The 121,896-nt window shown below is 32.5% G+C and overlaps 1 protein-coding gene across 1 annotated transcript; it reads left to right on the top strand.

The window, feature by feature from the left end:
- Positions 1-1,054: 1,054 nt before the first annotated feature.
- On the top strand, positions 1,055-103,344 carry LOC147067318 (protein Skeletor, isoforms B/C). The gene is made up of 15 exons (XM_085954783.1): positions 1,055-1,138; positions 65,722-65,772; positions 67,698-67,938; positions 78,471-78,582; positions 92,027-92,245; positions 95,044-95,244; positions 96,930-96,950; positions 97,974-98,066; positions 99,348-99,591; positions 100,281-100,489; positions 100,888-101,029; positions 101,509-101,632; positions 101,880-102,010; positions 102,477-102,640; positions 102,909-103,344. The coding sequence occupies exons 1-15, from the start codon at positions 1,075-1,077 to the stop codon at positions 103,083-103,085; spliced, it is 2,193 nt and encodes a 730-aa protein (XP_085810909.1). The 5' UTR covers positions 1,055-1,074; the 3' UTR covers positions 103,086-103,344.
- The last annotated feature ends 18,552 nt before the right edge of the window (positions 103,345-121,896 follow it).

Genomic DNA, 121,896 nt, shown 5'->3' with positions numbered 1-121,896 from the left:
CAAGAAAACGAGTGAAAATTTTAAAACACATACTTTAAATATATCATTTAAATAAAATTAAATAAAAACTCACGTTGATTTTCAAAATCAATTAAACATGGTGCTACATGATAATATAAAAAGATAAATGAAAAAAGTTGTAATTTACCAAGGAAAAACATAATAGTGTAAACATTTTTTTTTATTTCTATTAACCGATTAATTTTTAATTTTCATTTACTTTATTTGTATTAATATTTAAAATAATAGTTTATAAACACGTTAATAGAGGTCATACGCACGTTGACTCGACAATAATCTATCAGTATAAGAAGAATATACATGTCTCCATAATAAAATTAATTAGTTTGGTAAGACATTTTAATTTTGTTAAATTAAACTATATTATAGTATACAATTATTATCCTTGAAAATCAATATTTGTATTATGTCAGTTGAAATAAATTTAAATAAAAAGACATTTAAAAAATGATTCATTGGATTTATGGCGATATCATTGGTGTCAAATACCTACTAAAAATAAAATAATTATTTAGTGTTGTATAAAGGAAACCGTTACAATAATTATTTATTATCTGTTTAAAATTTTGATTTAATAAAAATATTATATCTTGTGGTTACGACAATAACAAAGGTCAATAAAATAAATATAAGGTAGATTTTGATGTAAATATACAAAAAAAATGAACCTGTGCATGAAAATATACATAAAATAAATAAGTGAAAGTTCCAATTATATTTGGAATAATTTTTAAAATATCGTGTACCTATATGTAGAAACGTTTTAATATAGGTAAATTTAATAACGTAAATTTCTATGTGAATGTATATCTACATGTAATTTGATTAGAAATTACATTAAAAGGAGCAAATGCTTAATTAAAAATAATACATAATAAAATAACTGCATTTAACCCGAATAATGAAATTGTGAATTGTATGTATATTACGTAATTAAATTTGTTCTATACCAGTGTGTTGGTGACATTTGCTCGAAGTTACTATCATTGTGGAAAACGGGAAAAGTTGGCGCGAAGTTAGCCCCGCCCACCTGTCACCCCCCAAAGCGTGGAAATGGATCGACCCACCGTCGCCATCTTGCTTTTCGCGATTGTTTCCTTCATTTCTATACAAAATGGTGAGATTTTTGAATAAATTTATACAGAAATATTATTATGCTTTCTGGAGATGGGATTCATTAAACGATTTTCGTATAATGCTTAATAGTTCCTAATGAATATTGATAACATAACAATGAAATTGAAATTTTTATGTTGAATATTATGGGAAATTGTAATAATTACTAATGCTATCTAATGGGTAATGGATGGTATCAATATAGTTTTTCGATACTGAAGGCGTGCGGTGCCAAAATACATAGAAATCTAATTATCCATGTAAGTAGGTATATATAATATTTTTCAATTTTTTTAATTCTTAGATCAGATTTATTAATTTATACTTACATAATTTAAACTTGACATGTAATTGAAAAAAATCTTAAAATGTGCGATGTAAAATGCAAATGACTACTATCTTACCATAAATAACATCAACTTCAGATTGGATGCTTAGAAGATAAATGTTTCTGAAGTTTATAAAATGACAATGTTTATAATATGTCTGCAAATATATACATTAATGAAGAGATGGACTAGGATTAATTAAATATTTTACTAATTAATATAAAACACATTAATATTGAGATCATAAGTTAATATTGATCACAATCGGTTTCGTCAACTTAGAAGAATATTTCCACGATACAAAACAATACCTACACATATCAAAGGTTTTTAAGAAATCGTGAAAAAGGTGTCTAATAAATATCAAGGTTAAAAATAAACCTTATCTCTACTTTGACAAAAATTTAAGTCAAGAATGTTTATCTTATGAGGGTAGATTAAGATTCAACCTACTTTTTTATAAATTATAAATCAGTTAAGTTGTGAATATTATGAGCATTTCATATTTAATTTCAAATTCTATTTATTTATTTTTTAAATATTATCGTTCACCTATAGTATAATCTAGCAATAGCACATTGTAAAATGCGTATATAGAACTATATACTGCGTGTTAAATAATATAAAATGACATACCTACATACCAACACACGGCACTGCTAAATTGCTTTAAGATATTTTTTTGTCGATTCTGCATCTGACATAACTTTATGAAGACATCTATTGCTTATTATTTTACTCCAAATCCATGTTTTTTTGTACCTTTACGAGATTGCTGCAAATACTATAATCGAATTAAAACCGTAATAAATGTTGTAAACTGAAAAATAAATTGATACGTTAATTTTTAAGTGAGTAACATTATAAGTAGATACAAATGATTATTCTATGGGTTTATTCTATACACAATGCAGCTATTGGAGTAGTTTGTTATATATATGTATTGATGCGGTTAATTATTACACTAAATGACTAAACTGACAAAAAGTGCTATGTTTTAAAAGGCCATGTCTTGGCTGCGTTAACTTTTAGAGCGAGATAGACAGTTTAAACGGCTAAGTTATTGTAACAATTATAATACCTCAATACATAAACATGATAAACTACCATCGATAGCCGCATTGTGTATAGAATAGAGCCACTGAATAGTTTTCGTATATTTAACAACTCTATCTGTTGTGTCTGGCTATCTATATATAAAAATACTGAATAGAAATATGATAGAAAAAAATTGACAATTGGTAATATTGCTCAAGATTCAAATACAATTGTTACAATCAATTATACGGTTGATATAGTAAGATTTAGTTATGATCGGAATTGGGTGTATTAAAATTCAAATTTCTCTTTTACACAAATGTGTGCTATGCGGTTAGAGCCAAATCATAAAAAAATATTGGTATGTTCCTGAGGAAAATAAATGAAATATTATTATTATTACCTAACTACTTACTGCATAAATAAATACGCGAGCCACACATTGGTGGGCCTTTGGCCGTTTCGCACGGACGGCAAAGCGGCCCCCGAGTAAAAATGGCGGTCACGTTTAGCGGAATGATTGATCGGGCCCCAACTTTCCCAACAAATTCAAAGACACAGAGAAAGGAGTCTACGCCATTATTGCTCGATCGAGAAATTTGCTTTCGGAGCACGTGCGGGCTAGTTTTTTTACACTTCGCCTGAATTGTGGTTAAAATCTACACCGTATACTTACTTAACAACTGATTGCCAGTCTTTCTAAAACTTTTCAACAGTAGGCGCCGCTGAAAAGAAAATACAACGGACGTACAAGACAAGTATTTATGTTTTATATGAAGCCATCAAGAAACTTGATGATTCTTTTTATTATTTTTGATTTTTGATTTGCTTGCTCGGATTTTTGTTTACCCATTTATCTTTCGGAAGATCTTCTGTTTATCACGACGTGTGAAAACAAATTCTCGTCCAATTAGATTATATTATAAAACTGACCATTAATTCGAAATAAATATTTTATAATTATGAAATTACGATAGTTACTGACTGGAAAAAGTATGCTTGCACTCGTACAAGAAAGCATTCCAATTAATATCTATCCCAGCACGAAAATAACGATAATAAACTGCTATTAGTAGTAGACAGTAGTTAGTAGACGAAAGATCATTATTTAGCACTCTATACTATATTCTAAAATCGGTCGAAAGGGTATTGTAAATCAATTTGCGACTGGTGGATAGTATTGAGTTATTGAAATTACTTCTTTCGACCATGTCCGATCCTAATAGGATCATATGGGCCTCCACAGAGTGGAGGTTTGTATTGACAGCAAGGCCCCGAGGGGGCCCGAGCTTAGAAGGGGCCCAGCGAGGCGAGTCGACCAGATAAGTGAGATAAACAGACATCACAAATTTGCTTTAATAATAAAAAAAAGTCGCCTGCAGCGCTATTTTCACAATTATATATACAATTTTTAATTGTGTATCGATACTCGACAATCCCATAATTCAAATGGATGTATTAAAATTAGTTAATATATTTAAAAAAAAAAAAAAAAAAAAACACCAATTACACATTGATTGTACCGCGTGCATCATTTGGAAAACGCTACTGTAGAGTGTCACAGTGCCTTTATCCTTAGCGATAGGTAGGGGGCCGCCAAATATCCTAGCATGGGGGCCCGCTTCAAGATGTGGGGGCCATAATTGATAGATTTTTGTTTTTATGAGAAATGGATGTCAGCGACTTGCTCAACCTATTAGGTCCATACTCAGACTCATAGACAAATTGAAAAGCAATATCTGTACCTACTTGTCTGTAAGTATTATGTGCAATACAATTATTGTTCATTACATATTAATTTGTAAAATAAAATGTAATACATAAACTCATTGTATCGTCGCTCCAGATATAAAGACGGCTAACTTACTAGCTACTTAGTGTAATATCAGTTTAAGTCAAATAATTTGAATTATAAATATAAGTGCTTACCCTTATACGTTATTTCTGTTACATCATTTGAAATAATTAGCATCCGCATGAAGCATGGTTAATTTTTGTTTAATTTAATAAAACGCAATTTTTTTTGTAGTACTTATTCCACTTTAAAAGTGGAAAAAGTGGAATAAATACTACAAAAAAAATGCGTTTTATTAAATTAAACAACAATACAATGCAGTTCCACCATGAATTGACAGTTAACAAAATAAAAAAAAGCATGGTTGAGTTGGCAAACTCCACAAATATTAACATCGCTCAGTTGCCATTCCGATTTTCTTCTTCACAACTGAAGTTATAAACAATTTTACACAAATTATACAGGATTTTGCAACTAAATAATAATTCCAATGTGTAGTATTCTTGGCTGCCTATCTACTCATCGTGATGAATTATCTTTTTATATGTTCTGAATATTGTCAAACAAATGTCATAGTAGCAGGGTTCGAAATGGACCGGAGCGCACCGAAGTGCCGTTCCGGTTCGTGAAATATGTAAAATTATCGCTCTACCTCGTGGAAAAATAATTTGACGGTCTGCGCTAGATAGGTCATAATATACCAAAAAATCGAACACTAATTTTTATATAATACTCTAATTAATTTATATGTAATTTGATAATTACAAGTAATGTTGATATCTTCAAAAAATTGTCGAGCGCTCCGGTTCGTTAACTTTTCCATTTCGAGCGCTGCATAGTAGTAAAGTGTAAACGTAACTGAGGACGACGCCGCATTTTGTACGCATTGGTTTGAGTCCAGGTCCACCAAACTGTTCACTCACTCATATGATAAAGCAAAGATCGCCCTAAGGGTGACTGAACTTCGTTAAGGGATGCCATGGTAAGAAATAGTGCCTAGTGTGAAATTCTCTGCAAATTAACCTGCAATGCAAAGTCACATATAGCTAATCAGTTGACTAAAGCCTAGAGGTCCGCTTTTTGCTTCAATTTCATAAATTTCGTAAAAAAAATCCAACATCATTGATTTAAGTACCTACACGAAAACGCCGTGTAGTGAAATCTCTGTAATAATAATTTAATAGGTTAAAAGCAAAAGGGCTTCTCTACATTACTTACACCAGCGATTTCCAAACTGGGAGGCGCGCCTCTCTGGGAGGTGCGGAGTGTTGCAAAGGGAGGCGCGAAAGGTTTAACACAATTAATGTAGCCACAGGTTTGCAGTTTGCAAATGTATAGTTTATAAAACGGCCGCTAGTTATATAAACATAAACTCCATAAAAAACAGCCCTATAAAAGGTTTGTTTGCAAACCTGTCTGAAAATATGGAGACTAATTTTATAAAACGTCACTTCTATACTATTGTGAAGCGCGCTGGCTATCTCGTGAAAAAATAAAATAAAAGGGTCAAATCATAATGTTGAAATTTGAGGCAAATTTGTTTAGGAACGATAATTTTGTTGTTAAACTTGTCTATATGGTTGAAATTTAAAAAAAAAATGGTGAATAAATCAATTCAAAAAACACTAATGCATTTACTGATTTAAAAAGACAAAGTGAAGGCATTCATAAAAAATTGGAGCTTTGGAAATCAAAATTACAAAAAAATAAGTTCGCCATGTTTCCACTTTTAAATGATTTCTGCGCCAGATATATTGAAGCAAACAAAATTCTATTTACTAAGTTCTTGGTTAGTTTACTAATGCATTTTTCACATTATTTTATTAATAATAGGCGCTACTTTGTATCAGGGCTATTGAATATGTAGTTGTGCGTTGCAATTTGATGTGATACCTGTATGATGATTGATATACTTAAATGATAACTCCCGTGTATAATTTAGGAAACTGGAAAGGATTGAGTACTATTAAAATTTATGATGCTAATAAAAAAGAACATTCATCGCATGAAAAACAAATTAATTTAAAAATGAATATTACATAAGTAGTAAAACCTTGTTTATTTTTATATTTTTTTGTTTTTGTAGGTACATTATTGGCTATTTAAAAAAGTGTATGTATTATTTAATGAAATAAAGGGGGGAGGCGCCAAGATTAGATTTTTTTTAAAGGGAGGCGTAGTAAAATAAAGTTTGGAAACCACTGACTTACACATTAAGATATGCATAATGACGTCATGTTCTGTACATGTATCATGTACCCATAATAGGTAGGTTTCAATTATATTGTATTAATAATATTATATTGATAGAGAATGATTCAAGATACTTTAACCATTGATTAAATTTAAACTATCTTTATTATTTAGTCTAATTTGAATATTTCAGAGAGCGACTGTTGTGAATTTAAAAAAATGGAGAGAAGCCCTTTTGCTTTTAACCTACTCAATTATTGATAGATCGTAATACACTTCAAAAACGTCAAACACCATCTGTTGTCTTGTAAGAAGCAAAAGGTTAGATTACTATGTTGTCATGTTAAAAATGTTCAGTCAGATGGTGGCACGAGATTTCGCTAGTTGATTGATGGAACGGGTCTCTATGGTTATGTAATCCTTAGGGATTACTCGCGTCTAAACAGAAGCGGCTAAATATTACCTATCGTCTCTATACACCAGCGATGCATAACCTTATATTATAAACAAAACTATTTTCCCCCATATTTTCCAATTCAATATGCTAATCAATTGCAGCTACCTTCCGAAGACGTTCTGCAACATAATTTTTACGATCAACAAGTATAACCTCTGGATTCAAATACACATCTAAAAACAACATACTTATAAATTTTCCAGAAGCAGGATTCGAACCCATGAGCCTCGAACCATCTGGTCCAACGCGGGCGTATTTATATTACGCTAAAATATTATTGTGTGTATTTAAATATATACATACCAGGGTATCTATTATATACACAAGACTGCTTTCGGCCGCTACGGCAGCTATCTAGGGTAGGTTTGAATCGAAGTATGTATTAGCACTTATTGTAACAATTACAAAAAGTTAGTTGTAATTGTTACAATAAATGCTATATTTTAACAGCACCTCTTTTCGCTCTGGCAAATTTTAGAGAGAGATAGACAGTTTAACTGTTTAGACGGCTAACATATTTTAATTGTTACAATAAGTGCTCATACATACTTCAATTCAAATCTACCCTAGATAGCTGTCGTAGCGGCCAAAAGCAGTATTGTGTATAGAATAGATGCGCAGAAGTCTATTCTATATACAAAGCAGCTATCGACAGCTATCGTTGGTAGTTTATCATATTATTTATGTATTGAGGTATTATAATAATTGTTACAATACGTTAACCATCTAAACTGTCGAAACTGTGTATCTCGCTCTCAAAGTTAACAGACTCAAGAGAGGGGCTGTTAAAACATAGCACTTTTTGACAGTTTAGACCGTGCATAAGACTTTTCCTGAGATACAGTGAGAGAAATCACAATTTTGAAAAATCTCAGAAACATAGTTACAAACTACTACATTATACTACAGCTACTACATTTTGTATACATATATTAAACAATACCTATACTATTCTTAAATCTGTTATGTATTCAGTATTGAATAAAAATGTAATTTAAATGACATGGAAACTCACTAGTTGTACATCACTGATCTACAGAATACACGATCACGCACACACTGATATTCGCATCAGTTTTCGAACCCTGTAATATCGACATATCTTTAATATGTCTCATTAAGTTTTCAATGTTCAGTTCCCGTTTACTGGGATTTATTGATTTTCATATATTTGGCTTTCCGCAGAGAATGATATATTTAACAACGATGATTCAGATTTTTGGCCATTTCGCGACATAGTTCAGTTAATAAATATTGTGTAAATATGAAATTTAGTAGAACTTATTAATTTTAATTAAATTAAAAATCAAGCAACTACCGGATAGTTAAGCCTCAAAACCAACCCCCGCACACCACACTCGGTCTTAATCAAGCGATCACGAGTCCTTACGTTTGGTTGTGAAGAATCAGCAGTTGTTTACGCCTGAGAACGTCTCAGGAGCAAATGCCCAAGATTGAGGTCATCACTCAGTCAAGCGTACTTTGAGTTTACTGAGACTTAATTTAATAAAAAAAAACGTTCCCATGGGAGAGCGAAGCACAAAAAAAACATAAATAAATGATTCTAATTAATTTACGTATTTTATGTCAATACCAATTATATTAATACACCCTACTACGTGGCATCCACAAGGGAGGCTGACAGGGCTCTAGCTCGAGGGCCCGGCGTGGTGGGTCGGCCAGCTAAGTGAGATTAAAAGAAAAGAAAAGGCGACTTTGTAATATATTGACTTTTGTTCATTACTAGGTTTTATTTTTTATCATCATACCGACTTTTTTTTCGTTATTTATCGTTAATCATACACATCTAGTCTTAATTTGCCGATGTTTGTTGTTTGTTTTGATAATTGCTTATGACAATGCTTGTTTTTAGTACACGAGACACTTCAATTAGCTAATCACTAAATATAAAGGTAATATTAATCCATCCAGTAGGTATAATAAGAAATCAACTAGTCCACATTTATTTATTTCTCTCATGAATATTGTTATACAATACAAAAGTCATAAGATTTTGTATAGGTATGTATTATATTTGCTTGCATATAGCAAGTCTAGCTTGTTAGTGATCACGTGCTTACATACACTTTCTTTCCGAACAGAGTACGGTTTACAATTTTGACATCCGTTCGAGGCCGTATTAAGAACGAAAGATTACTTGCTCAAGCAACTGGTGTTGGAAAATACCGATTTTCTCCAAGTCACTGAACACTGATGGCAGACGAGGTGGTTATACTGATTGTGGTGGTGAACTTGGTAGAACTCCATCCCCTCCGCTCGGGTGGCTGTCTCATTAATGTCTCGCCGTGACGCTAGATAAACACGTCACTCTGCCCCCGACGAGGGACGCAGGTTTTAGATGACACAGAGCCGAATCATGTTTTTTTTTTAATAGTTGATATTGATAGTGTTTTTATTTATATTATTAACATGGCAAGTTGTCAACACCGTGGATCAAATCTGTAATAACTAGAGTTATGCCACACCATTGTTGGAAGTAGCTGTTGTATTTACCCATTTGTATGTATTTTATTGAATAATATGAGGTTTAATTCGGAGAAATTAATTCGACGTTGAGGTGAGGAGGGAGATCAAAAGATGAACTGCTTCTTATTTTTTTCATTCATAAATCTTTTATAAGTACCTACCTATATGCAGTATTGAATTTAAAAAAAAAGTAAGTACCTACTAATAATTATCCGATAGCGCGAGGACGTCATTCATAAATTTGGCCAACCCCGGATGCCATGACATTGGTAATATTATTATTTTGATTTAACTACAAAGCTGATTGCCTTTATCAACGTAGTTATTAGAATTAATTTATATGTTTCATAGACGAATCGGTAGCTTAACGGATAAGAGCACTCACCCGGACAATGAAAGATGTGTGTTCGAATCCAATTTTTTTATGTTTTCTTATGTTTTGAGGATTGCAAAAGATGTATCTTTTAATTGATAACCATTGTTGATTGCTAAAGTATTGGCGAACTACCAACACCATTATTTATTTCGTTATATTTGAAATAAGTAATATAATATATTATATTTGTAAGCATGTTATATATTTTCAAATGGGTACAGTGATTTCACGGGTCAATATTATCAATAAATTATAAAAAAATGAAAATAAATTCCTAACAGTAAATCGACCCTCCCGTGAGCGATTCGTGAGCGATATTTGAAAAGGTATCTTTAGAAAATAAAAAGTAAAATTAAGCCGTTTAGTGCCATTATATCATGTAATATGATTACTATGAATGCACCCCTGCCTTGCAGTTTCCCCCAATCAGCGCCCTCCCGTTTGATGTACCCGAAGGCTATCTGTTTTCAAGTCGGCGCATCACAATCTCGATAGACCGAATTTGATCAAGTCTTTATCCACGTGGCTTTGTTGGCATTGCGCCCCATATATATGTAGGTACATTTGGCGCCCGTCTCCTTCATACACCCCTGCGCAGCGAACATCTAAATTCTAAGCTTACTCAACGCACAGGTAGATTCTATTGGCGAAGACTCGATACTAAACGATTATCTAAAGTTTACCTTTAAATACGAATAGGTCTTTAATTTACATAATAAATACTATAATGCAGTTATTTGTTACAAGTATTGTAATATGAATTTGTTATTGTTTCATTCGTATCCAATTTCTATAAATATTAAGAAATTATTCTACTATAATGTTGACTAACAATTTTCAGAAAATTGTATTTAAAAATAATAAATATACTTTTCCGTTTTTCTGAAACATTCAGGTTAACCCGAAAAAGCTCGATCGTATTATCACATTGCGTTCTACGTTGTAAAACCTAGTGAATCTCTGTGAAAGTGTAGATTATTATAATTTTTACTTACCTTGGTAGATACTCATTATTTTGAATTCACCCATTGGTAGGCAGTAATCATATAGGTAGGTATTGAATATTATTAATTTATTTTAAAAGCTAAAACTTTAATTATAAGCTTTTCAAGCTTGATCTTATATTTTGATCAACACATCCAAAACATCCAATTTATATGTCCTGTTATAATATGACAAACTCTATTGGGAATTAACAGGTTGAATAAAAAGTTAGGTATATCATTTATTATATTATCTACCTAATTTACAAGTAACAATTACTGTAAACTGGTCCGGATAGAAAGCTTTTCAAATTATGAATCGTAGTTTTTAAATCAATATTATTATCACGTTTTTATTAGCTCGTATTCTTGTTTATTCAGTACAAATTTTTTCTTGTGTGTCCAGTCCTAGCAACTAAATTATTAATACATACGTGCGTTACTATGGAAATCAATATGGAATGTCAAAATCACATTTCAGTATTCTATATTTATTCAGTATTTCTATCAAGTACAAAGAAAAGTATTTATTAATACATAGGATTGTCAAGCTTATATGATTCAACGGCAAATTTAAAAACGTGGTATATAAAAAGTTCTATTTATCTTGTAATTATTATTAAGTGTAATAAAAACTGCCGTAACAAAATAATACTTACACATAATTAAAAAAAACTTCAGAAACCAGAAACCTCAGACTCGATCCCACGTCCATCGGATCCCGGCAAATGTGATTTACCAATTAAGCCACATGTGTCCTACCTAATTTTGACGAAATTAACTAATTATCGTACAACTGTTAGCTCTTATCAAACAGCGTTAACGTTCAATGAACAAAAAAAATAGTTTATTTAAAGATATATTTTAAACTCCACCCTTATTTCCACTGCATCAACTTAGCAGGTACGTCCCTGCGCATTTTTGTTATTAGCCCTCTCCCTTTGTGAAATGATTTGCTGACGTTTCTTTGGGGGTCTATTTTGGTTTTTCAATTATGATAATTAGTTTCATAGTTTCCATTATATCATCTTTTATATGAAAATCATGACTGACAACTGACGGGTAAAATATATTAGAACATAAAATTTAGGGAAAGTAATGAATTATCCGGTTAATAAAAAAAAATAGTTTATTTACAAATAATTATTTGACTATGTACGGTAATATTTTTTTATTATACGCCCGCGATTGCCTAGTGGTAACGTATCCGCTTGGTAAGTCGAGGGTCAAGGTTGAAATCCCGGGTCTGGCAAAATTCACATATTATTTTTCAATGCGTGGTTGAATCCAAGGCATGTATCTAATAGCTTGAGCAAGTGGAAATTTCTCGTAAAAAATAATGTTACGAAACCTCTTCGTGAAGCGGCCAAGATACACACCGGATTGTAGAGAAAATAAATTATAATAATTAATATGTTTTATGGAACTAGTTTTTACAATATGAAACTTCAGAAACATGGGTACATTATTAGAAAAAGTTCTATAAAAAAGTCAGACCGCGTGGAACAAAGCCGGGCGAGTACTTTCGTATCAAGTTATCGAGCCTTCTATGATATATGCAAATCATTTCTTATATCAAAGAGAGTTTTTAATGTTTAAAACATATAAACTACCATTAACCTCCACAGAATAGGGGGCATCTCAATAGATGTCTTTACAAGAAATCATTCACTGCGTCTTTTCTCTACATCCGAATAGGTACATCTTGAAAAATGTATTACGTGAATCGTAACATTTGTTGAAGTGCGATTGGAACACAATATTGTTCTGCTCTTCAACACTCAAAACCTTTCAAGTTCTATCGGGTAAGACTCTAAGCCAGTGGTTCTCACGTGAAATTTAACTGTGGCCGCACAATTGACAATCACAGTTCTATGGAAACGCCAAATTTCACTTTTGTTGTGATTGAAAAAATTAAAACTAAATTGTATTTACTAAAAAAAATTGATCAATTTTTTTGTAGACAAGTCCATTTAATAAAAGATATTTGAACATTTTAGTACCTACATCTATTTATTTAAAAATAATGCAAATAGAAATTCCTCAATAGGTCATTTTTCCAATGCGAGTCGCATGGCTGCTTCTAAGTTTACATCAGCTGTCAACTGGCTTCGATATTTTTTTATGAAGTGAATTACACTGAATGATCTTTCACCGTATACAGTAGTAGGAAAAATCGGCAATATTAATAAAGCAATTGTTGCCAATTCTTTGAATTGACTTGATTCTCGATCATAGTATAACTTCGACCAAAATTTTTCAACCGTTGTATTATTAAAATGGTTTTTAGGTCATGAGTGTCATGACATTAACGTTAGCCCAGTTAATTATATTAAATACTGAAAATGATGTTAATCTCGTTTGTAGTCCTATGACATTTTCATTTGCCATCATCTGAAAAGGCGAAGTTATCATTTGAGCGTGGAAAGAAATTTAAGACAAGTCATGTGTATTCAACCAATTTTATAAATATTTTTTTGAAATATTATTCTGTAAAGCGCTGGTGGCCGCACATGAGAACCACTACTTTAAGCCGATCATAGTTTATTTAAGTATTATAATATATAACATATAAAGCTTGTATACATTGTAACTAAACAAAATAAAGCTGTTCGTATGAAATGCGATCATACGACATTTCAAAATAATTACAATGTTATTGTAACCATGACACATGCACAAAAACTAGCCGTATGAAAACCGATATTTGCAATATTGTTGAAACTAAAATCAATAATATTACAAATTAAGAAACAATGGTAGGTTTCATGACCACACAAATCAATTCAACCTTACGCCATTGTTGATATTTAAAACAATGCACTGTAAGTCTACAAAGTAAAGTGTAACATGTATCATAATATAATATATATTATTAAATTTGGAATAACTGATATTCTGGTAAAAATATCTAAAATGGTATTATAAGTAGCTTACTATATATATTTTGTAATTAACAACTGATTACATTTTAGCGCGCTGCGTGAGAAACGCTGTGCTCATTGTCACGAAGTGAAAATAGCTGGTAACTATAATGATGACAAGTCAGTAAATAGCTGTCTAACTTTATGGACTGAAAAAGATGAGATTTTGTAGGATAAAGGTCAAAGCTCTTTGATAAAGATCAAATATATTTTTAATATTGCTCAGGTAGCTACTTTGCCTCTTTTGACAATGACAGAAATCTCCCACGCTGGCATTGTTTTACATGTTCATTTATAAATACAATAAATGGTATTGTTATTAGTTAATATATTTTTTTAATTTAACAATGTATTGTTGACTATATTTTATGCAATGTTTCCATGGCGTCGATGAAATTTTATTAAACTGATGGAATAGTAATAGACGTCAGTTCATAACATTGAGTCAATTTTGTGATAGTAAAATTAAAGTCACTGCGAAAAGAAGAAAAAAATACGATGACAAAAGGTTTTTGTGTCAATAGAAATTTTAATATTTTTTATTCACGATGAAACAGTAAAATTATTAATAACACGTTTCATAATTAATTATATAGGTACAGCATTAGTTTATTACCATTTTATAGTTTTTTTTTAAATCCTGTATTATAATAATATGCAGCGCCTAGTTTCAAAAGTCCCTAAAACGATTTTAGGTAGTTCTGAGAAAAATGAGAAAAACGACTTTAGGTAGTTTTGAGAAAAATGGGAAAAGAAAAGAAAAAGACGGAGCATATGACTATACGTTTTTGTAGATGTATCATAACGGTACGTGGGTCCCAGGTCCAAATCCTGGTTCTGGCAAATACACATGTTTTTCAATTTATGTATGAGTCAGAGTATGAACCTAATAGGTCAGGATTAGTGAACCTTTTTACGTACGCGTGCCAAAATTTCCCAAATACTATTTTTCGATTGTCTGACGTGGCGAAATGGCGACATGGGAAAAAGATGGTTTTTAAGAATTTTATTCAAAAAATGATGATGTTCTAGATACCACTCGCAGAAAATAGCACACATATAGTTATACCACTTTTTTCAATTACGCCATACGTTTTGATCCACTAATTTTGAAATTATCTGCCAGAATTAATACTACTAGCTCCACCAAGTTTTTGTTTCTTATTTGGTGCAGCCATTGTGGGTAAAAATTAAATTATTTGTTAATTTATAATTTAGTTTGGTTCTTTACACGTAATTTAACACCAGAATTTGTCCGATCAGATGAGGCATTCTCTCGCTATAGTGGTCTCAAGCATTGTAAATCGATCAAAATTAAAGGTTCGCGGCGCGGCATCCCACACCGGCTGATGAGGTTAGCGCGATAATATTATATGTGACGAATAAAGCCTAAAAACCGACCTATGCAATTATATATTTACATTAAATGCAATGCTCATTCTTGAAGAGTATTTGCCTGCTATTTTTTATACACTGCGATCCGTCGTTTATTATTATTATAGGTATTTTTTTCTCTTCAAACGCGTGCCATGCAAAATCATTTCGCGTGCCATAGGTTCGCCGCCACTGTAATAGGTTGAGCAAATGGCCAACATCCATTTCTCGTAAAAACAAAATCTGTCAATACAAAACCTCTACTCTGTGTAGGCGCATAATCCTAATAAGATCATAATATATCATAATCTTATTAGGATCAGACATGGTAAAAAAAAATCTTGACGGTAATTGATAAGTAATAAAGAAGAGTAGGATTGTATTAAATATTTTACTTATTAGTGAATGTCGTAATATAACATTATTAATAAAATTTTCCGACCTTGTCCGATCCTAATAAGATCATATGGGCCTCCACAGAGTGGGGGTTTGTATTAACAGAATTTGTTTTTACGAGAAATGGATGTCAGCCACTTGCTCAACCTATTAGGTCCATACTCTGACTCATACACAAATTGAAAAACAATACGTGTACTTGCCAGACCCAGGATTAGAACCTGAAACCCTTGACGCTATAGGCTGTAAATATTTTCTTGTGACAATGTTGAAGTATAATTGAACAATGTATAAACTACATTGCATAAACCAAATATTACTGCGCTAATGACCAATTAATCGGTTTATGAAGTTCTTTGACAGATTTCATAGAGAAGATAATTTATAAATTAGATTTTAAAGCATATTACGCTCGATCAACATGTTAACACGTCTAATGAATTTGTAATTAATAATTCGATGACATATTGGTGACCTAAAATGTGCTCCGTGTGTGAATTTAGTATAAATAGATGTTACAAAACGTTTAGGTATTGTAGATATACCTACTGATATATTTTTATTCAACAGTCAAAATAATTTGTCGCGTGATTACTGATTATATCTACCTATATTGTTTTATTTTACGTGTACATAATAATTATATTTTCTCTTCGTGCTGCTATGCAAATCAAAAAAAATGTTTATTTATATAAATCATGAATTTTCTAATCGTGAATCATGATGTCAATGCATGCGTATTGTTAATAAGTACAGATTTGATGAAATATAAAAAATTAGGAACAGTTTACAGTAAACATTTAGATAATTATGTAATTATATGTATTTCTTTTCTTTTGAATATGTCCGATCCTAATAGGATCATATGCGATTCCGCAGAGTGGAGGTTTGTATTAACAGATTTTTGGTTTTTACGAGAAATGGATGTTAGACACTTGCTCAAGCCATTAGGCCCATACTCTGACTCAAACACAAATTGGAAAACAATATGTGTATTTGCCAGACCCAGGATTCGAACTTGGGACCCACGACGTTATAGGCCGACGCTTAAGCCACTTAGCTATCGTGAGCGTGTAATGTACTCTTGGTAATATATTTGTAGAGTTTATTAATCGAGTCTACGCAGATGACGCAACCGATTGACCAGAATATTTATAATGGGGCCTCGAAACAGTACACGCCAGTCATTCAATTATTAAATTATAACAAAATCTTAAAATTCTACATATTTCTCAGAAATTGAGTATAAATATTTACCCAAAGAATAGCGAAATCCCTGCAACTAACATCAAAAGAACCTACAACATAATCAATCAAACAGATACATACCTAAGTACTACGCAAAAAAATAAACCACTAATATTATCTTTAATAATATTTATGTTTAGTTAAAGGACATAATAATTCTAGGAAAGGAATATACTTATTGTTATTTTTACTAGATACGTTGGTCGTTAGAATTTATGGTTTTTATTTTATTTTTTATCGTAGGTGGTCTCAAAATCGGGCATCCAAGTTACTAAACCTTGAGTGTATGGTTGTACCATTTGATTTTTCTTTTATCCATTCCTGAAAAAATCAACAAACAACAAGTAAGCACAGAAATTAAATGCTAAAAAATATAGCTGAATGAAAATAAGTAATATCATGTACAATTTTCCGAGAGTAGAATGATATCAATTATTGTTCGTGGACTTGGGTGTCTCTATTCTTGATTGATACGATAAGATTTTTTTGACCATGTCTGATCCTAAATGAATTTTAACCACTTTCTCAACCTTTTGGGTGCATACTTTGACTCCAAACACACATTGAAAAACAATATTTGTATTTGCTAGACCTAGAACTCGAACTAAGTAGGCCAGTGACGTCCCTATACAAAATGCCGCCCTATGGTTCCACTATCTAAAAAATGTGTTATATGGAAACATTAATAACAAAATATATACCACTAAAACACACAAACTTAAATTTATAAATATTATTCTCTCAAACGTGGGATTTTTTTGAGGTTAGTAATAAATAATACAGTGGCTTCTTACGTGTCATTTTTGCCATTATTTAATTTTCGCTGCCAAGAGCAACGGAAGTAAACTATACATCGCAGACCGGACAAAAAATTACGTTTAGGCTATACCTCAGTTGAGGCATGGTCTAAAAATATCGTGGCTAGGCGATGCGCGGATTGCGAGTCGCGGGTGCAAATGAAGCATGCCGACCGGAATATAATTTGTCATATAAATCCAACATTTGTCCATTTAATGTTCTATATTCTATATATTCTATAATATATTCATTAACATGTTTTCTTTTTAAAGTAAATGGGTAACGTTTTTAGTCATTCACACGATTTAAGAATTATTATCCCCGTCGCTATCGCGAAACAAATTGACGTCTCGACGTTCGCTTTCAGATTGCCAGCGAGTCCAAAATTTCGTCGCGCCTATAGTTGAAAATTATTTACCGTTTCACTGAAGTATCGTCTTAAGACCGGGCGAGGTGTGGTGCGGGATGGGTTAGTTTGAAGGGTTCTATGCTTATGGCGATAATAATATTTAGCTAAGTATAGTTTTCATAGTATAATTAACCTAGCTTGTTTTTTGTTTTTGAGTGATAATTCGTAATTTTATTAGATTCCACCTCCCGATGATAGATATAAAAATACTACGTACTATAAATGATTTGATTAGAACCATCGCAACAATAGATTGTAGATTTGATCAATCTCGTCCAAGGTATTCTAAAACGAGCTTAAGGTTTATCATAAAATATTATATTATATGAGTCATCTGACACAATTCATTATGTAACTCAATGTCTTTTCAAAGTCATGCAGATTTAAATGTAGTTCTTTTAATTTATACAAACTGTACAACAGCGATTTCCAAACTGGCAGGCGCGAAAAGTATCGCCTTAAATCTTTTATATTAAATACATACTAAATACATTTTGTTTCCAACTAGTTAGCTGAATTTTAAATTAAAGATATTTTGGTTATTACTAAGTTTAGGTAGATATTTCTATAAATACCAAATAATTCTCCTTATTTACCGCCCTTCGGGTAACTGCCGCGTCCCAAGCGACGCTCAATTTGCCTACCTCCACGGGACATCACTGCCTGGGACCCACAATGGGACCAACGCATTAGCCGCTCGGCCATCGTATGCGTCAAATTTAATTCATGTAAAATAAATAATATAAGTTATTGTTAGGTGGATAAATTATCGCTGCAAGGCCGATAATCAATGACATATTAAATGGACACTCACTTCATACCCGGCGCGCACGAGAAATTGTGCATGAAAGTCATTCACAGATGTATAGGTAGATGTCACGTGACCATATGACGTATCCGTTTCCATTATGCGATACAAGCTTCGAGAATTTATAGTAATATAACCTTTATTGTAATGGCGTATTAGTGTCATGACTCATTGCGTTAGAAACAGATTCTCGGTTACTTACGACTTCTCGGAGATTAGACGCAAGTGAGCCCAGCGAATCACAGGCGACTGACTGTCCAATGGTTCCTGTCATTCAATTGCATTGAATAAACATTCATCAATATCTTAAAATGGCATTTTATAAATAATAAATAATACTAACACATGAAAAGTGATATCCCATCTTTCTTGGAGTGTTTAGTAGATTTTTTTACAATTTTTAACTAGGCACATTGGCATTTTGTAACACAATAATAACGGTGGAGTCGAAACCTGACAGTCAGAAATTTTGTATGGGCAGACCCAGCGGTGTCGCCAGACCGCTTGCAAGCAGAATGTTCATTTGAGCGTAGGATACCGATATTAAAATATGAATTTCGCCATCCGGCAGACCCGACACAGAGTGAGTGTCATTTTATTTTCTAGATGCTTCGTCCATATTAATGTCATTGCCGATAATGCACAAAAGTATAAACCTCGTGAAATGAATTCTATGCGTATTCTCAAATAAACCACAGCACCCTTACATATAAGTAAGTCTATCCAAAGAATGGACTGCGAACAAGTGCTAGACTACCGCCAGACCGTATAGCTTTTTTTTTATTCCTCGAAGGGTGGTTTTCACATACAAATGTTATCAAACACAACACGAAATCCCTGCAAATCCACGGAGCTTTTATGTCCGCACTGGATATATACCGACTACTGGAAAATGGTTCCCTAACATATAATATCCTTTACGCAGAGCGCATATCCTCCATTTCCACCCTTTCCCATTTTTTGTAAGAAATAACAGAGCTTGAAATGGGTGTAGATTTATTATTAAAATTTAAGATATTTTTTTGCAATTTCAATCTAAAAAAATAATCCGCATCATCGTCAGCATCAGAAGGTGTTGATCCATTGCCTCCCCTAACTTTTTCCACTTTTCTCAGTCCATACTTATTTGATGACACGTACATCTGCAGAACTTTATGAGTCCATCGATCCAGCTAGTTCCAAGACGCTAATTCAATCCTTTGGGTACCATTGTATAATTGCATTTTGTCAGCGGTTGTCCACTCACCCATTTCCATTGCATTGGCTTTGCGACCTCTATCAAATCACGTACACTTGTCTGCCTCCTTATCCATTGGATTCTTTCGTGATCTTTCCACGTTATTTCCATGGGATATTGCGCTACTCGTAGTTTTTGGATGTATCTTACATTTAATGTCCATGTTTCAAGTTCATACACACATTGTTTGAACACGTGAAGTGAATACTCTACCTACCAGAGATACCTAGAAGAAAATAAGAATTTTTGGATTTGAGAATTAACATTTTAAAGTGTTACAATTAATATAAATAATAATAAAGAAAGTTGAAAAAATCCTTACTAATTTATGGAATAGGGTTATTGAATGATGTTGCAATAAAGCATAACATTACATACCTAATAGTTTTTATATGTTATGATTAGAACACAGCTATCAAAACTCATCACTGATTCATCAGTAGGTATGTATGCGGGCATAATTAACAATAAATACTATATACATAAAACCATCAGCGCATCATTCTATACATAATGCTGCTATAGGCGGCTATGGCCGGCTATCGAGAGTAGTTTATCATTATTTATATATTGAGGCGGTAAATTGTTACAATAACTTAACCGTCTGAACTGTCAAAAAGTGTTTTAACAGCACCTCTCTTGGCTGTGTTAACTTTTAGATAGTGTTGACAGTTTAGACAGCTAACTAATTGTATCAATTATATTACATAAACTACCCTTGATTACCGCCGATGGCAGCCTTGTGTAGAGAATAGATACGCAGGGATGCCAAAAAAGGATTAACAGTTTTTGCCAAAACTACGATTTTTCGACGTCAATACTTTTCTATTGATACCAATAGCTTCAAAACATCCCTACCCCACCATATTATACAACTTCCGGTCATACGAGTAAAATACTTACTTAGTATATAAATACAATAATAGTAATATCAATTTATTATATAATAATATCAATATAAATATTAGGCGTGATATTAACGGCAATTTCCATGTTTACACTACCCACAGTACCCACAAATAAACTAATGCAAGTAAATACAAAAATATCAGTGTGAAGTGAGGACGAATGAGAATTTCTTGCACATGGAGAAATACTATTAATTATTTTTAAATGACGCTATTTTTGAAAACTGAGATAAAAATATCATTACAAAGAGACATTTCATGTAACATAAATTAAAAATATAATTTAAAAAAAAATATCGACGAAACCAATAAAAATATTAATTCATTTTGCTGTCTTGTAAATATCCAAATTGTCATTAGGTACCCTTTAGCTTTAGGCATTGCGGGGTCGAATATTACAATACCGTAATATTTGTTTTATAAAAGAAATATATGTAAAACTTGGAACACCTTTTAGTATATTAATATAAAAAAATAACAATTCAAGCACTGACTACGGAACTTACATAGGGTAGTTCAGTGGGTGCTTGACACCCCCTTTCCACGGGCAATGCACACCATCCTCAAAGCTCAGTGCTCTCGCATTGAATGCATTCGAATAAAACGTGCGCCGATCGTTTTATCGCATCTAATGGTTGAACCACCCCGGCAGGATGTACATTAAAACACGAGTCCACCCCTGGCTAGCACCCTGGTTGTTATAATAAAAGGAAACAATATATTAGTATTACTAACACTCAGACAATGATAGGGCGTAATTAAATTAAACAAAATAATGCCACATTTTTTCGACTTTTATTCTGAAATTATTATCATGTTTAAAATTAAAGTATTTTGTATGCAGGTATACAAATCAAAACTACTTAATACATTATCCCATAACGCAAACATAATATTTAAATTTACTATGTTGTTTCTTCGATTGGGTTAATTAATTATAAAATACGCCTTAAATACATACGGTTGAATAGTAAGTAGCTTCTGTGATGCTTGTTTGGATTCAGAGCATGGAACTAATAGGTTAAGCGAGTGGCAAACAACCATTCCTCGTAAATACTGTAAAAAGTAACTGTGTACTCTGAGCAGTGGCGAAGGGTATAGGTAGGCTGTTAAGATCCATCATAGATAGTGCACATTAAAGTTTGTCAGTCATACGTATTTGTTTTCATTGAAATAAGAGTACAATTTACAGATGGTGTTGATTATTTTTTTTAATTCATTTGAACCCTGCGGAAACCAAGTCATAATAGATAATAGTCAAAAAAATACTCGTCCATCTATAAAATAGCCAAAGTTATGCAATTAAGTCACACATAACTTTGAATACTTTATAGAGAAAAAAATATTTTTTATCTATTATAGTTTGATTTAGGCAGGGTTTAATGAATTAAAAAACAATATGTGTATTCTTAATCCAACGAAAACAAATAAGTATGAATGAAAAAGTGTGCACGATTTTGTCGTATCGCCCAAAATATACCAACACTATTATGGTTTGGTTTAGGCAGGGTTTAAATGATTTTTAAAAACTAACCAACACCATCTGTAAATTGTAGTCTTAGTTCAATGTAAACAAATACGTATGACTGACAAAGTTTAATGTGCACTATCTATGATGGATCTTAAAAGCCTACCTCCACCCTTTGGCACTGATTCTCGGAGCTCTGTGCAGGCAATAAAATTATATGATTGACTCACAAAAAAATCTCACGAAATATCAATCAACTAAATAACACAGAAACACTACATAGAATAATATATAACACTGACCATACAACAGATAATGAAATAAATGTATTAACACAATAAAACGGCATTGAAGACTTCATCGAAAACGTGTTAAACATACTACTGTAGCAGTTTTCAATATTTTCCACTAATTATCTTTCGTAATATACTATATAGCCTCTCAAAAATTCTAAATAATAATACGCAGAGTATGTTATATAATTATTGAATTTGACTAAAGAACCACTTCCTCTTTAGCATACCACACAAAATTACATTGTTAGGAAAAACTATTTTTTTTAATCTGTAAAGAAACCTCTTGAGGAGGCGGTCAAGATCCTCATCAGCCATTATAAACCTAGCCTTTTCGGGTCAATAATGATGATCACGTTATTGATGGTAGTAATTGTCAAGTCATGGTAGAAAAACAATAAATTAATCGAAACAAAAGAAAATCTTGTAATATACTTATATATTTATATTTTATTATGATCACATTAAATACTTACACATTAAAAATATGTATACACGAAAAAACTGATGCTTTCCTAACAGGTAAGTTATTTGAAAAAACCGATAACCATGTAGTATTTTCCTTCCAGTTAACTGGGTGCCCATCGTGTGGCTAAATAACCAAATTAAAATATGTATAACATAATAATATAACTATAAACCAAGGAGATAATATCTTTAACCATAATATCGTTGACGGCACGTTACCAGCGGTATAAACCGATGTTGCCAACTTATAGCAGAGTTTATTATTTCTTAAAGCCTGATGTTTCACCCCCATTTTTAGATTCCCCCATGCATTTAGATTATATCAACGCATCTAAATGGATATTAAAGAATCAACTAAAGTGGTTGGATGCAATTCAAAAGATTAGATTCGATTTATAGTAAACGATAGATGTAGGTATGTGTGGATTTTTTAATAAGTACTATTTTAGTTGGGTAATTATATAAGACATATGGAGCTGAGGATTTCTAGTAAAATACAGTTTTGTTTCTTATAAAGCTAAACAGATCATTTTGACGTAAGTATTTATTCAGCCCTTCGCTTGGGCTCTATATAGTGACGTGCGATACATAGATGCTGTGGATGTGGCGCATGCCTTAATTATTACAAGATATTCATAATATGATATTATATAAGTATTCATGTACAAATTCATCTATGTATACCCTCAAAGATTGCTTTATCAAGTTTCGGGGAAGTATGAGCAAAGAAGCAAGGTAAATCGCTAGTGTGCCAGAGAAAGTGTTCATCTAAAAGTGGATACACCAGTTGATCTTTTCCAAACTTTCAACAACTTTGTCACCAAAATTTCGTATCGCCTTCCATTGAATGCACCAACTTCAGTCTAGATCGCAGAAGATATTATATTATTACATATTTTCTGCTTTCATGCTTAACATAATTAGTATGTATTTTTAAAAAATCTTTAATCGAAAACTACAATTTCTTGGTCTTACTGTTAATGGTGATTTCCATATATTCCCAGTTAAACCACCCAAAGAATTTTTCCAGAGTTGGTGCTGGTGGCATGTATCCTTTATTTGTGCTTTTGTTGATAAATTATGCAGAATATTATTAATCGTATATTAGTACCAATATGAATTCAAGATATTTCATCTTACAGATTGTCCGAAAATTCTCAAATGCATTTTATTTCTTACAAGTCTAAACATTTCGTGAAAAATTCGAAGCGTGTTCGTATCACATGTTTTTCCTCTACCGCATTTCGATCACTAAACACCAACCCTCTCACCCTTTGTGTGTGCATTTTTTTCGCGTCAGCAGTGGAACAGGCGCGAAGGATGTGGCTAGGGAGGTATAACAATGAGATATTCGTATTGCTGACGGCACGTTTCATTGCACCGCATTACGCTTCTGCTGCCCGGATATCATTCCTTTCCACGCCCCACTCCTTCCGGCGCACAAAATACACGCATGCACAATTAAAATTTTGAATAATTAGTATCCCCAGTGCTGTCTGTTTTGATTGCGAGGCCAATTTACTAGAGATACATCGCGTGTAACATTACATGGCACACTATGCACAAGGGAGATATCCTTTCAGGATCAGGATCAGTTGATAATAAATTAATATATCTTGTATCGACCTAAATATTATTACAGAGATGATTCTTCGAATCGGATAATAATAGTTTGTTGCTAAGCCAAAATCCTTGGATTACTTAATAATATGATAAGGGAATGGAAGGATTTGGAATTCCCGACTGGATTCTAAGTTAACTGGACGACAGGACAACTAGGCGCCGTGCAAATTAATTATATGCGTGAAAAAAATAAGACTTGAATCAGCAAGTAGGTACTATAATGACGCGATATTTATGGTTGTTGCAAAGACTCATTTTGATGGTGTGCCAGTGTTGCCATCTTTTTTTATGCTGATTATAGTAGGAAGGGGTAAAAATTTTAGTATTTCTAAAAAATATATAGTACTGGAACATTTTTCGTCTTGAATCCTTTAAAATTATAGTATTTTGGTTTATTTGGCGTAAAATTATAGTATTTTACATTTTTCGCGGAATCAAAATTATAGTATTGTACTATAATTATAGTACGGTTGGCATCACTGTGGTGTGCTGTAACCAATGACATTATTAATGGACAACTCACTCAATACAGTAGTTAGCAAATAAATTCACGCATAGCGACATTCGCACATGTATAGGTAGACGTCACGCAATTTCCATTATGCGACATCACGCATCGGGAATTTATAGCAATATCACCTTTATTGTAATGGCGTTAGAACAGATTATGCCATTCGGCAGACCCGACAAAAAAGTGAGTGTCATTCTTCTTTCCAGATGCGTCGTCCATATTAATGTCATTGGCTGTAACATTCTAATATGCCCTGAACCGCAGTGAACTAACACTTTATAGAAGATTTACTTGGTAGAAAAAAACAAAAATGTCACCCGACATGAGGCGCGGGTAGAATATTGAATTGTCGCATCAGTGCATGTGCAGAAGCTTATTTTTCATTCGTTATAGCTAGCCGCCTGTCGTCACTGTCTCGGCATGATCTCGCCTGCGCGTGCGGAAGAGAGTTGCAACATTGCACCCGATTTTGATTTATGACCATATCCTAGTCGAAATGATTTTCTATCTACGACCGAGCTTAAGAATACAGCAATAGTTATGTTTTCGTGGTATTTTTACTCATTGTAATAATTCTTTCATTGATTTGATCAGATTGTGAAAAATATTCATTTTTTGGCGAAGCGACCGCATCATCTGAATAATGGAAAACCGACACTGACTGAAATTATTGCAATTTTGAGAATATTTTTAGCATTTTGAAAAGTTCATAAAATATCGTGATTGTGTCAACTTTTCAGAACATTTTCCTTACTACTTGGTAGTCGCAGCAATCATTGATATTGATTTCGTAATGAAAGGATTATATTATATGCGTTCGGCGGACTCAGTAAATTTTAGGCACCAGTTATTGCAAACCGGTGCGTACCGACTGGTTCTCACCACTGAATATAATAAGGCGTATTTCAAAAGAAATGCTTAAAATTGTTGTCTTTTATTAACCATCTTTCTGGTTTCGTTAAGTGGATTAAGAACGAAATAAATCTTTCTATAAAATGGCGGATAAGACACGCTTGCATTTCCACGACGGACGATAGAAAGGATAATATGATTAAAAATACGCATCAATGTAATTATATTCCGGGAACTTACTAGGAACATCCCCCTGTATTTATTTGTAGGGTTGAGACATGTTACGTTTTGTTTATTTATGTACATCCATACAGCGAGATAAAAGGAAAGTATGTTTATCACGAGTATAATAATATATTCTTTAATGTATACAATATATTATTATAAGGTTCTAAGTGGATATCAACGACCTACTATGTCCTAGTAGTCGACATTCACTCACAACCTTATAACAGGTGATGTTGCCTACTTAGTATTTTTACAAAAAATAGTAGTTAGTCATTACTTAACCATCATTAATCAGTGGGTATATTCTATACACAGAGCGCCTATCTGATGTTATCGAGGGTAGTTTATCATATTTATGTATTGAGGTATTATAATTGATTCAATCAGTTAACTGTCAATATTAATCATAAACTGTCAGGACTTTCATCCGGGGGCCCCGAGTTCTGGTCACAATCCGGTCCGGTGAGGTCACAGTATATTTATGTGATTTTCTCAAAGCCTTTTCTAGCCAAAGTCAAGGTTTCTCTTATATTACTGAATACAATATGTACTGTCTCACTAAGCTACTGTCATTAGGTGTCCTAGCCTGGTGTAGTGTTAAAATGAAAAGAATATAATTTTTCTTACTTTTGCATCATCTATAAAAAAATACATGATCGATACAAAATACGTATTTGGATTTTTAGTAATTCACTTTTCTATCACTTGAAGATAGTGTAGTATGTGCATTGTGTGCCCTTTGAATTAGAAAAAAATATATTGAATATATTATGTTACTTTGGTGTTTACCAAGGTGGTACCCACGGAATCTAAATACCGTCAGATCCATAATCCCCAAGAAAATCATTTAGACCGATAGCTCTAGAGTTGCTAGAGCAGTTTCCCGGCAAATCGATTATGTATTTTCGAATCCAACGTGGTTCACGATTTTTTGTAGCATTTTTCTATAAGATTTATTTCTGGAATCTTTTAAAGTTTTTAATTGGATTATAAGATAGGTAGGTCGTTTATATATAATATGTAGAATGAATTATTATCCAAATTAACTAACTTTATAATAATAACGTTGATAGCTTCCTATGCTACGCCGAACTTCGCTACGCGAAGACTAGACCCATCCGTCATTCTGTATTAATTCTAATCGAATACCACCGCGAAACTCTGATATTCCGTGACAATCATTTGTGGGGAGTATCACCAAACCATTCGCAATGGTGATTTGGCTTGTCACGCCTCGGTAGAGTGAAACGTTTGGTTTGGGGAGAGCGGAAAATCCCCGAAAATCCTGTTTATTCTCATTGCAGTATAACCGCTGAGCCGAGGGATTGCATGAACCACGCGGGCGTGAGGAAATAAAATCCGCAAAAACTGCGTAAATCTACCCAACAATAAAATTAAAATAATATACCTACATAATATTATGTACAAACTTCATACCATTCAAATGTTTCCACTTCAAATAGCTTATGTTGAAATCATTTAGCGATTTAATCGTTGTATTTTTATATGTACACTTTCTTGTACATCTTGTTAACCACATAAATTCAAAACAACTTCTTTTCAAGAGAGAATAAAAACTATCTAATTTTCATTTTAAATAAAAGTTCGAAATTCAAAAATGAAAACAATCAAAAAATTCCTGATGATATTATTTAATATGTAGGTGTGCATTTTTTCAGTTGTATGTAGGTACACGATTTAGAACTTATAGAAGGTTCGGTGGTTGTGAATTGATTTTTCAAATTATGTGTTATGGGTGCAAAAATCTTATAAAGATTCAATAGTATAAGCGTATTCAATTATTAAAATCCTATTTTTGACAATAATAATATGAGTTTTAGAAGATAGACTGATGATATATACGAATTCCTCTGTGTCACGTAGTTTTTTTTTTAACTGATTTTCCCATGAAGTTACAAAATCTGTATCGCTTCGGTGAGTTATCACCGCGTTTCGTACAAGTCTCGTTGGTCACATGTCACGTGACACCGACTCGTACTAATTAAACCGTTTCCCATTGACAACCGAGTGAAATGAGACCGTGAAAAAAATTGAATCTAATTCATTATTTGGAACTTGCAGTGATTCTCGATTTGTAGATTATAATTGCTACGATGGTGCGCAGTGCGTAACGTGAGCATGTCATATTGCGAGACTACAAACTAACTGTTTCCGACAATGTTTGCAATAAACGGTAAATGACGAGCTTATAGAGACTGGCTGTACTAGACTTCCTACTTATCATCGGTTATTACCGCGGACGCAAAGAATTTCGATGTTGCAGTATGGATGGGCTAAATAACATGTTGTCACGCGCATGGATTGAGGTCATGGCCCCACATCCTGAAGCGCGCCCCCAGGCTAGGATCTTTGGCGGGCCCCCTACCTATCGCTAAGGATAAAGGCATAAAAGGGATAAAAGTGACGCTCTACAGTAGTGTTTTTCAAATGGTGTACGCGGTGTATATTTAGTGTTTTTTGTATGTTTTAACTATGGAGTCGTTGGGTATTGATACACAATTAAAAATTGTATCGTACAATCACATTATTTTAAATAGTAATATTGTTAGGTGGAAAATAGCTCCACAGGCGACTTTTTTACTATTAAAGCAAATTTGTGATGTGTGTTTGTTTATCTCACTTTTCTGGTCGACTTGCCTCGTCGGGCCCCTCCTGAGCCCAGGCCCTCAGGCTAGAGCCCTATCAGCCCCCCTTGTGGGGGGCATGATTGAGGTGATTACTGGTATTGCTATTGTTGAGGTGCTAGTGTATGTTGCTTTAAACTCAAATGTTTTGCAGCATGCTCGTTGGTTGCGCGGGAAAAAATAAATTGTTCTGTCGCATTTCATAGGTCACGTAGGTGTGTAGGCAATACGAGGTTGTAGGCAATACAATAAAATTAGACCACCATACGCTATATTTATTATACTGATTGAACGATTTCGGTTGGTAGAACATGCAGGACATGTAGGTATAACTATAAATCATGTTTTAAGAACAGTACACTAGCTAAGTTAGTCAATCTTCAAATCTTTCATATTTTAGCTGTTAATCGTTAGTGGAATGATACACTAATTGAATATACAACAGAATTTTAAAAACAGCATTGAAAATATATGTTGAATTGAGTAGGGTTCGAAGACACAATAATGATTCACTGTCCGTGTGAGTACACCATTTTCCTTTAAGTCCTTTAAGCTGTTGATCTGTCTATGAGCCATACCTACAATTAACTAAGCAATTTTAAGTACCTATTTTAAATTCTAGGATTTTTTAAATAATACGTTTCTGGGGTTTTTCAAAATTATGTATTTTCGATTTAAAAAATCTAATTTAATATTGTAGTGCCTTCAAATTACAACGTGAACGTACAATACGAGTTTCTTCTGATACGATAATTTCAGTTTAATTTTAATACGATTTATATTTTTAAAAATGTATAGGTACTACTTAGTAAAAAAAATACTATACAATACAAAACTATATTGTATATGTATTTCGATTTTCTTGTCCTGCAGATGGTTTTTTGATAAATCAGAAAAATTTTAAATAATTAAATTTTATAGCTCTAATAAAATTCTAATTTCTGGTTGACAAAATTAATGACAGAAAAAAGCGTTTTAACGTCCCGAAATATAATTTAATGCCTACCTTTGTATGGTATCTATTAACTTTTCCTTATTATTTATAGTATATGGTATATGTTTTGATCCTCCATTACGCGTCAGCAGTACCTACAACAATCCCGATAGACTTGCGACAAAGCAACTCCTAACGTGTTTTTAATAACATTAATGGACGCCGTTTAGGGGCGACTCTCGTGTGTAGCATGTATTTACAGCATAACGTATTTAACTACAAATAATACCTCTATTTACTGGGTTTCTGTAATAAATAGTATCATTTTTTTCTCAATATTTTCAACGTTTACTTTGCAGTAATCCATGTTTCCATCTTCGAGAAGATCTTAAAGGAATGGCTAACAAATAGACGCACACGCAAACAAATACTATGAAAGGGGAACCATTAAACAAATCCATAATATAAAGTGTTGTAGGTATTATTTTTTTTACAACACAAACATGTCTACGTTTAAACGAACACACTCGGTCTTAATCAAGCAAATCACAAGGCCCTACGTTTGGATGTGAAGCGTCAGCTGTTTCTATGACTGGTAATGTCTCAATAGTAGATACCCAAAAACTGAGGTCGCCACGCTCTCAAGTGATCTTTGACTGAGTTGACTTTATTTAATATAAAGTGCAATCGTCGAGAAAAGCACGGAGAACTTCCATAAACAAAAAAATAGCTTCATGATATATATATTGTAATACAATCACCCGAAGGTAAGGCTATTTTTTACATCGACATAATTATACCTACCTATTATAAATACAATTCATAAACTAATAAATATCATATATATATATATATATATATATAGATCTATTGTCTATCTATCTATCTAAGAGCATTAATAACGCTGAAAAACAACAAAGCACCTGGAACCGAGAGGATAACAGCTGAGCTGATAAAGAGTGGTGGCCCAACACTGGAAGCAAATATCCACAAGATAATTCTCAATATTTGGGAAAAAGAAATTTTACCTGAGGAATGGAACATGGGTATAATCGTGCCTATTCTGAAAAAGGGAGACAAAACAATGTGCGATAACTACAGAGGGATCACAATTCTAAACGCAGCTTATAAAGTTTTCTCATCTGTACTGTATAGCAGGTTAATGATCTATGGTGATGAAATCCTGGGAGAATACCAATGCGGCTTCCAACCAAATAGATCCACCATAGATCACATCCATCTCATGAGGCAAACTATGGAGAAAGCGCACGAATACAACCTGACACTCCACCACCTGTTTATTGATTTTAAACAAGCTTTCGACAGCGTGAATAGGGATAAATGCTGCAAAGCCTAAAAATACTCGGAATTCCCTTAAAACTAGTAAGGCTAATGCCGGGTCTGGCAACATGTCGTGCGACAACCTCGTTAAATTTAATATCGTAAAATTTCTTAAGCAATTATCATAATTATCGTAAAATTTAACGAGGTTGTCGCGCGACATGTTGTCAGTGTGGACCCGGCATAATAAAGACCACACTGACGGATACTCAAGCAGTTGTCAGTGTGCAAAATGAGCAAACTGAAAGCTTCAAAATCGAATCAGGTGTGAGGTGAGACAAGGGGATGCGCTATCCACTATGGTATTTAACCTTGTGGTGGAATCCATAGCTCGTGAAACCAACATAAGAGGATAGGTAGATAACAATACAACGCAGATATGCGCTTATGCTGACGACATAGTAATTACAAGCAGATCCAAACAGAGGATGATCGACCATGAAAATAAAAGCAGAAAATGCTGGGCTGCATATAAACCAGTCAAAAACTAAGTATCTGGTCAGCACACGCGATCAGGTACCGCTGCAGAATATAGACATAGGACAGCATGCATATGAAGGGGTGGACAAGTTCACGTATTTTGGATCCAGCCTGGATCCAGATTTAAGCCACGCTGCCCGAGTGGCTTAAATGCCGGCCTATAGAGTCGAGGGTCCCAGGTTCGAATCCTGGGTCTGGCAAGTAAACATATTTTTTTCAATTTGTGTATGAGTCAGAGTATGGACCTAATAGGTTGAGCAAGTGGCTGACATCCATTTCTCGTAAAAACAAAAATCTGTCAATACAAACCTCCACTCTGTGGAGGCCCATATGATCCTATTAGGATCGGACATGGTCGAAAGAAGAACATGCGGAGGAGATAAAAATCCGCCTTATCTCCGGGAATAAATGCTGGCATGCCTGCAAGCGACTGGTGGGGTCGAAAATTCTAAGCCGAAGAAGGCCAGTGGTCACTTATGGCTGTGAGACTTGGTGCTTAACTCAAAACGAGGAAAAAAAATACCTGTCTTCGAGCGCAAAATACTCCGCAAAATGTTTGGACCCACGTTGGAAAATGGGAACTACAGAATAAAAATGAACTGCGAGTTGGAAGAGCTGATTAAACAGCAAACAATCATAAAATACTGTAACTCCCAAAGACTACGATGGGCGCTGACATGTGGAGAGAATGCCTGAAGTTACAGCGCCAAGGATCATGACGAAGTGGCTACCTCAACGGAAGAGACCCAGAGGCCGTCAAAGAAGGAGATGGGCTGACGCAACTGGAGAAGTGTGGCAAGAGACCGGAGTGAGTGGAGAGCGGTTGTGGAGGAGGCCAAATCCCACCCCGGGATGTAGCGCCGTGGAAGAAGAAGAAGATAGATCTATTATCAACACTTTAATATGTGAAAATAAATAGGTAATCACAATTAATTTATTTTCAGAACGCCCTGTAGGTTTTTTAGTCGCGGTTTCTGTATGCGCGCACGCAAATTATTTATGAAAATATTCTTCAGGGACTTTTGCACACGCGTTACGTTACGTTGTTTTGTACTGCTCGGAAAGTAATTGCTTTTAAATGTGATTGATAAATGTACCTACAAACTGGTATTAATTGGACTGGGGTTTACGTGGTAGAATTCCATTATAATGGTTTTTAATCAACGTTTTTGTCAATTTTAGTTTCTCCGTTATTATTTTGACAGGTGTTTCGGTCTATAAACCCAGAGTATAGGACGAATAGATGCTGCCATAATATGTCTACAAGGATAACTGGACAATATAGTATTACCATATTACGATGCCATATTGTGAAGAAATAAACGCACTTTATGACTGAAAATGCCAATGTAATTTGAATATAGAGTTACTACATCAACTAGAAAACATTGAGTTGAAAACGTTGAGAGAAAAATTCTCTCACTCTTTATTGTAAGTATTATATAGCGCTTTGTAATATGAACCACCGAAAGCAGTATCCGAATCCCGCTCGTATGTCAATCCTTCGCCGTAAGAAATGTAGAAGCCAGTCGGCGCGGTGATCCTGCGCTGGGACAGAGGGGATAAACGCCACATTTTATTGTGTAAAATATTATCAATTATGAAATCTAGATAATTCAATAAAAAATCTTGAAATAATTGTCATCAAAATACAGAAAAAAATCATATTCACAAAAATATATAAATCTCAATTTTCTTTTTTTCAACCATGTCCGATCCTAATAGGATCATATGGGCCTCCACAGAGTAGAGGTTTGTATTGACAATTGTTTTTGTTTTTTTACGAGAAATGGATGTCAGCCACTTGCTCAACCTATTAGGTCCATACCCTGACAAACACAAATTGAAAAACAATATGTGTACTTGCCATACCCAAGATTCGAACCTGGGACCCACGGCGTTATAGTCCAACGCTTAAGCCGCGCGGCCACCGTAGGCGTTACCGTCTGCACACAAATCTCAATAGTTTTATAAAATATGGTCACCGCAAGATAGACAGCGTCATGTCGTTGGTGGAAAAATAAAAAGTAATACTTGCGAAAACTGTTGTAAATGGACTGTAAATGAAGTAAAAAAACCGTTTTTTACATTTAATATTTTATAATATTGAAGCACCATCTACTTCATTATGTGGTTCATTAAAATAACTGAAATAAGATCCATAAGATACAATAAACAATGAGTTTCTTCGTCTCTTACTTTCCAAAGTTTGTATGAAAATTGATAGACAAAATGGTAATTTATTTTTACTTTACTTTCATAATTTGCCTAGGCTCCATGAACCAGAAGAATGTTTTCTTTAATATTCTCGGTTGTAACTAAAAAAAAACTCTCTTCGGATCAATAAGGATTGATTTAGTTCGTTAAGAATCGATCGAGGACTACTGGATGATATTACAATTTCTCCAATGCTGATCTGCCGATAAACTACTCTTTATGTTGCTAATATACCTGCCCCACCACCATTAACTTACTGCCACAAAGCAGTGCAATTATTTAATTAAATTAAATAACTAAAACATAATTACTAGATTCTAAGAAAAAAGTATTATATTATCAGTGTTAGTGACATCAGTGAAAGCTAATGAAACACTTGAGCCACTATTTGGATCATTCTCCAATATGTAATATTAGTAAAGTTATCCTATACTATATATATATAAATATATATTCTACTCTCATTCATTCTGCCACTTGAAAACTTTGAGTCTGGTGTATTATTATTATCAATAAATGCCCCCCCTCCCCACTTCACATCGCCCTTTTCTCGAGTCTGCGATCTCAAAATCCCCCCCTTAACAATTTTCAATGAGAAATGAGAATCTGGCTATGTAGGGCAACCATAACAAAGACGAAATTAAAATAAAATCTTTCTATCTAACGCAAACTATTCTTCAGAAAATTTTAAAGGGGGCCTCGAAATAGTTTAAACTAGTCATACAATTCTTAAAATATACCAAAATTTATATACTTAGTGTCATGTGTTACATAAATGTACCTAAATTAAAAATAGGTATAGGGTTGATCAATAAGAAAAAGATACAACATTGATTTTCTCTTTCACACCAAAATGCAACGCCTGTGGCAGAAGAGAAGGGCGTTCGATCCCTTTAATTTGATCGCTTTAACTTCATAGATGGACGAATCTCTCTGCCAATCAGTTAACTTTGATGGTTGCTTTCGGACGGCATCCTTTTAGATTCAGTGGAATATATTGTAGCTTCTTTGGAAATTTTTAATAGTTTTAGTTTATAAAGGATGAATGAGATTCAAATAAGTATCCATATAATATGTTTGATGTTTGTATAAATTTACTGTATTTACGAATCAAGGTCACAAGTCTCAGTAAGTTTTAAAAATAACATGTGTCTTCTTTTTTCATTGATTTAATTAGGTTTATATAATATATTAACCTTGTAATAAATTTTTGTTAACTTAGATACCTAAATTACAATGTTTTCTTTAATATCTACGTTACTATCATTGTGTACACATTTAGAAGATTACATTTAGTGCTCATATTATCCATATCATGTCCCCAACAAAAGGGGGGGGGCTGACAGGGCTCTAGCCTGGGGGGCCGGACTCAGGAAGGGCCCGCCGTGGCGAGTCAACCAGATAAGTGATATAAACACACATCACAAATTCTCTAATAATATTATTATTTTAAATTATTTGGTTATACCTACAATACAATTTTGTATGGTACTATTGTATACTCGACAACTTCATAATTCAAATGAATGAATTAAAAAATTAAAATATTTAAAAAAAAAAAAACACTAAATATACCCACAGATTTCAATTTTACCGCGTATGCTATTTGGAAAACGCTACTGTGTCACACTGCCTTTATCTTTAGCGATAGGTAGGGGGGCCCGCTTCAGCATGTGGGGGACATGATCTTTCAATACATTTATATTTTAATAACTTTTATACTTCCACTGCTATTCATTGATATCATCATCATCAGCCGGGGTCAGTCCTCTGCTGGATGAATGCCTCCCCAAGCTTTCTCCAACTCTCTCGGTCCTGTGTCGTTCGCTGCCACGTATTTCCGCCGAACTTTACCAGTTCGTCAATCCAGCGGCTTTTAGGGCGACCCTGTGGCCGTTTCGTACCCCTTGGGTACCATTGGATGACGGCATTTATCCAGCGGCCGTCCTTTCGGCGAGCAATGTGCCCCGCCCATTTCCATTTCAGCTGTTTGGCAACGTCTATTACATCGCGTACTCTTGTCTGCTTCCTAACCCATTCGTTTCTCTTACGGTCCTTTCGCGTGATGCCCAACATGCACCTCTCCATGCCTCGCTGTGTGACTCTTAGCCTTTGAACATCTCTCGTGTTGAGGGTCCACGTCACGCAGCCATACGTGAGCACGGGTAGCGCACATTGGTTGAACACCCTACGCTTAAGACATAATGGTAGGTCACTCTTGAGGATACTATTCAGACGTCCGAAAGCACTCCATCCCAGCTTTGTTCTTCGAGCAATTTCATCGTGCATGCTTCCGTCTATGGACACCTGCTGTCCGAGATAGATGTAGCTGCTGACTTGCTCGAGTTGGGTGTCAGAAATACAGATAATCGCAGGGTCCGAAAAACAATTCCTCATCACTTTTGTCTTTGAGACATTTATCTTTAGACCGACCGTTTGACTGACATCCGCGAGTTCTTGCATTCTACCTTGGAGGTCTCTCGGGTCTTGTGAGAGTATAACAATATCATCTGCAAAGCGCAGGTGACTGATAAGCTCTCCGTTAATTGGAACACCCTTTTCTTCCCAATCAAGTTTCCTAAATAAGTCCTCAAGAGAAGCGGTGAATAGTTTAAGTGAAATGGTATCACCTTGCCGGACACCTTTGTTAATGGGGAATTTACACGACTGTTTGTGGAGTTTCACGCATGCTGTGGCATCACTGTATATACTGTTCAATATGTTTATGTAGCGTCTGGAAATTCCTTGGTTGCTAAGGGCGTCTATAACTGAGAATTTTTTGATGGAATCAAACGCCTTTTCATAGTCTATAAAACCAAGTAAATATTTCACTGTTAGTCAAATCCATATGACAGCGCAATTCCACTGCCAGACATTGAGAGTAAATTAAATTTAATCTTTGCTTTACCGCAGGAGTACCTACTCTTTCTGCTAATATCTATTGCAATGCAATCCTTTTTTTATTTCCAAACCAACCTCTTCCCAAGTTACAGTAATTATGTATTTCTAACATATTGAGTAACTAACATCAAAAGAGACGTAATATTATTATAATCACTCAAACAGATACGTACTTGTATTACCTTTAATATAAACCACCAATATTAATATTATTTGTCATCAGTCATCAGTGTCATCACTCATATTCGATAATATTTAGGTGCAAGATGTTTTTTATAGGAATGAGATACATACATTGATATGTTTACTAGGTACGTTGGTAGTTGGGATGAATGGTTTTTTCTTTGTGTTTTATCGTGGGGGTGGTGAAAAACAGTTAGAACCTCGAGCCTCCAAATTCCTATGCATATCCACCCGCAATGACATTATTAACCGTCACTGCTCAAACAGCATAATACGGTAAATATCAGAGGAGCATTTTTCAGTCCTGAAGACAGTCCATGTGAGGTCGTTTCAAAGAGTTTGCAGAGTATATTTTGCCTTGATTCTTTCAATCCACCTTTAAGTAATTTCTCTGCCCTGCTCACTGAAACGATCTCGCGTGCGCAAGGACTAAAAAACATTACTCTGTCCACCTATCAGGGATATTTTATTGACTGACAACTACTTGATTTTCCCTCCACGACCAGCCACCTCTCCACATCCGTTATACTGGTGTATACCGTGGTTTAACGAATGCTAGGCACCCTTTCCTTCCCCTTCCCAGAACCAACTTTCCAAGGCCTTGGTTGTCGTGCCCCAAAGCAGGGATCGGCAACGCGGCGCCCTCAAGAAACCACAAACTATATTACTGTCACTCCACTAGCAAGTTTAGTTTCATAAAAAAAATGATTATGTCCGCGAGAAAAAAAAAATGAGTTTATGATTCATGATTCAATGGGTGGTCCCGTGACAAATTTTACACCCGACGCACTTAGTTTTTATCCTCGTAATAACTCGTAATTATAAAGAACATACTATACCTATATTGTCTCTGTTCTGGCAGAAAACACTAATTGGAGAATACTAGTTTCGAGTAATTATTATATAAAATACATCATATATATCGATTATGGATACTCTCATAGAAGAGTTTTCTTCTGGATTTGGGGAATTTGTGTTCTGAGTGCCAATTGTGAGATTTTTTATAAATCCATTTAATATTACTGAAAATGATATACTTACCCAGTATAATTTCAAATTAAAATTAGTAATACCGATGACCTAAAAAAAGTGAAATAACAAATATACAAAATGATACTATATTAAAAGCACATTATAATCATAAAATGTTTTGGAATTTATTCGAAGTAGATAGTTTAAGACCTAATTTAAGACAATGTGCATTCAAAATATCTTCATACTGTGCTACGACATATTCTCGCGAGTCTCTGTTTTCTAATATGAAATACTTAAAATCAAAATATCGATCAAAACTCACACAGACCCTCACTTAGATAATAATTGCACAAGGACAGGTAATTCTAATTATGTACCTGACTATAATAAGTTAGCTGAAGATGTACAGTGCCAAGTGTCGCATTGAATTTTTTTGCATAGGACGTATTCGTATACTTATATAACTTATATTTTTATTAATTAATGTATGTACCTATGTACATTTAAATATAAGAACATCCATTTTAAAATACATATGAACAATTAAAATTTATAATAATGTTGAAAATTTGAATCTTGGTTTATTGATTAACTTTTTTAATATTTGTATTTTTTATTTTATAGCTGGAAATATTAGTTATTTTTTTAATGTTGATTTATGTCGATATGTGTGTATCTTCTTTTAAATAAATATTAATTGATTGATTTATATGGTGTTTAATTTATAATACTCCATATTATTAATAATGCACACTTTTCTGTGATTTTCGTGGAGATTTTAAGTTCTATTGGAATTTTTAATAGTTATCAGTTTTAAAGAAAAGTATTATATAGTAAGTATTATATTATGCACTCCCGGCTATGTTTAAAATGCGCCTTTCGTGGCAACAAGTTTGCCGACCCCTGCCATAGAGTGCGCATGATTCCCATTTGACATAATATATGAATGTGAATCTTCGATGCGAAAATACCTCGCTAGCCTTAAGGCCATACCTCAGTTGAGACACGGTCTAAAAAGATCGTCGCTAGGCGATGCGCGGATTGCGGGTCGCGGGTGGAAATGAGGCATGTCAAACCAAATATAATTTGTCTTATAAATCCAACATGTGTCCATTTAATGTTCTGTTTATTGTTTTATCAGTAACAATAATAATATATTCATTGACATGTTTTCTTTTTAAAGTAAATGGGTAACGTTCTAAGCCATCTTTACACGGTTTAAGAATTATTACGGCCACCGCCATCACGAAGCAAAATGACGTGTTTCCAGCTCTACATTCTCTCTCAGAATGGGAGCGAGGTCAAAATTTCGTCGCGCCTATGGTTGAAAATTATTTGCCGTTTCACTGATGAATCACCTTAAAATGTCGCAAACTTATAAGTGCTGCCATTAAATGAAAAAAAAACCTTATTGATATCTATAATTACCTTTAAGTTGCACTCTAGGTATCTATACCTACACCTACCTTTACAATTATTATTTAGTCTAGGTAGGGTTTAATTGAATTTTAAAAACTAACCAATACGATCTGAAATTTGTATTCTTATCTCAACGATAACAAATAAGTATGACTGACAAAGATTAGTGTGTGCTATTTATTTCTGATCTTCAAAGCCTACCTCCACCCTTTTCCACTGATAGTATCATCGAATTTTTAGTAGCATCCCGTAATTATTTGAATAAATAATGCGTACCTACGAGTATATTAATTCTAGCTAATTTGCAAACGCGAGTCATGCAAAAAATACTTCGTTAATTACCACATTTAATATTGTTATAAAATTTCCAATTCTTTCAAATGTAAACAGTGACGTAAATTCGTTGAGTACTGATAGTTATTTATATGTGTCACGTGAGAGCTTGAGACGAAAAATAATGGGAACACCACGTTTAACCCAAACCTCCCTCGCCGGCTTCACTGCGTGACGTCACCGTGACGCAAGTCGTCTAAGTATGACGAGTATCCCCGCTTAGAAGATACGTGGGCGATCGTCGCGACCTTCGATGGATTAATTTGACAATAAACAGTTTTGGACTAAAGAAATATACAGTTTGGTAAACGATTTCATTTCATTTACAACTGTATTGATCATCTAAATAAAGAGTAAATCAAAATGTCAAATAAGTATAAATATAAATCTTATATTATAAATAATACCTTTTTTGAAGCATCGCTTCAGTTGCGGGTGAGAAAAACAGTGCCAAATAGGGATTTCGTGGTGCACAGTAGAAGGCGGCAGGTTTAGGTTAGGTTTAGGCGGCAAAAACGCATAATTTTTTTTTTACTATTAGTATTTCATACATAGTAATAAAACTGAATCTTATGATGAAATGTATGGAGGATCTACGTATGTTTAGTATTAATCGACAAAGGTCTACACGTAACAAAAAGGGCAAACGTAACAAAAATATCACAATTGTATACAAAAATACCGAATAGCAGTATTTCAAAGTCTTAATAGAACACGTCAGTGTCCTAGTACTATGGGCGTAAAATGTTTAAAAAAATTGCCTAATAAATAACAAGTTTCTTTTATGCTATAAATATTTAGATGAAAATATTATTTTGTATTTCTTTCATATTTTCATTAAAATTCTATGTATATTTTTATAAAGGCTGATAATTCATATAAATTTGAGTACCCGGCGGAAACCACCATTGATGCGTCCCTGGGATTGTGATACTACCTATCAACCAAGCCTTATAAAAAAGGTGATAATGTGATACTGGCAATATACGTTGAAGATATCATGAACAAACCATACTTACAGAATCAATGTCTCAATACTTCAAGGATTGATATCAGTGAAGAACCAGTCGTCTGTGTCTGCATTGTGTATACGATTATTCGGACCTCCAGAATCCTCTTCCAGGACGGAGATATTCGTCATTTTTGCCGACCATATTATTATAATCCTCAGTATGCGGCTCTAATAATACGTCTTAAATGTATTAACATGCCGATATTACAATGTCCTGTAACAATCACATAATATAACAATAATATATGGTACCTATTTAAATAAGAGTTATGCAACCATTTAACCGAGCAATGTGACCGCTTCAAAAAAGAAAATTAAACTATGTGGTTACAAATATGTGTGAATATTTTCGCCTGTCGTGTTCAGCATTTTGATCCAATCTTCAAAAAAAATAATTTCCTGTAACGATCAGATTCGCATACCATGCTATCAGATTACAAAGATTTAAAAACTCATTCTAACTCCGCAGCTTCAACAATTACATATTAACGAAATGTCCACTTTTTGACGAAAAGAAATTTCCTGAGACGCAAATATTCTTAACGACGCATACAAAAAAAAAATCGCTCTATTATATTATAAAATAGTATTCCGCGAACATTTAGAAGATGTCTTTGTTTAGCTGGGTAGGTAGATATTATGTAGTTTTCCCTAATTAAGAAGCACTGATATCCAACGTGCCAGATAAGTATCTGGACATTTCGCGAAAATTCTAAAATCTTGCGAGAAACAATAACTTGAAACCGTTTTATGGATCCTAATATCATTATAATGGTTCTCACAAATTATTTCAAGGGTTTTTTCTGTCAACCAAAAAAGTTTAGTAACCACTGCATTAGATACGTGAATGCGGTTAAAGGTTTTGACTATAATAAAATAAATTAATTTGTCGTTTCTCCCACGTTATATGTCTGGCACATTGAATATCTGTAAATAGGTACAAATCAGTGACAAATACTCGTTACGAAATTTATAATATTTAATGTTTTCCCTGACTCGTAAAAAAATAATAATTTAAATACCTACAACAATTTTCTAAATTCAAAGAATTTAAACTCTAGATGGAATGAGACTTACACATTCCGTATTAGGATTTCTGAAGGCAGTTTGATTTTCGAATTGAACTATTTTGGATTTACGTGTGGTTGCATTGGTAACAATGTTTTTCTTCTATTGGTACTCCCGAAAGCAAAGTAGCATTTTTGACTTGAAGACTGTTGTTTTGTTTACATAACCTACATAATATGCATTTCTCGCTATTCTACGTGATCATTCATCTTTAAAATAATAGTCAATTGCTACCTACATAGAAATGACATAGAATTATTTCTCCACATGTATTTATAGTTATTGTATATTAAAATGTCTGCTTTATTATGTTATAATTTAAAATTGTAGTCGAATTGCGCCGCATGTCACCTTTTTACTATCTATTCAATAAATTCATGATACAAATTGTTTTTTTCTATAAACATTGGCACGCCCTTTGTCTTACAAAGAATTATATTTTTGCAGAAACGATTTATTTGTTATACTATGATACTGACCCATCCTATTGAGACTTTGAAACAATGCTTTTTGATATTTTGTATACAACAGTATTGTATTAGTAATAGATCAGAGATGTCATAAATAATAAAAAATATGTACCTACGTTAATTGTAAAATTTGTCCTCACTCCTCGACTTTCCGTCCTTCGTCAGTAGGCGACGTGCGTAGATAATTCATGTATTCCATCATCAGATTGAGATTATGTAATTTAATAAAATAATTTAAAGATTTTTCAGTTTTCTCCCGCCCTCTCAATCGTGACGCCCGGGTGTTACGTACCCCTAACACCACTGCTTGGCGCGTCCCTGACTAGAGATGTACATATACACGCCTCGCTCAGTATATACTGTCGAATAGCTTCACAACATCACCCAACTATAGTTTGATATTTTAGTATATTGTTTTCCCACGTGGAATAAGCGTAGGAGGTGGGTCACGATAATTAAAAGGTCACTAGGATCGATAGAGGTTTTTTTTTCGTTTTAAAAAAGTGGTAAAAAATTGAAAAAATCCTTCACTATATTAGACGCGTAAAATATACGAAATTGTGACTAAAGAAGATTACTAAAATAAACGATAACATTATCTGTAGGTATCATTTCGTATTGTAGATGCATGTGTTAAAAACCCAACAGAAAAATAAGAGATAAATGTGAATACCAGTTGCCATGGACCAAGGTTCTGAAGCTGGATTTGGTTTTTTACTTTACGTCGGTGAGGGCATTAATCGCAAAAAGCACAATGCGCGCCGAGTGTCCTCAAATGTTACTAATATTAAATGCACGTTTCGTTTACGTGACATAATTTAATGCATGATATTATGATACAGATGTAACTATTGAAAATAACATATTCTTTTACACGTGATTAAAAGTATCCCACATTTCTCAACAATCAAGGTAACCCACTTCCCATTACTTTGTAGTTATTATCCAAACTCCTTGGTTACAAGGGGGAAAAGTTTAACAACTCTCTTTAGGTATTGAGTGGGTGGAATAACAATTAAAATCCGCGAATTAAAATTACTCCGAAAAGTTTTGATTGCTTAATTCCAGGTGAATAAATATTTAACTACCATCGTTTAGCTATGAATAATCAATCAAGAGATAGCTTTAATGAATGAACGCCTCCCACATGGATTGATAATATCATGCTTGGTCATCACATCACTATACAAATACTAAACCACACACTATGTTTGTAGCTCGTACTATAATGTGTAGAATTCTATTTTATTATGCATAGTGGATGAATATCGCCAGGTCCGGTCGTGATGAGACCGATTGAGCCAAACCAGGCGTTGGCCCTTGCGCTCTTGATAGTAAAACGTGGCATAAAACACAATAAATATTACAAAAACCTCAAAAAACACGGTTCCAGCTACAGAATTGTAGAATTGTTAGGAATATTAAATCTCATTGGATATTCAAAAACAACTTCAACGTATTTTTAATAACAATGTGCAGAAGATATGAGAACATTGGCATCATGGAAGACGCAAAACAATAACTTAGACCAATAAAAGAAACCAGTCGTGTCATTTTTAATTGTACACTTCTTGATATCAACAATTAGTGCCTTATAGCGCCTGTGTACGTGCATAGATTTACTGGCATCAATAGTGTGTATTTTAAACCATCATCACAATAACTGTTTACACGTATAAGTGCTGTCTCTCCAATCTCATTCTTCAAGTGTAAGCGTGACGTGATGTTGTGATTTTATGGTACTATTTGACAAGTCGGAAAAATCGGTTAACCTCAAAATGAGTCTCTCCGCGCTGTAGTTTGTTTTTTTGCCGACAGGTTTGCCACTATCGTTCTACTGCACAGCGCAGATCCAAAAAATCTCAACTGTCACATGAAAACTCAGAAGCTTCCGAACTTTTTTGATTCATGCTTGCAATGTTGCAACTGCAGGATAATACATGTTTACATGTACATTTTCTTGTTATGGCCGCAATGATACGTACTGTCAGCAGTAAATCCATGCACGTGTAAACGTGGTATAACTAATGTAATGTCAGTAATTATTGTAAATCTTTGGAACAAAAATTAGTACTGTCGAAACAGTATTGGAGGAAAATAAAATTGTATGTACAGTGTGCTGAAAGAGGAACATGACATATTAATATTATACATAAAAATAATATCTGAAGCCAAGGTTTTTAAAATGAGAGTTGTTATTCAATCGAAAATGAGAGGAAAAATTTTAATTTTTCCAAATGTAAGACAATCTTTCTGCTTCCCAAAAACTCACATTGACTTATTTCTAAAAGAAAAACACAATATTCGCCCCCCGTGCCTGTGGGTATAGCGAACTTGGTCCAATCGGGCTTCGTACTTACTAAAACCGGCCCTGAATATCGCCCACTTAAAGAATCCCCTGAACGCCTACTGAAGTTTATAAGACTTATTCAGGATCTTGTAGAATTGCAACTACTTTTAACAAGCTTATTACAAGCCTTTTTCAGAATTGATTTATAATATCATGCTGTGTGGGTTTCTTCATACGAAAACCAATACGTTAGTGTTTCTAAGTATAATTATTCAATTGGAAGTAAGCGTTCTTCGTACGGGGAATCCGCTGTACCTATTGTATTTTTAGTTGAAGCAGGCTAAGTAGGGTTGAGATTATCGTCATCATCGGCACTACAACCTACCTCCAAGAAGTTTACCCACCGCAACTTGAACCACAGATGAGTTGTCTTGAATAGTGCAATAGTAAATAGGTTATATTATATAAATTATCACTAAATAAACACGGAAACTTTGGAAAGGACCAAAGTATCTGTTGTTGGTTAAATGGCAATGTGTCCACTTGTGAAGTCGTGGGTCTCGGGTTCATATCCCAGGTCTGAAAAATTCACATCTTACTTTTCAAAGCGTATTTGGACCTAGAGCATGAACCTAATGGTTAATCAAGTGGTCAACATCCATTTCTCCTTAAAAAAAACTACTTGAGGCGACTAATAACCACATCGGATAATAGAGGCAAATAATAAGGAAACAATTCAATAATAATATACCTGCTTATATAATACCTATATGATTTTTTTTATATCCAAGTTAAGGTACATTCGAAAGTATTTTAATGGAAAGGTCATGTACTAGAATGTGTGTTTTATTGTCGTCATTATTATAAAACCGAATAATATAATTACATATTACATAGAATTTTGAAACCAGAATAATCTGTCAATTAATTGACACATTGGCCAAAAATCGAGACGGCTTTTTTTTCATTCAAGTACCTACTTATTTACATATTATTATTACTAAAATATGGGGGTGTTAAAAAATAACAGGTATCGCCAGCCGCAAAATTCTATCGATTTTTGTTTTCTTCTAAAGAAGGAAATGACCCATTGAAAGGAAACGCGGTCAAGAGTAAGAAAATAAAACAGCGAGAAATTTAATTTAAAAATCTCTACAGACAAGGTTACAACAAGAGTATATTTGTGAGTTTCTTGTTACGTCCGTTTCCTATTTGCGTTTGTTGTTTTTATCTTTGACATTTTCTTCAGTTTATTTATATTTCATTTAATGACTACACTTGATTTTTTTATTGTAAGATCAGTAATACATTATTCTTTCTATTTATTTTTGAAATGTATTATTATCATGCAATTATAAACCAACGGACATTTTTCAAAAGTTTCCAAGAAATCATACTAATAAAAGATTAATAATATATTTATAGCTATAAAATGGATTTTTTATGGTTTTGTAATATTGATGCCAAAAATAATTTAAATAATACATACCAAAATTATTATAAAATATGTAATACCAGTTTTTTTTTATAAATTTCGAATAAAATTTCTATACTAATATTTCTTTTAATTTCACGTTGTTATAATATTGATAATAGGTAATTAAGTACAAATCTTTCATCACTACATATCATATAGTGATAAAAGAGATTTAGAGTTAATTTTAAAGATATGTCAAAAATATTAAACATTAAAAAGAGCATTACCAAACATCTTACTAATGTATGTAATTATGTTTCAAAGTGCAAGAGAAACAGACACATACTTAATGTATTTGAAATAGAGAGCATGGCCCCCACATCCTGAAGCGGGCCCCCAGGCTAAGATCTTTGGCGGATCCCCTACCTATCGCTAAGAATAAAAGCAGTGTGACACTCTACAGTAGCGTTTTTCAACTGGTGTACGCGGTAAAATTAATGTGTATATTTAGTGTTTTTTTTTAAATATATATTAATATATCCATTTGAATTATGGGGTTGTCGAGTATCGAAAATTGTATTGTACAACCACATAATTGTAAATAAAAATATTACTGAACGAAAATAGCGCCGCAGTCGCCTTTTTTATTATTAAAGCAAATTTGTGATGTGTGTTTATCTCACTTATCTGGACGACTCGCCTCACCGGGCCCCCAGGCTAGACCCCTATCAGCCCCTCCTTGTGAGGGCAATGGTTCAGAGTGTCATAGACAGTCAAACAAGTCAATCATCAGCAAGTTAAATGTTCAAAATAGACTATCTTTTATGCATATAGATCACATGGTCCAGAGAGAAAATGAAAATCTTGAATACTTGTGATATTTGGCATTTTCGAAAGCAAGAGAAGACGAGGAAGAGCTCTCTTCAGATGAATATACCAAACCAATATAGTCGTTGGTGTTCCACTGTTGTAGACCCTGCGTCGCAGTAAATACCAATGGAGGTGGAGGTGAACCTCGGAGCAGGTTTTGTTATCTGGAAGCTAATTCTTAATAATGTCACAACAAAGAAAAAGATTAAAAATATATTCTTCAAAATATCAGCATCGATACGTAATGGGTAAAATGATGAGTCACTATTTTTATCTAAAACTTAAAAAGTTCAAAATTTAATCCGTGGATATGCTAATAATTCTGCTATTCATAGAAAGCTTCTTTACGCACGTCGCTGTTGACGATGAAAAAATCGCTCACACAAAAAACGTCGCGTCAAGTTTCATTAATAAAACGTACTTAATTCACCTTTTCGGCTTTTTTTTTTTGTTTCATTCAAGCGATCCAATTTAATTATGAAAGTCAAGGACGCCTTTGTGTAAGACGAGATAGCGTTTATAAAATTTCATTATAAAATATTAAAATAATAGAATAGAATAAGTAAAGATGTTCTGTGAGGAAAGTGGTCTGCCGGTGATAACTTTCGTGTGATACTTATATATTATATATTTTTTATATAATATTATCGTTATAAAAATACGTATATTTATCCGACTCCAAAAATTTACACAAAAATCACTGATAGGCAATATTAAACTATATCAGGGGGAGTCATGATTTGAAAAAAATTGAATTGATTTAAATTTAAATAATACATATAAATTTAAAAAAAAAAATACACTTAAACTAAAATAGAAACAATATGTAAATTGGAGTATTTAACGGACTAAATTAAACATACCATGATGGCTAACTGGCTTACACGTCGGTTTATTTTGTAGTGGGTCCCAAATTCGAATCCTTGGTCTGGAAAATACACATTGTTTTTCAATTTGTGTTTGGAGTCTGAGTATAGACTTAATAGATTGTGCAAGTGGCTAACATCCATTTCTCGTAAAAACTAAAGCTGTTAGTACAAACCTGTACTCCGTGGAAGCCCATATCATCGTATTAGGATCAAAAATGGTAAAAAAACGTTAACTGAGTAAGTTAAAAATGTGAGCGTCTTATTCAACAATATTATAATTCACACGAGCAAGTTAGGTTTGATAATCTATTAAGTAAACATACCTACCTAAATAGATTTATGTTTATGTAGATAAATTTTAAGCCCCCTACAAATGATCGGATTGTGTCGGCCCTATAGTCAGACTGACCAAATCAGGTGTTGCCTTAAGAGGGCTCGCACATCAGAACTCGCCGCATGCGTCTTACGACGAATTCGTCGATGTGACGTCATCGTAAACCAAGAATCAAACGTTATCAAATAATGGAGCTTCGAAGATTGGCCGATGCAACTGCAACTCAGCGACCCTGCGACATTCATCTAGTTGCATTGGCCAAAGCCTGCATGTTGATCTCGAAAAATGTCGGCTCCGCGCAAGCGCACAGCCTGCGGCCATCGGCCATTTATGTCTCTATCTACACTGTCATTGCTCGCTCATCGATGGTCACCGCGTTTGACGTTTGTTCATACAATCAACACAATAAAATGGCAGACGAGAGACTTCTCTTTTTTCGCGTTTGACGTTTGCCGCTAGGCAGATGTGCGAGGTTGTAGCATGCAACATTCGCCGGCATTCTCAGAAAATTTGATTTATGGCCGTCAGGCACAAAAGGCGAGTTGTGATGTGCGAGCCGGCTAATGTTTGCTTTCTGAACATAACGCTCTCGTCTCAGAGTATACGTTTGATAACTTTGCGCTTTTTTTGCATTTTTTACTACCTGATTACCTCGCATAAAATTAGATCAAATTAATGATATTTACTTGTATTAATATAATATGTAGTAGTAAATAAATAAATAGATAATAATATTAATTATCAATACTACCGACTGAAGGTACTTAATGAAATTTGAATTTAAATTCTAATGGATTCAAGCTCTGTACTATTCCATTTAAGTCGTTTTTTGCGACCCGGGTTTCGCCTTTCGGCATCTTCAGGCGTCGTGTACACTCACCAAAGGTAAACATACACTGACAACGAACTCTGTTTACTCTAGCTTATATAATAAATCAATATAATAAAGTAGGTAAAAACTCCATTACCTACCTATCAAGTCAAAGGTTACAAAAAATACAGTAAACAAATTGTGAATAGTTGTAGTGTTAGTAAAAACCTAATTAGTAAAAATCCTATCTTATTAATAACAATACACTCGATAGCATATTATAATAAATCGTCAAAACATAATAATAGATCATTATTCTTTATGAACAATAAAAATACTACATTCAAGAGGTGTAAATCGTCAATTCTAAGAAAAATAATTAATGGGGTTAACTAATTAGATATTAGTCTTTAATAATACTCTTACATGGTACCTACCTCCTTTTTATAACATTATTTAAATAATATAATATACGAGTATCAATCGGAAAGAATTTTGAGTGCCTGATAACTACTACTAAAACGGAATCAAACTTTACTCTAAATTCTTAAATCGGTATAATTGAATATGAATTAATTCAATATTATATTGTTCATTATTGCTATTTTGCTAGTCAACTGATAAGTTTACTGATAATGTTTTAAGACTATTATTGGTTTATAGTTGCAATCAATTTCTTTGTTTATATTATCCTATAGCATGAAACGAATGGTTTGTAAAGAAAGGTTTTTATTGTAATTTTTAAGCTAGCTTAGTTAGGTAATCATCGAATTATTAAAAAACGCAAATTAAATAGGTACTGAAGTTATCTGAAAAGTATCAGGCTAGCATGCCAGCTATGAAGGTAAGAAAGGGTCGCTCTTCGCTGGTGTAATCCTTACACGCCTGCCGGCAAGATAAATAATTCCATTAAAGGGATTTATTTTTGTTTCACGTAATCGGGGATTTGTGGAACAAACTGTCGACATGGGAGCGTTAGTCGGGAACAGAGCGGAAAGTCAACCCCCGGGATATTAGACGATGGGGGTGTGTGAAGTGAGCTGGGAGGCATCAGTGGTGGTGGTTGCTGTGTATATATAGTCTACAATAGGCAAATATATATTGTTTGGTAGACTGAAATTTTCAATACAATGCAGATTATTTGATAGAAATTGGTGACAATTGAATGGTGGATTACAAAAACAACTTATGTCAGTTTTTTTCATATTTGAGATTTATATGTATTTTTTTTTAATTATCTATAGATGATTCCACCAAAAACACTCATTTGACAAAAGAGTTTCTACAAATACGTCATAATAAATATGTCAAATGACATTTGTATCTTACATATTATGTTTCTGATTCAGCGCTCGAAATGGCCCGGAACGCACCGGAGCGCAGCTCGTTGTCGTGAATTCCTCGAGATTATCGCTCCGTCTCGTGGCAAAATGAAAAATTGTATTAGGATTCGTGAATTAACCATTTACATATTTAAATATAATTTTTAAAGTTTATACGAAACTGAAAACATAACTCAATTTTCATATACCTTGCCGACAACATTATGCCCAAATATTGCATGCCACAAAACTGTTCCAGCAAACCGTCTAATCTTGGCAGATACCTATATAACAAAAAATCTACTAAGTACATACACTCTTTTTATATAATCTTACATAAATATTTTAATATTTTCGGAAAATTATCGAGCGCTCCGGTTCGTAAAATTGCCCATTTCGAACGCTGTGATAGATACTTTAAAAGTTCTATGATTATTATTTCTCATTGAAAAACAAGCACATATTTTGTAGTAGGTATCACATCAAAAAAAAAAACAGAATTTACAAGGAAGAGATTATATTAAGCTTTTTGCTCTTCCTTAAAATTGTTCAGTTTTGACATAATATGTTTTTTATTGATAACAATTAGACGAGTGATGGAGAGTTAGTGCAATCTGGGTAAACGCAAAAAACGAAATAATTTGATATTATAACAAGCAATTGTTTGTGATATAATGGTTAATTTACTAAATCTACCTAGACTTACCTCTAATCTAGTAGTTAGTAGTTGAAATCTGGACATTTAATAATTAGACCATCAGAATACTGCAGACTTTCGAGATTTAGTTCTATCGTAGGAAATGTAGTTTAATGAAAACAAAATATGTATGTCTGACAAAGTTTAGTGTCTTTTATTTATGTCACTATTGATAGCCCACCTCCACCTTTCGCCTTTGATATCTCCTGGTATTAAGTCGAAAACCTTCAATAGAAGACGTCACTGAAAGAATAAAAATTATTAGATCGTATTCTTATTTGTCCGGTGGTTGTTTATCCAGTAAAAATCTTGCAGTCGATTTTTAACTAACTTCCCGGCTAGCTAGACATTTGAAACTTTTAGAATATATCAGAACACGATGCCAATGCATTATTTTAATACTTTTAGCGATCTTTAAGTATAATTGAATTCATTTTCAGTTAATTCTGTTTTGTATGAAAAGTTATTTCGGAAGAAATCCGTAATCCAATCCACTATTATTGGTTGCTAGCAACTAAATTATTAATATATACGTGCGTTACTATGGAAATCAATATGAAATGTCAAAATAACATTTCAGTATTATTTCTATCAAGTACAAATTTTTTTGATCGTTTAAGCTAGTCAAGTCAAGTTTATATTATGAAATTTAAAAACGTTGTATTTAAAAAATTCTTTTTATCTTATAATTATTTTCTGTTATACAAGTGTATATTGTATATTAATGTGTTCAGCAGACGTGTATCGAATATGGCGCCACTGCATGACTCTAATAGAATTCATAGAGACAGTTTGGGCTGGTGCAAAATCTCAATGAGATGTTCGCAATTCATATCGCTAATACATTTTGATTGTTGGAGCGTGGAATACAATTATTATTCTGAGTGTGCGTGCGTTGGGGTTAACCGTGGCAGTCACGTTTAGACTACGTTGCCTTAAGCTACTGATGCAATATAAAATAATATCAAGAATATATCAAAACGGAAATTAGATTAAACGCTAATGAAAAAAGCTCTTCGGCTAAATAATCATGACAGTTTTTCTTTGCAACATAATCAATGGCTTACACGGACACGTCATCTAAAAACTAAAGCGTCCTTGTAAACAGCTTTAATTAAACCATTGTATTATAAATTTAACACGGTTAAGTACGTGTAAATTAAACGTATGCAGTTCACCGTGGGGTGATGTACCGGAAACAGATGTCCGTATAGTAATTGAGATCGCGTTGTTATTTATACTAGAATGACTAACTAGCTATAGAACTCACAATATGAGAAAAATTTCACACCGCGTGTGTTAAAATGAAAATATGGTGTGGAATGAACACTACATCATATAATATTATTGTGTTACATCTTCATTAACACAATTCTCACCAACACCTGACAGTTAATAAAAATCACCAATTGCTTTTACAAAATATTTTGTTTATGGTTTTATAACAAACATGGCCCCCACAAGGGGGGGCTGACAGGGCTCTAGCCTGAGGGCCCGGGCTCAGGAGGGGCTCGGCGAGGCGAGTCGATCAGATAAGTGAGATAAACACACATCACAAATTTGCTTTAACGGTTAAAAAAAGTCGCCTGCTGCGCTATTTGCCTTTTATTAGTGTTATTATTTAAAATGATGTTGTTATACGATTAAATTATTAATAATTAATAAGATACTCGACAACTCCATAATTCAAATTTAATGGATGTATTAAAATATACAAACAACACTAAATATACATACACATTAATTTTACCGTGTACACGATTTGGAAAACGCTACAGAAAATGCCTTTATCCTTAGCGATAGGTAGGGGGGGCGCCAAATATCCTAGCCTGGGGGCCCGCTTCAGGATGTGGGGGTCATGATAACAAACGTACGTATATTATGTATAAATATAATACATAGCTCGCGGTGAAGTACATTGGTATAATTTTCCATACAAAATTTAATACACAGTAAAGTTTTATAATAAAAATATCTGCATTTCAAAAAGGTTGCATATTTCCCAACATTCTTGTCTCATTCTACTAACGTGTCCGCATAATTCTGCTTTAAAATGTCACATATAATTGACGTACCTACGTAATAATATAAGTATAAAAAATAAAAGTTTCCATACATAGATGTCTAAAAATCATTTTTTCATAATATTATGAACCCTCAATTAGTGATATTATTAGACTCACATAATTTCTGTCTTTTCCTTTCCAACAGATTTTTATTTGTTATCGTCACCAATTTCTTTCTGCTAAATCGCTGTCAAATTCTATAATACAAAAATCCATATCCTTCCATCTAGATTCTAGGTATAGTCTTTGATTATACAACTACTCCTATTGTATTAACCGCTATAATCGTTGACTTAAAAATATAATCCCATTAGGTACCTACCTACACTTTATGCATAGGAAACAGAAAGCACAATCAGTAAAATTGTTATTTAGCATTTTCATACGATGAAAAAAATCCAATTATATCATTATTATTTCGATTACAATGTATATACACTTAAAATAATCAAAAATATAATTACTTTATTAATATTCCATTAAATTATTCATATCTTCATTTAAATGTGGGTGCATTTATTATATTTGGCGTGCGTAAAACATCAATTAAACAAATTGCTCACCCATTTATTTTCGTGTGAGGGTGTCTCAAATTTACAAAAAAAAAACTTATTAATACATATTTCATTTTTTTAATATTCACTCGTTTTGAAGCTTTAATTATAAGTATCAATCCCAATTAATATGCCGGAGATATTCTGATTAATATGCAAAATTAAATTAAAATACTGCCCAATGAATATAAGTAAGGTAGGTGCTATGTGATTAGATTATAAAATATCAATGCCTTACGAAATAATAAGGTGATTAATTGATTGAGTATGGCTTAACCGAGATCAACACACTATTAGAGATCTGTACATCTTCGCTCTTAAGCGGAACATATGGGCATTTATAACATAATTGTTGGCTCTACAACCTTCGCGAATAGTGTCCTCCTTCAGAAACGTTGTCACACTCCGCATGAACCAGTTCCAAGGCTTTCCAATTATTTTAGCCGCACAGCTTTTTTCTTCCTCTCAGTGGACATGTGTATAGCTGGCAACACATTAATCGTTTAATGTATGTACGTGGCTGAACCATCGTAGTCACGTGATCTTTTACCCTTTACTGAGCCTTCATATTATCATCATCAGCCAGGGTCGAAACAATGTTGGATAAAAGCCTCCCCTAACTCCTTCTACTCTTCTCGGTCCCCAGTTCTTCGATGCCACACGCACATCCACCAAACTTTGTGAGTTCGTCTATCCAGCGGGTTTTAGGCCTTCTCTGTGAGCATTTAGTATCCTTTGGGAACCACAGTAGGATGGAATTTGTCCAGCTGGAAAGCTCGCTCAGCAACATGTCCAGACCATTGCCATTTTATCTGCTTGGCGACCTTTAGCACATCGCGTAGCCTTCACATAGTTGAAGTTATATTAACAGACATTTTTTCAATTTATAAATATTTTTTTTTATTATTATTAATTATAGAACGCTACGGTTTACCATAATCCTCAATGGAAATATGAGATAGTTACGATACTTTAGATAAATACGAAAATTTATAGATTCAGTAAAGGTATTTTTTTCGGTGAAAACATATAAAATGAATTTTGCATATATTTTTTAACTTAATATGTTACTCCCCTTGTGCATAATAACGAGAGTGTTACCCCACCCCGGAACGAATTTCCCTATTTTAAATATAATATCGAGGGGGATGTCACCCGCCCAGTAGGTAAATGTAGTGCCCAACAAGTGGTCCATACGAATGCAATATCAAATACTTTGAATGTCTTCATTTAAATATTTACTACTAAACCAATTGGCAGTAAGTGAAATTATACCTCCTCAAAATAGTTTTAATATTATTTGTCCACGACTTTGTTTCAAGTAACCTGACTGATATAAACGAAGAAAACTGAACGTTTTTTAAATAAAATATTTTGTTTTTTTTTTAATATAAGAAACACGTTTATGTAGATTCGCTATAATATTATATAACATAATTTTGGAACGTGCCTCATGTATAATAACATAATAAGGTTAAGTACTTAAAGTCTCCATATAAAGTTGGTACTATGTCTACAATAATTAATAATGATTAATAAAGTCATCTAAATGATCAGAATGTCTTCTAAAACATTCCAATAGATCTTTTTCATTCTTTGCAAAACGTTCCACACTATTTTAAGGTACAACCACAATATACAATATTCACATATCATTGAATTATTTACTTACTATTTTTCAGTGCGTATTGTGAATAGCAGAAACGCTATCTGTTTTATTCATCTGACATCAACTACAATTTTTTTTTTTTTAATTGAAACTACATATTTCAGGCTTAAATTTTGGGAGGCACGTTCACTTGCTTGCTAAATGGTAGTATAAAACAAAATAAGTATTGTGGACATTTTAAATTTTGGTTTTAATAATTCATAAATTTAATATATTATATCACTTTTAGATAACAAATAATTTGTAAATAACTTAATACAATTAGCTTGCCCACTTCACACGCACTTCTGCTAGATGGACATTTTTTAGATGTAGATATGTTTGGCAAAGATATGAATGAATATGGTCATTAATCAATAATGATAAATTTATAATAGATTTTAAAAATGTCGCTACTGGGTAATCAATGAAATCGACCATATACAAAATATAAATGAAAAATGGATCCTCAATAAATAAAGAGCAGGGAAACGGTGTATGGAAAAAGTGCATGTTAGGTATACCGTGGAAAAGTCACAATATGAACCAATGAATATAAAACCAGAAAATTGTACCTACGCGATGACGTGATAGATGTCGTTCGGCGGATGGACGCCCACAAAACAATTAATAATGCAATCAAACAGCGATTTTATTTATTGTGAATCACAGTTGGCAACACTGGCCACGTTACTGCTCGGCCAGTCTATATAAATACAAAAATGAATCCGTTAAAATTAAAATACCGCCAACGCTAGTAAATCTTACATCATTCTGACCAGTGTTGATGTTAAATACCACATGTTACTTATTATATTAAACTCCTATTGGCCATTATACGACGGAAATATTATATAAGCGGGATAGCATGTTTATTCCAGCAAACTGCCGCCCTAATTCGGATCGATTATAGGCATTTGTGGGTTCCTACCTATTATAACTTATAACCATTTTAGCCTGAATTGACTATCTATCATAGGATATCAATGAAAATATATTTAGGCTGTAAATAACAACGATACAAAGTTCCCAACTGCTACCTACGCATTCGTTGAGTATAAAAACGCTCAAATTAATATTATTTCAGTCATTGAATGTATGCCCTTATTGTCCGTCAACCTTGAATTATGCAAAATGTAATGAAGTAACTCGGTGAGGGATCGAGGGTGGCCATTAGTTAGTGGGGTGAGCGCGGCGCCCGATTTAAATTTGGCCCACCCCCGCTTTGTGAACGACGACACCCTATTTGATGACGACAATGGATGTCGATTAACCGGGAATTATTTAATAGATGTATAGTCAACGACCCGAACGGGTGTATACGAAATATTCTCACATAGAAACAAACTTTTACGGTAGGTTACTCGGTATCGAAAAATGTGATCTTTATATAATATAGCAAAACAAATTAAATATCGTCTTTTAAATCATAAACCCAATTGGTACAATATTTGACTCATGATTTACCTCGTTATAAAATCAAGTCCAGAGGTTATTGAAAGCACGCTAACTTTTATCATCCCATTGGCACGGTTGGTCCCTTTTGATATTTTTTAAATAGTAAGTAGCCGGTAATCATGCATCGTTCATGTACGACTGACTTGAAACATTATATTATAGTCAGAGGCTGCCTGTCAACAGTTGTACAATAGGGTTTATACACATTCTTCATGACTGAATCACATGTCATGCAGAGGCGCGTTTCACTAACGCAACATGATACAACCGATTCGCGAGAAAATGCGAAAAGAGGTCCTCCGAAGAATTAAAACCTACCACTATGTTATTAAAATATTATATTGAAATTTGAAAAAAAAAGATGTATATTTCTCACAAACTGAGTAGAAAACAGGTATTGCCAAAAGCATAACAAAATCCCTGCATAAAAGTAGGGTTCTAATAGCTCTTCATTAGATACGAACAGTACACAAAACAAAACAAAAATGTGTCCCTTATGTAACGTTATATCTTTAATATCGATTTCTTTTCAGTATACGCATGCACCTATAAATATTAATCAATTTACAGAGACCGGCTACTAAATTGGTAGGTATTCTTCTGTAAGTACCTATTTATAGATTATTATTTTCAAGAAAGGAAACTCTTTCAATTAAACAATGTACAAAATAAAAAATGTATGAATGAATGGATGTATTTGGAAAATTAAAATTAGATTGTTCATTTCTAATCGTATGGGGAATCAAAATCAGTCAGTGCGTCGGCCTCTACTTTACTAAACACGCCACTGATGTCATGGCTAAACGTCTCCACTCCCTTCTGTCCGCCGCAAGATCTCTCCGCCGTATTATCCTCTAGAATGCTGTATATCTTTCTTCACAGACCAACAACCGCATTATAAGTCTTTCGACCGTCGTTTTTCCTTCCCATATATTGAAGAGGTGCCTTTTGGATGGTTTGGTGTCTTTCAACCTTGAGACATGGCCTGACCAACAGATTCACCGTAGACACCGTAAAACCCATGTTTTTTGTAGTAAACGTTTCAAATCCTTCCACAATTCAAAATTTAAGTAATCTGGATAAAAACTTAATTATAATTATAAATAAATTGTAATGAATCATTTTCCACGATGCAAGTTATGCTTTATATCACATGATTTAATGATAATACAAAAATATCGGTTGAAGTTTTCATGTTCAATCAAAATTAAGTGAATTTTACAATTGACAGCTACCAAATACGTGTAGGCACCAAATTTCCGAGTGAAAAGTTGTACGCACCTTGTAACTACCTATATTTGTTTGTTGTATTGAAGCACGTCATAATAAATAATATCTACCCATACAATTATTCGTTATTATAATTCATGGAAATTACCTACTAAATGTCCACATTGAAAAACAATATGCTGTGAATTTAAGTCACTTCAAGGCAGTTTTGCCAACTACCGTTCACAAAAATTGCAAAATAGAGTAAATAACTTAGATTTTCTCAAAATTATTCAGTGTCTAGAAAAATTATTCAGTCTCAAAAAATATGTCACAATTATTAAAAAAATAAGCCATAAAATAAAAAAAAATAATGCAGGTAAGAAATTTAGACATCGTTTTGATTGTAAATAACATTTATTTTATTTACTTGAATTAAAGTACGACCACCATGTTGATTTTCAACCAAATCTCGTATATTATTTTAGATTTGTGATAGCTTGTTATACGTTTTAAGTTGTTTGTTGTGTCCAAAAACGCTAGGTTTAATACCATACGCTAGATGCAACTTTTGCAAACTAGATGCCCATTCAAAAAAGGTCTAGGACGATTTGGCGCAGGGACAACTGGACGCCACGCAATTCGAAAATAAATAGACATTATGTACTTATAGGTAGGTACTTTTAAAAAAATATTTTATATTAAATTATTATATTATGATTTAAAAGTTGGTGAGAATTTAAATATGCACACGTAAATAATGATTAAATCGTCCATATGTTTAAGTTCCAACGAAAAAAGAGATTTTTTATATATATATAAAGCCTTAGGCATGGTAATTCTCAATCCGCAATAAAAAAAAACATTATGTTAAGAGTAAAATGAATTAAAACTACTATGTAGTAGATAGAAACTGATTAAAATTCCTCGTCTACGTTATGCATACGTGTCTATGACAGTGCGGCGTCCAATTGTCCTGGCGTCCAGCTGTCCCATTCCCTTAAAAAATTGTAGACCTAGCAAGAAAACGGTTTATAATACTGATCCCATGATTTGAACCAGAGATTGTTATATATTTTAGATACAATATCAATTGTATCAGTATTAAACTTAAAAGTTAAATTTTTAACAATCATGTATATTTTTATTTAATGTATAATTAATTGAAAATAAAGAACTTTTGGCCGATAATTACTTTTCAATAAAAATTAATGATTATTTTTTTGATAATGTCACTTAATCTATAAATACACACCGCGATACATATTTTGTATGTAATCCTAAATAGTATAAAAACAACATCTTGAATGAATATCAAACGTGCTAGATTAATGCGATATTTATTCGCAGATTTTCTTGAGATATCCGAAAAAAATACGTAGTCTGCAAGCGGAGAATTATTACGACCCTTCGATTTGACAGCAGCCCTAAACCCCTCTTCTGTCACGGTCTGGTCCCCCTTCCCTACTCTCCGAAAAATTCCCCTTGATCTTTGCGAAAATCATAATCACGATAAAGATATAACTCTAGCAGATTAGGGTTGACACAAATCTACGGATTGGTAAGCGTGCGTATTTGTGATGACAAAACGTCGCGATGATAACGCCGAATTACTTACAAAAAAACTATTTTGATTACCTAATATTGTCACCGTAAAACACTATGAATATATTGGAAAACGAATTCTTTTGCACTATATAGCTCAAATATCCACTGATATTTTCAAAAATTTATTTTTCTGTATTAAATTGTATTTATGTTTTTATTTTATTTATTATTATTTTATGTATGCTCTTCTTCTCTCTTGTGAGGGTAATATTTGTTATAATGTATATCTCATATTGTGCACGTCTTTAATTTAGATTTGTTATGTCCACAATATTTTGTTTTATTAAATAAATAAATAATATTTAACTCAACAAAAGTGTATATTATATACAATGTCTTAAGTACTTGTTCTACAAACTGCAGTAATTTTCTACCATACAAGACGCTACTTCGATCATCGAAAACCTTTACACTCATTCACTCCTTGAAAGTTTGAATGGTAAAAAGCAAGAACACAAAAAAGGTCCCTTAAATTTAAACTTTATTATAATTTGCTTAATAAACAGAAACTCAACGCTGTGGTTATTTTTATAATTGGGTAGGTACCTAATTATTATTATCTACGATTCGCCATTATTGCTGAAAGTTTCTTCAAAATGGTTTTATGACGTATGCAAGCATATCCAGCTTAAAATAGGCTGCAATCTAATATCCAGTATAAAAACTGACACTGATCTACCACCCTCTCTTAATATAAATCTTCAACTTAAACAAACGTATTATATTTGGCTGAGGACACTGATGCGTTACAAATTAAGCAACAACACTAATAATTGTCTCTTACTATCACAAAGAAATACTCAATATACCATTAGATGTGAAAATGATAAGTTTTAGTAGTCTTATTGGGTTCACATTTCACTTATTGTGAAACTATTCTTCTACTATGCAAAGAGTCTACTGCGCAGAAAGGGGTAACTACGCCTCAGTTCAAAGCGCGGGGATTTACATTTTCTCGATCTCTCGCTCTAACGGCAGATTGTGAGCGATGCAATACGAATCAAGTGATACGACGACTTAATTCTTAATCATGGTTAATTTAAAAACGACTTTCACGAATGGTGGTTAATGAAATTAAAATATGAATGGTTAATACGTTGTGTTCAAAGTCATATTTTATTACAACTGAATATACGCTACATTTTCACAATTCAATTACTCTGACCCTATGCAGCAACAACGCATTGGACATGCCTGACTTATGTGATAGCATTATGGTATTAGAATGTTTTATATAATATTTAATAATGTAATCTGTTTTCACTTCTTATCAAGACTATTTCTTTACTGTTTAATTATAAACCTTACATTATAAATGTATTTAAATTTATTAACTGGTATGACAAATAAAAAAATAATATATTTCATAATTTAAGTGAAATATTTTATTTACGTACCTTGTCATAAACAAATCCCTCAGCCCTGCATCGGGTTTAGCTTTGGTCGTATCTACGGACGCAATAACTCCGATGATGCATGGTACATTTGATGGTATTAAATTGATGTGTTTCTCCTTATAATGGGGCGAAAGCGTAAAATCCACACACACGTTTTCTTAGTGATAAATGATCAATTATAATTTGTACGTTATTAAAGGATACTCATGTGCTATTATATTATGCTAGTAACTTCGAGTATTTGGATAAAATTAATAAATTAATGCTTCGAGGGTTTTCTTCACAATAGTGGTATGTCCAAAAATGTAAATTTTACAGAAGAGCAATATTAAGATATGGAATAATATATTATATCATAATATTTAATCCAAGGCTTGTGTGTTTATGACATTCTCCTCTTCTTCGATCTGTTTTAAACCCCTTGAAGAGGAAAAATGAGCCGAAAATTTTTCATTAAAAAATCTTCTTCATTTACACAATATGACTAAACTCAAGTACTTTTCAATCGATACACAATATGGACATAGTTATGCAGAAAGTAGCCAGTCCACAAAAAATAAAAAATGAGATATAATATAGATCAGATGCGAGAAGGTTTTCTCTATGTTCTGCTGAAAATAGCCAAGCCGCAAAAGAATATTCTTGAAATAAAATACTATTTACAATTCTACATACATTTTTAATATCATGTTGTTGCTAAGGTGCCATTATCTCAGCTCGACGTTATTGTGGACTGGCTACATTCTGCATAACTATGTTCATATTATTATGTTCATGATAAAGCTTAATTCTTGACTAATCTATATCTAATCTATAATGATATATATAATTATAATAATATATTTTATTTAATAACAAAATTGCATATTAAATTAAATTTTTATAGTGTTGATGTATTTCAAAGGTTCTTTGAAAACTATTTGATCATATAACATCCTTTCCATGTTTATTTTATTTAATGAGACATTCGGTAATTGTTTTTCCGGTAAAGTTATTCATATCACTAGAAAAAATCAACTCCCCTAACAGTTAACAACCTATCGCAGTTAAAAGTTCCCTATATATGGCGTATCAAAATTTCCCCCGAGTTCTCCGAATGTGGGGGAAAAACTCAATATATTACCGGTCGGTAAAACAGGCTGCAGGGTTTATTATATTGCAGCGTGTTACGGTCGATAAAGCAGACACTTATAATACCGATAAATATTATAGTCACCCCTAGATTTATCTATGTATGACGATTGTTCAGGTATTGGTAGGGGTGGCCAGTAATCGAAAACCATAAACTACTAATTTTGGTCCAAAAAACAATATTTTATGTAATAATTGAATTGTTCGAGATTGACTATCATACGTGATCGCAAAATGAGTTAAATTTACATATTTTTTAGAGCATGTATTAAATTCGTGCGGAAAGTTTTTATATTTCGAAAAGGCACGATGTCAGTCATATTTATGAATCATCTTCCATTTTCAGGTCTACGAAAACAATATTGATTAAGGGCGGACGTGCTCAGCGTAGGTCAAAATAGAGTTTTAACCTAACCTAACCTAACCTAACCTAACCTAACCGAATTTTTTTTTATTTTTTTTAAACGGTACATGTTCAAACACGCGCGTTAACATGATCTTACTCCCTACTTCAATTTTAGTTTGTCAATTTATGGATACGGCCGTATGTTATAGCTTAACCACTGGGGAATAACCAAATAAATGGCGTATTTTAAAAAAAACACTACCTTATACTTAGGCCAATAATTATTATAAAGCATTCATTATTCGTAAAATGTTTATTACAATCGAATGGTCAAAAACATAGCTTATAATTAGTATCTTTATAATTATCTTCAAATGTGTTAATCTTGCCCATTTTTTGAATAATAAAATGCCTAATTCTTGTCATATTTGGGATCACAGAGATTATCAATATAATTTTTTATCGTAAATATTTTACAAAAACCATCTCGCCATAAACTATATTTATGGTTTTATAAATGCGTTTAAAAATTAATAAATGTAAAAAATCTTAACGCCGCTGCACATTCATGTACTGAAATATGACTATATTCTAAAACATTAGAGCGAAAGGTGTAAAAGAACACTATTTTATGTAATAAAAATACTTTTTGCAGTCATCAAATTTTTATAATAAATATAAAGGATAACAAGGCTTTAAAATTTTATAAATAGATTATCTACAACGTTTAAGGAATGTCCAGGATCATGGTTTGAAAATGCAATAAAAGTTCCATTTTGACCTACGCTGAGCATGTCCCCCCGAATGATTGTATTTATACATTTGTAATTATTTCCTCATGGCAGGCTCACCAGGCACCAATAGCGAGGGCTGTGTGGCTGGTCAATGCACTCCCTAGAAATGTAGACATTTTTAGCGATGTATTATGCTTTCTGTTTTTAAAATTCTATTTTATTGTTTAATTAAAACATTGATTTTTTTACATGATCGATTGCTTTGTTATAAATACTTTCAATACTTTTCATTGTACTTTTTGAGCAATGCAACAAATTGAATATTATAAATAATACTTATAGGTACCTTCAAAAAACATAACATAATATACGATGTTTAGTAGGCAGAGAAACGATTAAAATATTACAGTCAGGTTCCTAACGTCTTTTAGCATTATTTAAACAAATAAATATATATATTTTTGAAGAATCCTTTATATTGATAAAATTAAGATTTATGACTTGTTTGATTTTCTCAAAACTGATTAACAACTCCTGGTAGTATGGGGGTGACTATAATATACTCTAGTTGAACTGATATTGATGTGAGCGATAGATACCTTACGTAGGTAGATACGCGGAAAGCGTGAACTAGGAACTATTGTGACGTCATATCCGTCATATGAAAAGCGGAAGTAATGAAAACTGTGTAGTTACTAATGTAATAAAGTATATTTAGAGATGATTTTGTACTGTACTTTATGAAATATATTTATTATAACATTTAATGCTTTGGAATACATTATTACATTTGTGTTATGTTTTATAAAACCTTTGCGTAGTAAAATATGAAAAAATACACTATCATGGAAATTATCAATGAATCAAATATTTCATTTTTATTGGACTCGCGTTATGCATTTTGACATTTAAATAGAATTAACAAATAACGGATTCACTAAACTGAGAAAAACGGGCTCTAAAGTTTGGTCTTTTGTGTATTTTCATCCGCACGAGAGAACGGCTGTATCTTGTATTGACAGCGACATAGGCTTTCCAGATGACGCCATCGATGGTAATCGCGTGATTCAGTTTCCTAAGTACCACTTCCGCAGCTCGTATGATCATCGGAGTATTCACACTTGTCACTTGTAAAATTTAATCAAATTGCCATTTATAACACACGTCGTTGATCTACGCATAAGTACATGCATAATGCGATACAATTTGCGATACGATGTTTACGTTCATGATTATTTTAAATAAAAAATGAGTGTATCACTTGGAAGTTACCACATTATTAATTATGAGATTAATCAGAAATTATTTTACGACACGTGTTTCACTCACACGGTGAGCTATATCAAGTGTGCTTGATCCATTGGTACTTGCTATTTGATAAATACACGCTCACCATTAGACCAAAGAACAATCGTCAAGAAAAATATTACTAAATATATTGTAGCGATACATTCATTTTATAAAAAAACGATTCGCATTTTTTTAAAAAGCCTGAAAGCTCATGTAAACTGGAAACCATCGGTTTGATTTAGGTTACATTTTCATATTATTTTAAACCAGATAAGTTTGCATTGTTGGCAGCACTGAATTAGTATTAATGACTTGACGAAACATTATGTGTTCTATGACGTATTTCAGAAATGTTAATATGTCTTTAATATTAATTAGTCGCCGAAAATATAATATGAAATATTACACTGTATATGAATGGATTTGTTTGTACACAATATTTATAAAATACATATAATATTATGCCGCTGCCTCAGTTTTAGTACCACATAACATACACTTTTTAATTTTTCAAAGATTGTATTTTATTACAACGTTTTTTTAAACATTGTATTTTATTATTATTATTACAACGTTTTTCTTAGCTCGTATTCTTATTTGTCCGGTACAAATCTTGCAATTGATTTTTAACTAACTTCCCAACTAGCTAGACATTTGAAACTGTTAGAATATATCAGAACACGATGCCAATGCATTTTTTAATACTTTTAGCCATCTTTAAGTAAAATTGATTTTTTCAGTTAATTCTGTTTTGTATGAAAAGTTATTTCGGAAGAAATCCGTCAAAAGTAAAACTATTATTGGTTGCTAAGTGGGTCCTAGCAACTAAATTAATAATATTAATATATACGTGCGTTACTATGGAAATCAATATGACATTTCAGTATTATTTCTATCAAGTACAATTTTTTTTAATCGTTTAAGTTAGTCAAATCAAGTTTATGTGATTTAACAGAAAATTTAAAAACGTTGTATATAAAAAGTTCTTTTTATCTTGTAATTATTTCTTAGATATCTATATAAAAGTTTTTCTTAGTTATGTATGTTATTAAAACAACAAAATGTCAATATGTAATATTTTAATGTGAAGTTCTACAAACAGTAGTGTGAAAATAGACGCAAAGTCTTGTAACGTGATCCCATGTGTCATTTAGTCATTAAAACGTGAAAATAGTAAAGAAAACGTGTTACACGATGGTAAAACTAGGGCAGCTATATGATTTTTTTCGCTAATACATTTTTTATTTTTATTTGGTGGTGTTTTCTTTCTTAAGTACCTACCTACATATTGCTCTGTATATAACACACTAATAACTTTTCCATAATATCCTAACAATGTATGAATATATCAGGTCTTTCTTTTGGCTGTGGACTAAGAGGTTGTAAAACTCCGACCAAAAACTGTAAGTAACAATGTACTATTCTACTTATATATGTGTGTTAAATATATTATATTACTATATATAATTACTAACGATATAATTTGATCCCTGCAATCCAAAAAAATCATTTATATTGAGTATTATGGCATTAATTTTAGATACATATTTAAAGATGCTAATGTCCGTTAGCCGCGGATTTTGTGGTGCAGTGCGTAAGGTGCAGGCCATCCATCCGGGAGCTCTCGGTTTAATCGCAGTGAGGACACAAAATATTTATGTGTAATATTTTCTCAAAGCCTGGGTATTTGTGATTGTTCAAAATTACTAACAAAAACCACATTGTGCGAAACAACGGTATGGTTAATAATAATAGTAATATTAAAATGTCAGTTAGCTTAAAATTAGTAAAATATAAAAAATCTTGCAATGTTTTATCGAGATGATTGGATCTTGATCCTTTCTCTCGCATCAAAAATATGTATTTCCATGTACTTTTAAAAGTACCCGATTGGTAATAAAAAACTATACTTAATCTCTTTAAAATCTTATACAGTTATTTTTAGTAAGTATTTAAATTTTTCAAATTACTTATTTTTTTAAATACGTGATAATCAGTCGTTTTCTGTTTTCAAATTTAATCACAATCGGTCTGAAATAATATAATCTATACTGTAAAACTTAATATTCATTTTAGGTTTATATTTAATTCCAGATGCGTTTTCTAGTCAATGTATATTTCAGCTTTCGCAACAATATCGTTAAAATGTACACCGGACCAAAATAGATATCGGCTCAAAAATATGAAGTAAATGTTAACTAAATTAATCAAAAATCTTCTTAAAGGTCAAATCGTTGATATAAAGTAAAATTGCAATTTTGCTGCCATCGGATGTCATAGCTATTTCTCTCAAAGAACATCTACGCTAATTGAAAAATGTAATCTTCACATTTTTATAGAATATTTTTGTAATAAAAGCACATAATATATTCCTTTTAAAGATTTATTACAAAAATTTCATTTAATTACATTTTAAAACTGATGAGAGTATGTTGAAGACTTATAAATCAATATAATTTTTTTATAATATTTCAAAGGTTCTAAAGAATTTTTACAATTTTTTATCATAAATAAAGTATTTGCGTAAACATAATTTAATTATCGTATTTTTATAACGATTATCATATATATTTCGTGAGAAATAAAATATGAAAATCTGATCACTGCCAGAGCCGAGTTAACTCGTCAAAGCATGCATGTCGTGTCAGACTATGGACAAGTTAACTCGTGCATTCTTTTAAACGTCATTAATTCTAAATAAAAATAATAAATAATATTTACCATTTTAGTGTGAAAATATTCTCGATAAACTAGAGATAAATGTTAATATAGGTTTTCACAAATATTTCATATTTTTAAGGGATTTATTATATTTGAAATAAAAGTCAAAAAACTTTTGTTTGATTTTCTTTTCTAACTTGGCCTCAACTGATATGATATTGTTTGTTCAAATTACTTTTCCTGCCAATCCCAACTTAGAATTTTTACGTCAGATAATTTTAGCATTTTTTGAATTTGATTTTAATTTCGTTTGTTTGATTTCTCTGTCAGAATTATTTTCATTTTAGATGTTGTATGCATAGATGTAGATATTTTAATATTGAATAATGTAATCATTATTGTGTTGTTTAGAAACATAAATGTATATCGATCAATGAAATGCTTTCCTACCTCAGTTAGTATAATATTATAATAACGAAAATTATCGTTAAAAATATTGTAATTTCATAAATTTAGCGTTACAGTATTGACTTCAAAATTCACCAATATCAGAAATACACAATCGTCCCAGTGTTCCCATTGCAGTTAGTTTATCAAAGTAAACTAAACTTGTGGTTTGTCCACCAAGCACGGTGTGAAATATTAATGAATTCTTTGTTTCTTCCAGCATTCGGCCAAGGAAAATCACGCGGGAAGAATCAGCCATACTACGGGCGGCTGATCGGGCCCCTGGTGGAGTTCGCACACGGGATCAGAGGGACGGCATACGCTGTCGACGAGAGCACTATCTTCATCAAGGGCTTCGCTTACGACGGAACCGGCCCTGATGCCTTCTTCTGGGTCGGCAATTCACCGAGGCCATCGCCCGATGGATACATCATTCCGTATCCTGAAGACTTCCAAGGAAGGTGAGATACAATAATACTTTACATAATATTTCCGACTGAATCGATCTCTACTTGTATATTACAATGAAATAAAAAAATATTGCTTTCTTTTCCAACAAATATTTCAAAGAATTTTTGAATTACAATTTGTAAATATTACTAGTGAATTTCGTCGTAATTAGGTAGGACGCCGGTGGCCATGGAGCAGGACCACATCGGCCGGATTAAATATGTTGAAAGACTTTGCTGTTTGCGATTTTATCCCTCCGTCCATCCACTCTGATAATGGTTGATAGATTCATAGAATGGTTAACAATGAAATTGTTTATATGTATCAGTGGCGAAGGGTGGAGGTATGCTGTTAAGATCCAACATAAATAGTGCACACTAAACATAGTCAGTCAAACGTTTTTGTTTTCATTGAACTAAAACTACAATTTGCAGATGGTGGTTAGTTTTAAAAAATGAATTAAACCATTCATAAACAAAACCATAATAGTTTAGGTATGCTATGGGCAATCCGACAAAAGAGTGCACACTTTTCAGTCATACTTGTTTGTTTTAATTGAATTAAGAATACATATTAGGTATAGGTTTAGATGGTGTTGGTTAGTTTTTTTTAAATTCATTAAGCCATGCCTACATCAAACCACGATGGATAAAAAATATTCTTCTGTCTATAAAATATCTAAAATGAAATATGGTTTAATGGCATAATTTCAGATATTTTATAGATAAACGAATATTTTTTTGACTATTGTCTACCATGACTTGGATTATGTAGAGTTTAATTGAGTTTTAAAAATTAACTAACAGTATCTGATTATTAAATTTATAGCATTAGTTCAATGAAAACAAATAAGTATGACTGACAAAGTTTACTGTGCACTATGTATGTCAGATCTCAACAGCCTACCTCCACCATTCGCCACTGATATATATATATATACTACCACATTGTGGAGGGTTCTAGGTACCTGCATTAAATTTATACTATACCTGAAGACGAAGAATATCCTACGTAATATTTCTACACCCACAAATACAACGTTTACCTGGTAGAACCCATTATAATGGCGAAAAGAAATTTTTGAATTCTACAGTTTTTTAAAGTTCTTGACAGCTATTCCATTTCAGGTTATAATTCTGCCGTCAGAAAATTTAACTAATGTAACTGTCAACGTCATTAACTCAAAACTGTACAATCAATATATATATTTATTTCTCACCTTATGATTCTTCATTTAGTTGTACAGCAGTGGTTTCCAAACTATATGTTACTACGCCTCCCTTTAAAAAAATCTTATCTTGGCGCCTCCCCGCTTTATTTAATTACATAATACAGACACCTTTTTAAATAGCCAAAAATGTACTACTTAATACAACAAATTAAAAAAAACTTAAGTATAAAAATAAACAAGATTTTACTATGTACTCTTAGTATATTCATTTTTAAATTAATTTGTTTTTCATGCGATGGATGTGCTTGTTTCTTAGCAGAAAGTGCCATATTTCTACTAAACTTTTCTACTAATGCAGAAAATCCCGTTTTATATAAAAATATCATGTTAATATATAATATTTATTAGTCTTGAAACAAATTAGCACCGCAGGGGACTTTTTTTAAACTATTAGATTAAATTTGTGATGTCTGTTATGGATGCCTCGCAACACCCCGCGCCACCCAGTTTGGAAATCGTTGTTGTACAGTATGTATAAATTAAAAGAACTACATTAAAATCCGCATGACTTTGAAAAGACATTGAGTTACATAATGAATTGTGTCAGATGACTCATATAATATTATATTTTATGATAAACCTTAAGCTCGTTTTAGAATACCTTGGACGAGATTGATCAAATCTACAATCTATTGTTGCGATGGTTCTAATCAAATCATTTATAGTACGTAGTATTTTCATAACTATCATCGGTAGGTGGAATCTAATAAAATTACGAATTATTACTGAAAAACAAAAAACAAGCTAGGTAGGTATATATAAATTATACGATGAAAACTATACTTAGCTAAATATTATTATCGTCATAAGCATAGAACCCTTCAAATTAACCCATCCCGCACCACACCACGCCCGGTCTTAAGATGATACTTCAGTGAAACGGCAAATACTTTTCAACTATAGGCGCGACGAAATTTTGGACTCGCTGGCAATCGGAGAGCGAACGTCGAGGTGTGAATACGTCAATTAGTTTCGTGATGGCGATGGGAGTATTAATTCTTAAATCGTGTAAAGATGGCTAAAAACGTTACCCATTTACTTTAAAAAGAAAACATGTCAATGAATATATTATTATTGTTACTAATAGAACATACGTTAAAGTGCCCACCACCATCCGTCATATATGCACAGCCGTGGATATGCTCGGACGCTTTCTATGACGCTTTAAACGTGTCTGAAAGAAGTGATTTTAAGTGCTCATGCCGTCCTGAGACGGAGCCGCGCGGGACTGATGCTGCAACCATGCACCGTAGTGCTTAAAGAAGAAAGTTAAGAAAGAAAATTTTGTTTTTTGGACTGGCTCTGCTGTCCGCTGACGTTAAACGCTTAGTGTACCCGCATACTGAGTGTCACGAATTGAAATAGATGAGTCTACAGAAGAGATAAACAGAACATTAAATGGACGCATGTTGGATTTATATGACAAATTATATTTCGTTCGGCATGCGTCATTTGCACCCGCGACCCGCAATCCGCGCATCACCTAGCCACGATCTTTTTAGACTATGCCTCAACTGAGGTATAGCCTTTTAAGCAAGCACATCACAAGACCCTACATTGGAAATATCTCAGGTGCAGTTACATTCATCACGTTAAGAGTAGCCATGGGAAAGAGGAACACGTAAAACAGACAAAAAATAATAATAAAATTAAGTCGCTGTCGTTGATCTATTTATCTATTTTAAATGTATCCTTTTTTCAGTTTTTTTCTATTATTTTAGCTCTATTGTCTTACGTTGTCATGTCTCTAAGCTCAATTATGTTATTAATCCAGCATCCGATCGACTCTTTGGTATCTCTATATTCCCTCACACTTTGTGTTGTTTTCCTGTCCTTGGTGTCATGCCCAACATGCATCTTTACATCTCACACAGCACTAGACACCGTTTTTTAATCTCTGTTGTATTGAGAGACTATGTTTCGCTTACATACGTGAGCATAGAATTTACGCTTGACATGCAATGAGTGGTCACTTTTGGAAATAACAATTAAGTTTCTAAATGAACTCTATCCCAACTTATATATAGATCTTAGCTTTATTTAACTTTGACATGTACGAACTGAATTCTGTAGAGGCTGTAGAGGATCAACAAAGTAGTCCATAATTACTTTTGTCTTTGAGACATTTGAGATATATGTGTAACATAATATTATTATTACATATAATATCAATAACCAATGTTCAAAGGTGACTTTAAACCAAAATTCACTTCCTACACATAATGCTGTGACAAAACTGATCAATGACAATAGTGTATAATATGAATATAATAAATAATATACCAGTGATGTATAATATATAATATACTATTATTATAATATATAATATACCTACCAGTGGCACGCGAAATGATTTTGCATGGCATGCGAATGTTGAGGGGAGAAAAAAATTCTTTCGTCTTCGACCATGCCCGATCCTAATAGGATCATATGTGCCTCCACAGAGTGGAAGTTTGTATTCACAGATTTTATTTTTACGAGAAATGAATGTCAGCCACTTGCTCAACACATTAGGCACATACTCTGACTCACATACAAATTGAAAAACAACATGTGTATTTGCCAGACCCAGGTTTCGAAACTGGGACCCACGATGCTATAAATAGGCTGACGCTTAAGCCGCGCGATGTATAATAATTTAAAATACCTATATATTTTTTTACAAAAAAGTTTTACAAATAAATATATATTATACTTATAAGTAATATTAAAAAATAATGACGACATAGCCATGCGTATTTTCCTAGGTTTTTAACAATAGTTTTACCAATAATATTTACCAATATTGATGCGCAAACGTAAATGACGAAATTCATGCTTAAATGACAAATCGCATTGTATAAAAAATAGCAGGCACATACTCTTCAATAATAAGCATTACGTTTAATTTAAATTGCATAGATCGGTCCTTAAGTTTTATGCATCACACATAATATCATCGCACTGACCTCATCAGGCGGCGGGGGAAGCTGCGCCGTGAACCTCTGATTTTGATCGATTTACAATCATTTTAAAATGATTAAGACCACCGTAGCGAGAGAATGCCTTATCTAATCGGAGGAATTCCGGCGTCAATTTGTACTTAACAAACCAAACTAAGTAATACAGTAACACTCAATAACTAAATTATAATTTTAGAACTTTTTAAATAAAATTCTTATAAGTAACTATCTTTTTTTCCCTATGAAAAACTGTTGGGCTCGTGAAACAGACAAATAATATTTGGAACATTTTGGCACGCGTACGTAAAATTTTTCGCCAACCCTGTACCATACCTTACCTGCATACTAGTTTTCAGAACGGAAATATTAGTAGAAGACTCTCCGATATAAATATCAAATTATTTAATGATCAAGCAACATCTTCTGGTCAAAGTATCAGTAGATCTAGTAAATATTCAGTAAACATGATAACTTTATTAATGTCTCTATAATTAGATATAGAATTTGTAATGCCGGCCATTTTCTCAACGTATTAGGTACTTATACCGCGTCTGTACACGTGCATGGATATACTGGCAGCAATAGTATTTTAAACTATCGTGACAATAACTGTGTACACCTAATAGTGCTGACTGTCTTTAGGGTACAACAATATTGGGAACCCCTGATCTGTATTATAATATAATGAAAATGGAGCATATGACTATATGTTTTGTAGAGGTATCATAACGGTAATTGATAAGTAAAAAAGAAGAGTTTATTGTATCAAATATTTTACTTATTAGTGAATGTCGTAATATAATAGCGCCTGTACACGTGCATGGATTAATTGGCAGCAATAGTTTGTATTTTAAACTATTGTGACAATAACTGTTTACACAAAAATTGCTGACTGTCTGTCCAATCTCATTTTTCAAGATTAAGCGAGACACGATGTTGTCATTTTATGTTACTATTTGACAGGTCATAAAAATCGGTTAACCTTAAAATGAGTCTCTCCGCGTTGTAGTTCATTTTTTTGCAGGCAGGTTTTCCCCTATCGTCTACTGCGCAGGCGCAGATCGAACAAATCTCTACTGTCGCATGAAAATTTAGAATCTTCCGAACTTTTTTTGATTCGTGCATGCAATCTTGCAACTTGCATGACAATACGTGTTTACACGTGCATTTTCTTGTTATGGCCGCGATAATACGTATTGTCAGCAGTAAATCCATGCACGTGTAAACGGGGTATTACTCTAGGTTCAAATTTAAACACATACCAAAACAACATGCGAATTTTGTCAATGTTTCGAATCCGAAACCCGCAACTATATAAACTAATGTCATCGCACAATTGTCTACTGATGGCATATCAAAGGCCCAAAAATATTCCCCGATTTTGATGCAACACAATATCAAAAGTTTCCAGTGGCGTGCCAGTCTGTCCTACAAAAGAGTGGCAGGGGCGGCGCGCGTCGATGCGGAATGCGGCTTCGAGTGGGGCGTCCATTGTTTCGTTTTGTTCCGCGAAACTCGCCCGCTTTAATTTTTCATTGTGTCTTTGCTATGTCGTGAGCATTCAAACAATCGGGTAATGGCCATTTGCATTTAAATTAAAACGGCATCTTAGAAAAGGGACGCCATCACAATGTTAGCGAAGTGACGAAGCAGGCGACCTTAAAACCCAGTTATGCCCAACCGATGAACTTGACTTTATAACGAAAGGACATTTATTTTTAGTATTACATTAAATCACACAATTGTATTTTTGAAGCGTTTTTATTCTGGTAGATTTTGTAGCTCAAAATGATAATCGAGCTGGCTTAAAACTTTTATCTTACAAATTTAACATATAGGAATTTGATACTTATTTTAAACTTGGTTGAGAAATGAACTCTACCTACATTTCATTAAAGATGCACATTGCAAATTCGCATTGATTTCTTTGACATATGCGGCTAACGTATCCCCATATTGAGATTTTGTGTCTTAAGTTGCGTCTACATATAAGTCAATGATTTGGAAACAATCATATTATGTCAAATAAAAAAAATATATGTATTTAAGCAATTTCTTAGAAATCATATAGGTGTTATATTAGTAAGCACTATGCTCTATCAGTGTCTGCTAAACTTTTTTTACCTAACGGCGTAGTGGGGAAAGGGAATCTTTTTCTTGTCACACCAAATATAATAAATCTAATCGAGGATCTAAACATTCTAAACCTAAATCCAAAGTGCTGACAAATCTAGTTCAGAAAATGAGGCTTTGTGCACAGAATCGTGTTCCAGTTCTATTAGAATGTCATCCACTGATAATGTCAGTTATATACCGTCGTATCTTGCAAAAGGACTGATGAGTGATGACCCACTCGTACATTTGATAAACAAGTACTGGAAAATACTGAGAAAATTACGCGGCGACGTTTTCTACCATCTTTTGCACTTTTAACATTTTTTTAAATTTGTTTAAGACAGCGTTAATTAATTAAGCAATCATTCTGTGTGTTTCAATCTTTATAGTTCACAGTTCTAACTTATAATACACCATACGAACAGAGTCACAGGCACTTCTTTCACGACACACCTGGAACCCATCGTGGTACACAGTTTGACATACACTGCTCTGCGGGATAGCCGGAAGAACTCGAAAATTTAAGTACTACCTATATCAATGAGTAGAGGTACTATCTACTTACATATTATGTCAGATAATATGGTGAACACATTATAGTAATTACTACACTTTACATTATTATAACATCAAAATCACTAAAAATAATCTCGATGTAACTCACAGAGACACGTATAAAATATAAATGTTTTATTTACAGTATTCGTTTTTTTTTAAATAAGATTATGTAGAATATTCTTTCAAATAGAGATAAAAATACATAGATAATCTGAAAATGTTTTTTTACAGAATTCAGTAATATATTAAATGAAAACTGCAAAAATATCATTGAATGTGGAAAAGATACATTACAGTCCAGTGTGTCACTAGTACCTAGTAGATAACCGCATAGCAAAATAAATAACAGGGATCTCTCGATTTGAATACGTTATGCGGACTTAAAAAAAGTGAAAAAAAAAACAATTTAATTTCACTGTGTGTAATATATTCCATACTCTCACAGTCTCATGCATACGGATAAGGGAACTGACGGGTGTGTGAATTTGCACTAACATTTAACTTATAATAAATAATAAAGTAATTATTTTATGCGTTATTCATCATAGTTATAGATAATAAAAGTATTTAAATGCTGCTGGAGGGCAATCTATTATAGAGAGTATAGGTTCTTGTGGAGTGTATTATATTATGTAACAAAAAATTAAAATAGAATAATAAATACTCATTTGTGTCAATGAAAACGACTTATGTGTATACTCTCCGTAATTAAGTCAAGAAACCGATTTAATTGTGCACCATGGTGGAGTAGTTTATGGAGCGTCTATCTCTGAACCATGAGTGTGGGTTCGAATCCCGTATCTGAGAAAATTACTTGTTGTTTTTCAACATGTGTTTGATCCAGAAATACCATCCTGTGGATTTGGGCAATAAGTTAACAATCATTTTTGGTTAAAAAGTCTTTTAACACAATCTCAGCTCTGTAGAGGAAAATACGTCATATATTATCATTAGAGCAAAAGTGGCAATTTACTTTTTTTATATTATAATAGTAGGTAGGTACAATACTGTTATCTTGTTTTCTCAAAAAATATTATATTATACATACTATAATCTTACGACAAATATGCCAAAAACTACTATAATGTTGAACAATTCCATATGAAAAACTTTCCTGTCCTATAATTATTTCAAAAATACAATATTTTTTCACATTTAATTGTATTATACCTAATCGACCTATAAAATGATGGCAATACTGGTTCCTATATTATAGTGTGTTGGGATGAGGCCAGAAAAGATTATCAATACTTCGTATCGATATCGTATCGCAAAAAAGTAGCAGTTCCAACTATCCACCAAAGTATCGAATAATTTTAGTATATTATATTATATTATATATAATATATTATATTATATGTAGGTACTTCATTTCAAATGTGTTTTTTAGTTAGTAGATGCGTACTGTCTGAGCCAGCAGCTTCGCGTGGTTGCGAGGTAGCTTCGCCATAGAAAATATACATAAAACCCTCGCGAGGCAAAATGCTCAGTCAGTCAGTAGGCGACTCGCCCGAGACAAACGCACGTGCCACCTCGCCCGAGCATTGCCACAACCGATCCAATCGTTGTCGGTTTATCGATGCTCAAAGGTGCTGCACGTGGCTGCCTCGCGTGACGTTAATTTTCTTGCGAGCCGGCCTGAGAGCTACCTCGCGCAGCGATTTTCGCGAACCAAATGCTCGAGGCTGCTCCCTCAGTCAGTACGCGCCTAATGACTAATATTGTAAATAATATGTACTTTTAAAGTACCTCTATACATAAGTACATACATATTATCATAATTCAATGTGTGCGTAATGAGCCTGTAGCAGTGATACATTATGAAGTATCCATGCAAGTGTATTAAGACGTATTGGTTCCGCAGGCAATCATTCGTTGTTTGATCAAGATCGCACGGAAAATAATATATTGGAATTTGTATGACGCACACGAACGCATTTTGATTAGATACCCTCAATTTTACACCAAATGACTCCATATCAATATTCCTTTTGGGTTCATATTTTTCAAATTTTATTCGACATTTTGCTCTTCAGTCTTCATATTCTACAAACAAATAATGTGTGGGAATTAATTGCAATAACTGCAATGTCAAATAGAAAATAGAGTTTGCTTAATTAAAAATAATTTCTCAAATTAATAAATGAAAATACCGAAAATAGTGTGTAACAAAATTAAAATCATAAGTCACTGCTTTCACTAAACCCTGACAAGTTATCACACTGGAAATCGATGGTTTTCACAAATCATCTACAACTATATGACTAAAACATGGTCAATTTGAACGATAGAATGAATAATTTTTACTTGTCAATATATTATTATAACAAATACCAACTAAAGAATACAATATTTCAATATCATCAAAAGATATTACGGAATCTTTTACTAACAGAATAGTCAAAAACTCGTACGTTCATAATTTCTAGTTGTCCAGTAACAAAACGTGGGTGAAGCAGGCGAATTTTCAACTGTGGACTTTTGTCAATGGATCGCCTGCATGATATGAAGTTTAAATAAATATAAATAGTATGTTTTAAAAACCTAATAAAACAAAGTCTTTAAATAATATATATGTTCTACTTTATTCAATAGGTAATTAATTGTTAAATATTCTTCGAAGAAAACCTTAAACCCCTTGTAAAGTTGTTGTGAGTTATAATAATATCTTTAAAAATGGAAAATATTTCTTTCCATTTGCAAATTGATCATTAATAATTGATAATTCTTTGATTTCTTAGCTTAGTAAAAACAGTCTGTTGAATTTTACATATACTATAAATATTCCCCATAAATAATTTGTCCGCAGAATACGCCAATGGCATATTATGTAATTCACGTATACAGCGTAGTAGGAAAATGTGTAACGTAGAATATTATATTTGCATGGGTTGAATGCAGTTGTGCATGAAACTGGGAAAGGGGGTTGCTATGAGAACCTTTTTAGATTAAGATCAGTATTTAATAGATTTCTTTTAATGGCATATTACGTTCCTTTGTCTTTTGTTATTAATAATGATACGTTGCTGGTTTAAAAAGATTTTTCGCATTTTATAAACAAACCCTATTTGACGAAACAGTTTTAAATAGTAAGTTAGTAGTTTAAATAGTAGTTAAACAATCATTTAGCTAATTAATAGTATCGAGGGTACTTGATGGAATTTGAATTTAAATTCTACTTTATTTAAGTTTTGTACTAATTCCTACATTTGAGTATTTTTTTCGGCCCGGGTTTGGCTTTTCGGCATCTTCAGGCATTATGCACACTCACCAATGGCAATCAGCCTGTAAACATGTATTTTTAGTGAGTTAAGTGAGTGGTTCACAACCAATCGTAACACAAATCTGTGAAGGCATTCTGACGTAGCGGATAAGATGAAAAAAATCCAAGATATTTTTTTAATCGTTCGATAAGCCTGTTCCTTCGACTCGCTGGATCACGACATCAGGGCTATCAAATTATATAATTCACCCAACGTCCCAAAATATAATAGGATTTTCAGTAATTTTTCAAATTTATAGTTATTTCACATATTAACCCAGCATACACACCGTACCATCTGAATATTATACATTTTTTTCAATATCTGGGATTAATTTTAATTTATCTATTATTTTGATAATTAAATTTCAGTATACTATCATTGTGAAGAAAAAAGTGCTACAGGCTAAAAGAAAAACAAACTTTTTCTTTCAGGGATCCCCCGGTGCTGTCGGCTCACAATGGTACTGATATCATACTGCGTCTACCGCTTGGCAGACGACTGCGAGACATTCGCTGGCTGAGTGTCTGGTGCAGAAGATTCACGGTAAGATTATACATGATAATTGGATTCCGGCCTATACAGTGATATATTTCACCTGTAAATCTTTTGTCAACTTTTTAAAACATTCTACTTCAACAAACAAGATGCTCCTCACTTAACTGTGATACTAAAGTACGAAGAGGCAGCAAGTCGGAGAATACGTATATTCAATTTCTATTTAAGTGTTGCAATTAATATTCCATCGACGGGTCAGTTTTATATTATGAAAAAATCATTCTCTCAAAGTCTAAAAATGTTAATGTAACAATTTATGTCTTCGTAAGGGTGCCAAGAAATCGAAGCCTTCGAATTTTAAAGTTTTTTTACGTCCATAGTCAGAAAAGTAACTGCGAAACAATTTTCTTTGGAGATAGCATATTTTTTTAATTGTGACAGCGATACCTACTACATAATTATACTTATTCAATAGTTCTTCTTCGATAGTTTACTACTTTTCAATTGCCCCGTTTTTGTGAAATATGATATTTTTTGTTAAAAAAGATTGTAGGCTATCGGAAAATCTACAATATTTTGATGAACATATTTTTTTATTAATATTTATTTTGTATTTCTCCTAACATTTTCTTTTTATATATTTGGGCAGCAATCACCCTGTATATTACCTATTATCCCATCAAAATCTGTAAGTAACATTGAACATGCCATGATAAAATGATATCTAAATAGATGTAGGTAACCGACTTGCCGGTATTATCGACATGAACGACTGAATACACAATGAAAGTGCGTAAGGCACTGAGTTCTCATCCGGGGGCTACGGGTTCGATGCTGGTGAGGTCACAATACATTTGTGATTTTGTCAATGCATGGGTACTAATGTGTTTGTTTTACTTCTACTAATTCGATACTCTGATTTACTATACCACTGTCAATGGGCCGCGTGGCCTATTGTGGTGTTAATAAAATAGTAATTATTAATGATTTTTAATTCGTGAATGCATAGGAATTTCTATATAGTTTTCATAGTGGATGATAAAAGGAACATACATTCACCCAGGTTGCCTCAGACGTAGAACATAGATATAACTGTTTTAGAATGTTATATTACCTACTTGTTTTGTTAGTTTATTTAATTTCGCAAATTGCTTTTTAGTTGATAGATAATATGTCAGCTGTCACATTATTCTCGATAATGGGTTAACCAAAAAACAAATTTGTGGCATTTAACATAATTAATATTAGGTACACGATTGTAAAATGGACTTCTACCAAGAAAATTCGGTACTGTTCGGTTATCAGGAATACAGAGGAAACACATTTTGAAAATACCCGATATACTGGATTATTTTTTAGTGTTGGTTAGTTAAGGTTAGGTTAGGTTTGGTTAGGTTAACCTAACAAATAATCCAGTTTATCGGCTATTTTCAAAATGTGTTTCCGCTGTATTCCTGATAACCGAACAGTACCAATTCGGTTGAAAATTCAATCTTAAATTATAAAATATTGAACAAGCTTGATAAAAAAACAAACTCTGAAATAGAAACCTTTAATTTGTTTGTTTATTTGGCATTTAAAAAATGCAAATTAAATCGAAAACAAGTAAGCAATATTTGATTAAGCCTTTACAAACATCTTACACAAATTAACATTAAATATACATTCTTTCATTGTCGAGCACACTTCCCCGCTTACCCTGCCAACCCTCCCCCTCCCAAACCAACCATAGGTTCGTTTCGAATCGGCACTACTATTTCCTCGCCAAAGCAAGGAACCCAACGGCATTGGGTGAGCGCCGAAGCCCCCCTGGTCCGCCGTGGAAGGGAGACCTCCGCGCCCCGGAATCGATCCCCGGAGCTTTGGTTTCAGGCGCCTGCGCCCTGCTGAAAACCACCCCCTCCCCCACCCAACCATTTGGACCCACGCGAAGGCTTTCGCTAGAAACTGTTGCCCCCCTCTTATTTCCACTACGCCACTGTGTACCTATAGTGAGAGGTTTGCGAGCGGTTACAAGCGGATCCCAAAATGTATGAAATAGCTTTAAATTTTTGAATTTTTGCGTAGTAGATGACTGCTTTACAAATATAGCTACTAATTTTTTCCGACCATGTCCGATCCTAATAAGATCATATGGGCCTCCAGAGGGTGGAGGTTTGTATTAACAGATTTTTGTTTTTTACGAGAAATGGATGTCAGCCACTTGCCCAACCTATTGGGTCCATACTCTGACTCGTACACAAATTGTAAAACAATATGTGTACTTGCCAGACCTGGGATTCGAACCTGAGACCCACGACACTAGAGGTCGACGCTTAAGCCGCGCGGCCATCGTGGGTGTTTAGCTACTAAACAGTTACGTATAAAGGATTAGTAATGAGATAATTACTTTATAGTTATGTTTGTTCCCAAGGATACATTAAATTCAACAAATAAAATCGATAGTTTCTCAATCAAGTATCTACTCAATGTTGACCACTTGTTTACGACGGAAAGTTGGAAAAATAGGTATAAAAATAATGACATTCGTCATCATTATCTACATCGAGTTGTGGGCAGACTTTTTCAAAACAATAACTACCTACTTATAGCTTATAGTCTCCCCGTACACCATATTATAAAAACGTTATAAACATTTTAATAATTAGGTACACCATAATAGTTGTAAAATAATGTACCCATTTGTATTTAAAAATAACAGTTTCAAATACATTTTAAAATTGTATCAAAAATGGTATAGTCATGGAATGTAATTTAGTCATAGATGAAGACTTCATAGTCGCCATAAGCGCGTAGATTATAATATACACCGCTGAACGAAGACCTCGCCAAGCTGATTCCATTACTCTTGAACCTATACGTTTTATTGCCACATACATCAGCATATATTAACTACGTCGTTGATCCAGCCTGTTTAGGTCTACGTTTCAAATTATTCTACCTGTCGGATACTACCACAGGTAGATAATATGAAACGAACGAAAGATTACATTGACGAAATATTAATGTTTTGCGGAATTACGTGACAGCGATGAACAAGGAACCTTGAAAAAGTTGCGGAACATTGAGGTGATGTTTACATTTCGTAACCTTGTTTGTTCCCGTATCTAAAATCATTACATTTTTTGACACTACCCATTATGCACCTTTCCATATCACTGCCACACACACATACCATGTGATATGGTATATGGCAGGGACGGGTATACATGAGTTCAACGAGAGCCATATTCTGGCTAAGCTCACGTAGTATTAAATATACAAATTCAGATTTAATTACATATCTACACAAATCTTAATTGCTATATAAAGTATAAAAAAATACATATATACGCATACACCAATACATGCGTCTTTGACAGTTGCATACATATACGCGCATCTTGTCAGTTACAACATTTAGAAAGGAAAACTAAGAAAATTAAAATACCTATATTTTATCAAGAGACATTGGAAGCCGCACTAAACCCAACGAAGAGCCGCATTTGCCCACGTCTGGTATATGGCATATACCTAATGTCCACTAGTGTTTAATAATTCGGTATAATTTTGTATCCATCCAGTGTCTATAGAGTGTCTTGTATCGTATGTCACAATGTAATATTCAACCAATTCAATACAATTCAAGTAATATTTCAAACCAAAACAGACAGGCAAAAGAGACGAAAGGTAGTGAATTATTTTTCATCCATGCCGACTTGGGTTGAATTTCAAATTTTATGATTTGATTTTTTCTTAAAAAATGCAATAAAATAATTCAAATGGCCATTACAAATAATTTTCTTGTGGGTCTTGCCCGATCCCGACAAACGTCGTACATAAGTTTGATAGGTTCGATCTACACAATGTCGGGATTTTGTATGCAATTAATTGAACGAAAAGTTTAATATAATTTGTACACTTATTTAGGATATTAATATAATAAACAGTTTAAGAGCCTATGCGGTGTAAAAAGTACTTTAACACGTTGCTTACTGCCGCAGTTAAACACGCTGGCTTTGTGAAAAAATGTTGATATCACAGTTAAAAACCTCTGATAAATGTTGTCAAACTTTACTTCTCATATTAAAATCTCATTGTGTTTAGTAACCCATTTAAAAATGAGATTGTTTTTTTTTAATAATCACTTCTAAGTCAGTTTAAAAAATCTTTCTGTTAAAAAAACATTAAGATGATAATAACAGAACATAATATGTTATGAACATTACGTTAATTAATTTAATGTATGTTAATTAACTTTTTAATCTATAGATATGATATAACAATATAGGTTGAATAATAATTAATATGTGTAGATGAAATAATTAATGATCAATGGATGCACAGTTACACAAAAAACTATCGAATTGAGAAACGAGGTAGGAATATCAACCAATTACTTTCAATTCCATCGACAACAATGTAGATATTATTTTAGAGTTGTAAACAATCAGACATCGATGATATGAAGGCTCAATTTCTCTCTATAACTCCGATTTATTTTCTTGGGATTTCACTCGACCTCAATCTATTGTCTAGTATAGGTGCACAGAATGAATACGTTCAACGTAATAGTGAAATTATTAGATCTTTGGAAAATTCTGATATTATTACTACCTACGCTTTTAGTGTATAGTGGTCTTGGTTCATGAATATTGCAGTTCCTGCATATTATGTATTAAGTAGAACGAGGAGTCTCTTTAAAAAAAATCTAAAGTCCTCATATCGTCAAAAATTATCAAAGAGAATATACTTATGTTATGTGTAATTTGACACAACATACGAACAAAGTGTTAAAATTACTTACAGAAACCGATAGGTTTAAATTGTACAAATTAAATCACTATGTCCAATACATTTTGCTTGTTTTATTGCAATCTAATAAAGGGTTTATCGAAAAATAAGAAATTTGCAATATGGTTTTAATTTTACAATATACAACAATGAAAAACAGTAAAACACAAATACTCGTACATCGGTTAACACATAAATCTTCAGTTGTAGACTTATCGATATTTGAAAATAAATGGCTCGATTATACTTAGCTAAATTTAATTTAACAGCAAACCATTGTAAGTCGCATGAACTGCAACTGGCAGAAGAGATAATCCAAGTTATCTAAGACAGCAGAACACTGAATATAAAGACCTATTAAGAATCCTAAGAGCCGAGCCACACCGGGCGACTCTGGTCTCGAGACCAGTCGCCGAGACCAGACCGATGTATGCTTATTTGCGCGACTACTGGCCGACCAGGTGTGGCATGGTCCATATAACTGCATACATCGGTCTGGTCGCGGCGACTGGTCTCGAGACCAGAGTCGCCCAGTGTGGCTCGGCTCTAAGCCTTAAAATCCATTGGAAGTAGCGTGGGGGTTTTACGAAGCGCAAGCTGACGAAGTTGACTCGTTCAACCCCTCGCGACTCCCACACCTCGCCACGACTCTTACGGTGGGCCTTGCGCCTAACGAACGTAAGCTAGAAGTTGACAAAAGAATAGGTGGACTGATTGCATTAAAAAATATCAGGTTTCAAATGGGTAGCCCCGAAACTGAAGAAGAATAGCGAGCTATATTCAATCCTAGAATGTAGCGCAGTCCAGGTAAATGTCATGAAAGATTTTTAGATATGGAAATACGTATAAAGTATTTAAAGCATTTACGGTTTGACGACCACTGTTTTTCTCTGCAAACCAGCTTATGTGGTTATTATTTGTAAAGAAAACGGCTCACTATAACGGAGGTTAAATGTAAAATGTTATAAAAATAAAAATATAAACCATTTGCTGGGAATGGGTTAACTATGACACAAAACTTAATACACAAATATAGGTACATATTATAAAAATTCCATATCCTTGAAAACATTCCGAGTGGTTTTCAAACACAACTTTCATTTTTTGGGTTATTATACCTTATTTAGGTATGATTCTGATGCTAATAGGATTTATGCATATTCGGTATTAAATAAAAAAAATAATTAAATATCGACATTTTTATTTATCATTCAAAGTATAAATGGTACAAAATTGCATACTATTATACTTGTGATGAAAATTCAATTTGATTTTTTTTTAATTTCTAATGAAAATAATATACCTGAATAATATGAAAACGAGTTCAATTTCTTTTATACTAGCATTGAAAATACCCTGCATGAAAATCAAACATCACTTTGATGTTTGGTGGCCATATTGGCAGAATGTAGATACACATTGAAAATATACCCTCTTTCTACTTAATTATATTCAGAGTGCTGGCCTTTCATCCGGGAGTTCCGGGTTCGACCCGGTGAGGTCACAATACATTTATGTGATTTTCTCTAAGCTTGAGTATTTGTGATTGTCTCACTCATATTAACTAAATACACTACTGTTTCACTACACTACTGTAATTGGGCCTATATATGTTATAGTGTTATAATATATATATTATTAACCTTATAAAATCATTTGTTATAATTGAAATAGAGTTTACAAAAACTTAAAATGATAATTTCTAAAATGTGATATAGGTGCCTATATTAGTTCATACGCCCGCACCTCTGCGCATCTAATCTAAACACTATCTTCTGCTATAAACTGCTATCGACCGCTATCGGCAGCTATCAAGGGTAATTTTGTATCGAAGTATTAGCACTTATTGAGACAATTACAATAAGTTAGATGTAATTGTTACAATGAGTGCTATGTTTTAACAGCACCTCTCTTGGATGTGCTAAATTTTATAGCGATATAGACAGTTTTGACTGTTTACAAACATATGAAAAACTACCCTCGATAGCTGCCAATAGCAGTCTTATGTATAGAATAGATTCGCTGTTAGTGATTATACTGTGGAAGCACACAGTGATAGGATAATAATATATTAAATAACTGTATAATATTATGATATTATCCTGAAAGTTGAGGTGGGGGGGTGGAGTAAGAATAACGCTGACTCACGCTGGAAAATCTCCGAATGCCCTATATTCGCCCGGAACATTGAATTTATTCATTGTATGCAGCGTTTCCATACAAATTATTTGTTCCTCCCGTCGAATTTGCCTACTTACTTACAGTAAGTATAAAAGGATCAAGTGAATATTTTGTATTGTATTGAAGCTTATAATAATGGCAAAGAAGATATATTTTATATTATGAAAGGATTCTTATACTATTATAATAATATTATATATAGGTATGGCTTTCTTCTTAAATGTCTGATATAGATTATGATTATGTAGGTACTTCAATTGGAAGACAAAAGTTGAAAGACAAGGCACAACAATTTTAGAGGGTTTTAGATGGGGTGTTAATTCAGTGTTAGTTAGTGGAATATATTTATGGGAGGATTTAATAGACGAATTCTTTAAGGCAGAGTGTTACGTTTTTAGATTTATATCAGAACCTGCAAATTAATACAATTTACTAATAATTTTAAATAATCAATACGTATCTATGAAAATTGAAATATGTTTTTAATTAAAAAGATAAACTAAGGTAGTACCTATATATTGATAATAAATTACCTAAGTAGGTATATAAAGTGTGCATTTTTTGGTAATCTGATTATTTTTAGTGTTTTTGAAATTATTTAATAATGTCACAGAACGATATTTGAAAACTTCATAGTTTTAATGTACCTACCTACCTATGTATTTTTTTTTTATTTAAAAACTATCGATTTTTATAAAACAGTAAAAATGTGTATAAATTGAACTTTTTATTTATATCGCATTGAGCTGTGATAATGTCACAATACCAAAGCTCGAATCGATATAAATAAAACCAATTAAAGTAATATTCATTTATGTTTTGTCGAAAAATCTATTTTATCACGTTTTTCTTAGCTCGTATTCTTATTTATCCGGTGGTTGTTTATCCAGTGCAAATCTTGAAATCGATCTTTAACTAACTTCCCGACTAGCTAGACATTTGAAACTTTTAGAATATATCAGAACACGATGCCAATGCATTCTTTCAATACTTTTTAGAATTGAATTCATTTTCAGTTAATTCTGTTTTGTATGGAAAGTTATTTCGGAAGAAATCCGTAATCCAATCCAATATTATTGGTTGCTAAGGGGGTGGTCCTAGCAACTAAATTATTAATATATACGTGCGTTACTATTGGAAAACTACATTTCAGTATTCTATATTAATGTTTGTTGCAAAATAGCAAAAAAATGATTTGTTGACAATTGCCTTGTTTGTCCTAAATTATTAATACATAGAATTGTCAAGTTTATATGATTCAAAAACGTGGTATATAAAAAGTTCTTTTTATATTATAATTATTTAAAATTTAAAACAAAATATCTACGTTAAAACCGTTCATTTTTCAAAAATCGTTTCTTGACTTTTTAAAGAACATTTAAAATAAAATATATTAATTCGAAGTTTTCAAATTCACTAGCAGAGGCATTACGATCACCCTTAATATCGAGGGTTAACGACTAGAATAATATATCAAGAAAATGTTCACTGTACGGTGTAGGAAAATTTCAGTAAATATTTTTTGTGCGCATTGTATTTTATGTTAAACTAGTTATAATATTGTCACTAGCAAATATATGCGATCATGTAGGTTTTATGTTTCGGGGAAAATCGTCGCTATAGGTACACGATGTTTACTGAATTTTCCTATTATACTTGCTTTATACTTCATTCTGGTCCTTATTCCTGTTTATAATCCTTCACGCAATACCGCATGCGGCCACCGGGGGATTTTGCTACGGCCACCAGCGCTTTACATAATAATATTTCAAAAAAATATTTATAAAGTTATGAAATTGGTTGAATACACACGACTTGTCTTAAATTTCTTTCCATGATTTTTTTTTTTTTTTGTTAACTGTCAATTCATAGTGGAGCTGCATTGTATTGTTGTTTTTATTAAATAAAACGCAATTTTTTTGTAGTACTTATTCCACTTTTAATTAATAGATTAGGACCGGTTTCGTCCGCCTCAGAGGGATATTTTCAACTGTTTCTTCTTCTTCTCTCAACTTCTTTCCATGCTCAAATGATCCATAATGTGCTTTTGTGATGAGATCATGTGTAAAATAGTCCGTTTATGAGGATAAAGTCAATTAAAAGAATTGGCAACGATTGCTTCATTAATATTGACGATTTTTACTACTACTGTATACTGTGAAAGATCATTCAGTGTAATGCACTTCATAAAAAACAAATATCGATGCCAGTTGACAGTGTAAACTTAGAAGTAGCTATGCGGCTCGCATTGGAAAAGGGAGTATTAAGGAATTCCATTTGCATTATTTTTAAATAAATAGATATGTACTAAAATGTTCAAATGTCTTTTATTAAATGGACTTGTCTATAAATAAATTGATCCATTTTTCTTAGTAAATAAAATTTAGCTTTATTTTTTTCAATCACAACAAAAGTGAAATTTGGTGCGGCCACCAGACGTTTCCATAGAACTGTCAATGTCAATCGTGCGGCCACAGTTAAATTTCTCGTGAGAACCACTGCTCTAGACAGTATCGTAAAATAGCACTGCTACTCTTTTTCTCTTTTACATTGAATATCCATATGACGCATATATACGTGAGCTATGTTATCAATGCACTTAAAGACGGCCTTAATTAAACAAAACAGGTTTCGCCATAAGCTCTGTGTGTGCTTATATACATAGACGTGTTCATTTTAATTTGAATATTCTGTTAATTTTAAAAAAATCATTTATTACTAACACATATCCTTATACAATAAATTAGATAGTACCTAATTATAAGTAGCTTATATTATATTGACAGTGACATAAATACATCTAAGGTATGACAAAAACAGTATGTTTGGCCTAGAGGTAATTTTGGAGCTCGCAAAACAAATGGCATTACCTTATTGAATTGAAACAAAAATTTCATTTCGAATAATTAGTATTGAGGTTTTACTTTCTACTCGTGTAGCAAATATTTTATTTTGATTGGTGTGATTATTTTGATAATTTGTATGTAGATTGGTGCAACCGTCTCTTAGTTTGGCCGCCTATGATCGCAGCCCACTTACTACAAAATGGCGCGACGCCCACGTTTATATAATAATTATAATGGCGTTGATTCTACGTGAATAGAGGCAACAGCGAGTTATTATTTTGTAACGGGTAGAGGCTGGCCGGGCCATTAAAGGCCTTTATTGTTTCAGTGTTCTGATCCAGCTTTTGGTTCAGGTCGTTCAGGACACGAGGCCGACGCGCGGCGCTCACATCCGCCGTATTCAGGCGTATCTATTATTATGTGACATTTATGTATACATTTATGTATATTATTTTGTTTTTAAGTTGATTATCAGTACAAAAAAATAATGATGCATACAAAAGGTGCTTACTATTTGTGAACACTCTTCAGAGTGCATGATCATACAAACGCCAGTCCAAAAAATGTCTCTGTTAGTGGATTTTCTGATAAAAGATAAGTCTGTTTGAGAAGAAAGTTGAGGGGAAGGAAAAAACATAATAAAAAACAATATTTTAAAGGACGAAAATATAAGAAAAATATGTTTCTCATTCTTTTATGCTTTATGCTTTTATGTTGAAATTTTGTCGAAAAAACTTCATTTTTCTACTTTCTATCTACTTTCCGAGATAATTAAATGTAAATATTTGGGGGGATACACGCTTTTCCGCTATTTTAATGAGACCCTCATCGTATCTTCGTCATCATATTTAGTCGACGGCACTGATACAATGGAGAAAAAAACTTCTCATCTATAACGATGGCGATCTACATATCATGTGTTTATCATTGTTTTACGTTGAATATCCGATAATTAAATTTATATATTAGCATAAAAACATTTAACTCTCTGTTCTTCTGTCTGAACATACATATAGGTACGAAGTTTTTTGTTATCACTGTTAAAGCTGTTTTTTTTTTTTGTGAAATAATCAGATATCCGAATCAACTTCCGGCATTTGGACACCATAATTATGCCTAACGGATGCATCACCATGTTCGCAGGACGAACTGATATCCGTTAGATACTAATTGCTGAACACCAAGGGCTAAGTAATCTAACATCGCTTCAAAATTAAATTGAACTCGTTATTTTGATTCATTGAAGTGTTGACATGAAAATGAGTGCTACTGTAATAACCACAACACGCTAAATATGAAAGCAGCTGAAATGGTGGACTCCTTTGAGAGCAAGATCCTGAGGCATATACGGACCCATGAACGATGGTGGGGAGTGGAGAATTAGGTACAACATGGAACCATACCGTTATACCAAGATTCAAAACTCTCCTTCATAAAACTCCAGATTCTAAACTGGGCAGGCCATATCCAGCGCATGCTTGAATCACAGATACCGAAGAAGATCCTCGAAGGAAACCCAGGGGGGAAAGGCCAGTGGGAAAGCCACGCACACGATGGGATGATAATATTACGAAAGATGCCAACCAGGTGCTAAAAATCAGGAACTGGAAAAGACGTGCGGAAGACGGAGGTGGATGAGGCCAGGGCTCGACTTTAGCTGTAGCGCCATCGAAGAAGAAGAAGAAGTAATAACCACAACACGAGAAGACTTCAAAAATAATTATCGCATACGTTATTCACAATTTGCAATACATATATTTTAGCAAATAAAAACACATTCGGGACGTAACGACTTTTCGCGTTGTTCTACTGTGAAAGTGCATTTCCACTAACCAGAGTAGTTACATCCATTATTACAATAACTTGACGGATATCGTCCGCGTTTATTAGCCACATACAAATGCCATAGATAGACCTCGCCTTCAAGGAATCAATTTAATACGTTGCAGTGTTGTTTTTTTTCCAACATATCTTTTAGTAATGGCGGATAACTTGGCCGCCGAAAACTATTAATTTCCTAACGTAACGTTTTTGGCGAGTCATAAATTCGATATTCTTCTTCTTCTTCGTAAGATTGTAATCTCTCACGATGACTTCCTATGACTATAGGTACAGAGTAATCGCGAAACAATCTCGTACATTGCTGCAATTACTTCTTCGTGAAAATCCTAAAATAATAAACTATGTAACAATTCAACCATCGCCAGCTACTTTAAAACGTATTTGTATGTATTAAGGTACCTACAGTGAGGTGCGTAGTATGGGGTCGGATGGGGAAAATTTCCACCGAGACCGCGAATAACATTTCAAATTTTATATTCCTTTTTTAAATTCATCAATGTGTGAATAGTAGACGTAAATGTAATATCTAAATCTAGTAGACCTAAAATTTCACTTTTCTACAAACTAGAACAATGCATTATCTCTAAATGTGTGATGATGTAACATTAACTGATGACTGCAAATAAAAATATGTAGGTAGTTATAAAATCAAATAAGACGTATTGATAAAAATTACATGAATGATCTCGTTCACATCACTTTACTTTATGTGCGTTGCCGAGTCGTAATATATTTATTGTTTTTGAAAGTTTCAGTTAATACTGGGATGACTCAAACATATCGATTTGACAGTTTTCAATTCAAAGATAAATTCTCGGTGAGAAATATATGATATTAAAAACTCGAATCAATCTCAGTATCCAGATGAAATTCTGCCTTACGCCACGCGTATTTTGTTTCCCGCTTGCAGGAAAAACTGCACACGCCACTAGATACCTACATACAGTGACGTCCTGTGAGGGTAGGCAGATTGAACGTCGCTTGGGGGCGGCAGTTATTCGAAGGGTGGCAAATCGAGGAGAATCATTTGGTATATATAGAAATAGCTACCTACCTAAACTTAATAATAATGAAATATCTTTCCATTAAAAAAAATCAGCTCACTGGTTGGAAACAAAATGTATTAATTGACATAAAAGGTTTAACAAGACTGTATTTTTTTTGTCGAGTTCGCGATGTCTAGTTTACTTCCGTTGCCTTTCGGCGTCGATGGTGACCAGAAACGACACGTGAATGGATGATAAAAAATACTGTATAAAAAAATGTGGCGGCATTTTGGCGCTGCCCAAGGGCGGCATTTCGTCTAGGGACGTCACTGCCTAAATATTTTATCTGCTATCTAGTTTTAAATGTATTGGTGATAGGAATTCTTTAACTATATATGTGTAGTGATACTTAAAAAAATATTTACGTATAATTAGGTAAACACTATGCAGTTATGTACGTTCCTACATCTTACATGACGTGTAGGTGCGGCAAATCCTAAAAACACAAAAAAAAATCAGATGGCTTAATAACCCCGCATGTTTTCTGAAGTTGGAAAGCTGATGTTATCTAGTAATGGATCGTTAAAAAGGTTTTTGACAGAATGTAAGTAAAAAAAGTAAATTACCAATATAGATCGTGAGTGGAGCATATGGGACTCCACAGATTAATATTTTTACGGGGAATAATTGCGAGTCATTTTTACAGACCATTAGGTCCTAAATTACACATTGAAAACAGTTGGTACTATGCATTTTTGCTCAACCTAGCAACCCACAGTTTCCTTGACGCACGTTCTACCAAATCGGCTACATACCGTAAATTTTGACAGTAGTATAATATATTTTTATTGAATTGTTTCGCAGGTGGATTTTGGGGAAGTATTCATCCCGCCAGGCCTCGAAGCTCCACGGGCCAGGGTTCTCCCAGAACTCAAGCGGCTAGCCCACGGGCTCCGGTCGGGGAACGTCAGTGTACTGGATGCAAAGACCTTCTACATCCCGAATCTTCATTATGATGGCGCAGGCCCCGATGCCTACTTCTGGGTTGGTACTGGCGTTGAACCCAACCCATACGGAATGAAGGTAGTGATTTTATTTCGATTACGATTTTAAACTATTTTCTCCCTCCTACCAGTTCGAGAGAAAAGCGAATAGCTCGATTAACCAACAACCGCAAAAAGCAATCCTCTCGGGAGTATTATATGTTGATACCAATGACATCTACTGACGGAATTACGACACATGACATTTTCCTGAAAAAATATAATTATTTATTGTAATCAAATTAATGTCTATAATAATGAGTACCATTTCAATTGCAAAGTTATTCACACTTACAATTTAAAATAAATTCCTAAAAGAAGACTTCGTTGAGCCCACTTTGATTACTATTGTATTACGTACATGTTTTTCTTATTAATGTTATTCGTGTATTATTAAAATCATGCAGATTAAGGGTGGGGAACCACTTTTGTTGGCAAGGCAGAATTAAGCTAAATTGTTACTTACTAACTTACTTACTAACTTACTAACTTTAAAAAAATGGATATTTAGATTCATTGAAAAAGGTCGCACACACCTGTGGGTATATTTTATACTTATCGACTGCTAAAGTGATAAAATGATAAATATTATCAAACTTAGGGTAGGTTTGTATCGAAGTATTAGCACTTATTGTAACAATTACAATCAGTTGGTTGTAATTGTTGTAATTGTTGCAATAAGTGCTATATTTTAACAGCAGCAAGAGAGGTGCTGTTAAAATATAGCACTTATTGCAACAATTACAACCAACTGATTGTAATTGTTACAATAAGTGCTAATACTTGGATACAACCCTATCCCAAGTTTGATAATATTTATCACTTCATCACTTTAGCGGTCAAAGTATAGAATAGACCCACTATCTAGATTAATAAATTAATAATAGGTACATATCCCGACTGCTGGCGTTACTCTAATAAAAACATAATTGTAAGCCTTGCAATGTACCTAAGTACCTACAGTTGTGTTGTGTCAAAAATATTTTTTTAATACTTAAATTATTTGCAATTGATTGTCTTAAAATTCTGCCACTAGCTCAAAATATCTAGTGTTTTAGAGCAACTAATTTGATGTTGATAGTTAACGGTTACTTGAATATTTTTTAATACATTTCCCTTCCTTTGGGAGGCTTCGTAATCAATGCAGGGTAGCGACAAATTCTTATTGAATTATTCAAAAATTCATTCTATGTTCGCTATTTTATAAAACCTGTTTTTTATTTAACCTGTTGGGGTCTCTCAGTGTGTGGTGTTCGATGTGTTGTAAAAATGGATATAACAATGGAATTTAATTACGTGTTCTTTAAACATTATATTTTAGTTTACCGAATAGTGAACGAGAATCGGTGAATTGGTTGTTCATTCCATAAAGAATCCGAAAGACAGAAAAATCGCTGCGACTCACTATTTTTTTAATTCCAAATAAACCGTATACTGCAAAAAGTTTAATAATGATAATGCTTAGACCAGCGATTTCCAAAAGGCGCGGAGTGTTGCAAAGGGAGGCGCGAAAAGTTTAACACAATTAATGTAGCCACAGGTTTGCAGATTGCATATGCATAGTTTATAAAACGGCCGCTAGTTATAAACTACATAAAAAACAGTCGTACAAAAGGTTGTTTGCAAACATGTCTAAAAATATGGAGACTAATTTTATAATACCTCACTTCTATACTATTTTGAAGCGCGCTGGCTATCTCGTGAAAAAATGAAATGAAAGTCAAATCATAATGTTGAAATTTGAGGCAAATTTGCTTAGGAACGATAATTTTGTTATTAAACTAAACTTGTCTATTCGGTTGAAATTTAAAAAAAATTGAGTGAATAAATCAATACAAGGACCACTAATACGTTCATTGATTTAAAAAGACAAAGTGAAGGCATTCATAAAAAATTGGAGCTTTGGAAATCAAAATTACAAAAAAATAAGTTCGCCATGTTTCCACATTTAAATGATTTCTGCGGCAGATATATTGAAGCAAACAAAAATCTATTTACTGAGTTCTTGGTTAGCTCGCTAATGCACTTTTCACGTTATTTTTATAATAGTAAAAAAAAGTCGCTGCTTTGTTTCAGAGCTATTAAATATTTTAAATATGTGGTTGTGCTTTGCAATTTGATGTGATACCTAAATGATGATTGATATACTTAAATGATAACTCCCGTGTATAATTTAGGAAACACTACATTAGAGCACCACCCTGCCCTTAACCTCAGCAATAGGTAGGTGGGCCCGCTTCAGGATATGGTGCCCATGATAGAATCCATTTGTCAATGAGCGATATTTGGATTGACTACTATTGAAATTGATTGTGCTGTAATCAATGAATATAATATAAGTACCTAGTAAAACCTTGTTTATTTAATGAAATAAAGGGGGGGAGGCGCCAAGATTAGATTATTTTAAAGGGAGACATAGCAACATAAAGTTTGGAAACCACTGGCTTAGACTATAGATAGATCGTGATAATGCGTTTAACGCAAGCGTCCGTCTCCCATGTTCAACGCTGGATCTTCAATGGATTTACAGTGGTAGGAAACAATAAAATAAAAACCATAAATTATTCAAACTATTAACGTGCCTAGTGAAAATAACTAAGTGTCTCTTCCTTATGCAATTATTACTGTCTCTAGTATTGCTAGCGAATCCGAGGAGGTATTGGGGTAATTGGACTGGTCTGGACCATTCATTACCCATAGGGGTCTCATACCCGACAAGAAAAAAAAGGAAAAGTTTTGACCACTCAAGACAATTTAAAATCAGCGAAAGAAACAAAAATAAAATATTAATATCGCTGAATATCATTTTTAATTAATCGTGTTATTGAATATTTCCAGGTTCCCAACGAAATGGGATCCCTGGAGCCGCTGAGAGGTTACCAAGGCGAAGACATCGAACTCCAACTTCCCGGAAACTATACAGCCTACGACTTCGACTGGCTGGCGGTGTGGTGTGTGCAATACAGACACAACTTTGGACACGTAAATATTCCCAAGGATCTGGACGTTCCTCCAGCACTTGGTCAAACGAAAATCACGGTAAGAAATCTACCTTACTTGCTGAAACTCACGTACACAATTCGCCAACTCTACGTTACATAACATTACCACCTAATCGTCATGGTAAAATAAATAAACATTGCATATTTTCTTACAAAATATTCTACTCGTCTCCATTTATTTATCGTGGTGACACCTAGGCATCAAACTTATGTAATGTAGCATCTCTGTTACCTATAGTAGTTTTAGTCAAAGATTGCACCATGCTTCTAAATTTGAATAAACAAACATATTGATATATTCCATCTCCATATTGATGCGTTTATTTTCAAAAACCGATAAGTCCACAATCCAATATTTGTCGCAAACACGGTTTTGTCACGTTGCGTATTTCATGTCTAAGCGGTTGTTTTTAAGGTTAGTATGTTCTTTCAAATCACAGATACCAATATATTCATTTCAGTCGAATTCTTTACTTCAGTGGTGCATAACCCATTTGAAAGAAGGGTCAATTTATCCATTTTCTAAATTTTCACGGGCTACAGTGAGCAAAAGTGTTGAAAGATAATAATATATTATAATATGTACTAGACAAGACATCTATATGAAATAATTGTTATTTTGGGCTGCATGCGGCCCACGGATCGTGGTATGTGCAATAGCTTAACAAGTTACATATAGAATTTGTAAACTATTAGAATATTTAGGTACATACATACTTTTTGTTAGACTTTGACCATTTATTATGTAGACTTATCGGGTTTTGAAAATAAATGTCTTATATAATGTTGTTGTGATAAGACTTAAGAATTATTACTTAGGGACTTACATAATAAAGTAATAAATACCAATTTGTCGTTTATCTTGAATTTAAGTTGCTCATGCTGGTGGGTTCCTACTACTATAGTCAGTTTATAGCAATATTCTCCATTAATTATAACATTTTCAGGAGAAAACGCATGACCCATTCAAATCTGAGACATCGCAGAGCTTCAAAAGAGGAAACATTAAGAAAAAGAAAATTAAACACAATATTAGAAAAATAATCAGAAATCCAGCAAAATCTTTTAAGCATTTAGTTTGGGATACGTTTAGATTTTAGTTGGACTTTCCTTACCATACATATAAACATTAATTATTTTTAATACCATATACATCTATGACGTCCCTGGACAAAGTGTCGTCCATCTTTTAACATTTTTTCCAAATCCCCACTGTGACAGACAGTATTCGCAGTACCAAATTTCAACCAACTGGTCTACTCACGCAGTTGGTATGCGATGGATATCCGGAATTAAATTTCTTCTGCAACTTATATTGAAAGAATGCATAAACTTGTAAAAGAAAAATAGTTCAGTGTTAAAAATATTTTTATTAGTTACCTTGTAATTTTTCATGTTTTACTCAATTTAAATCATTTAGAGGGCCTTATTTGCCTACCCTTACGGGACATCACTGCAAAGCATATTCACTGCGTTGATCAAAAGAAATTCATTAGTGAAAAGGAAAACATAAAAAATAATATTTAAATATTGTAAAGGTACTCGTAGATAAATAGGTTAAAATTAATTGATAATTTGAAAATCTGTTCCTACTTACCTACTAAAATATGGTTATATTTTTTCATTAAAAATAATAAAATAATTTAACAAAAAAATGGAATTTAATTATATTCACTTTTATCTTTTTCCTGGCATGTCTTTCAAATTGGATTTCAACTTTAGCCTCCGTGGTGGTACAACCCGGTAAGATTTTTTTCAATCCAATGATAATTTGGATATGTTTTGTACTTAACTTTTAATATGTTTTTAACACTTTTTAAGTATTTATGCACGTATAAAACCAAAATTGAATGTAGGTAGATAATAGGTATGTAAGTAAGTAGAATAACATGGCACTTAATCATTATGGAAAGGTTATTTAAATTGAAAAAAATGTAGAAAAGTTTTTAAAAAAAAAAAATATTCTGTGAAAGAATGTAAATAAAAATGACTGTTTTATAATTATATTTAATGACAAGTAGGTAATAGACTAAAATGCTTCCACATAAAATAATACACATGATAGAACTAAAGAGATCACAAAAATAAATTAATCACAATAATGATTCAATTCATGGTAATATTAAAGGTAGGTTTGCAATAGGTATTATATAATTATACATAAAATTAGTAAAAATAAATCTGTATTTATATTATTTATAAAAATATTAATATTGAATACATTCATATGCATAAATCACCACATAACAGTAACAGTTAAATGGGAAATAATCACTTAATTATACAAACTTTATCACTACTTATGAAATTTATACATACAATGTGTATTCCATCTTCATCACAGTCTTGCTTGATAATACATGTAATGTATTAAATGCTTATATAAAACCTTTATAAACTAATCAATAATCTGGAATTACCTACCACCAAATCATTTGAGGATAGTAAAAAAAATCGTTAAATGAGTTCCATAAAATCAATCAATATATTATAATAACGTCGTCGTATAATCTTATAAATTATAAAAAATAATGAATTATCAATCGATGAAAATAATATTTACTGCCAAATTAATGTATTAAACACCATTGTACCTACTTACCTAAACATTTGTATCTAATTTATTTACATTGAATTGATTTTTAAATGTAGTAGGTATCTTGGAAGAGTTTACATTGCATGACATATGTATTGGCAAAATTTATGATAACCATAATTAATGTTGTGTGAGTTAATCGTAATGAATTATTTTAATTGTTATTTCAGACAAGTTCCACGGCCAGACCACCACCAAAGTCGAATAAAGACAACTGCATAGAACTCCTTGATCGAAGAATGCAAGTTCGCTGGGAAATAAAAGTAAATTATAGTGAACATATTATTCATACCAGATAATAAGAAATTTTATGTCCTGCATCAACTTATAGTTGCAAATCCAATGTAGCCATAAAAACATTCGTTGATTATCAAAATGTAATAAAAATATATGAGATGTCACTCTGCTAAGTAAGAGTACAGAGACATGGTGATAATACGGGAAACAATCAAGATCAGTGACGAAACAAGTGATTGGCAAACGATGGAGCTGTTCTATGCAGAATGGCCCTTCGTTGAATGTGCAAAAAAATAAATCTATCACTATCTGTCAAAAATCATTGATAATTTAATGTTCAGCACCACTGGTTATATTATAAAAAAATGTGTCTATCAAAAATATAAAATAAATGGCAACATTAATAACAAAATTACATATATCAGACCTAAAAAGCAATAGGTAAATTTTCTGACAGCTTTTAATAACACATGAATTATTAATTATTCCGCTAACATTTTCTAATCAATATATTCAAAGTGATGGTCAACACATTTTATGACAATCAGCATTAAATCGAAAAGATACTTATTTTTGTCCAATTAGCGAGAATGTGTAATGATACAGGAAATTTACTCTACAGTGTCACTATGACAGTAGTGTGCGGTCCATAGGTACTGTATATGCGGAGTATCCCCAAATATATTATGTAATAATATTATGTACTTCTATAATTATATTTCTTGAGACCTATCGTGATTGTTTGTTATTGTTCACATTCTATATTATGCATATTAAGTATGTAAATATGTCTACCTACAACTCTGCAATACCATACACCACACTTCTTTATCGGCCAAAATTTAATTAGTTTAAAACTCTAAGTAGGTAAAAGTAAATATGTGTAGCAAATGGTAGATATATTTCAACAGCATCCATCCATACTAGTAAAAATCACCGCATGCTACTGCACTATGGATACGCAAAAATGATTCGCAGTTGTATTGGTATTGCTTGATAGCATTGAAACAGGCATTGTAGCAAATGATACCAAAACATTTGCAAATTGCTCATGGTGCCACTGTAGAATGGTTTACCTATAGTTGCAAAAACTTTTTTAAATTGCTTTGTAACAGATCGCCAGCCTGTTTTGTGCCAGTGTATATATTTGTATAGTTTGAATAATTTGTATAGTTTGAAAAATAAGTAATGAGACAAAATATATTTTCATCTCTATTTAACTCTAACAAAAGTTATAGTGTTGTGGACCCTTTATATATATCATTTTTTTGATATTTAAACAATTTAATGTTAACTTTTCTATCCAGGGTGACATGGTTGAAATAGAACTGACAGCTCACCTAAGACCAGAGCAGTACATGAGCTTCGGAATCAGCGGCATACAAGGCAAGCCCTTCATGATAGGGGCTGATATTGCAGTGGTGCACTGGAACGACTCTTCGGATTCTGCGCAAATTCAGGACTATACCGTCACTCATGCTGCACAATGCGATGGAAAAGCTGGAGTCTGCCCCGATACTCGGCTAGGAGGCAGCAACGACATTATGCTGGGTATTGATTTTTTTTAAATTCACCAATTCATCTTAATTACATTCAAAGGCGACTTTATCTTAGGGGTTTGAATGGAACATCCCCACATCCATATCATGTCAAAAATACATGTGTAATATTTTTATTATTAGACATAATATACCTGTGGCGAAGAGTGGAGCTGTTGAGATCCAACATAAATAGTGCACACTAAACTTTGTCAGTCAGATTTATTTGTTTTTATTGAATACAGATTGTAGATGGTTAGTTTTTATAATTAAATTTCACCCTGCTTGCCCTTGCTAAGAATGAAAATAATGAATATGAAGAATGAATATTATGTATTATTATCTTTTATGTCATCAGGCATTGTCATTAGACAACTGCGAATAACTAACTCACTAACTCCGTTTACAAAATAGTTTTACTAAAAAATATAGCCATAAATATAAATACCTACCGCATAATAATTGTTTATTGCGTTAACTCAAACTGCACTATTTATTAATTAGGAGAGCTGTTTGAAACATTTGACAACAAAAGGTATCAAATAAAACCAATAAATTGAATGTTCATATGAATCACAAACTTCTATTCTATCAGAAATTAATATTTGCTGTCGTAAAACAATTCCTCTTCGGTTACACTGTTTCCCCAATGGTGAATTAATCTTAACAATGTGTAGCTTATTGTGTGAATCTACTTTTTAGTGTCAGCATCGAAGCGAGACGGCATCACGACGGTTGTGTACCGGCGCCCTATGGCTGCGAAGGAACCGAGCCGGGACAAAGCTATCCCCAAAACTGGAGACGTCTCTGTCATCGCAGCGTTCGGCCCACTCAATTCAAGACAAGAGGCCAATGCACATTCTTTGACAGACAAGACCAGAGAAGATGTACGGATTAATTTTGGCGCAACGGTATGTAAAAGAGACAGACATTTTGTAAATGCATTTAAAAATTAATAGATCTAAAAAATCTTAACACCACTGCGCATAGATGTACTGAGATATGACTATATTCTAAAACATTAGAACGAGAGGTTTAAAAGAATACTATTTTATGTAATAAAAATACTTTATGCAGTCATCAAATATTTAAAATAAATATAAAGGATAATAAGGCTTCAAAATTATATAAATAGATTATCTACAACGTTTAAGAAATGTCCAGGGTTATGCTCTGAAAATACCAAAAAAGCTCTATTTTGACCTACGCTGAGCATGTGGGCCGTTAATGATGAATAGTCAACAAGAAATTTTAATTTGTGGATTTTAATCTAATTAATTTTATAATTTGTGAAATATTTTTGTTTCAGGATTTCAACACTTGCATTGGTCTAGCAGCACCCATTGGAAATGGTGTGAAGGCTTGGCCTGGCCGAATGATCTCCGGAGAGACTGTTCTATCAGTGAAAATTGGGCCGACAGGTGGTCAACGTGGCTACACAGCAATTACATGTAGGTTTTAATGACTATATGAGACGCATATGAGAGATTAACCCATTGCAAATAACGATATCCATTGGCATAACTAGAAAAATAGGGCCCTAGAAATCCTCCAAGGATCTCAAAGTACCTATGACACTGTCCGATTTTAGGATTCAAGAACCTTTGGATAGTTTTTCAATTCATAACACCGTGTAAATATTTTTTATGTTTAGTCGACATCCTGATGGCCGTCCTTGTGATGGATAAATTCTAGTTCTTCAACCATTACATTGTTCATTTAATACTTTGGACGCTGAAGACGCACCTGGCGCGTAATGACCAGGGATCGATGTAATTAACGTGCATTTTAAAGGTGGTAATTAAAAAATCATTATCCAGTTAGCAGCGAATGAGTTAATGACTAAATTAAGGGCTTTACTTTTTTGTTGACAAATCTTACTTCACTCCTATGTTTTCTTGTATTGAATGTATTTATTTCGTTTTTGCAGCCTATCCATCATGGGGTATTGCTTGGTACATTAACGATTTGTTAATACCGGAATTATATGTGGAAAGAGGGCAGACATATCAATTCGTTGTTGAGGGAGGAGATGACAGAACTAACCCTGCAAAGTGAGTAACAAGAAATATTTCAAACTAACAGAACAGGAGTTTTGAGCAAAATTAATATACCTACCTATAATCAGTAACGATTTTCGAAGTAGCGCAAGTTTGACAGCTCGTGTAAGTGTCAGTCAGTGCTGAATTCAGTTCAAAATTTGGCCAGTGATCAACTTATTATCATCTGTCTATTATGTATTTAAAATTTTACTTTACCTCAAATATAATAACTTAATCTTTTATCTCGTTTTTATTTTAGGTTCCATCCGTTTTATATTTGTGATTCAGCGGAAGGAGGTTTCGGTCAAAAGTCAGAAGCTGAGCAACGGAGGCAGAGAGTGTTCGCAGGAGTAGCTTATGACTCGGAGAGATATCCATACCCGACAGCTGGTAAAATATTATTATCTTGTTTGTAACCTGTTCTACAATTTGTATTAGCAAAGAGGGACCCCATCAAACTCTTTGTGCCGCAACACTTAATATAGATTTAAGCATGTTTTAGTATAGTTTTACTGGTAACTATAGAAAAGTTAATTACTACACAAATACATTGTGTATTGAAATATGCCACTCGGAGATTGTGGGCTTATAACGTTGTGGATCCCAGGTTGTAATACTGGGTCTGGCAAGTACTTACACATATTGTTTTTCAATTTGTGTTTGAGTCAGAGTATAGACCTAATAGGTTGAGCAAACGGCTAACATCCATTTCTCGTAAAAACAAAAATCTGTTAATACAGACCTCCACTCTGTGTAGGCCCAAATGATCCTATTAGGATCGGACATGATAAAAAAAATTGAAATATTAGCAGACGATGCTAAGCTCGGTTGTAAATGTTTATTTTGATTTCATCAGCTGGGCGCTATTGCGAATGGACCCACAAGAACATAGACCGGTGGTCAGAGTCGGAAACATTCGAGAGTTACACCAAAACTTTGCGACTGGAATGCGAGGCCGGAGAGCCTGCTATGCTAAATTGGACAGTCGCTGAAGAAACGCCCGATCTAGTCTATTATCAGGTAAATAATTACTCAGTAACAATAATAGGTAATAATCGTCCACGATACATTTTCATGAAGATGTTGAAACATTATTCATTTCATTCACGGATAATCCGCTTCTAGATATTTCAATATAAATAAGGTGCCATAGTTGAAGCAGAAGCAGACAAGAAAGAGCGGGAGGGGGCCGGGCCATACAAGACAAGCTGATATGACAGGAATGAAGTAAACACATAAATTAATCAAAGCAATCTTAAAGATTAAATATATTTTTGTCTTTTTACAGTGTTATACACATAACAATCTAGGATGGAAAATCCACGTGGTCAACCCCGGTCAAACGTTGGACAGAAACGCACAGGGAGCGAGTTCATCAAGTCGAATTTTCAGTTGGCAGCACTGGAACGTTACGTTTATACTGCTTTCGATTTTGTCAAGCATACTGTCAACGCCTGGTAGATAAGATATGAATTTTAACAAAATAATATGTATATTTTTTGTATTCTATATAGTTCACATTGTGTAAAGGTTCGCTATTATTCTACTCTTAGACATTTGGTAAATTTTGTAATTTGAAATAATAATGTGTAAGTAATTTTTGACAATAATAATAATTTAATGTGATTCAAGTTGAATATTTCATAGATTTTAAGCTTTTAATAACACTAAAAATTTTTGGTCTTATAATAATAAATTATTATTAGTCAAGTGACCGACACGCCGTCAATATTAAGCTTTCTAAACAATTGACAATAATGCTCTTTGACTTCAGAAGCATTCAGCTGTGAAAAAATTAGAAGATTGTGTGTCAAATGACTATGTTTGCTTTATGAACTGAAATAAAATCGTAAAAGCATTTCAATTTACTATGCATAGTACTTATGTATCTAAAACTTTTTCAAATATCAATAGGTATAGTTAAAAATGTTCAAAACAAAATGTTGATGAATACAATAATGGTCTATGTAGGCACTGCTTTAGAAATTATATTCAAATTCCAACGGAAACATGAGCGTGTTACTAATCTGCTCAAATAAAATTAACGATCTTAACTTATATTTTTATTAAAATGAAGTTAAGGCTCGAAGGTTCTGCGTTATTTTTACAAAATGTCCTGCATAACGAAAATATTAATATTGGTCATGTTTTTACACTTTGAATTGACAACAATAGAATTATTTTAATCAGAAGAAAACAGCCCTGATCATTTTTAAGCTTTATGAATCAAGTTCTTATACCCCGTTTACACGTGGGGATGGATTTACTGCTGACAGTAAGTATTATCGCGGCCATAACAAGAAAATGTACATGAAAATATGTATTATCCTACAGTTGCAAGATTGCATGCATGAATCAATGTAGTTCGGAAGCTTCTGAATTTTCATGCGACAGTTGGGATTTTTTCGATCTGGGCCTGCGCAGTAAGACGATTGTGGCGAACCTGCCAGCAAAAAAATGAACTATACTCATTTTGCAGTTAACCGATTTTCACTACCTGTCAAATAGTACATAAAATGACAATATCGCGTCTCGCTTACTATTGAAGAATGAATTGGAGAGACAGTCAGCACTTTTACGTGTAAACAGTTATTGTCATGATAGTTTAAAATACACACTATTGCTGTCAGTAAATCTAAACACTTGTACAGGCGCTATTATACTTAAATAGTTTTATTTTTTTTAATAAATTATTTAATATCATTTATAAATTGTATTATGCACCACATTTTCTTAAGACTTTAGACCCATTACATAATATTAAATTAAGGGTTTTTATTTTTCAAGAGCAGTAATAATACTTTTAGCGTGATGTTGCAAAGTTTTCAACAAAATATACATATTTATATAGAAGTATAAAAAAACGAAAACGATATTGTATATTATTATTCAACGTTTCACAGCTCTCGTGTGCTCTATTTTACTACAAGTACCTCTGTTTAATGTGGCGACTGACCCCGGGGGCTTTTTGCCTGCAATTTACGAATAATAACATTCAATGCGACATAGACCATTATTCTGCAATAATAAATTAAATGCAAGGTGAAAAAAGAAATGTTTTCAAAGTGAAATTGACAATATCACTCGATGTAAATGTAAATAATAAGACTATGAAACATATTTTTCGTGTGCTATTTAAGTAGATTTAACAAAATATTAAAAATATTGACAATAAAAGTATGGAAGACCGTTTAAACCTTCTGTAATATTATTATAGGTACTCATTAAAAATAATTTTACTTTAGTTGTAACTACTACACTCTAAGTTATAACTACTAAAATTCAAGTTAATTTTTAGGTCATTAGGTAAAATATCAACAAGTTTAAACGAATTTGATTTTTTTTTAATCAGTTATGAGATAACATGATTTTGCATTATCTATTGAATTGACTGTTTCTCACAAATAATTTTAATTAAAAAATTCTTTAAGAAATCATAAAACTTAATAATATGGTCTCTAAAATTTCAGCAGTGATAATAAATAATATATACGTGACCAAACTTCTTATCGGCGTATAACAAGCAGAGATTTGCTTTTAATACATACATATTATATTATTGTTTATTAAATATCAAAAATTTTAATCATTCATTATGTAAACATTAAATAATACACTTTATTGATTCAACTGGCATTTATACGAAAGGACTTTATTATGATGTTTAAAGAAACAAGTATTTTTGATAATTTCATAGTTTTAGGACTGGACAAAAAAGTTTATTTCTTACCATAAAATAATTCACAATATCAACGTCCAATATTAAACGAGCTCATATAAACTTCGTATCCTTTCTTAATAATTGAAGAAATACAATTGGCACCGATTTGTATTTTATTATTTATTATAAATTCTATGTTAAGTATAAATTTATATGATTTAAATTATATTTATTTTCTAATGTATTCTTTCAAAAATTTACTGAATAAATAAATTCTTGACAATGAAAATGAAATTTTGCACAGAGCTATGAAGCAATGATTAGAAATGACTGATGAATGAAATGATTTAGAAATTGGATTTCAAAACTAAAATAATATTTTAATGGAATGATCAGAAAATATTGGAGGAAACTGAACGTTCACATTTTTGTAAATTAATTAAGATGAATTGAAATTATTTAGGAAAATATATAATTGAATACATACTAAATATTAGCGAAGTGAAGTGGATTATTTATTTTTCCGATAGTTAAAAATTTACAAAAATATATTGCTGTTATGATAAACTAAAATAAAACAATAATTAATTTGATCATCTTTCAGCCATTAAAAATAAATGGAAAATATTTAATATAATATTATAAATCTGTCCACTTTTATGAAAACTTTTTATTTCTTTGCTGTTGTACATAGTGACTTTCAACCTATTTATATTATTATATTCTATATTAATTGTATGGCATCGAATTTTTTTTTGAATAGCTATTTATTAAATCCAGTTCAATTTTATTAAAAACAAAATTATGTTTGATAGACCAGCAGTGCCAATATTTCTGTACCTAAGAGCCAGAGTGCATCAAGTCCGACTTTGCCAAAAATTAATTGAGCCCAGACTTTTTACCTAAATTATCATATATTTTCTTAAGAACCAATTCAATTTTTGTTTCCATTCATAACAAAAACCAGAAATTCCCAAAACTATAAAGCTATAAGTCCATTTATTGTATTAACATTGAAGGCCTGAAAATTTCTAGTATTGTGTTTTTCCCAAAAATGTTCTTTTTGGACTTTTAAGATGCACTGGCTCTCAGGGACAAATTTGATTATTGCTTTTATTATTGAATGGACAACTCCCCAAAAATGGTTTCCTTCAATATTAATACAAAGTCCATAGAGTAAGAAGAAAGAGAAATATATAATGATAATATTATTTACAAAATATTAGTAAAACAAATGTGAAAGAACAATAATAAAGATTGAATGTTTTTGTATATTACATTATATATTAGAAAGACAAGTCTTATAAAATTATTAATTAATGTTGATAAATGCAGTGACACAAATTATTATTGTATTACGTAGTAGGTATTTAAAGAATATTTTTGTTATCATATTTTCTGTGTATGTAAATTAAAGTGTTACTTATTCATAGTTGCTTGCAGTTTTATGTTAAATAATAAATTTGAGATAGTGTCCAACTTCGTAGAACTGCCAGTAAATCTCCTGATCCGTAGATACTATGTGCAACACGTGAGAGATGTGAATTTTTAATTTAACAAACCATAAATTATCCAATTATTTGAAGCACTAAGATTCTATGTGTTACATATTCCATTTTACAGATTCCACTTATTACGGTAATATTCTAATATTCTCATGTAAAAATAACTTCCTTTCAGTAAAAATAAATATTAATTATCTATTGCATATAAATGAGAAATATTCTTTTCGCAGTAGGTATGTATATCTTTAGTTGACCAACCAGATAACACGGTTTTTATAGTTAATTAGATTTATGATTGTTATAATGATCATCATCAAACATCAAATCATTTATAATTACATATACGAAGATAAAGTATAATGTTTAACACTAATAATATTTAAAATAATTTATTAAGTCTTTTATACATTTTGTATTACATATTATTATTATTATTATCTAACATTATTAAGTTTTAATACTACAATACTTACATATGTTTACTTATTTATTACAACAGAATATTTTATTAACTTTAAATGTCTTTTTTTACATTTATATGTATAACTTTCTTAGATTCATTTACAAAACTGTAAAACCAGCGACCCTCACTTTTTGATATTTATTCTATAAATAATAATAAATAACTCAAAACAAATCATAATATCCAAAGAAAAATCTTTTATTTTATTTAATAATAAATGTACTAAATACGTAACAGACTTTAAAGTGGAATTTACATATCCTAAATAGATTAATATCAAAATTCCGACATATCCGAAATCCACATCCATCATTTAAAAACTTTAATATTAATAAAAAATATATCACACCAAAACAAATAATCGAGATAATTAATCTATTATAGTTATGTCAATTCTAGTATTTAGATTTTCTCGATGATTGTATAGTGAGAATAAAGGGCAGGTTACTGAATAATACTATAATAATATTACCTTCATTGAACTGTTAAGTTTTTTAAAGATATTTCGAGTGATTTTTTACTTGATAAAATATACTCCATAATATTAATCTGTACCTCAGAGCCAGTGTGTCGTATGTACGATTTTTTAGAACATTAATACAAATTTTTTACTCAAAATGTCAAAACAAGTTTAGTGTTCAGAGTCAAATCCTTTTTGAGTCCACTTGTAACAAAGGTAACAGAAACCACAAATTTATAAAACCATATATCAAGCCACTGGAAAATCTTAAATTGAGTTTTCCCGAAAGGGGTTTTTTTCTGGCCATACAATATACTGGTTTCCAGATATAGATTATCATAATATCCTATGATACCTACCTACATAAATGGTAGTAATTTTATTTGTAATATAATTTTGGGTTTAAGGTTTTTTTAACTCTTGTAATTTAGGTATGCATGTACTTAATTTCATGACAAATTTCGTTTATTTGTTAATATGAGAGGTATAATTATAGTATAATAATTAGTATGGTGGCACTTTTTGGGATCCCTTTGTCACCTCCGTGGTACTACAATTCTTCTACAATTCTACAAACTTCTAATAATTTTTTTATTCTTCCTCTACATAATTGTCATAATTTAATCACCAGGTAACTAACTCATAACATAAAGGGATCCATTGATATAAGAACAAAATCTCAAAATTTTACAACTGGGTATTTTACAGTTACAACACTGACGACACTAATATTTTGAGTTACTATTGTTGCTTACTTTGTAACATTTACAAGGTATGTAACCGAATATTACCATGATGGAGACGTGATAAGAGAACAATAATTCACTTCATTTAGATATTATATTGACTGTACTATGTTTAAAATTCATTTTAAATTATTGAAGTGGGTGCTTCCTGCGCCTTGGGATAAATTATTGTCACTGATATTATACATAGCCACCTTAATGTTATCTGTAAAATAACATATTATTTCACATGCTTTCGCTAACCGCGTCATTTTATCGTTGTACAATAAAACATTTTAAGTAGGTATATATAATACTATTTTTGAAAATTAATGGGAAGGTACAAATCCTATTATCATTAATAATTATTATTAACTTATAAGTGCATAATATTATTGAGCTAGAGAATAATGTAAATCAATAAATTTACTAAAATATAATTTAGACAATAATTATTATATAATTTGAAAATATTGTGACAATACTCGATAATATTAAATTATAAAAAAATTGTCAAAAAATATTGCCGACAATTAAAACTGCACAATTTATCTTAAATTATAAAACTAACTAAAACATTACCTAACAGCCTGGATATTATGCTTATGGATTGAAATATAATAGGTAATGTTTGTTGCTTAATTGACTTGCTGAAATCGAAATCATAAACTATTCTCTTATTAAAGTTTCAAACAAAATTCTGTATATAAATAAATTGATTTGTGCTTATAAGTTTACCCATTTTACATAATTATTTAATTAGAGACAGTTTAAAACATATTTTACTTAATATGTAGTAAAGTTATTTACCCATCATGTTTTTATGTCACAGATTTATTATGTAGTAACATTTTATGAAAATAAATTTTAAATATATTATATCTGAAGGTTCATAATCATAATATGGCCTGTGTAAAATAATGTTTTCTTTAAATAAAACAATTTTAAAATAAATGCGATGACTTTCATTTATATATAAGTTACTATAATATATTATTCATTCTATTCATAACCATAAGTATCGTTCAGCGCTCGAAATAGAAAATTTTATCAACTGGAGCGCTCGAGTGAGTGAGTGAGTGTCAAAAGTGTATTTTTCGACATTTGTTAATAGAAATAATTAATAAAAATAATGTTTCAAATATCAGAAGTGACCCCCGCTAAGGCGAGAAAACAAAACGTGCCAAAGATAGGGAAAATCAGTAAGTTTTATTCTGTCTAACCTGCATCCTAAAAAGCGTCCAGTATCAAGCAGGGTCACATTTGACATTTTTAGTCCATAGTACTGAGAATATAAATTTAGTTTTATATAATTCTAATTTACGAGAGTTATAGAACCCTTTGTACTAAAAACACACACATCGTACCTACTCCTTAATTAATTTAAATATTGTAATAATAATTATTCGTGCATGTTTATTTAAGAGCGTACTTCAGTGAAATGGCAAATAATTTTCAACAGTAGGTGCGATGAAATTTCTCACTAGTCGCCAATCGGAGACGGACAGTCGAGGTGTCCGCAAGTCGATTTGTTTTGTCATGGCGATGGATGAAAATATTCTTAAATCGTGTAGATTACTAAAAAACTTTACATGTGTACTTAAAAAAGAAAACATGTCAGTGAATATTATATTATTACTAGTAATATAACAAAAAACATAACATTAAATGGACGCATGTTGGATTTTTACGACAAATTATATTTCGTTCGGCACTCGTCATTTACACAATCCGCTCATCGCCTAGCCACGATCTTTTTAGACCATGCCTCAACTGAAGTATAGCCTTAAATAGCTTGAATGTAGTTTGCTGTTCTATGCATACGCCTCTTAAGTTAATAATATTATATTAAGAAAATTTTCTAAAAATTAATTTATGTTATCATCAACGTTTATTTATAATTTCGCCCTTTTTCATTTCCTAAGTCCAGCCCAGAAGAATGACACTATTATAGCTAGTAAAATGGCTGCCACGGAAATATCAAAATAAACCAAGTCCGCGTGGACTTGGTTAATTTTGTGACAAACTAAGCCATGTCCATATAAAAAATCCGTTTTTTGAAGAATCTATGAAAATTACATGAAAACTAATAATGTGGATCATATTAATTTAAAACATTCTTTAATCGCAATAATACAAACTTTCACCTTCATGACCGTGTACATGAGGAAACAAAAAAGCTGTTTTTCTCCTTTTCATCCATTATGGACATGGCTGATTTTGAAATGTAGCTCACATTTTACTGGAGATTTGGCAGGCAGAAATCTCATATCTAGTAAAATAGTGTCTAATTGTATTATTCTCTTTTCTTCCTTCATTTGCCATCCATAATATAGATTCAATTCAAGTCAATTCAATTTTAGAAATGGTTAAAATATTAAGACTGTCATTTTTACTCATAACTTTTATTTGACATTTTGTGTAATACCTAAAATAGACAGTTTTATTATGAAATGAATAAATTGTTTTTATTGGTTGACTATCCCACGATGGCCGAGTGGCTTAATGTCGTGGGTCCCAAGTTCGAATCCTGGGTCTGGCAAATACACATATTGTTTTTCAATTTGTGCTTGGAGTCAGAGTATCGACCCAATAGGTTGAGCATGCGGCTAACATCCATTTCTCATAAAAACAAAATCTGTAAATACAACCTCCACTCTGTGGAGACCCATAATATGATCCTCTAAGGCAGTACTCCGCAACTGGTGTGCCGCGAGACGATGCTAGGTGTGCCGCGGTGCAATAGCCAAATTTGCGTACATGGCTGGTAATATATTTGAGCACCTGGATGAACTTAATAAAACAATGCAAGGTCTGAATGAAAATATATTGACGTGCTCTGATAAATTAGGAGAATTCAAAAATTTTGGCAGAAGGAGTTAAGACAAGGATCTCTACAAATGTTCCAAAAAACATTTAACTTTGCTGCAAAAAAAATGTCATCATTACTTTCATACAATCAATGTGACTGGATAAAAAACCCTTTTGCAACCAATGCCGAAAATTCTATAGAGGCGCTTTTCCTATAAATTCGAGAGGAATTTGTTGAATTGATAAACGACGGGACGCTAAAACTGAACTTCGCCGATGTTCCATTGGCTATTTTCTGGCGCTATTTTACTACGTTACTATTAATATTTTAAAACATGTGATTGTAGGATACAATTCATTATTATTGTGTCAATACTCGACAAATAATAATTATTCCTAACCCGACAACTAACCATAATTATATTAATATAATATAACCATACAAAAAATCGCTAAACATAAAATCAATACCATTAATTTTACCTCGAGCACTAATTGAAAAACGCTATTTTAGAGTATCACACTGTCTTTAACCTTAGCGATAGGTAGGGGGGCCCATGTTTTGATGTATAAATTGTTTTAAGTGTGTCGCGGAATTCTGGGAGACCTTTGGTATGCCGTGGGTGGGAAAAGGGAATATTAAATTAATATAATAATATATAATAAATATAATAAAATATATATATAATAAATAATAATATAAAATATATAATAATAATAATAATCTCTATATATATAAAAATCTCGTGTCACGATGTTCGTGGTCGCACTCCTCCAAAATGGCTTCACCGATTTTTATGATTTTTTTTTATGTATATTTGTTAGGTATGAGAATAGGTCAACAAGTATATTTCATACCGCTAGGTGATTAGGGTATCTCTATCCAGAAAAAATTTTCTTTTTTTTTTTTACAATTTTTTTTTGTATTTTTTTTATTATTTGGCATCAAAAAATACCTATAACCCCAAATTTTCACCCTCCTATCCCCACCCTCCCATTTTTTAATCGCGATTTTATTATTTTTGTATGAACAAATTTAACCGTCGTTCGTATTTCAAACAGAACGAAATTATTTATGTTGTTGAATGACAGATGGCGCTACGTCCGAGAAGAATTCAAGAGAAGCGTCATTTTGACATTTCATTCGGCATATCACAATGCAATGCGTGCAAAATTTTGTACGATTTATTTTAATTTATCTATTTTTGTGTGCGTGTATTACAGTGCACAATGCCAGTAAGACGCAAGGGAGGCCATTTGGGCCGTCGAACGAATAAAGCAACAAACATGCGAAATAGTAGAGCAAAAAGAACAGACGAACAAATCCAACAAGATAACAAAAACGTGCGTGTGAGCATGTCGCAATTGCGTGCATCCCAATCACAAGAGGCACGAGCTGAACGAAATCAACAACGACAATTGGAACGGAGCCAAGCGCGCCGGTTCGTAGTTAACACACGCAGAGCATATGACCGACAACGCCAAAAAGTACATCGAGCATTTACACCCGCTTCGTTCCTTCGTCTCGCATTCGAGTACGAGCCAGATATTAAATATTCCGCTCATCCGAAAGTGCTGATTGGTGCTATGGACAAAGAATGTCCCCATTGTCATGCCCTCAAATTCAAACATGAGTCAGCCGGGATGTGTTGCGCATCAGGAAAAGTGCAACTACCAGAAATTGAGATACCACCAGAACCATTGAACGGCTTGCTCATCGGCACGGTTCCAGATTCAAACCTGTTCCTGAAGTCCATTCGCACATTCAATTCATGCTTCCAAATGACTTCGTTCGGAGCAACAGAAATAGTTCACAATACTGTGGCAAATGGTCAACAATTCCATTCTACGTTCAAAATCAAAGGCCAAGTATACCACAAAGTAGGCTCATTGCTGCCAATGCCAAACGAACCACATAAATTTTTACAAATCTGCTTCATGGGCGGTGAGGACATCAATCGTGTGGATGCACGTTGCGGCTACAATAACCTCAATTACCCTAATGCCAGGCGCATCGTCGGCGAACTGGATGCCCTATTGAATGAGCAAAATGAATTATTGAAATTCTTCAAAGCACACATGCACGAATTCCAAAGTGACAATCACGCTATTGTCATCGATCCTGATAAAACACCAGCTGGAGAGCACGTGCGTCGATTCAATGCGCCTGTTGATGACGACATTGCTGGAATCATGGTTGGCGACCGCACATCGACGCGAGAAATCGTGATTCGAAGAAGAAACAATAATCTGGAGTTCATCGCTGACACACACCGTTCATACGACGCTCTCCAATATCCGCTAATTTTCTGGAAGGGACAAGACGGATATTGCATAAACATTAAACAACGAGATCCTGTCACAGGTAATTCATTCATTATGAACATCATTACTCATTTTGAATTGAGAAAATGAATGGTTGGTGTTTTTTTGTTTTTATCGGCGGTCATCGTCAACAGCGCTCCATTCCTCTTTCTGTCATAGATCCCATCCCCACACACTTACGATACATTCGTTATTTTTTATTTAACAACCAAAATATTCACTAGAAATAATTTATATGGCAGAACAACGTTTGCCGGGCCAGCTAGTATATAATAAAAATTTTAAATAATTTAGCACGAGAATTATCTTAACATTATACCGATGATGCCATGAATAGATTTAATATTCCATCTGTAAGTCATGTTATGGGTCCCATCAAACCCTGGGTTTGGCATATACACATATTGTTTTTCAGTGTGTGTTTTGAGTCCATACCTAATAAGTTGAATAACTGGCTTAACTGATCATCATAATGGAAGTTATTTAGTGTACCTATGTAATTTACAATTAATAGCAAGATGATTATTATTTGCAGATTTTGGTAAAAACAAAAAAAAAATTACAACATGAGAAACTAGTAACACCATTAAAAAGTACATAAAACTGGTATGAATATATCGCACCGTGAGTGTAAAACCAACGTATGTGCAAATTACATGGTTTGGAGATATAAGGGTTTGAAGTTTTCGTTTGGTCAGGATAAATAGAATATCTAAAATAAAACCATAATATTTGGTGTATTATGACATGTTTTTTTATTAATTTTATTTTTTTTTTCATATAAATCCATCAAAATTACAAGTTTTAGCAGTTGCTATGGTTTTACACTTTCATGACGCATAGAAAATGTTGACATTTCGCAGTTACCTGAATTGCAGTAAGATTTTTAGTGGGAACTTTGGTAATACCATTATAATATAATATTATTATTAAATAAATCAAGAATGATATTTTAAGCTAACTATAATTTATTAAAATAGATGCATACAATTTAAAACCATAATAAAAATAGCAAATTACAATAATTGTAATGTTTTTATAATTAATTCTATCGACGTCAATTATTATCTGAATCTGTATTTAAATGTGTAGATGAAAGTTTTTTTATAAAAATTGTGGTGTATTTCTGGTATCACTTTTGATGAAAATAGGGAAATCAAGTCATTTAATTTTGCTTCGGAGATCTGAGATGGTTTTATAAATGCTTTGTGTAGTTGAGGTTGTACTGATTGACGTCCGCCCTGACGTTTTCTAATATTTATTACATCAAACACTTCTTTTTCATACTTATTTTTATAGAACAGGCAATAAGGATTGCTATTCCTCACTTCAATAACGCGAATGTCTACCCAACTAACCTTTTCACTATTTTCGTTGAGTTGAAAATTATTGTTTATTATTGTAGGTGCATAAAATAAATACTTACATAAGATAAGTCGATAATAACAAGTTTCATAACAATAATAATATTAACGTTAGTTTTGTATATCATTTTAGTATAATATGTATCACAATGTCTTACCTTTTTAGAAGTTTTTCAGCTTTTAAAGCTAACTCCACCATCATTCTACTCCTTAAACTCATATTTGATAAAAACAAAATACACTGCACTATATTACTTGAATCCAAGGAAACAATAATGTGTTGTAGAATACGTCTGGATGCGTTATCAAAGTCTTAACACTGAATCATTTCAATAATTGCCTGCTATCACAATAATAAAAACAATGCCACATTGAATACACCAAAAGAATGCGTCTGATGCTCGGGTTTCACAATTAGTCATAGATAATGTAAAACCGAATCATGTGCAGATACTATGGTTTTACATTAACAATGAAAGTAAATCTTTGTATTGTAAAACCCAAATATCTGTCTTTTCTAATGAAAATTTTTAAGTTTGCAGTAACTTCACTTTTACATTATCAAGTTCATGACTTTTGCAGTTGTTTTGCATTTAAATCTCGAAATTGAAAAATTTGCACTTGCTATGGTTTTACACTCACGGTGCGATATGTAGAAGATCACTGTCTATACGTGTGTTATTTTTTGTTTGTTTGTTATAATCATTTACCTCTATCCAACAGGTAGTCCTCGCCACTCGTATATATTGTGTTCGGGGATTTATAATATATTAGTAAGGGGTGCTAAAATATATGTGATGCTGTGGAAGGAAGAAAACAACCACTGTCTCTTTTAATTATTATTTATTTTACATTCTTATGATCCAAATGTTTTTGGGCAACAAAACAATATTATGATTTGTCAGAGTAACAGGTACTAGAGGAGAATTTGTAATAAGGCTATATAATTATTTATTTTGTTTTTAAATACTTTGCATAGGTTGTGGAAATCGTATATTAATTGAATCTATCAATAATAAGGATACTTTTATATTATTTTATTTTACTAATCGTAAATGTGTATACAATCGGAATAATATGTATATTACAGAAATAACAAAAAAGAAGTTGAAAGATAGCTCCTTAGAAATAAGTTTCTTTTTAATACAATCAACAGCTTTTTAAAATACAATCAGAATGGTTAAAGATTTTGATAGATAAATATTATTTAAGATATCTCTGGTGTAAATATGTATATAGAAGCATTTATATCGTGATGACACCAAATTAATAACATTGTATAAGTAAAAATGGTTACTAATTTAATAAAAAAAATGATGTAAATTTGAATGAGAGTATAATATTGTAGAATGTAAAATATTTTATTTGCGCAATAAAAAACCATTACCTTATTTTCAATTCAAGTCTAACTAAAAAAAATTCTACTTATAATTTACTTGAGTTGTAAAATATTGTATAATATAAACTTGCTTATTATAGGAAAGATAAATAAATGTTTTATTATAATTATGAGTAAATAGTATGTAAGTTTAGAAAATGTACACATAATGCTATATTAAAGATATATATTATTATAGAGGCAGTGAGTGTAGTAAGACGTATTTAGAATTTTAGATTTGGTTGAATTTAAAAAAAGTCCAAATATTTTTTTATTTGGTAGCCATATCAATGTGGTATGATAATAACTAATTTATGTGGGTACTTACAAAAACGACTAACATGGAATTAATACTATTTGGTGTATGTACTAGAAGTGTATAATATATAAGGAATAGGATCATCCATACATTACATCACAAGATTTTCGGTATTTTGACTGCCCTTCGCCCATTGTTATACTTACGATCACAAAATCGTTTACCCCTTTTCTAAATTACTTTACACTAAACTCCCCCCATTTATTTAAAAACGTTGAAAATGAGTGATTTCAGTATAATCTTCTCAGTCTCAGATAAAATGAGTTTTTCTTAGTTTTGTCACATTATCGACAACCCCCTATAACCAATAACACATTATATTGTAACCTCCCTGATGGGCATGACATCATATATTATATGAATGACCCTTATGAACAAAAGACCAAAGAATTATTAGACATATCTACTTAAAATATATGATATTGAACTACCTGCTAGAAATATCTATGATATATATTTTATTTCATGATCATTTATTCAGTCTATGCACATACCACACTGCTTAGATTAGCTTAATATGAGAAACTTAAATCCTAATACAGACCTATATACATCTACACACAATTCAACAATTGAATAATTACTCTTTACAACCATTCTGCCCTAGTGTTTAGATATTTGAAGGAAAAATAGTTCTTCTCTTTTGTCAAAAATAGTGATGCGCAGTCTAGTATACTGTTTTGATTACTGCATGCAAATTTTGACAATGTAGAATACCCAATCTACGTCATTTAATTTCATAGCACTGTTTGCAGGTGTGAGACATTGTGTTAAGTTTCAAAACAATCTTTGTGCACCATTTATATAGGGGACAAATTTACTGTTATTTGTTTGCGAGCAGATGTGTGTAGGTGTGTCCTAGGTTTTACAAAAAGAGAACATATACGAGAAGATTTAAGAGAAGTCATAATTTCTATTATAAGCTCAGAATTGAAATACTTCATATGAATGGAAATTCAAAATAAATACAAGATTTTCCCATGCAATGAGTTGTTGATACTAGTAACTATTTAGAGTTTGTGCAATATGAAAGACAACATTAAAAATATACTGATATAATTTTTAAAAACCTATCTACTTTAAAGTTTGTAATAAAATGTAATTTTGAAAGTTACCCTCATTTTTTGATTCCGCCTAAAACTGTTCTAGTTCTATAGGTATTATTGTCAATTATTTCAGAGTTTATTGGATGATGTACATATAAATAATAATACAAAAATAATTTCCAAATAATATATGAACCACAGTTCAATGTTTCATAAACTGTTAAAAAAATCGTTAAAACATTTGACTAGAAAGTGGTTTCAATTGGCAGGGCGATAGACCTAAAACAATCTAAATCCTGACACTGAAAAGAAAATTTATAATTGGATGCTCATAACATAAAAAAGGACTTTTCGAAGGAGGAATGAAATTCAAAAGTGTAGTACATCGGTAAAATCTGCGGTTAAGTAAACAAGTGTGAAATGAATTTAGAAAACACTGATATAAACTATATACCTAACTCTTGTTTGAGGATAATTGTCACCAGAAAAGTTAGAAATTGAAATTCCATATTAAATGTACATACCAAAATGTATCTGATCCGACGAACCTGGCCAACTGCCTAATCTTTTCATATAATCTGTAATGTAATTTTTTCAATTCTGTTGCCCCCTTAAACAAAAATTAAGTGTCGTTAACTGAAAAGATTGTCCAGTTTCATTTAACTCCAAAAACGTGTATTGCATTTAGAAAAATTAGAACTATAAGCGTATCACAATACCATCTCCAAAGATATATATGATTGAGATTCGTGGAAGTGGATTGTATGGTTATTATAAGACTATAAGATATAAATTATAATGGAATGGTACTATGTCCTGCTTCGCACTCAGATGAACTTTTTTTTTGTTCAATAAGATGTTTACAACTCTGTAATGTACCGATAATAATATTATTATTTGTGTCAGTTTGTAAGAAAACATTTCATTGACCCCATTGTATTTTTTCATAGACAAACAATATTGCCAACTTAACAAGTTTGTCAGATCTAGCATTCTTGTATAGACATCTAGCTTGCAAAATATGCATATGACGCTGTCGGTTTCAAAGTCGGTAACCTCCGTATACCGCCATTTTGAGATAACAAAAAACCATCGAGCACATTTAGGACTGCAAATAGAATATTTTCTTGTGGCATACATATTAGTAAACAATTAGATAAGGCGAATAGCGAAATAAAATGTCCTAAACGTCATTAAATATAATAAAAAATCATATTTTAAGTTAATCTTCAAATATAAAAAAAGACTGGTAAATATAAATGACTTTACAAATAACCTCTGGTTTAATTCTATTTAACCAACAAACGGGTTTAGATTTGATGTTTTATGAATACATATAATGGAAAAGATATTACAGAATAGCTATGTCTATATTCGTGCATCTTTTCATTCAGGAGAGGAACGCATCGCACGGCATGCGTAATATGCACATTGGCTGCCTCAAACAAGTTTCAGAATGGTCGGTTTTCATGATGAAAAGTGCTACCGCATGGAGCTCCACCATCATTGAATTTATAGTCAACATCACGTCAGTGTTGCCAATCAAATGATTCAATGTAAAATATATATTAGTGAATTATACTATAATTCTGAAGGATTCAAAACAAAATAATGTTTTGTGTACTGTATTCAAAATACTATAATTTTTACATCTTTGTATTATAATCAGCATATTATAAATAAAAGTTTCCCCGGAAATTTTTTTAAACTATTTGAATTACAAATGTAGACAGTTGACGGAGTGTATTTCACACATTCAATCTAAGGCATGTGCAAAACTACTGTGTTAAAAAGTAGAATTGAAATGTTAAGTGATAAGTAATAAAAATGAAAGTGTTAAGTGAACAAATTTAATGTAGACAAAGATAGATAAACAGATTCAAATAAAATATCAAAAAAAGTAAAAATGGAGATTACTGACTTTGAAACTAATAACGTCATAATATAGCATACTGTGCTGTTTTGGACACTGTAAAGTTGTAAAGTGTAGATAGCCGAAATTTAAAAAAAAAAAAAAAAAACCCACAATATGACACCCGGAATGTTTGTAAATTAACATAAATATAATATATTTATATTTGTACTAACATATTTAAATGTAATATAAATAATTTAGACCTGTCTTATCTGTGAGTTAGGTACTAAAGAATAAATTCATCAATACATAATATTTGCTATCGTGTCAATCGTGACTATCAATGACTCGAGTTGATTTCTTTTTTAAAATGCCGGTTTCGAAACTTCGTTTTTATTGAGAGAATCCTAACTTTATCCTGCCAATGGAAATGACATCGTTAATTTTATGATGCCGATCGAAGTGAGAAATGGGGATCAAGACAGGTTGTGTCATTTGGGTAACACAGATTCATATATGAATAGAAAGTTTATGTAATATTAAGGGGGTATAACCAATGATGAAAAAAATAATTTTGATGCCAATCAGATGAACTTTTTGTTTTTAACCACATTTATTTCATTATTCCTTTTAAATAATATAAAACCAATTGATATGGACAAAATTATAAAAAAAAAACAAGGACAAAAATTCAATTTTAAATGTAGACAAACAAGTTTCATTATTCTTAACCCTTTCTAAGCGTTACGAATCCCGACTTAGTACAACAGTGCGCGTTGTTATTTCAAGCATCAATAAATCGTAATAAATGTCAGTCAAACATACACAAATAGAGTAGTAAAAAATCGGAGTCAAGTTCAAAAATGATTATGACAGAACCTAATATTTTATGTGACTCTAAAAATAAACATTCGTCGCCTAAAACTGATAAGAAATCACGAACAAGATTTCTTCATTGAAAAAATGCCGGCTTACTCGAGCGGCGCCATGACACTTACGAAATGGTGCTGGACTAATGCGTCGATGACAGATTAACAAGTGTAAGAACAGTTCAGTATTATAGTCTACGGCTACGATTTCGACAAATATGTCATACACATAATGAATAATAATATGGTTTATGACTTTTATGAGCATTTTTGTTGAGTGTGTTAAAAAAATATCAGTCATAAATAGCTCATTTTTATAGCATCCAGGACATCTCAAACTGTGTAACTTTTATTTGAACTCCCATACACATTGCAGCACTGCAGGTCGAGTATAAATAAATCATCCTTGAGAACTACTGGCTATTTGAGAGTAATGTACTTACCACCAGTGCCTGGTTTGTACCTACCATTGACTCCGAACTGAATGGAATCGAATGACACATAGTTTATAACAAAACGGTTTATTTTTCGAATACCTATTAGGCTATTACAATTCGTAAAATATTAAATTTCAAACACTTTTTGCACTTCTAAATGCTTTATAGTCACCACAATTTTATTTTCAAGTTCATTTGTTTTTTTTTTTATTATATTACTTCAATAACCTGTGGGTCTATTCTATACTTATCGAACACTAAAGTGATAAATAGTATCAAACTTAGGGTAGGTTTGTATCAAAATATTAGCACTTATTGTAACAATTACACGAAGTTGGTTTTTATTGTTGCAATAAGTGCGATATTTCAACAGCAGCAAGATAGGTGCTGTTAAAATATAGCACTTATTGCAACAATAAAAACCAACTTCGTGTAATTGTTACAATAAGTGCTAACATTTTGATACAAACCTACCCTAAGTATGATAATATTTATTACTTTATCACTTTAGCGGTCGATAAGTATAGAATAGACCCACTGGTACTAGAATAGGTAATCTCTTATTTTATTATAATGACATGATAGTAAGTAACTCGAGTTATTTTCGACTATAAATATAAGAAGAATTCTCCATAAAAAAAAATAGTAGTCATGAATCAAACCCTTTTGAATAGTGTTACGAAAAAAATAATTCTCAAGTGTCTGTCTCACACCAGCAGACGATGATTTGCCGCGCAGTGTATAAAAATTCAGTAGCGCGGGACCTGGTGTAGCGTAATACGACAATTTCCGCATTTATGCGGGAACGGGCATCTGATTGTTCGTGTCTTTTCTTTATAAATGGCTGATAACTAGGGTAAATAAATAATTTTTGTCTGTTTCACCTAATTCTATAACCAGAAAATAGTATTTAAAAATGTTAATCAATGATAAACAAAGAGACATATTGAATCGCGGACTCCTAGGTATATTTAAATGACACCTTGTTCAAATTATTTTCCGAAACTATTTACTCGCGGATAATATAATAGCAGATAGGCGAATGAATGCAATCTCCA

The sequence above is a fragment of the Rhyacophila brunnea genome, unplaced genomic scaffold, assembly GCF_057557595.1.
Source record: "Rhyacophila brunnea isolate RB1 unplaced genomic scaffold, BYU_Rbru_1.0 scaffold_4, whole genome shotgun sequence".
Taxonomy (NCBI): Eukaryota; Metazoa; Arthropoda; class Insecta; order Trichoptera; family Rhyacophilidae; genus Rhyacophila; species Rhyacophila brunnea.
This window is presented reverse-complemented; position numbering and strand designations above follow the sequence as displayed.

Excerpts from the sequence above, each read along its gene's own strand:
- LOC147067318 (XM_085954783.1), top strand. The coding sequence starts at position 1,075 with ATGGATCGACCCACCGTCGCCATCTTGCTTTTCGCGATTGTTTCCTTC. Across the intron at positions 1,139-65,721 it reads CTTCATTTCTATACAAAATG|GTCTTTCTTTTGGCTGTGGA; the intron begins GTGAGATTTTTG and ends TGAATATATCAG. Across the intron at positions 78,583-92,026 it reads TCTGGTGCAGAAGATTCACG|GTGGATTTTGGGGAAGTATT; the intron begins GTAAGATTATAC and ends ATTGTTTCGCAG.